The sequence below is a fragment of the Dreissena polymorpha genome, chromosome 9, assembly GCF_020536995.1.
Source record: "Dreissena polymorpha isolate Duluth1 chromosome 9, UMN_Dpol_1.0, whole genome shotgun sequence".
In the NCBI taxonomy this organism is placed as follows: Eukaryota; Metazoa; Mollusca; class Bivalvia; order Myida; family Dreissenidae; genus Dreissena; species Dreissena polymorpha.
In genome coordinates this window covers 72,195,717-72,310,695 of record NC_068363.1, presented here as the reverse complement: position 1 = coordinate 72,310,695, position 114,979 = coordinate 72,195,717, and the positions used below count along the sequence as shown (strand labels likewise).

At 37.7% G+C, this 114,979-nt stretch overlaps 1 protein-coding gene and 1 long non-coding RNA gene across 2 annotated transcripts; both read right to left on the bottom strand.

The window, feature by feature from the left end:
- Positions 1–12,289: 12,289 nt before the first annotated feature.
- LOC127846161 (myelin transcription factor 1-like) lies at positions 12,290–109,700 on the bottom strand. Its single transcript, XM_052377337.1, has 19 exons — positions 109,585–109,700; positions 100,379–100,431; positions 94,986–95,043; positions 89,345–89,423; positions 86,978–87,960; positions 86,326–86,392; positions 79,825–79,868; positions 75,959–75,989; positions 72,909–72,971; positions 65,545–65,624; positions 62,810–62,932; positions 53,484–55,344; positions 44,187–44,444; positions 37,400–37,543; positions 36,547–36,609; positions 32,979–33,086; positions 30,590–30,750; positions 15,453–15,577; positions 12,290–14,343 (listed from the first exon to the last, which is right to left on the bottom strand). The coding sequence occupies exons 2-19, from the start codon at positions 100,388–100,390 to the stop codon at positions 14,083–14,085; spliced, it is 4,521 nt and encodes a 1,506-aa protein (XP_052233297.1). The 5' UTR covers positions 100,391–100,431; positions 109,585–109,700; the 3' UTR covers positions 12,290–14,082.
- On the bottom strand, positions 65,759–67,110 carry LOC127843745 (uncharacterized). The gene is made up of 2 exons (XR_008032318.1): positions 66,761–67,110; positions 65,759–66,615 (listed from the first exon to the last, which is right to left on the bottom strand). It is a non-coding gene; the product is annotated as an uncharacterized LOC127843745 (long non-coding RNA).
- Positions 109,701–114,979: the final 5,279 nt, after the last annotated feature.

Here is a 114,979-nt window from a genome sequence, read left to right as displayed (position 1 = left end):
GTGAAAGGTGAAGGTCAAGGTCATCCTTTAAGGTCAAATGTCAAATATATGGCGTCTGTCCGTCCGAAAACTTTAACATTGGCCATAACTTTTTCAATATTGAAGATAGCAACTTGATATTTGGCATGCATGTGTATCTCATGAAGCTGCACATTTTGAGTGGTGGAAGTTCAAGGTCAAGGTCATCCTTCAAGGTCAAAGGTCAACAACAACAACAAAATATTTTTCAAAGCGGCATTCTCATGAAGCTGCACGTTTTGAGTGGTGGAAGTTCAAGGTCAAGGTCATCCTTCAAGGTCAAAGGTAAAAAAAAAATAATTAAAAATTCAAAACGGCGTTCTCATGAAGCTGCATATTTTGAGTGGTGGAAGTTCAAGGTCAAGGCCATCCTTCAAGGTCAAAGGTCAACAAAAAAATCAAAGCGGCGCAATAGGGGGCATTGTGTTTCTGATGAACATATCTCTTGTTATTATTGTATATTATGGCAAATGTTTGATGGCATATAATATTGGGATCTTGCTTTTTTATGGTCACAATTTATATTGTGATCATTAATATTGTTCAATCTATCACAAAGAAACTTTTGGTATTTGACTACGACTGCTATATACCACGATTTATCGCTTAGCTTTAACGCTTTAAAGAGGTCCATGTTTTGCTGCATTCAACAAAAGATATAGGGCTCCATTTGTATTTTCTACATGAAAGTAATTTTCCCTGATATGCCATGCATATTTCATTTGTATGGGTGTGATAAATAAGTACTATTTGCCTAATATTTGCCTACATCAACGATCTTTTTGCTCTATCATTAAATGTAAATGCATTGTGTTTCAAGAACTGAGTTTTTATTTATTCTTTATATTATCTGGTACTAATGTAAACTTCAGAATCTATTACAATTTACAAATAATGATGTTATAATCACTACGTAATACTTTCTTTTTCAATTTAAATATAAGACTGTTTATATGCTGCCATAATTTAGACAATGTGATTCTTAAGGTGTTTAATGAGATTATGAGAATATTAAAAAAGATGGTGTATTGGGAGGGACAGAGAATAAGATTCTGTGAAAATCTTAACAACATATCTATATGAACAGAAATAAAAATAATTTTGCGGTTGAACATTCAAAGTTGTGTGTCTCAATTACACATACCTCATACACATATCTTGGTTCACCAAATGATTACAAGAGACTGAACAATTCTTTGCATGAAAAAATCCATATATGCACAAACATATTTTTAGCTCCACTGGCCAAAGGCCAGCGGGGCTTATGTCATGGTCCTGTGTCCATCGTGTGTGCGTCCGTACGTGCGTCCGTGGGTGCGTGCGTTAACTTTTTCTTTAAACATCTTCTTCTCCTAAACTACTCGTCCAAATCTGATGAAATTTCTCAGGAATGTTCCTGTGGTGAACCTCTTTCAAATTTGTTCAAATAATGCCCCTGGGGTCAAATTTGACCCTGCCCCGGGGGGTCAAAAAATTGAAAATTTGCGTATATAAGGCCTATTTTGTGCAAACTTTAAAAAAATTCTTGTCCATAACCATTAGGCCTAGGGCTACCAAATTTGGTATGTATTGACATCTTATAGTCCTCTACCAAGTTTGTTCAAATTATGCCCCTGGGGTCAAATTTGACCCTGCCCCGGGGGGTCAAAAAATTGAAAATTTGCTTATATAAGGCCTATTTTGTGAAAACTTAAAAAATCTTCTCGTCCATAACCATTGGGCCTAGGGCTACCAAATTTGGTATGTAGTGACATCTAATATTCCCCTACCAAGTTTGTTCAAATTATGCCCCTGGGGTCAAATTTGACCCTGCCCTGGGGGGGTCAAAAAATCGAAAATTTGCTTATATAAGGCCTATTTTGTGCAAACTTTAAAAATCTTCTTGTCCATAACCATTGGGCCTAGGGCTACCAAATTTGCAATGTACTGACATCTTATAGTCCTCTACCAAGTTTGTTCAAATTATGCCCCTGGTGTCAAATTTGACCCTGCCCCGGGGGGTAAAAAAATGAAAATTTCCTTATATAAGGCCTATTTTGTGCAAACTTTAAAAATCTTCTTGTCCATAACCATTGGGCCTAGGGCTACCAAATTTGGTATGTAGTGACATCTTATAGTCCTCTACCAAGTTTGTTCAAATTATGCCCCTGGGGTCAAATTTGACCCTGCCCCGGGGGGTTAAAAAATTGAAAATTTGCTTATATAAGGCCTATTTTGTGCAAACTTTAAAAATCTTCTTGTCCATAACCATCGGGCCTAGGGCTACCAAATTTTGTATGTAGTGACATCTTATAGTCCTCTATTAAGTTTGTTCAAATTATGCCTCTGGGGCCTAATTTGACCCTGCCCCGGGGGGTCAAAAAATTGAACATTTGCTTATATAAGGCCTATTTTGTGTAAACTTTAAAAATCTTCTTGTCCATAACCATTGGGCCAAGGGCTACCAAATTTGGTATGTAGTGACATCTTATAGTCCTCTACCAAGTTTGTTCAAATTATGCCCCTGGTGTCAAATTTGACCCTGCCCCGGGGGGTCAAAACATTGAAAATTTGCTTATATAAGGCCTATTTTGTGAAAACTTAAAAAATCTTCTCGTCCATAACCATTGGGCCTAGGGCTACCAAATTTGGTATGTAGTGACATTTAATAGTCCTCTACCAAGTTTGTTCAAATTATGCCCCTGGGGTCAAATTTGACCCTGCCCTGGGGGTCAAAAAATCGAAAATTTCCTTATATAAGGCCTATTTTGTGCAAACTTTAAAAATCTTCTTGTCCATAACTGTATGGCATAGGGCTACCAAATTTGGTATGTAATGACATCTTATAGTCCTCTACCAAGTTTGTTCAAATTAAGCCCCTGGGATAAAATTTGACCGTTCCCTAGGGGTCACAAAATTGAACATATGCTTATATTGGGCCCATTTCGTGCAAACTATAAAAATCTTGTCCATAACCATTGTGCCTATTTCTACCAAATTCGGTAGGTAGTGACATCTAATAGTTCTCTACTTAGTTTGTTCAAATTATGCCCCTAGGAACAAATTTGACCTTGCCCCAGGGGTCACAAAAATGATCATATGCTTAAATAAGGCCTATTTTGTGCAAACTTTAAAAATCTTCTTGTTCTTAATTATAGAGCCTAGGGCTACTAAATTTGGTATGTAGTGATATCTAATAGTCCTCTACCAAATTTGTTCAAATTATTCCCCTGGGCTCAAATTTGACCCGGCCCCGGGGGTCACAAAACTGAATATATGACGTTTACCAGTGGAGATTACTGCGGCCGTTTGGCTGTGACCAACAACAACATCAACATCTTGTAAACATGAGATAAAACCCTGTCATTTAGTGCCATTTTAGGTCAGATGGTGACTGCTTACAAAGGCATTGAAGTAAGAACATGTGTTATGAATGTTTTTCTTATAAACTGAAAAAAGTTGGGTTTTATTTAAAAATGTTGAAAGTGACCATATATCCGGATGAAAATATTTTGGATGACATGTTAATTTCATGTCTTTTTTGTAGTGTTAAAACCAGTTTAATAATATATTATTGATTTTAAAAACACAACTTCCATGAACATAATTATTTCAAGGGAAGTCAATGATACTGCATGGTAAACTCAAACTTTGTATCCAAGAGAAGGTGTTGAAATTAATGGAGTGCAATGTTCTTAACTATCGTATATGCTGCTTTTTAATAACTAATGATTCATTGTTCCATTTGTGAATCGTGACTGATCATGAATTGTTGAAATGATTGTCAATTGCTCAACAATCCATATATATTTCTGACCATTTTATAATTTTCTTAATATAAGTTATGAATTGATCTTAGAAGTCAAATGTGTTACTTAATTAAATACATTTATAAATATAAAGAAATAATCTTTAGATTATCATAATATTCTCAGGCCTGTTGGTCTTAGGGATGTGTGGGTTGATGAGCAATTTCTCCTTTTATCACAATTATTTCTACCCTACCTGATCATTTCCTTCATATTCCATTTTAATTCAATTGACGTCTGCAACCTCTTTCAAATTGGGAAAGTCCAAAATGTGTTGTTTGGTAAAGGGTTAAAGCATTTTGATTCCTATGGGTCTTGTGAATCTGTTTCAAATCAAATGCGTAGATTTGATCTTCAGCATCTAAAAATATGTGAAATAGTAAGAACGACAATATCTTATGGAGAGATAAATGTACCTACGTTATAAGCAAAGGACCTGTGCAACAATTCCCAGGCTTTTTTGTCTGTTTAGTTAACACGGTAGTAACTTTTTCCATATATAAAAATGCTCACCCTTCCAACTTTAAGCGCCCAGTGGGACGAGGGATAGAAAGAGAAAGTCACATGCTTGAGTACATTTCATTCCATGCGCATTACACGTTTTTTTCGCGAAGAAAAAACAGTGGAGCGATACAGGGCCATCATGGCCCTCTTGTTAAAATAATACTTGGTCTCGGAAATAAGTGACATATTCAGTTTAAGAAATGTGCTTTGGTGTAGACTAAGGGATATTGTTTAAGGTTGGCCCAGTTTGTGGCAAAAAAGGATTTTTTCTGTTATGTAAACACACACTGTACCGGTTTTGTAAAAACCATAAAACTAATTCTAAATACAAAGTGTGTTAATCGAGATTATTCACTTGTCATCCATTTTAGCAACAATTTGGAATTCTCGTGTATTAAGATTACTTAACAATTGGGATAAAGAATAAAATTTAAATACAGAATAATCTGAATGTATTAGCACAAGGTTTTACATTTTTTAGTGTTCCCATGCATTCGTATATTTGCCTTTGCATTAATGGTTATGTTTTTTTTCTTGCTGCTTATTGTAAATCATGTGCACCTAAGTGATGTGTTGTTGCAAGCTATACATAAAACAGAATGTTACTTGTTTTATTTATGCAGAATAAACCCAACTCTTATTTACAATCTGTGTGTATTCAAATATTTCTAGTTGATCATGGTACACAATTTAAAGTAAACAGTATCAATGTACCACAATTGGTATTCTGTTCAGCATTTCCATACTTTTGTTGCTGTGCTTATTGTTAGCTCACCTGAGCACAATGTGGGGTGGAGTATTTTTCCTTATGTGTAAATAGTAAAACCTGGTTAACACTCTTAAGTCACATTTATAGTCCAATCTTTATGGAACTTGGTCAGAACATTTGTTCTAATGATATCTGGGCTGAGGTCTAAAAGAGTTCCTGTCTGTTGAAAGTATGGCTGCCAGTGTCTGAGCATTGTTTTACTCTCTGGTTTATATATTGGCCAAGTTTGAAAATGGTTTCAGAAACATCTAAAAAAGTTGCTTAGAGCAGTTCAGTTCCATGAAGTCTCAGGTGAGTGACCATGGGCCTCTGGCCCTCTTGTTCTCAATATATTGGTTGATATCAAATTGGCATTCACTTTGCATTCACAATTGCACCTGACAAGTTTTAACAAAAGGATAATTAAGTTTCTGACCTGTAATTTGCAACAGTTTATCTTATTCCCTGATATTGTTTACAGATCTACATCATATGAAAATAGTCTAAATCAGGTGGAAAACTGAGTCAAAATGTCCAGCATACCAGTGAAGTTATACATTTTACACATGTAGACATGATAATTTTGTGATTAAAGGCTTAATCACTTGTAAATGTTGTAAAGCTATGTTTTTGTTTATCTGTTCCTATGTTTATATGTTTATAACTTTGATTACTTTATGCTTGTTTATTGCTGTAAAAAATCACAGTGTTTTTTTTCAGTTAAGATTTAAGACCTAGTTTGAAATCATAACAGTGCTGCGTTATCACATATTTCAGCCACATCATGCAAAAATTGGTTTTATGCCATATGTGGTAATTATTGCTTTGTTGTTAAATCAAGAATTGCTTGTCAAAAAATAAGATTAATCGTCAAATTGTTACATTCTGCTTTATTTAAAGTAACAAATTTATCAAATTTATCCGTTTAAATCTATTTACCTGTAACTTTTATAGAGAAAATCTACTATAAATCATAATCCTGTTATATTGTTCACATCTGTTCTGTATGTTGCTTTGAATAAATGGTTGGATAACCATCAAACATTGTAGCATCTTGAACTTCTTGCTTTTACTAATAATGCATTCCACTAGGGCTTATTGGGTCATTGTCGACCTGAAATGGCCCACAAGCCACCCGGTGGTGACTAGAAACAGATTCATTTCACCCTGTGGTGACTTCAAGCCGACAGTAGTCACCCCCGGGTGACATGAAGCCGATTCTAGTCACCCTAGGGTGACTTCAAGCCATTTCTGGTCGACAATGACCCAATGCGCATCGGCTTGAAGTCACCCTAGGGTGACAATCAGCTTGAAGTCACTCCTAGGGTGACAAGAATCAGCTTCTAGTCACCCCTGGATGACATGTGGGCCATTTCAGGTCGACAATGACCCAATGAGCTCCACTAGGCCATGAGTATGATCAATCTTTCACTCTGTGGTTACCTTAGTTGTAACCCTTAACGGATTTATTTACAGAATTTTGGCATTTTTGAAGTAAGTAATTTAATGAAACAACTTGATGATTGAAAGGTATCAAAAAGCTCAAGCTTATAAATTTGAAAATAATTTTAATCTAAAAAAGATTTTCTAAATATGTACCGGTAGGCACTTGGATTCAAAGCAGGGTTGCTCAGTCACCTTAACTATCAAACAATAACAATTTCAGCTTGTAGTTATTTAATGAGCAGTTTTCCCTTTATAGTGCAATTTCTGCTCTTTTGACACAACAACTACCTAAAACAATTAATTAGCATACTGTATCATTAGCGCACACTACTGACCCTCTGAAATTGCATCAGAGCTTTTCTAGACTGTAATTTTTCTCACGTATCATTCAATTTAAACGTAATTTTCCACAAATGATCTCACATAGATATGGCATGTCACCGTGTGAAGACAGTGTGTTATATGTGCAAGACCTGTGATCTTAGTGAACAAAGGTCTAATTAGGTCATAATACATATTGCATGGACTATAACTTTGTCACTGATCAGTCAGTTCCAAAACAACAAAAAATATATGGTCATCATATGAAGACTGTTGGTCATGACATGTGTCCAAACATCTACATCACACTTAACCCTTTGCATGCTGGGAAATTTGTCGTCTGCTAAAATGTTGTCTGCTGAATTTGTAAAATAAGCATTTTCTTCATTTTTTCTCAAAGAATACTATCAGAATAGCAAACAGTTTGGATTCAGATGAGACCCATGTTCTGTGGCGTCTCATCTGGATCCAAACTGTTTGCAAAGGCCTTTAAAATTCGGTTCCCGCACTGAAAGGGTTAAAAGATCAAATATCAAATTTTGGGATTATATGTGTGTTTGGCCTGTTACTTCTGACAACAAGAAATATGGTAATACCATGAAGCCATGATACTTTGAGCATATGAATTTATTCAGATTTTCAAAGAAACCTGCCCATACGAATAATGTTTCATGATCCATAAGGTATACAGGGTAACATCGTCACGTGGAATGTACAAAAACATCATGTCCCAACTTTTAAAATAGCTTATTCCATACTTTGTACATTCCACAACTAATGAAGTTTTAAACCATACAGTGGATACAACTGGAAACAAGAGGGCCTGAAAGGCCCAAAGTCCCTCACCTGAGATACCAAGATATTATTGGGACAAATCTTCTGACCGAATGTCATGAAGATCAGAAAATAAATCTCTAGAGTGTTAACAAGGTTTTACTATAGCCATATAAGGAAAAATGCCCCGCCCCCTGGCAGCCATGTTTTTCAACCAACCGGCATCATTTTTGAACACTTCCAAAATATTATCGGGATGAATCTTCTGACTAAGTTTCATGAAGATCGGACAGTAAATGTGGCCTCTCGAGTGTTAACAAGATTTTACTATAGCCGTATAAGGAACAAGAGCTGTCTCCATCGAAAGAAATATGCCCCCAAAAAACGCTTTTTCGAAACCTAAACGCAGATTTAGAAACATAAACGCGGACTCTAAGTTCAAGTTCAAGGTCAAAGGGGTCAAAATTTGTGTAAGTATGGAAAGGCCTTGCCATATACACATGCATACCAAATATGAAGGTTACATCTGAAGTGACATAGAAGTTATGAGCATTTTCCGAAACCTAAACGCAAAAGTGCAACGGACAGACAGACTGAAAGACAGTGCAACTGCTATTTGCCAACCTACCGGGGGCATAAAAAAAGTTATGTTTTGATATAGGACAATAACAATCCAACATGCACAACTTCGTAACATAAGGAAAAAAACTCAATTTTTTATGATTAAAGGGCCGTAACTCAGGAGTGTCTTAGTCAATTTGGCTGATTATCAAACTTGACCTAGATCTTTTGACCTTACACATTTTCATGAAGTGTGGCGGAGATCCTATGAAATTTGCTCGAGTCATTGAGCGGAAACAATAAAAAACGCAATTTTTCGATGATTCAAGGGCCGTAACTCAGGAGTGTCTAGGTCAATTTGGCTGATTATCGAACTTAACCTAAATGTTATTGCCTTACACAATTTTATGAAGTGTGGCGAGGATCCTATGACAATTGCTCGAGTAATTGAGCGGAAACGAGAAACAACGCAATTTTTCGATGATTCAAGGGCCGTCACTCAGGAGTGTCTGGGTGAATTCGGCCGATTATCGAACTTGACCTAGATGTTATTGCCTTACACATTTTCATGAAGTTTGGTGAAGATCTGATGACAATTGCTTGACTTATTGAGCAGAAACTAATCGGGACGGACTGACTGACTAACGGACGGTGCGATTTTAATATGCCCCCAGAACCTATGTTCTGGGGGCATAAAAATACCCCGCCACTTGGAAGCCATGTTTTTCAAGCAAACATAATTATTTTCGAACTCATCCAAGACATCATTCAGACCAATCTTCTGACAAAAATTCATGAAGATTGGACAATAAGTGTGGCCTCTAGAGTGTTAACAAGGTTTTACTAAAGCCATATATAGCCATATAAGGAAAAATGCCCCGCCCCTGATGGCCATGTTTTTAAAGCAACAAAAACCATTTTCGAACTCATCCAAGATATCATTGGGACAAATCTTCAGTCCAAGTTTCATGATGATCGGAAAATAAATGTGACCTCTAGAGTGTTAACAAGGTCATACATTTCAATATAATTTAAAATCAAAGTTAATAAGAACATGTGTCGAAAAATGCAAAATAAGCCAGATATTTAATTCTCATATCAAAATTGTTTGTACAGTCAAATTCACCAGAATGTATATCGTGCATGTACGATGTGAATCTTAATTCATACGACACACAAACACTAACTCCGATCCTAATAAAAAGACGAATTCTTCAGTTATTGTAGGAAAATATGTACGAAATATCTTTTCGTCATCATCGGCTTGGGGCGCTAATTTGTTTTTGCTGCATTTTATAAAATTCGTCTTCAATGTCTTGCCTATTTTGTGTTATTGTAACATGTATTTATCAATATATTACAATTTAACACATATAAAAATCGTAAAGTCTGGCTTTAATTGTGTGACAAAAGAATGCCATATTGTACAGAATCATCAAACAATAAAAAACATATTCAAAAGTTTGCTATCTTCCAGAATGTAAAACTATCATTTATCATTAATTCCACTTAATCTTATTGTGCTTAAAAAAATATTTTAAAAAGGGAGACTACTCTGTCAATTCAACATAATTTTTCAAAGCCATTTTGCAGTTACTTCCCTTGACATGCTAAACTAGAGTGTTCACAAGCTGTTTTTACTATATAAATATAAGTAAAATGACACACACCCCCAGCAGCCATGCTTTTTTACCGATCCAAACCATTTTCGAACCCAACCGTCATATCCAGAAAACACATGTTCTGACCAAATTTCATGAACATTGGACCAAAAATGTGACTTCTAGAGTGTTCACATGTTTTCACTATATACATATAGAGAAAACTGCCCCCCCCCCCCCCCTGGCGGCCATGTTTTTTCACTCATCTGGACCATTTTCGAACTCGTCCGAGATATCAATGAAACCAATGTTTTGACCAAGTTTCATGATGATTGGGCATCAAATTTGACTTCTACAGTGTTCACAAGGTTTTTCTTTTTTTTGACCTAGTGACCTAGTTTTTGACCCAGCATGACCCAGTTTCGAATTCAGTTGAGGTATCAATGGGACAAATGTTCTGACCAAGTTTCATGAAGATCGGAAAATAAATGTGGCCTTTAGAGTGTTCACAAGGCAAATGTTGACGGCGCACGACGCACAACACACGGCGGACAAAAGGCGATCACAAATTCTCACCATGAGCACGTTGTGCTCAGGTGAGCTAAAAATGTATTCATCATAGAAATCACTTACAAATACAAGCCATTAGAATCTGCTTTATTAACAATAAGTCATGAAATGAACACAAAACACTTAAACTTATTGCACTTACAACATTGCACATGACAAAAGACTATAAAACACTTGAAGAAAACAAATGTAATAAATAAAAACCCTGGAATGATACAATTTAAGAATTTTCAATATAACACATAAATGAGCATCACATATGTAAAAGTAATTAAATAAATACATATAATAAAAACAAGATCCTTCATTGTAAATATTTAAAACAAAAACAATACAAACAATAACAGCATGTATAGAGATTGCACGACATAAGCACAAACACAAAAAGTATAAAGTATGAATGGTTATCAGTAAAACGAATCATTAAAATATACATACATGTGTACACATGTACATAAACATATCAGCATGTCCTTTTGATGGTATTCTTACATTCTGAAATCTCTCAAGCCAATAAGAGTTATTTATAGAACAAGAATGCTTCTGCAGGCTCAGCATATTTTTTAAAGAAAGATTTGCTTTTCAAACATTCTGCAAACAATTGATACATTCAAGAACTCTGTTTTGTACTATGATAAAACATTCGTGTAAAACACTAAATAATTGAATATACCAACAGCAATCTTTTTTATACAGTATGTGTAACAGCGTTTTGCTACAAACAAGTACTCCAATAACGACATTAAAAGACATGAAATATAACTAGATTCTCAAGGATAATCCTAGATATCTTAGATTGAAAAAAAATATGTTAATACATGTTGTTCTCATATTCATAATTGTTATAGGGCAAATTTAAATAATACTGGCATTATCCAACAATCATAAAAACGTGTGCAAAACACCACCATCCATGACAATTTAATTTCAACAATTTTAAAATGCCCTTCTTATCTCACACTTGTCACATCAACCATTAAAAGTGTTGTTTTTTTACCAAAACGTGACACATCTTAAACTTGAACCCTGAATTGTAGTATTTGTTAAAATACAAGTTAGTATAATATATAGGCAGTCTCTGGAAATCTGGTCTTAATGCATGTGCGTAAGTATTTTCCAAGAATATCCTTTGCACACTGGACATGTTGATCTGGAGTGTTACTTTACCAACAAATGGTCCAACATGCATTCAGCCTGGTATTCCCACATAATATTTACACAGGCCACCAAGTACATGTGACAGTAATGATCTGTTTTTATATTCATTCTAGCTAAAGGTATTAACAGTACAGTGAACATTAAATGGAAATAAAATACTTTATAGCTGGTAAAACTGCATGGAAATAATCTAGTTTCATGATTAAGTGACAAAGTAGCAATTTGGAAACACTATGCTTTATCAATCAGTACAGCATTATATTAAATATTACATTTTACCATAACCTTCACACATACTGTTGAGGTAATCATGAACATTCAACAAAATATAAAATAACATTTAAACATTATTGAACATAGTACACATTTTTTTTAAATCGTCAACACTGTACACATCAATATTTATTGTTATAAATTGTAAACTTCTCAACAAATTCCCAATGACATAACTTGGTCTAAACAAGTTACTCTTTTGAAGCTATAATGCCACAACCTGAACATATTCCTCATAAATATTTGTAGTATCAAATGTCAATGAAAGGGGGGGGGGTAACAATGTACACTGTACAAGTCTCCAACAATACAAAACAAAACCTTGACCCAATCGGCCCCAAATACAACCCCATGCTAAATCTGCTTGTCAGCGAGAGTTGGCCCCAAATGATATCTCTCAATAAAGCCTGTATCTTACACACACAAACCATTCTAGCACAACTTCACTGTCCTTACATAAGTTATTGAGCACAAACTGTTGTCTATTTTAACAAAGACCCAGGGCTTACTCTGCCATTCGCCAAATTAGCCAATTTGGCCACACAAAAATTGCATTTGGCTACAAGGTTTTCTACATTATCACCCATAAAATATCCAAAATAATAAGAATTAAGACATAAAAAAGTAAATTTGGCTACACAAATTTTTGAGCCAGAGGGAGCTCTGAGACCTTGACAAAACTGGCACCAAATGCAACACCATGCTGGAAATTCATACCAGCGAGAGATGTGAGTTTTTGAATGCAAACGTTTACCTGATTTTCCTAAGTACAAAAAGGGGCTTTATTCTGCAAAATTGCAGCTCAGGGTTAGGGGCCTTAGCATGCTACATTGCAATATGATCCCAAAGGAGCGTGTGAATATTCAATTTGATATCTGTAGCAGTGACAGAGACATGTACCGTAATTACTCTATGTTTTCGGACACTTAAAAATATTTATTTTTTTTCGTGTCCGAAAACTTAGATACAAAAAATATTCACAAAATACAGGTGTCCGAAAACTTAGAGTCGAAAATTGAAGTGTCCGAAAATAGCCTCAATTGTATAACGACTACCGGTAATAGCACGTGCTTGTAAAATACCATGCTGTAAAGTATAAATTACAGTTATATATGTTTGCATTGCATTTTAAATCATTTTAAATGCTTAATTTATTTGACCGAAAGTTACTACAAGGTTGTAATTTGACCAACAAGTTCAAAGATAAGCATGTGATGTACCCATACTCGCTAGTATGAACCTGTTATTAACGCAATAAAAAATTCAAACTATGAATTCTTTGTTTGTTCCTTTCCGACAGTTGTTGTCTAACACCTTCCATTGTTCGTAAAACTTGCAATAGGGTGCATCACACTTTGAAGCGTTTAGTATTTGTCACAGTTATTTTACTGAGAAATGGTAGTACCATTGCGGTAGATAATTTAACTGTTAATTTGCGCTACCCCTGGCAATTGTCATAACGTTTATGCTATCGGGCGAAACCATTGTTTAATACCTGTTTACAAGGTTATTTACCCAATTACGCAAATGTAATGGTCGGTTGCCCTCAGGCATGCACCTGCCATGTTTTATGATGTTAATCTGGTTGTAAAACCCCATGATCAAAGTGTCATTAGATATCAAAAACAGGATAGAAATTGTGTAAAATAGCGCTGTGAAATATACTGTCCGAAAACTTAGAGACATTAATTATGGATGAAAACTGGTGTGTCCGAAAATTAAGAGTCACGAAAAATAATTATTTTTGCTAAAAAAAGGAGTGTCCGAAAACATTGGAGTAATTACGGTACTTGTAAGATGCAAACTTTTACCGGAGTTTCAACTTGCACAGAAACCTTACCTTTCAAAGTACAACAGGGGGCATAAACTTGCTTAAAGGTTGGTCCAAGCTATACGTCTTGGTCAGAGAATGTTCATAAAAATCCTGAACACATACGCAAAGTTTTATATAAATATTATTAGCTAATATAGAGATATAGAGTAGTTGCATACAAACTTTAACATTTATAAATTTTTAAAAAGGGCCATAAATCTGCTTATCAGTTCATAGTAATGAAACTTGGTCAGTGACCTAAAACAATGACTCTGAACACATGTGTAACATTTCAACTGGATACGTGTTGTAGAAACAGTGACATAACGAAGTTGTTTATTAACCTGAGCATAAAGAAGACACTGACGATGACCCGACATTAGGGTGTACGTATAGCTCAAACTATCCTGTGTATAGTCAAGATATTAAGGAAGTCAACAATTCTTTTTAAATAATATGGGCCTTGATAATAAGTGCTGAGTTTTGTTTCCTATTTCTAATCAGCCTTCAAGCCACCTGTATATCAGAGAGAGCTGTTTTGATTGTGTTATGCAAGAATGCATTCTCGCTGGAAACCCGAGACACAAACAAGTCGTTGATCATCATCAAACATTCATCAAAGTTCTCCTCCTTGAAGAGCTTATCAGGGGCAGACAACTCCACCAAACTGAGGCTGGCGACTATCTTACACTGGACATTCTGCAGATATTCGTGCAGTTGTCGATTCTGGGCACTGATCAAGGCAAGTTCTCGCTCATTTTGTTGTACCTGCAGGAAATAGAGGTCGAACTTTGTGAGAAATGTAAAGAATAGACAAATGAGATATACCTTGAATTAGCTCTCTAGCAGCAATACTTTTGAGTTACAGTTTACACACGTTTAAAAAATCTTTTTTTTTGTACACAAAAATTTAATATGACCCAACTCTGGTTGTATCATCATAAAAACATTGGAACCAAAATATGTCGGTGCAAAAGTTCACATGCTAGATAAGATGTTTGTAAAGGTTCAGCTCCCAAAAACCAATACATTTTTTACACACCACACAAGTAAACAAGAATGTCAACTTATAATGCAATTAGCCTCTGTATAGGTCTGGGTAACAGTTATCTGTAAAAGGTTATGTAAACACAGGTCTTCATATTGACGTTAACATAGTCATCATGTTTTCAAATAATTGTGCAAATCTCAAGTTAGGTCTGCAGGTAGCCTACCAACACAAAATGTTTTTGCATTACCGCCATCCAAACTCAGGTATTTTTTTAAAGAAATTGTATTTTAATTAAAATTTACAATGACCTTAAACTTGATCCGACTGACTGTCCCAAACAAGGTCTGCATGGTGCAAGCAACAACGGCACATAATGTCAGTCCAATGCCCCCATAATACTTATGTTATTGATTGAAAACCTTTTTTTTTAAGATGAATAGCAACAGTGACCATGACTGAAAGTCTCCCAAAAGAATCCAATGCTATTTATGCATTATCGCTTATAACACAAACATTTAAGCATGATAAACATACAAAACTTATTGTGCAGCAAATATTTTTCTATTTTTGCATCAGTGACCTAGACCATATGCTATCCAAATATCCTATATCCTATATATAGGCAACCTAAGCACACACTTTCAGTGCAATACCTACATCCAAACTCAAGGAGTCACATAACTGTAGATGACTATCCCATAACCAAACACATCCTGTTAAGTGTTAGTTTAGTTTAATTTAAACCTATTTAATTCAGCTTGCCTGCAATTCTTAGTGACTTTAGATGATATCTTGAGAATGTTCCAGGAGTGGGGAATAACCCTGAGAACTCTTAATCCCTATGTGCCTTAGCCACCAGAACCCATCCTGTTGCATGTACACCCACCTTATTTTCCATGCAGGCCACCTCTGCCTTCATCTTGATAAGCTGGGACTCCTCTGCCATGTTGGTTGCACGCAAGTCCTTGATATCCGAGTCCAACAGCTCCAACTCATGGTCCGCATTCAAATCTACAAAGTCCACAACACAAATGACTACATGTATTTGAATCTGAAAGGTTTGCAATACCTATTATAGGGTTCACAATACAGCACATATTAACATTCCAATCTGCAAGGTCCATACGCCCATGGAAACCCTGGTTAAAACAACCCCACACAATGTCCACATCAAATATAGCTTCACAATCTGCAAGGTTCACAGAACATATGACCATTCAGAACTGCAGGGAAAAAAACTACCAATTCAAACAAGAAAGTCAACACAAAACATAATCATGATACCAGTAATCAGCAAGGTCCCTAACACACAAGGGCATTCTAATCAGCAAGGTCCCTAACACACAAGGGCATTCTAATTAGCAATGTCCCTTACACACAAGGGCATTCTAATCAGCAAGGTCCCTAACACACAAGGGCATTCTAATCAGCAAGGTCCCTAACACACAAGGGCATTCTAATCAGCAAGGTCCCAAACACACAAGGGCATTTAATCAGCAAGGTCCCTAACACACAAGGGCATTCTAATCAGCAAGGTCCCTAACACACAATGGCATTTTAATCAGCAAGGTCCCTTACACACAAGGGTATTCTAATCAGCATGGTCCCTAACACACAAGAGCATTCTAATCAGCAAGGTCCCTAACACACAATGGCATTCTAATCAGCAAGGTCCATAACACACAATGACATTCTAATCAGCAAGGTCTCTAACACACATGGAGATTCTAATCAGCATGGTCCCTAACACACAAAAGCATTCTTATCAGCAAGGTCCCTAACACACAATGGCATTCTAATCAGCAAAGTCCCTTACACACAAGGGCATTCCAATCAGCAAGGTCCCTAACACACAAGAGCATTCTAATCATGAAGGTCCCTAACACACAAGTGCATTCTTATCATAAAGGTTCCTAACACACAAGGGCATTCTAATCATGAAGGTCCCTAACACACAATGGCATTCTTATCAGCAAGGTCCCTTACACACAATGGTATTCTTATCAGCAAGGTACCTTACACACACGGGCATTTTAATCAGCAAGGTATCTAATACATATGGGCATTCTAATCAGCAAGAATCCTAACACACATTGGAATTCTAATCAGCAAGGTCCATAATGCACAATGGCATTCTAATCAGCAAGGTCCCTTACACACAAGGGCATTCTAATCAGCAAGGTTCCTAACACACATGGAAATTCTAATCAGCAAGGTCCATAACACACAAAGGTATTCTAATCAGCAAGGTCTCTTACAAACAAGGGCATTATAATCAGCAAGGTCCCTAACACACAAGGGTATTCTAATCAGCAAGGAACCTAACACACATGGGCATTTTTATCAGCATAGTCCCTAACACACAATGGTATTCTAATCAGCAAGGTACCTAACACACATGGGCATTCTAATCAGCAATATCCCAAACACAATGCATTCTTATCAGCAAGGTCCCTAAATCTCAATTGCATTTTAATCAACATATTGCCTAACACACAAGGGCATTCTAATCAGCAAGGTCCCTAACACACAAGTGCATTCTAATCAGAAAAGACCTAACCCAGATGGGCATCCTTATCAGCAATATCCCAAACACACAATGGCATTCTAATCAGCAAGGTCCCATACCCACAATGGTATTCTTATCATTAAGGTCCCTAACACACAAGGGCATTCTTATCATAAAGGTCCGTAACACACAATGGCATTCTAATCAGCAAGGTCCCTTACACACAATGGTATTCTTATCAGCAAGTTCCCTTACACACAAGGGCATTTTAATCAGCAAGGTCCCTGACACACAAGGGCATTCTAAACAGCAAAGTCCCGAACATACAAGGGCATTCTAATCAGCAAGGTCTCTAATACATATGGGCATTCTAATCAGCAAGGTTCATAACACACGTGGGAATTCTAATCAGCAAGGTCCATAACACACGTGGGAATTCTAATCAGCAAGGTCCATAACACACAATGGCATTCTAATCAGCAAGGTCTCTAACACACATGGGTATTCTAATCAGCATGGTCCCTAACACACAAAAGCATTCTAATCAGCAAGGTCCATAACACACAATGGCATTCTAATCAGCAAGGTCCCTTACACACAAGGGCATTCCAATCAGCAAGGTCCCTAACACACAAGAGCATTCTAATCATGAAGGTCCCTAACACACAAGTGCATTCTTATCATAAAGGTTCCTAACACACAAGGGCATTCTAATCATGAAGGTCCCTAACACACAATGGCATTCTTATCAGCAAGGTCCCTTACACATAATGGTATTCTTATCAGCAAGGTACGTTACACACACGGGCATTTTAATCAGCAAGGTATCTAATACATATGGGCATTCTAATCAGCAAGGTTCCTAACACACATTGGAATTCTAATCAGCAAGGTCCATAATGCACAATGGCATTCTAATCAGCAAGGTCCCTTACACACAAGGGCATTCTAATCAGCAAGGTTCCTAACACACATGGAAATTCTAATCAGCAAGGTCCATAACACACAAGGGTATTCTAATCAGCAATGTCTCTAACAAACAAGGGCATTATAATCAGCAAGGTCCCTAACACACAAGGGTATTCTAATCAGCAAGGAACCTAACACACATGGGCATTTTTATCAGCATAGTCCCTAACACACAATGGAATTCTAATCAGCAAGGTACCTAACACACATGGGCATTCTAATCAGCAATATCCCAAACACAATGCATTCTTATCAGCAAGGTCCCTAAATCTCAATTGCATTCTAATCAACATATTGCCTAACACACAAGGGAATTCTAATCAGCAAGGTCCCTAACACACAAGTGCATTCTAATCAGAAAAGACCTAACCCAGATGGGCATCCTTATCAGCAATATCCCAAACACACAAGGGCATTCTAATCAGCAAGGTCCATAACACACAAGGGCATTTTAATCATGAAGGTCCCTAACACAAAATGGCATTCTAATCAGCAAGGTCCCTAACACACAATGGTATTCTTATCATTAAGGTCCCTAACACACAAGGGCATTCTTATCATGAAGGTCCGTAACACACAATAACATTCTAATCAGCAAGGTCCCTTACACACAATGGTATTCTTATCAGCAAGTTCCCTTACACACAAGGGCATTTTAATCAGCAAGGTCCCTGACACACAAGGGCATTCTAAACAGCAAAGTCCCTAACATACAAGGGCATTCTAATCAGCAAGGTCTCTAATACATATGGGCATTCTAATCAGCAAGGTTCATAACACACGTGGCAATTCTAATCAGCAAGGTCCATAACGCCAAGGGCATTCTAATCAGCAAGGTCACTTACACACAAGGGCATTATAATCAGCAAGGTCCCTAACACAAGGGCATTCTAATCAGCAAGGTCTCTATCACACAAGGGCATTCTTATCAGCAAGGTCCCTTACACACAAGGGCATTCTAATCAGCAAGGTCCCTAACACACAAGAGCATTCTAATCATGAAGGTCCCTAGCACACAAGTGCATTCTTATCATAAATGTTCCTAACACACAAGGGCATTCTAATCATGAAGGTCCCTAACACACAATGGCATTCTTATCAGCAAGGTCCCTTACACACAATGGTATTCTTATCAGCAAGGTACGTTACACACACGGGCATTTTAATCAGCAAGGTATCTAATACATATGGGCATTCTAATCAGCAAGGTTCCTAACACACATTGGGATTCTAATCAGCAAGGTCCATAATGCACAATGGCATTCTAATCAGCAAGGTCCTTTACACACAAGGGCATTCTAATCAGCAAGGTTCCTAACACACATGGAAATTCTAATCAGCAAGGTCCATAACACACAAGGGTATTCTAATCAGCAAGGTCTCTAACAAACAAGGGCATTATAATCAGCAAGGTCCCTAACACACAAGGGTATTCTAATCAGCAAGGAACCTAACACACATGGGCATTTTTATCAGCATAGTCCCTAACACACAATGGTATTCTAATCAGCAAGGTACCTAACACACATGGGCATTCTAATCAGCAATATCCCAAACACAATGCATTCTTATCAGCAAGGTCCCTAAATCTCAATTGCATTCTAATCAACATATTGCCTAACACACAAGGGCATTCTAATCAGCAAGGTCCCTAACACACAAGTGCATTCTAATCAGAAAAGACCTAACCCAGATGGGCATCCTTATCAGCAATATCCCAAACACACAAGGGCATTCTAATCAGCAAGGTCCATAACACACAAGGGCATTTTAATCATGAAGGTCCCTAACACACAATGGCATTCTAATCAGCAAGGTCCCATACACACGGTATTCTTATCATTAAGGTCCCTAACACACAAGGGCATTCTTATCATGAAGGTCCGTTACACACAATGGCATTCTAATCAGCAAGGTCCCTTACACACAATGGTATTCTTATCAGCAAGTTCCCTTACACACAAGGGCATTTTAATCAGCAAGGTCCCTGACACACAAGGGCATTCTAAACAGCAAAGTCCCTAACATACAAGGGCATTCTAATCAGCAAGGTCTCTAATACAAATTTTTCTAGTAAAATTCATTTTAATTAGTAATTACTTACCTGATATCATATGCTATTTACTCCGATAGGATCGTAATTTATCCGGAATTTTTCGTCCAAGGAATCCCACACTTTTTGAGAAACCCGTCTAGTAGGACAGAGCGGTCACATAGTGCCGTGTAGCCGCACAACCAAAACCGGACATTACCCATAATCCACTCTTATTCCAATAAAAAATATGAAATATTAGACGAAGAGCGGGGTGGGAGGTGGGACTTACCAATATCAGGTAAGTAATTACTAATTAAAATGAATTTTACTAGAAAAATTTGTTTTAATAGCTTAATTACGTTACCTGATATCATATGCTGAATTTGCAGCTGAGGCGGGAAGGTTCGCGAAAATCTCCCCATCACAGCGGAACCCATATCTCGGGTTCTCAGCTAATCTTCGTTATTACGGTATTAACTTAATTCACGGATAAGCGTAATATACCTATGCCGTAGGAGATACTACCGTTTGTGCAACCACAAGGGGGCCCAACAAATACAAGTTGTCCTGTTGGCACTCCAGAGAACGAAGATAAAAAGATGAAAAAGTAGTCTGATTCCTTCAGAAAGCAGCTTGAAGCACGTCAGAGAGTGGGGTATGATTAATATATGCCCACGAAGCCGACATTGCTCGTAATTCATGCGGTCTAATCTTAAAAAGGGATGAATCCCTTGATGAAAGAGAAGAGTAAGCCCTTTTTATAGTCGAGGCTACCCAACGGGAAATAGAAGCCGCAGACACATCGCCCCCCCCTTTTAAGGGAATGAAGAGTCTCTTACGAGAACTTCGAATAGACTTAACTCTACTAAGATAGAACTTCAAAGACCTGACAGGGCAGAGGAGTCTATCTTCATCTTCATTACCACAAGTTCTAGAAAGACTTGGGACCTTGAAGGGTTTAGAAGCCATAGAGGGGAGTTGATTTTTAGCAAGGAATCCTGGCTGACACAACAAGGTGACAGAGCCATCGGAGGAATCAAAACGAAGATGGCTTTCTTCGATAGAAAGAGCATGAATTTCACTTCTACGTTTGGATGAAGACATGGTAAGAAGGAAAACGGTCTTCCAGGTTAGGAACTGTAAAGAAGCCTGATTAAGGGGTTCATAGGGAGCTTTAACAAGCGATCCAAGAACACAAGCCAAATCCCATTTGGGGGTAAGAGAACGAGACACAGGACGTTTAAGTTCCATGGCTCGGATCAGTTCCGAAATGGCTGGGTCAGCACAGACTTGTGATGACTTACGAAAAGCCAAGGTATGCGAAAGCACAGATCTGTATCCTTTGATGGAGCTAAGAGAAAGTTTCTTATCATCAAAGAGATAGATTAGAAAATCCGCTATGCGTCTAGTAGAGGGATTGAGGGGATCAATTTTCCCTCGAACACACCAATTAGAGAAGAGTTTCCGGCAAGCATCATAGACTGCTCTGGTGGACTTTCTCCTTGCAGAGGCAACGAGCATTGAAGCCCTGACAGAAAAGCGTTTCTTCTGCAGGGATTGCTTGATAACGGCCAGACGTGTAAGTGGAACATGTCTAAATCCATGTGAAGTCTGCCTCTCTGAGATAGGAGATCTGACCTGTGCGGGAGTTCCCTGGGAAATTCGCACAGGAGACCAAGAAGGTCGTTGAACCAGGATCTCCTGGGCCACCAAGGGGCTATCAGCAGGATCCGGCAAGAGCTCACCCTGATTTTCCCTAAGATTTGGGGAATTAGAATGGGTGGGGGATAAGCGTAAGCGTCCAGTTGATCCCAATCGAACGAAAGCGCGTCTACCGCCCACGCTGCTGGTTCGTACACTGGACTCACATACAGAGGAAGTCTGTGGTTGTCTCTGGTCGCAAACAGGTCGACCAGTGGATAACCGAATGTGATGAATATCTGATTGGCCACTTCCTGATGAAGTGTCCACTCCGATGGAAGTAACTGGTGTTTGCGAGACAAACCGTCCGCCAGGGCGTTGAGACGACCTGGTATGTGTTTGGACAAGAGAGAGACGTTTAGGCTCTTGCAAAGAACAAGTAATTTCATTGTTTCCAGATACAGGGAGTGAGAGTGTGTCCCGCCCTGTTTCTGGATGTAAGCCACGACTGATGTGCTGTCTGTCGATACCATCACACAGGAGTCCCGAAGATGTGATTGGAATTGAGAAACAGCTAGAAAGACTGCTCGCATTTCGAGATTGTTTATGTGCAGGAGAGACTCCTGAGGAGACCACAATCCTGATAATGTCAGGCTGCGGGGTTCCAGGTGAGCGCCCCAACCTTCCATGCTCGCATCCGTTATGAGATGTAAAGACGGTTGCGGGGGAAGAAGCGGTACTCCTGCCAACAGGGTCTCCTCGTCTAGCCACCATTGAAGGTGGGGGACTAAGGACGGAAGGATGGGAATCTGTGTTAGCAGATTGTCTGGAGACCATTTCCATCGAGCTGAGAGATAGTGCTGAAGAGGACGTAGGAAGAGATATACATATCCCAACTGCACGAAGTCTGCTACAGAGCTCAGGATACCGTTGAGTGAGAGGAAATCTTGAGCTGTGATATGAGATTGGGACAGCACCCATCTGACCTTCAAAAGGAGGTCTGATATACGTTGCGGTGAGACCCTGACCCGATTGATGTGGGTCAGAAAATTCATTCCCAGGAATATGAAATCCTGAGAGGGAATGAGGTCTGACTTGGTTACATTGAGAAGGAGTCCTAAAGAGAGGAGCTCCTTCCAAGAGAACTCTAGGTGTAGCAGAAGCAGTTGACGATCGAGCTGGTGTAAGAGCCAATCGTCGAAATACTGAAGCAGTTGAACCCCGTGTAATCGGAGGTGTGCGCTCACTGCAGCCATGAGTTTGGTGAAAACTCGTGGAGCCGTGGCCAATCCAAAGGGCATCGCCCGAAACTGGTAGACCTGGCCTCGAAAGGAGAAGCGCAGGTACTTCCGGTAGTTGGGATGGATAGGAACATGGAAGTATGCATCTTCCAGGTCCAAGGAAACCCCCCATTGCATGGGTTTGATGGAGCGCCGAATGAAGGCAGGAGTCTCCATCTTGAAAGTAGGTTTGACTAGAAACGTGTTGAACACTTTTAAGTCTATGACTGGTCTCCAGGAGCCACTTTTCTTTTGAACAAGGAAAAGGCGACTGTAAAATCCTGGAGAACAAGGGTCGTGAACCCTTTCTACCGCCTGTTTTTCCAGGAGTCCGAAAATGGAGTCTGGAAGTTGTGGATGTGGAGATACCAGATCTATTGGGACGTGAGAGAGTGGGGGCCTTTTTTCGAATTGAAAAGTGAGGCCTTGTGTGACAAGAGAATGAACCCACGCGTCCGAAGTTATTTGGAGCCATCGATTTGCGAAGGGCATAAGTCTGGCCCCGACTGGTACCTCCGGCATCAGAGGTTGTGGCGGTAGAAAGGGGTATGACCTAGGGCTGACCTTTAGGAGGTCCACCCTTGCCGGAAGAAGGATTAAATGACTTCTTGTCCGCATTGGGTTTGCCCTTACTCCAATTTTGTTTTACAGAAGGCTTCCGATAGGAAGTTGTTCTGTTCTGAAAAGGAGGCCTATTAGTGGGCTGACGTGGAGCAGACGGACGCTTAGTAGGGAAACTGTCCCTTTTAGCGTTCTTGGCCGGTGGGGCTCCTGGGGGCTTAGAAGCAGGGCGCTTAAAAACCACAGGGCGCTGGCCAGAGTTGCTCCTAGCTAAAGAGGCATGTATCTGATCTTCACGATCAGCAGTAAGTGCCGACTGTATCCTCCCTCCGAAAAGAGACTCTGCTGTTAGTGGAGCAGTTCGAAGGGAGTTTACGCCTGTTTCCAAAAGGAAATTATTGGGCAAGGAAGAGAGGATGAGGTCTCTCCGAAGCCTTAACATCTCAGACATAGAAGACGCAGCATTGTGAGATAAACACTGCGTAGTACGTGAAAGATGTATTAACAAGGCCCGGAGCTCCTCTGGGATTGAATCAGAGAGCTCCCAAACCAAGTCTAAGGCTGTGGCTGCCATGAGATCTAGCTGGTTAGCCAGACCTATGGAACGGCGTTCTCTCAGCTCCCAATTTTCCAACAGGGAAAGAGGGACTGATGTATGGGTAGATGATGAAGGCATTGTAAGTGACAGCTTACTAATGTCAGCATCAGGAACCGGAAGTTTGGAAAGGTCCAAACCGGTAGCAGGATCTGGTACCGGGGCCTTATAACTTTTCCCGCCGTCCATCTGTTTAGGCTCCGTCAGCTCCTTAGGGGCTTTCCATGGAGATGGCGAAGGCTTATTGGCTGGTTCAAGTGACTGGAAAACAGCCATTGTGGAAGAGCCAATAGGAAGGCGTAGATCCACTCGGGAAGTAGCCTTACTTATCCTGCCGGGCTCTCGTCTGCGTGCTACCTGTTCTGTAACGGTAACTGCAGATCCTGTGAGAGACAAGGAAGGGCGGGGGCAGAAGTCCTCATCTAAGGTATTGAACATAAGTTCGTATACCTGATTGATGGAGGCCAAATAATAAAGTTCGGCCTCATTAGACTCCGAACACGCCTCAATCGAACCATCTGCGGGAGCATTGGATTGATTGAAACCGGTGGATACTGTTCGGCGGCGCTGGGAATGATGTTTCCTCATCGAACGTCTCCCCGAGCGCTGGCGTGATCGCTCTTTATGAGGCAATCTACGCCGAGAAACACTCGGTGAGCGTGAACGACGTCCCCTCCGGTAATGATGAGGGCTATTTGAAGTAGACGATGAGTCATACGACCACGAGCCCGAGGTGGAGGAGTAGTCGGAAACATCAGACACTACACGTTTACGTCTGTGACTCACAGTAGAAACGCGGCTGCGTCTACCTTTGTGGATTACTGACAAGTTAGTGTCAACATCTACGGTGACCCGAACGGTCTGTGGCACAGACCGAAACCCGGTGACCGGATCGGTCATTACATGACTGGTGACCGGACCGGTCAATGAACGGTGACCGGTCACAGCATGACCGGTGACCGGCCCGGTCACAGCATGACCGGTGACCGGACCGGTCAATGACCGGTGACCGGTTGACCGGTCATAGCATGACCGGTGACTGGACCGGTCAGTGACCGGTGACCGGTTGACCGGTCATAGCATGACCGGTGACCGGACCGGTCAATGTTGACCGGTGACCGGTGACCAGTGCCCGGTGAAGTCTCCGGACCGGTCAACTGGTCATTCCCGATGAACGGACCGGGCAAATTTTGTCCGGTGTCGTCACGGGGTAGGGACCGATGCCTGGCAGCTACTGGTGGCATATGGACAAGATCGTGTGGTGAAAAGTCCCGACACACGGAACTTTTCCTATGTTGATCTGATGCCGAGTCATTCAAATGGTCATTCCCGATGAACGGAATGGGCAAATTTTGTCCGGTTTCGTCACGGGGTAGGGACCGATGCCTGGCAGCTACTGGTGTAGTATGGTCAAGATCGTGTGGTGAAAAGTCCCGACACACGGAACTTTCCCTACTTTGATCTGAACTATTCTTGTTGCGTCCACGACTCTTGAAGGGTCGACGCTTAATGGCCCAGGTATCAGCAGACCAATGCTCACAGAAAGGGCAGCAGTTATCCTGGGTACATCCTGAACACGACAGGCAGCTACCATGGTTGTCCCATGCTGCCTTTGTGTGTCCACATGAGCCACATGTTTGAGGCATACTTTGCCTTGAACAAACAAACAAATACACAAAACGATACAGAAATACACGGATATATATACGGATAATGTTTTAAAACAATACAAAAACTTCTCTATTCTGTTAAACAGAAGAATCCAGCGAAACAGAAGCAACAATTAAGTTTATAACAAAATGTCGGCCTTTGTATATCGCCATCCGGAATAAGAGTGAATTATGGGTAATGTCCGGTTTTGGTTGTGCGGCTACACGGCACTATGTGACCGCTCTGTCCTACTAGACGGGTTTCTCAAAAAGTGTGGGATTCCTCGGACGAAAAATTCCGGATAAATTACGATCCTATCGTAGTAAATAGCATATGATATCAGGTAACGTAATTAAGCTATTAAAACAAATGGGCATTCTAATCAGCAAGGTTCATAACACACGTGGGAATTCTAATCAGCAAGGTCCATAACACAAGGGCATTCTAATCAGCAAGGTCTCTATCACACAAGGGCATTCTTATCAGCAAGGTCCCTTACACACAAGGGCATTCTAATCAGCAAGGTCCCTAACACACAAGGGCATTCTAATCAGCAAGGTCCCTAACACACAAGGGCATTCTAATCAGCAAGGTCCCTAACACACAAGGGCATTCTAATCAGCAAGGTCCCTAACACACAAGGGCATTCTAATCAGCAAGGTCCCGTACACACAAGGGCATTCTAATCAGCAAGGTCCCTAACACACAAGGGCATTCTAATCAGCAAGGTCTCTTACACACAAGTGCATTTTAATCAGCAAGGTCCCTTACACACAAGGGTATTCTAATCAGTAAGGTCCCTTACACACAAGGGCATTCTAATCAGCAAGATCCCTAACACACAAGGGCATTCTAATCAGCAAGGTCCCTAACACACAAGGACATTCTTATCAGCAAGGTCCCTTACACACAAGGGCATTCTAATCAGCAAGGTCCCTTACACACAAGGGCATTCTAATCAGCAAGGTCCCTAACACACAAGGGTATTCTAATCAGTAAGGTCCCTTACACACAAGGGCATTCTAATCAGCAAGATCCCTAACACACAAGGGCATTCTAATCAGCAAGGTCCCGTACACACAAGGGCATTCTAATCAGCAAGGTCCCTAACACACAAGGGCATTCTAATCAGCAAGGTCTCTTACACACAAGTGCATTTTAATCAGCAAGGTCCCTTACACACAAGGGTATTCTAATCAGTAAGGTCCCTTACACACAAGGGCATTCTAATCAGCAAGATCCCTAACACACAAGGGCATTCTAATCAGCAAGGTCCCTAACACACAAGGACATTCTTATCAGCAAGGTCCCTTACACACAAGGGCATTCTAATCAGCAAGGTCCCTTACACACAAGGGCATTCTAATCAGCAAGGTCCCTAACACACAAGGGCATTCTAATCAGCAAGGTCCCAAACAGTTTTTCCTTTTCTCTTATTTCTGAGAACAAAGTATTAAAGTATATTTCATGGTTAGGGGTAAACAAATCAACAGGACTTGATGGTATTCCGTCTTGGTTTGTGAGAGATGGTGCCCCAATAATTACCAGTCCCTTAGCCCATATCATTAATGTATCCCTTATCCAAGGTACTGTACCTGATGATATGAAATCTGCCAGATCTGTCCTTCTTTTCAAGAAAGATGATAAAACTGCTGTTGGTAACTATAGACCAGTATTTATCCTCTGTATTATATCCAAAATTTTTGAAAGAGTTGTCTATGACCAAGTTGAGTCATATCTCAAAAGTAATAAAATGCTCTTTGAATTCCAATCAGGTTTTAGATGTGGGTTTTCCACGGACACTTGCTTAATTCACTTGACAGATTTCATTCGTCTAGAAATGGACAAAGGTAATCTAGTGGGTATGATTCTGTTAGATCTACAAAAAGCTTTTGACACTGTAGATCACTCTATCCTTCTCATGAAACTTAAAACCCTGGGTCTCGGTGACGACATTCTGAATTGGTTTTCATCCTACTTATCTGATAGACAACAACTTGTTGATGTATCAGATACTAAATCTACTACGGCCAACATTACATGTGGGGTGCCTCAAGGTTCTATTCTCGGACCTCTCCTTTTCCTGATCTATGTCAATGATATGTCGTCAGCAACAAAGAATAAACTTTTACTGTATGCGAATGATTCTTGCATCTTAGTTTCAGGTCAAAACAAGTGTCAAATAGAGCAAGCCCTTACTCAGGATCTTAATGAAGTGAGCCAATGGTTAATTGACAACAAGTTATCTCTTCACCTTGGTAAAACTGAATCAATTCTCTTTGGTACCAAACATAAGCAAAGGTCAAATCCCAGGTTAAATATAATATGTAATGACACAGTTATAGAACCTACAACTGCAGTCAAGTACCTTGGGACCAATATTGACCAGAATTTATCATTTGTCAATATGGCTTAGTCTGTTGTAAAGAAATCTAACTCTCGGTTACAGTTTTTATAGCGTAAAAGCAAGTATTTAACCCAGCATACCAAGTAACTTCTTGTGATGTCCTTAATCCAGTGTCATTTTGACTATGCTTGTTCTATATGGTACAATGGTCTTACACAGTTTTGGAAGAATAAACTTCAGGTAACCCAAAATAAATTGATCCGTTTTGTGCTCAATCTTGATTCTAAAACTCATATTAGCCTGGAACATTATACCTCTTTGCAATGGTTGCCATTTGACAAACGTGTCGAGCAAATAATGCTCTCCCATGTTTTTAAGATCAAAAATGGTCTATCTCCTAACTACTTGTCAGACCAGTTTATTCCCCAGAATTCTGTCCATTCCCATAATACCAGATTAAGTAATAAAGGTGCTTTCTCTGTACCAAAGGTTAAAGGAAATGGGAAGAGGTCCTTCAGTTACTTGGGTTGCACATTGTGGAATAAACTACCATCTTTTATAACCCAGATGACATTATTGTCCAGTTTTAAATCTGCAATCAAACAACATCTTTTAAACAGAGTCTTTTAATCTATTTTAAGTTGCTATGCTATGCTGTTAAATGTTTACATTTTCATTTCCCAATGTCTTATCATTTCAGATTAATAATACATTCATACTTATTGTGACTTTTTAATTTTTGTTTGTTGTAGTAACCTTTAATTTTTAATCCATCCAAATTTATCTGTGATATGACAATCATAATTGATACATTTGTGTTCATTGATCTGAATCTCAGTATTATATTTCATGTATTTATTATGATTAACATAGTGTTTAGTATTAATTTATTACTAGTGCCTCTCTAGCCGTGCCACCAACAATCAAGGACCACAATGGAAATAAGGGATATTGCTCTTTTTTTGTGTAATCCTTGGCGTTAGTGTGCATGCCATTGTGCATTCTATGCATGTACTTTTCAATTATGATTGTTTTTACTTCATATTGTTTTATGTACATGTTGTTTCAATGCATTGTGAGTATGTTTGCTATCTCCGAAATAAATCTATCTATCTATCTAACACACAAGGTCATTCTAATCAGCAAGGTCCCTAACACACAAGGGCATTCTAATCAGCAAGGTCCTTAACACACAAGGTCATTCTAATCAGCAAGGTCCCTAACACACAATGGCATTCTAATCAGCAAGGTCCCTAACACACAAGGGCATTCTAATCAGCAAGGTCCCTTACACACAATGGCATTCTAATCAGAATGTCCCTAACACACAAGGGCATTCTAATCAGCAAGGTCCCTTACACACAAGGGCATTCTAATCAGCAAGGTCCCTAACACACAAGGGCATTCTAATCAGCAAGGTCCCTAACACACAAGGGCATTCTAATCAGCAAGGTCCCAAACACACAAGGGCATTCTAATCAGCAAGGTCCCTAATACACAATGGCATTCTAATCAGCAAGGTCCCTAACACACAAGGGCATTCTAATCAGCAAGGTCCCTTACACACAATGGCATTCTAATCAGAAATGTCCCTAACACACAATGGCATTCTAATCAGCAAGGTCCCTTACACACAATGGCATTCTAATCAGCAAGGCCCCTTACACACAAGGGCATTCTAATCAACAAGGTCCCTTACACACGATGGCATTCTTATCAGCAAGGTTAACAGCACACATACTCAAAAGGGAACAAATAATGATTTGTAAATAAGTCACTTCAGAACATATTGGCAATAATTATCAAAACTGTCACCTTTTTGATTGTCAACTCTATGTTAGAGTATGGCAAGATGTGGGTGATTTTTTAATATTTAAATTTTTTAATGTTTATCACCAAAGTGCAAAGCAATTAACCCGTTATTATTTAAAAATGGCCGAGTGACAAGTAACAGAACTTTTATCAGTAAAATCTATCTCCTGTCTTTCAGCACGTTTATTGAGCCTAAAATATTTTAAAAATACAAGTATATCATTAGTCCTGATGATTAACAATTTAAAAATAAGCAAAACATTTAAAAAACACTATTATAAGTCGTAAAAGCCCTTCCTTTGTTCAGGAGCAAAGTGAAAATGGCTACATAGAGACCAGAGCAGCCTTCAAGTGACTTGCAGTCTGTTCAGGTTTTATGCTGTTTGCTGTTCATCAGTATGTTATGGTTGGAAATGAAGCCTTTTAAACTTGAATCTAGTAAGAAAGGTCTTTAGTTCAATTTGATATTCTAAGGAACAAAAAACGCATTAAAATGCGTACATTAGAGGTAAATATACTGATAAATCAGCAAACAGCAACCTGAACAGGCTAGTTACTCAGAGGCTGTTCTGGTTACAAATAGCCATTCTAACTTTTCAGTTAAAATATGCACTGACTCAGTACCTTCTCCATTGTCCACTTTCTGTTGCAGCACAGCCAGTTCAGCAGGGCTCAATTTGGCCCTCTTGATGGCCTGTGTTGCCCGTGGACAGCCAGAAAGACTGCGGTGTGACAGGAAGTTGCCGTTCACGTGGCCCGAACCATCACAGCCTGGTGTAGGACACCTGCAGTGTAGAAACTAGACCTTTGGAACAAACATGACTAATACCTCTACAGTGGTTTATCAGCTCTACATCCACAGTGGTTCATCAGCTATACCTGAACACTGGTTTATCAGCAGAACCTTCACACTGGTTTACCAGCTACACCTTCACACTGGTTTCCCAGCTATACCTTCAAACTAGTTTCCCAGCTATACCTGCACACTGGTTTCCCAGCTATACCGTCACACTGGTTTCCCAGCTAAACCTTCACACTGGTTTCCCAGCTATACCTTCACACTGGTTTCCTGGCTATACATTCACACTGGTTTCCCAGCTATACATTCACACTGGTTTATCAGTTATACCTTCACACTGGTTTACCCACAGGTACTTGAAAAAAAAATTGTGGCGCTTATATATATAGTAATAAGGACCAATTTTTTTTTCAAGTACCTGTGGGTTTACCAGCTGTACCTTTCACACTGGTTTATCAGCTATACCTACACAGTGGTTTATCAGCTTTACCTTCAAACTGGTTAATCAGCTATACCTTCACACTGGTTTATCAGCTAAACCTACACAGTGGTTCATCAGCTATACATTCACACTGGTTTATCAGCTATACCTACACAGTGTTTCATCAGCTATACATTTACACTGGTTTATCAGCTATACCTACACACTGGTTTACAAGCTATACCTTTACACTGGTTTACCAGCAGTACTTTCACGATGCTTAACCAGCTATACCTTTACACTGGTTTACCAGCTGTACCTTCACACTGGTTTACCAGCTGTACCTTCACCCTAGTTTACCAGCTATACCTTCACAGTGGTTTGCCAGGTATGACTCACACTGGTTTATCAGCTATACCTCCACACTGGTTTACCAGCTATACCTTCACACTGGTTTACCAGCTATGCCTCCACACTGGTTTACCAGGTATACCTACACACTGGTTTATCAGCTATACCTCCACACTGGTTTAATAGCTATACCTCCACACTGGTTTACCAGGTATACCTCCACACTGGTTTACCAGCTATACCTCCACAATGGTTTATCAGCTATACCTCCACACTGGTTTATCAGCTACACTTCCACACTGGTTTATCAGCTATACCTTCACACTGGTTTATCAGCTATACATCCACACTGGTTTCCCAGCTGTACTTTAAAACTTGTTTATCAGCTGTACCTTCATACCAGTTTACCAGCTGTCCCTTTTAACTAGTTTACCAGCTGTACCTTCACACCAGTTTGCCATCTGTACCTTCAAACTTGTTTATCAGATGTACCTTCCAACTTGTTTATCAGCTGTACCTTCACACTCATTTACCAGATGTACCTCCACGCTTGTTTACCAGATGTACTTTCACACGTGTTTACCAGATGTACCTTCACACTCGTTTACCAGATGTACCTTCACACTCGTTTACCAGATGTACCTTCACACTTGTTTACCAGATGTACCTTCACACTCATTTACCAGATGTACCTTCACACTCGTTTACCAGATGTACCTTCACACTCGTTCACCAGCTGTACCTTCAAACTTTTGTTTATCAGCTATACCTTCACACTGGTTTCACAGCTATACCTCAACACTGGTTTCCCAGCTGTACCTTCAAACATGTTTATCAGCTGTACCTTAACATCGGTTTACCAGCTGTACCTTTAAACTTGTTTATCAGATGTACCTTCACACTTCTTTACCAGCTGTACCTTTAAACTTGTTTATCAGCTGTACCTTCAAACTTGTTTATCAGCTATACCTTCACACTGGTTAATCAGCTATACCTTCACACTGGTTTACCATCCATGTTTTAGAGCAAATGACTCATAAATGTGTTGATCATTTAGCAAGGAAAAGAGTCTGAGACAACTACACTCCATGTGATGACACGTTCAAAGTTTCAATTAAATCACTTTAGAAATGTGGAAGAAGTTCACAAAATAACTTAAAAGATATTATGCAGACTTATCAAATGACCAACCGACAAACCCATTGACAGAGTGACACATAAAAATTAAATAAATAAATAAAAGAATAGGTATTCTAATACAAGGAAGGTCCCAACAAATCTTATGAGGAAATAGCTTCAAAGTACATTCTACAAATAATTTATATATACATAAATTTAACCCATTACCCTTCAAGTTATTCAGAAAGTTGTAAAGTTGTAAAAATCTTGTTACAATTCTTTTTCAAAAAGAGCTATCAAGTAATTAAATAATGATTTCTTACACGCAAGGCTCCATTTTCAATGCTGCAGCAATGTCAAAAGTTCCCTCAATGCCCGCAAACAGGTGGCGCTGCAATCGATACTTGTTGGCCATGGGGCAACCTGAAGCACTGAATTAACCAGGCAAAAATTGGTTTCAGAATAAGCCAACTTAAAATACAATCAAGAGCTTTACTATTCTTCCCTTTTGATCTTATAATGTACATTTTCTGTCAGTCATCTGATATTATGACCACAAAGACATATTTGAAGTTGTATATCTGTAGAACGTATATGGAACATGTACCGGTAAACTCAAAGCTAATAATTTATAAATTACCAGTACAATTTTAATAACTTACAAATTAATTTGATTGAATTTCATAAAAATTTGAAGCGAGGTCGGCAAGTAAGCTTCCAACACATACAATTTCAGCACAACATTGCCATAAAAACTTCAGTTATTAAGCTGAAACACTTTTTCTATTTGAAGTAACAATGACCATGACTAAACTGGCCCCAAATGCTATCCCACCCTAGGCCTGCATGAAAGCTACCATGACTGAACTGGCCCCAAATGCTATCCCACCCTAGGCCTGCATGAAACCTACCATGACTGAACTGGCCCCAAATGCGATCCCACCCTAGGCCTGCATGAAACCTACCATGACTGAACTGGCTCCAAATGCTATCCCACCCTAGGCCTGCATGAAACCTACCATGACTGAACTGGCCCCAAATGCTATCCCACCCTAGGCCTGCATGAAACCTTCCATGACTGAACTGGCCCCAAATGCTATCCCACCCTAGGCCTGCATGAAAGCTACCATGACTGAACTGGTCCCAAATGCTATCCCACCCTAGGCCTGCATGAAACCTACCATGACTGAACTGGTCCCAAATGCTATCCCACCCTAGGCCTGCATGAAACCTACCATGACTGAACTGGTCCCAAATGCTATCCCACCCTAGGCCTGCATGAAAGCTACCATGACTGAACTGGCCCCAAATGCTATCCCACCCTAGGCCTGCATGAAAGCTACCATGACTGAACTGGTCCCAAATGCTATCCCACCCTAGGCCTGCATGAAACCTACCATGACTGAACTGGTCCCAAATGCTATCCCACCCTAGGCCTGCATGAAACCTACCATGACTGAACTGGCCCCAAATGCCTTCCCACCCTAAGCCTGCATGAAACCTACCATGACTGAACTGGCCCCAAATGCTATCCCACCCTAGGCCTGCATGAAACCTACCATGGCTGAACTGGCCCCAAATGCTATCCCACCCTAGGCCAGCATGAAAGCTACCATGACTGAACTGGCCCCAAATGCTATCCCACCCTAGGCCTGCATGAAAGCTACCAACAAACAAAATTACAGCCCAATATCTGAAGCCAAACTATTAAGATTGAACACTTTTCTATTTTCAATTACAGTGACCTAGACCTCTCAGTCCCCATATGCAATACCGCATCAGATGAACCTGTAACCTATGTACAAACACAAATTGTAACACAATATTTGCAACCTACCTAAAGTTATTATAGGGAACATTTTAATTACCTTTAGAGAAGTATTGATAACACTATTCAATGAAAAGTCAAACTAATAAATGATTTATGAAAAATTCATTTTATCATAATTAGTTGTTTAATTTATCTCTATGATATATTAAGACCTTTAACACCATATGCAATATTTGATATGTTTATATGGTTGTACGTCATTAAACAAGAGCACCGCCTTGCGGGTGCAGACCGCTCATCTATTTTCTTTTTAAAGGTGAAGGGACTCTCATTTTCAATCACAAAGGAGGGAGGAGTGGAGTGAAGAGGGGTGTATAGTGTGGGGTTGTGGACATTTATTACATTATCTTCCAAAAAAGCGAAAAAAAAAAAAAAAAAAAAAAAAATTGGGGGGGGGGGGGGTATAGTGTGAGGGTGTGGTGATAATTTGTGAGATGATCTTAAAAAAAAAAAAAAAAAAAAAAAAAATCAAAAAAAAAATTTGGGGGGGGGGGGGGGGGTGGGGGGGTGGGGTGGGGGTATAGTGTGAGGGTGTGGTGGTCATTTGTGAGATGATCTTATAAAAAAAAAAAAAAAAAAAAAAAATTAGGGGGGGGGGGGAGGGGGGGAGGGGGGGGAGGGCACGGGGGATGGTTTGGGTGAAGTCTATTGTGGTATGTCAGGTAAGAGTAGTTTCATCAAAGTATCGATCAAATCTAATCATAAATAAAGAAGTTATGGCAATTTTAGCAAAATTTAATAATTTGACCTTGAGAGTCAAGGTCATTCAAAGGTCAAAGTAAAATTCAAGTTGCCAGGTACAGTAACCTCATGATAGCATGTAAGTATTTGAAGTTTGAAAGCAATAGCCTTGATACTTCGAGTGGATCGAAACACAAAATTTAACCATATATTAAAAGTTACTAAGTCAAAAAAGGGCCATAATTCCGTAACAATGACAACCAGAGTTATGCAACTTGTCCTTTTACTGTACCCTTATGATAGTTTGTGAGTGTTCCAAGTATGAAAGCAATATCTATGATACTTTAGGGGTAAAGTGACCAAAACATAAATCTTAACCAAATTTTCAATTTTCTAAGTATAAAGGGCCCATAATTCCGTCCAAATGCCAGTCAGAGTTACATAACTTTGCCTGCACCGTCCCCTTATGATAGTTCATAAATCTTGCAAGTATGAAAGCAATAGCTTTGATACTGTAGGAATAAAGTGGACCTAAACACAAAACTTAATCAAATTTTCAATTTTCTAAGTATAAAAAGGGCACATAATTCTGTCAAAATGCCAGTCAGAGTTACATTACTTTGCCTGCACAGTCCCCTTATGATAGTTAGTAAGTGTTGCAAGTATGAAAGCAATAGCTTTGATGCTTAAGGAATAAAATGGACCTAAACACAAAACTTAACCAAAATTGTCAATTTTCTAAGTATAAAAAGGGCACATAATTCTGTCAAAATGCATGCCAGAGTTATCTAACTTTGCCTGCCCAGTCCCCTCATGATAGTAAGTAAGTGTACCAAGTTTGAATGCAATAGCATTGATACTTACTGAGAAAAGTGGAACTAAACCCAAAACTTAACCAAAATTTGCAATTTTTTAAGTATAAAAAGGGCACATAATTCTGTCAAAATGCACGCCAGAGTTATCTAACTTTGCCTGCCTAGTCCCCTCATGATAGTAAGTAAGTGTACCAAGTTTGAATGCAATAGCATTGATACTTTCTGAGAAAAGTGGACCTAAACGCAAAACTTAACCGGACGCCGACGCCAACGCCAACGCCAACGCCAACGCCAACGCCGACGCCGACGCCAAGGTGATGACAATAGCTCATAATTTTTTTTCAAAAAATAGATGAGCTAAAAAAGGACTCAGATTTAGGAATATACGGTTACATGTGATAAAATGGTAAATGTAAAACCATCATAATCATTTAATTATTGACCTACTAATATGTAGCCTTTTTTGTAGAAATGGATATCACTAAAAACCTGGCATATTGAAAATTAAATTAGCGATTTAATGATTTTTATGCATACTTTTAAATACATTTTTTAGAAACCGACCTTCTGTGGGAGAGGTACTTGCCAGTGATATGGCCTGACCCATCACAGCCTGGTATAGGACATCTGAAACAGCAAAATATACTTCTTCATATATCCAGAAATTATATTGTACGCCTAAAAAGGAAAGAACACCTTCATAATTTCAAGAATCCATAAATTACGATCTTCAACTCTTGCTTTGCTTTTCTTTACATTTAAGTGAAACTCATAACATAACACGCTACCGTGGTATGAGGAGGACTTACCAAAGGTTATCAAGTTGTGACCTTTCATCAAACCAATCAGAGCCTTGCTTTCATGGTCCATGGTATGAGGAGGACTTACCAAAGGTTACCTTTCATCAAACCAATCAGAGCCTTGCTTTCATGGTCCATGGTATGAGGAGGACTTACCAAAGGTTATCAAGTTGTGACCTTTCATCAAACCAATCAGAGCCTTGCTTTCATGGTCCATGGTATGAGGAGGACTTACCAAAGGTTATCAAATTGTGACCTTTCATCAAACCAATCAGAGCCTTGCTCTCATGGTCCATGGTATGAGGAGGACTTACCAAAGGTTATCAAGTTGTGACCTTTCATCAAACCAGTCAGAGCCTTGCTTTCATGGTCCATGGTATGAGGAGGACTTACCAAAGGTTATCAAGTTGTGACCTTTCATCAAAACAATCAGAACCTTGCTTTCATGGTCCATGGTATGAGGAGGACTTACCAAAGGTTATCAAGTTGTGACCTTTCATCAAACCAATCAGAACCTTGCTTTAATGGCCCATGGTAGGAGGAGTTATCAAAGGTTATCAAGTTGTGACCTTTCATGAAAGCATGGTATGATATCACACTTCTGCAACACAGCTTACCTGAGTGGTTCATCGTCCCTCTTCTCAATCTCTTTGCCGAGGATCCTCTTGAGTTTCGCTGCCCTGGGACAGCCAGACAGGCTCCGATGGGATGTGTAGTTGCCAGTCACATGACCAGAACCGTCACAACCCGGAGTAGGGCATCTTGAACACGAAGAGAAAGTAGCTTGAAGTATTTAGTGAAAGGATTTAGTTTCATAAGAAACTTTCATATCAAATAAAGGGTGCACAATCTTATTAGTGCTTTGCATATACATTGTATATAATTCTTAATGTTCAAGATTATAAAATTAATATATTTCTGTAACAACTGCAAACTTTCTTGTTAAGTTTTTTGTAAACCTATAACTGAAGTTTTAGTAATCATGTTAAGCTATTTGCATAAAGTATCGGATGTGTTCTCAAAATGTTACTAGTTTTGTGTTGTTATTGTTAGTGAAAATTTTTGCTGTACAATATTTCAGTTAAACATAAACAATCAGCATAATGTAAACATATTTATATGGATAGATGACTTAAAATTCAGTAATATTAACATAGATGATGTGCAATAAAACAAATATATTCACAAAAGAGAGAATACATTTCACCCATTACCCAATAAACAAAACATTTAGCCAACAAAATACAAAGATACAACAATTATTTGAATATGAAATAAATATAACATCCATACCTGCTTGATCGTTCAAAGAAGTAAACAACACCATGCCAACCTCTGGGATTTGGGTGGACTATACTTCCCAACTCCAAGGAAACTTCATCACTCAATTTGTCACTCAAAATGACCAGGGGATCTTCTCATTCAAATTCAACAAGACTATTGCCAAGCAATAAAAGTCCCCTACTGGCTCCACCATTGTCAGAAATTTCACCATTTTCAGAATATTTATTTTTTTGTTTCCTGGCAACCACAATTTTTGACATAGGAACAAAATGAAATGACGTGCATAATGTCCATATTGCCATCTATCCATGTTCAGAGTTTCATGAAAAAATATAAGGAACTTTTAAAGTCATCGCAGGATCCAGAAAAACACACCATTTTCAGCACTATTTCTAGTCTATTTGTTGCCATAGCAACCACAATTTTTGAGGTAGAAACAAAATGAAATGACGTGCATAATGTCCATATTGCCATCTATCCATGTTGCAAGTTTCATGAAAAAATATTAATAACTTTTTAAGTTGTCGTAGGATCCAGAAAAACACACCATTTTCAGCACTATTTCTAGTCTATTTGTTGCCATAGCAACCACAATTTTTGACGTAGGAACAAAATGAAATGACGTACATAATGTCCATATTGCCATCTATCCATGTTGCAAGTTTCATGAAAAAATATTAAGAACTTTAAAAGTTGTCGCAGGATCCAGAAAAAAACACCATTTTCAGCACTATTTCTAGTCTATTTGTTGCCATAGCAACCACAATTTTTGACATAGGAACAAAATGAAATGACGTGCATAATGTCCATATTACCATCTATCTATGTTCCAAGTTTCATGAAAAATTATTTAGAACTTTTAAAGTTATCGCAGGATCCAGAAAAGTGTGACGGACGGAGGGAGACAAAACCATAAGTCCCCTCCGGTGAAACCGGTAGGGGACTAATTATCACATAGCCTATTCAGATCATGATGAATTTCTCTAACAAGCGAAAAATGCTTACGGTTACACCATCCATTATTATTTCAATGTAAGCATTTGTGTATTCCTTTATGTATTTTGTATGTCCTTTACTTTAAGAATAAACTTACATAACAGATTATATTAAAATTAAGTCTATTAAAACTTCATTTTGTAGCAAAGTCTTACACGCTTAAGTGGAGATTTTACTGGCTTTTTCGCTTGAACTTGGCTTCACTTTATATTGTTATTTTTTATTCACTTGAAGGCTTCCACTCAATAAAAAAGCAGAAACATTTCTCAATTATGCTTGCAATTGAACTGTTTTGTCCATAAATGGTCATGTTTTGTTTTATATTATTGCATAATAGCTGATATTTATGTTCATGTTTTGTTTGATATAAATGCATACTGGCTGACATTAATGCTCATGTTTTGTTTTATATATCTCCGCCAAGGACGGTCCCAAGTCCGCGCTGAAAAAGGAGGAGGGTTGGGCATAGGGCTAGCTACCCTACCCTGTTGAAACCTTATTGCTACAGAAACGCAAAACAGAATAACAACAGACATCACGGACCTGGGAGAAGGTGGACCTCCAGCTGGAGGACGTATGACGCCGGACGGTGAAAGCTAGTGTCAACTGGAAGCCATCAGGCCGAAGACCATCATCTCCACTAGGACCTCTACCACCATCGGTACATAGAATGTCCGAACAATGTATGAGACCGTGAAGACAGCACAGGTGGCCGCAGAGATGAGGAAGTTCAACCTCACCATCCTAGGGATCAGTGAATCAAGATGGACTGGCTCTGGGAAGAAGCGACTGACTTCCGGTGAGTTACTGTTGTTCTCAGGGCATGAGCAGGAGGATGCAGCACACACCCAGGGAGTAGCCCTAATGCTTTCCAAGTCGGCACAGAGAGCGCTCATTGGGTGGGAGGCACACGGACCTTGGATCATGACGGCCTCTTTCCTTACAAAGAAGAAGAGGATAAACATGGACATAATCCAGTGCTACGCCTCAACAAACGACAGTACAGAGGATGAGAAGGACAACTTCTACAATAGACTGTCAACCATCATACAAGACAGACCAAAGAGGAACATCACCATTCTAATGGGTGACTTTAACGCCAAGATGGGCAGTGACAACCGAGGATATGAGGAGATCATGGGAAAGCAAGGGTTAGGCGAGATGAACGACAACGGGGAGAGATTCGTCGACCTGTGCGCCACAAGTAACCTGGTCATCGGAGGAAGTGTTTTCCACCACAGAAGGATACACAAGTCAACCTGGGTGTCACCAGACCCGTCAACGGAGAACCAAATTGACCACTTGTGCATCGCAAGGAGTTTACGTCGCTCTCTTCAGGATGTACGTGTCGAGCGAGGAGCAGACATGGCTTCGGACCATCATCTCCTTGTCGCCCGATTGAAACTAAAGCTGAAGAAAAGTTGGACAGGGGGGCCCAACCAACGCCAACGGTACAACACTGCCACTCTGAAAGACAACTGGAAGCAAGAAGAGTTCAAGGTCACTCTCTCCAACAAGTTCCAGGTCCTAGAGGAGCTGCTTGAAGAAGGGACGATAGAGCAGACGTGGCAGAACGTGAAAGAAGCAGTGACTTCAACATGCCAAGAAGTACTGGACCCTAAGTCTTACACCCACAAGGAGTGGATGACAGCAGAGATGCTTCAGAAAGTTGAGGAAAGACGAGAAAAGAAGACAAGTGTAAACAACAGCAGAACACGCGCTGCAAAAGTGAAAGCACAAGTAGAGTACACCGAAGCAAATAGGAGCATCAAGCAAAGTATCAGAGAAGACAAGAGGAACTACCTAGAGACGCTTGCAACAGAGGCGGAAGAGGCAGTCTATCAGAACAGTACAAAAGATCTGTACTCCATCACCAAGAGACTAGCAGGAAAGTAGGCCAGTAAGGGACAAAAATGGAGGAGTACAACCAGATGATGAAGGGCAGAAGAAGAGGTGGATTGAGCACTTCCAGGAGCTACTCAACAGGCCTGCCCCTGTGAACCCACCAGAGATTCTGCCAGCTACAAGCAATCTGCCAATCAACTGCTACACTCACACAAAGGAAGAGATCAGCAGCGCCATCAAACAATTGAAGAACGGCAAATCTGCAGGACCTGACAGCATACCGGCAGAAGCGCTTAAGGCTGACGTGGAGACCAGTGTGGACCTACTACATCCGCTCTTCAGCAAGATATGGGAAGAAGAAGAAATCCCAACAGAGTGGAAAGAGGGTTACCTCATCAAGCTTCCCAAGAAAGGCGACCTCAGTTCCTGCTCCAACTACCGAGGAATCACGCTGTTATCCATCCCAGGAAAGGTGTTTAATCGCATCCTACCGAATGAAAGACGCAGTAGACTCGCATCTCCGTGACTAACAAGCAGGCTTCCGAAAGGAGAGATCGTGCAGGGATCAGATCGCAGCCCTGCGCATCATTCTGGATCAATCCCTGGAGTGGAATTCGCCCTTGTATGTCAACTTTATTGACTATGAAAAGGCGTTTGACAGCGTTGACCGGGAGTCCCTCTGGAGACTTCTGAGACACTACGGAGTGCCAGAAAAGATCACCAAGATCATCAGGAAGTCTTAAGAGGGAATGACCTGCAGAATTGTTCACGGCAGACAGCTCACGGATGCCTTTGAAGTGAGAACTGGTGTGAGGCAAGGCTGTTTACTCTCACCTTTCCTGTTTCTGCTGGCCATAGACTGGGTAATGAAGACATCAACAGAGCAGAAGCGGAATGGAATTCAGTGGACACTCTGGGAACAGTTGGAAGACCTTGACTTTGCTGATGATTTGGCTCTTCTCTCCAACACCCAACAACAGATGCAGGAAAAGAAAAAACATGGTAGCGGACAACTCAGCTAGACTAGGCCTCACCATCAACAGAGGTAAGAGCAAGGTGTTCAGGACCAACGCATTAAACAACACACCCATCACAGTCCAAGGCGAGGCGCTGGAGGAGGTGGACAGCTTCACCTATCTCGGCAGCATTCTGGACAACCAGGGAGGAACGGATGCAGATGTCAGAACCCGCATCGGTAAAGCACGAGCAGCCTTCCATCAGCTGAAGAACATCTCGGGATCCAGCGTAATTGGCAACACCACCAAGATTAGGCTCTTAAATACCATTGTGAAGCCGCTACTCCTCTATGGAGCAGAGACCTGGAGAACCACTGTCACCACCATAAAGAAAATACAGGTCTTCATCAACATCTGCGTCAGGAAGATCCTCAAGATCCGCTGGCCAGACAAGATCTCCAACAAAGAATTATGGAGAAGAACAAACCAGCAGCCAGTTGAAGAAGACATCCTTCAGAGACGTTGGAGGTGGATAGGCCACACCCTTCCCAAGCCTGCATCCAATACGACAAGGCAATCCCTCACATGGAACCCCCAAGGGAAAAGGAAGAGAGGGCGGCCTAGAAACACCTGGCGCCGTGACCTGGATGCAGATGCTAAGCAGATGGGCCAAACATGGGGGCAGCTTGAGGGACTCGCCCACAACCGAGACGCCTGGAGGAAGCTGGTTGGCGGCCTATGTCCCAGATGGGACCACAGGCGAAGATGATTTGTTTTATATACATGTACATGTATCTGCAGCATGGATGAATTTTGTTGACATTTCAAGTGATATATTTTGTTCAGATCATTGAATATCACCCTTATTAAATACACTTTTATTAAAGACTTGCTTAAAAAGCATATAATCAGTTCTTAAAACTAGGTTTGCATGATTCACAGTCTCCCTATGGGCAAATAGACAAGCTATAATCTAACCTATTATTATGTATTGTCACAAAATTTGGTATTCAAAAAAAGCTTAAGAGAGAAAAGTGGTTGTTAACAGTTTATGAGGACCATTGCTTTCCAGGAAACCAAAATATTAAGGCCATAAGTAAAATACTATGTATAATAATAACATTTGCCAAGACAGGCATTAACTATTTGATTGTACAGAGCAACCCAGTTGATTTGTACCTTTTGTTATTATATACATAATCATATGCCTTTGTTCCACTGAAATGAACTAAGAAAAGTAACATAAAACATGTATTCAAGCAGAGTTCTCAAACAAACTCAAATTCAAAACAAGGGCTGTTTGTAAAACATGCATGCCCCCCATATGGGCTGTCCGTTGTAGTGGCAGCCATTGTGTGAATACGTTTTTTGTCACTGTGACCTTGACCTTTGACCTAGTGACCTGAAAATCAATAGGGGTCATCTGCGAGTCACGATCAATCTACATATGAAGTTTCATGATCCTAGGCGTATGCGTTCTTGAGTTATCATCCGAAAACAATTTTACTATTTCGGGTCACTGTGACCTTGACCTTTGACCTAGTGACCTCAAAATCAATAGGGGTCATCTATGAGTCATGATCAATCTACCCATGAAGTTTCATGATCCTTGGCGTATGCGTTCTTGAGTTATCATCCGGAAACCATTTTACTATTTCGGGTCACCGTGACCTTGACCTTTGACCTAGTGACCTCAAAATCAATAGGGGTCATCTGCGAGTCATGATCAATCTACCCATGAAGTTTCATGATCCTAGGCGTATGCGTTCTTGAGTTATAATCCGGAAACCATTTTACTATTTCGGGTCACCATGACCTTGACCTTTGTTTTAGTGACCTCAAAATCAATAGGGGTCATCTGCGAGTCATGATCAATGTACCTATGAAGTTTCATGATCCTAGACCCAAGCGTTCTTGAGTTATCATCTGACAACCACCTGGTGGACGGACCGACAGACCGACCGACCGACATGAGCAAAGCAATATACCCCCTCTTCTTCGAAGGGGGCATAATGATTGAAACAAAAACAACAAACTAAATGTAAATGTATCAAGACACTCCAAATGTAAAACCATAAATTTTTAGATTGCAGTTGTTTTTTCTCAAAGAAACAAACAATTTACAGGCACACAATGGTGAAAACAGAACAAGGTATTAAAATGGTATAAAGCAGACTAAAATATCGTGCAATCATGCATTTGGAGTGGCTTGCAAATAGAAGCTCAGCACACAAAAGCTACACCGGTGCAAACTTCATGCAAACTGAAAAAACAAAATCCAATGCACAGGGCCACTGAAACGGTTACTATAAATAGCCCTTACTTTTGTTCAACCTGATTGGCCTGAACAGTAGCTCTATCGACCAATGGGCATCCAGACAAACTACGGTGGGAGGAGTAATTACCAGACACATGTCCTGTGCCATCACAACCAGGGGTTGGGCAAGTTAGTAGCTCTCTGGGGCCGTTAAACATGCTTGCATGCGCTACAGATCTGAGCGGTGATAGATCTGGAGAGCCTGGTCTGGACTCTGGGAGATCATGAACTGGTAGATCATGAACTGGTAGATCATGAACTGAGCTGTTAGTAGCAGAAAACAGAAATCAATGTCAAACAAGGCTATTGCCAAGCATATATGTCCCCTACTGGTTCAACCATTGTCAGATTTTTTTGTTTTTATTATATTATTTTTGCCAATTCAACCAGAATTTTTGACGTAGGAACAAAATGAAACTAGAGCTTTGTCACAGATGTGACGAATACCCCCACATGCAGAATTGACACATAATATTTTGCATGCCGTCTTCACAAAAAACAGCAGACACCATGCTCAATTTTTAATACGGGCTAAGTGACCCCTTGACCTAGTTTTTGACCCAGAAAGGCCCATGTTCTAACTTGGCCTTAAGATCATCTCCATAAAACTTCTGACCAAGTTTGAAGAAGATTGGATGTAGACTACTTGAATTAGAGAGCGGACACCATGCTGAATGTTAAAAAACGCACTAAGTGACCCCGTGACCTAGTTTTTGACCCGGCATGACCCATATTCAAACTTAGACATCATCTAGATACAACTTCTGACCAAGTTTGGTGAAGATTGGATGAAAACTACTTGAATTAGAGAGCGGACAACATTGTGATGTTTAAAAACGCACTAAGTGACCCCGTGACCTTGTTTTTGACCCGGCATGACCCATATTAAAACTTGTCCTAGGCATTATCAAGATACAACTTCTTACCAATTATGGTGAAGATTGGATAAAAACTACTTGAATTAGAGAGCGGACAACATGGTGAGGTTTAAAACACACTAAGTGACTATCTTTCAAGTTTAATGAAAAAATATTAAGAACTTTTAAAGTTATCGCAGGATCCAGAAAAGTGTGACAGACTGACTGACTGAAATACTGACGGACACACAGAGCGCAAACCATAAGTCCCCTCTGGTTTCACCGGTAGTGGACAATAAGCTGGACTTTGACAGTGGTGAGGAATATCGTTGGAAGTCACAATGTAAAATATGTAGCAAGTTCATAGTAGAAATTTACTCGGACATGGCAAATTTTTACCACAGGGAAATCTTGTTGTTTTTTAATGTTGTAGAGGACAACTTTACAATGTTATAAATACCAAGCATTAAAATTGGGGCTCCTGAGAAAAGTTGTATGTAAGCCTATATAATTTTGTGACCCCCAGGGCCAGTGTTCAACCTTTTTTTTACACAAATTTGTACAGGACTACTATATTATGTTATGTACCAAACACAAAATCCTGTGAAGCTTGTGGTTTAAGAGAAGTTATGTTGATAAATATTTATATTAATAATCATTAAGTCATATAATGTCTGCGTTGAAAAAAAGGGCATTACTTAAAAAAAAATGTTGGATGATAACAAAAGCAAATGCACAACTTTATAAGAAACAAGGTTTGCAAGTTTGAATGTTGTATGTGTAGGAGAAATCTTCAGACAAAATTTTGTCAATGGACAGACCGACAGACATTAATACTGATTTTAGTATACCCGCAATCACTTCAAATCAGTGGATATGAAAATGCATATTTTTAAAAGAACATGCATGTTAAAAACAATCAGCGAAGAATGGACATTTTTATCAATCCGATGGGATTAAATATTTAATGGCAAAAAAATTAACTTGCTATATCTATACAAGATCAGTTCATTCATCAGAACGAAATGATGATGGGACATCATTCTTCATTGCTTCATGACATCAATACATATGGGCCTCGCTCTGTGAAAAGGGGATGAAATGCAAGTGCATAAAGTGTTGTCCAAGATTAGCCTGTGCAGTCCACACAGGCTTTTCAGGGACATCACTTTCCGCTTAATATTATTTGTTAAAGAAAGTCTCTTCTTAGCAGACTTAGCGGACTGCACAGGCTAATCTGGGAAGACTCTTTACACACACACGCATTAAACCCCCATTTCACAGATTGACTCATATCAATTCTTAGACTGCATGCCATGCCAACATACACTGGCACACATCTGGTCTATCCAATACATGTAATTATGTTATTAACTCTTTCAGTGCTGAAACCGAATTTTGATGGCCTTTGCAAACAGTTTGGATCCAGATGAGACGCCACAGAACGTGGCGTCTTATCAGGATCCAAACTGTTTGCTATTCTGATAGTATTCTTTGATAATAATTCGAAGAAAATGCTAATTTTAGAACTTCAGCAGACAACATTTTAGCAGACGACAATTTCCCAGCATGCAAAGGGTTAAGCCATTCTCTGGGAAAACGAATCCACACAGGCTCATCAGGGATGACAAAACTGACAGCTTAAATTGCAGTCCCTGATAAGCCCATTCCAACTGCACAGGCTAATCTGGGACAACACTTTACACACATGCATTAATCTTCATTTTCCCAGCACGCAGCTCAATAAGTTCAGAGTCTTTAATAAATAACTAAAAGAATCTTTTAATGCATGGAATATTCTCAGTGGCTTCTATTTGGAGAATTTGTTGAATTGTCTGTTTGGCATATAGGCAGAATAAAACTTAGCTTAGTAAAACAGTTAATAAGACAAAGGAAAAAACAATCTAACAAAGACAAGAACTTTAAACATGAACCATCAGAAAAGGATGTGTTTTTTAAAGACGAAACAGTTCTTTTTAATATAAGACAAGGTCACCGTGGCGTAGTGGATATGGTGTCCACCTAGCTATCGGGAGGTCACGGGTTCGATCCCCATTGTGGGAGCGTTCTTTAGATCCCCCATAGACACCCAGCAAACAGACTCGAAGCGTTTCAAATAAGCCTTAAGCTTTCTATGCAATCCAGCTTAAATAAATAGGTTTCAATATAAGACACATCATAAAATACTTAATCAAACTCACATCAACTCATCATAAAAATGTTGCAAGAGCCTTTCAAGTCTTTTGGAGTAAATAAGGAAGTGAGCAACACTGTGAAAACCTGGCTTAATGCATGTGGCTAAAGTAGTGTCCAAAATTAGCCTGTCCATTAAACACAGGCTTAATGCATGTTGCTAAAATATTGTCCAAAATTAGCCTGTCCATTCAACACAGGCTTAATGGATGTTGCTAAAGTATAGACCAAAATTAGCCTATCCATTCAACACAGGCTTAATGCATGTGGCTAAAGTATTGTCCGAAATTAGCCTGTCCATTCAACACAGGCTTAATGCATGGGGCTAAAGTATTGTCCAAAATTAGCCTGTCCATTAAACACAGGCTTAATGCATGTGGCTAAAGTATTGTCAAAAATTAGCCTGTCCATTCAACATAGGCTTAATGCATGTGGCTAAAGTATCGACCAAAATTAACCTGTCCATTCAACATAGGCTTAATGCATGTGGCTTAAGTCTTGTCCAAAATTAGCCTGTTCATTCAACACAGGCTTAATGCATGTGGCTAAAGTATTGTCCACAATTAGCCTGTCCATTCAACACAGGCTTAATGCATGCTGCTAAAGTATAGACCAAAATTAGCCTGTCTATTCAACACAGGCTTCATGCATGTGGCTTAAGTATCATCCAAAATGAGCCTGTCCATTCAACACAGGCTTAATGCATGTGGCTAAAGTATGGTCCAAAATAAGCCTGTCCATTCAACACAGGCTAATCAGGGAAACACTTTATGCCTAGACTGGATTTTTGTTTAGGATAGACCTACTTTTAACTTAACAGTCCAAAAAAGCGGAAAGTGTCTGTGCAGACTAAACACAACTTCACATGCATTAGGCCGGGTTTTCCATTTATTGTTTGTGCTCATAACCTCAGTACATTAAGATTAATACTTCTATATTAAATGGTTTCATTTTTTCTTGAAATCACACAAATGAAGACAAATAAAATGATCCCATCTTTTAAACAAGTCAGGTCAGGCCACTTTTCTAGCAACATATTGAGCTTCTAATTGTAAATTAATTAATTCATACAAAATAAAATAGCAACCTATGAGTCATTTGCACAATTAAATTTCAAAGAAAATAATTCAACATTTGTTCATAAATTAATATGGTAAACTGTTAACACAATTTTAAGGGATTAAAAACTCCCTCCTCTAATTTTGAACATAATAATAAGGTACAATGAAATACCTGTTACTGGTGAGTAAATACATTACAGCAAAAGACAGGGTTTTTTCCTCAATTTTATTTAAGCAAGTATATTTAACAAAACAATTTCAAAAGATCTTCTGTAAAAATGTACAAAAAGCTTTAAGCTTTAACAACAACAGCTCATTACAATACACTTCAGGTTATCTAACAATCTGACACTGCCTAAATTGCGCATCTCACATAGAAATGTTAGCTGATACAAATGTTTCATATATGAGCCTTGTTCTGAGAAAAGTGGGCTTAATGCCTATGAGTAAAGTGTCGTCCTAGATTAGCCTGTGCAGTCCGCACAGGCTAATCAGGGACAACACTTTCCGCCTTAACTGGATTTTCGTGTAATAGAGACTTCCTTTAAACGAAAAATACCATAAAAGCGGAAAGTGTCGTCCATGATAAGCATGTGCTGACTGCACAGGCTAATCTGGGACGACACTTTACGCACAGGCATTAAGCCCAGTTTTCTCAGAACAAGGCTCATATATGAAACATTTGTATCAGCTAACATTAAGCCCAGTTTTCTCAGAATGCAACTCATATAATCCTCAATATGAGCAATTGAGACCTACTAATCATTAATTAGACTTTGGGTTATTATCAAAATAAGTACATATAAGAAAATGCTATGTTCAAAGTTGTTTGGTCTGACTCGTTTTTTTTAAATTAGGTTTAATATTAATATTAAATAATTATTCATTGAAAAATATTAAGCATTTTAATTTAAATATTATTTCTTTGACATTTTTTCATTCAGGTAATCTAACATATTAAATATCTTTTTTCGTTCAACAATTGATTAAAAATATTCAATAACTAATAACTTGTTTTCGCACCTTGATAAACATTCCAAACGAAAGACCATAGATTTGAAAAGTATGAAAACATTATCAGATCACTCAAATATATTCCCCACAACAAATTGTGGCGCTCTGTGTTTCATCAAAGTAAAATATAAATCAAAATGTACAATAATTCTAGTACCAGACCATTAGAAAATACATACATGTACTAATACATTTCAAAACATAAGAACATACACACATAGAAACAAATGTACATAGAAGGTAAACATTCATTATACCAGTTGAAATATTTCATATAAAATGTCTAACCATCAGAAGTCGGCAACCTAAATACTTATAATGTTTAATGGTAACATTAATATGTGACAAGAAATATATAATAAAACTGCAATTAAACTACTTGTCAAAAAATATTTTATCATTCTGTGAATATCATTAAGGTAACCGTTTAATAGAAGAAATATCAAATTATGATATAATTTTTTCTCTGAACTGTATGCTCATGAATTTTTTGTTATTGACATCTGTTTAGAACAAAATTGCTTTAGTAAGTACGCAGATACCACATTTTCATGATTTGCCCCATCAGAAAGCCCCTTTAGAAGTATGAAAACTCTACTCAAGTAATAAATGGTATTGAAAGGGACATTTTCACAGATTTTGGTATGTATTGAAGTTTGTCATTAAATGCCTTATATTGATCAATATAATATTGGAATTACAAAGTTCTAGTAAACAAGAGATGTGTTTGTCTGAAACACAATTCCCCCTACTGCGCCACTTTGATTTATTTATTTTTGTTTTTGATTATATCCCTTTAAAAAATATTACCTCCTTGTAAAAATGATCTGTAACTGCCAAATGATAAATAGAAATTATCACCCTTTAAAGCTTGCTACTTCCCTTGGATTTTATTTTTTTTTCCTTTGACCTTGAAGGATGACCTTGACCTTCAAAACTCAAAATGTGCAGCTCCATGAGATACACATGCATGCCAAATATCAAGTTGCTATCTTCAATATTGCAAAAATGATGGCTAATGTTTAAGTTTTTGGACTGACAGACGGACAGGCAGTTCAAATGCTATATCCCTACCGGGGGCATAAAAAAAGAATACTATTAAAGAAAAAAAAAAGTAACCCTAAAGTTTAACTGGGCTAGAACCACTAAACCCTCGAGTAAAAGTTTATTGCTTAGACCACTCAGCCATGCTTATCAGGGACCTTTTTTAACTGATTTTTTATGTCCTCCAGTCTATACTGGGGGACATATTGTTTTTGCCCTGTCTGTTTGTTGGTTTGTTTGCGTCAAACTTTAACATTGGTCATGCATGCCAAATATCAAGTTGCTATCTGAAGCGACATAGAAGTTATGAGCTTTTTTCGAAACCTAAACGCGAAACCTAGACGCAAAGTGTTACGGAAGGACAGACGGACAGACAGACGGACGGTCTGATCATTATATGCCCTCCTTCAGGGGCATAAAAAGTTATTCAAGAAAGATTTTTTTTGGAAATGCAACATCACATCCATAACATCAGGAATGGTATTAGTACATGTAAGTGGTAAATTGCCAACAGCCCAAAACGTTTACAGGCAATCAATTTCACTTTAAAAAAAAACCTGTTTGGATCACTTATTTGACATTGAATATGCACCATATTTAAAGTAATTAATTGGGACAAGCGTTTGCTCTGCCATATGAATGAAAGGTCACTCATATACAAGAACATGCAATAACAATTACAAAACACTAAACTGAATTTTTCAAATAATTCTGTCCTGCACAAGCACTAGTAAATTTACCTATGATTTTTTTGGTAACAATCAGTGCATAGCATTATTTTATCAACAGTATCTGGTAGAGTTTTAATCCATATAACATCAATCTAACAAAGCAAGGTATAAAATATTCAGTACTAACCATGCCAGAAATAATATTGGAAAAAAATAATGTATATTTTTATATAATTATCAAAGTACAGTTCCCGAAGACTAATGACAAAAGTTACATTAACAAAAGTTAACACAGACAATTTGTTTTTAAGTATACACGTAGAACAAAAGCTCTATTGCATTCAAACTTGGTTGAACCAGACGTTTGGTTACTTTACTCACTATGAAATTACTTTTCAAAAATGTCATACTTGTTCAGTCAAATACAGAAATTGAAAACTGACAAGGCTTGGAGCGTTAAGCAGAAAGAAATAACAAACATCTACTACAGTAACATTTATTTTTCATTATCATAAACAACAAACTTCAAAAACCTTGCATAATTCTGAAACAAATATGTTTCAATTGTATCAACATTTGTATACTTAGCCAATAAAGCTTACATAAAATATTTAACAAAGTGTCATCAAGACAGGATAGTAAAGAATACTTTATAAAACAAGTACAACATCACATTGTGTACACCGATTTTAAGTTAACAAGAACTCCATTTGTTTAATTTACCCATTTATGCCTAGTGTCGAGAAAAAAGGCCATGGCAAACAGCGTAGACCCAGATGAGACGCCGCATCGCATCAGGGTCTGCGCTGTTTGCTTAATGCTTAAATTTTCTGTAAGAAATATTCGAAATATAGAAATAAACATACTAGACATCCCTAATTTTGGAAATAAATTGATCCAATTTAGAAGGATGGGAGAGTCCACTAGGCATAACTGGGTTAAGATAACGTAAATTCTTCTAAGCTATGGCAGTATCCTGATTTCTCTACCATGGAAAGCAAATTCCTGTCAAAAGATAAAGCTGAAACATTATGCATATATCCCATATAGCCCTCATAATTGCCTATAGTTTTATCAACCCAGCTTCTAGTTATCCTAGGATCCAGATTTGTTGACAGTTTTTATTTCATTAACCACAGCAACCAACATTTTTGTTGGAAAATTCAACTGAAATATCATGCATATTTTTTATATGGCATACTATCATAACAAGTTTCATCAACCATGCACAAGTACTTAATGAGTTATTGCAGATTGGGACGAACAGATGGACAGAGAGACCAGGTATAAACCTAAAGTCCACACATGGGAACTGCTTGGAAACTAATAGAAGGCAAACAATTATCACTGTGCTGAAATGATTAGAAAATGGAGATGATGTTAAACTAAGAGTAAGTACAAACTAAAAAGATGTACCGGTAATGCCAAACTCTAGTTAATACAATAGAAAATAAAATGATGTCAAAAAAGAGAAAAAATGAAATTCAATCAATTAATAAGCAATAACCACTAGCAATATTAAATTTCATCATACTTAAATCAATGCTTAAGTGTTTAATTGATTAAATGAACAGACCAGGGTACATCACAGTGTTTTTTTTCACTGACTGATTTTGTAGCCTCACTTCAACTTTGCAATGCAAAAGTCTAGCACTCAAAGCAAGGTAATCAATAGAAAAAGAGCCGAGCATTTCACAAAATACAGGTAAAACAATTGCCTCAAATATAAAAGAATGTGATTTAAAACCCACTTCCTGGGAGGTATCTATCCCTCTTTAGGGACCCTTTAGCCCACTTCCAATGGGTTCACTAAAACTCAGCACTATCAAACAGATGATCCACAACATTTATACAAGCATTCAAAGAAGCATTCAACAGCACCAAATCACCCTCATTTCTTTAAGATTTCAAATTACTAATTCATCTTCCTACAGCATCCAGACAAAAATTATACCTGCTTCAGACCTCACAACAAAAGCCAGAGGACATGAGCTCTGGGGAAAAGGGTCTTAAATCATGTAGGAAAAGCATCATCCCAGATTAGACTGTGCAGTCCACACAGACTTATCAGGGACGACACTTTGTTTTCATGAAATTTCTTGTTCGAAGGAAGTCTCTTCAAAACAAAAATCCAGTTTAACAGGAAAGTGTCGTCCACGATTAGCCTTTCAGGACTGGGACCACAATGGTAATAAGTGAAATCATTTTCGCTTTTTTGTGTTATCCCTGGTAATGGTTAGCATTTCATGGTATATTTATTTATTTGAACTTATATTTGTTATATTATGCATGTATTACTTAGCTAGTCATTCATCAGTATTTGTAAGTATGTATCTATTTGTTTGTATCTTACCATGATTTGTGTATCAGTGCCAAAATAAAACTACTATCTGGGAAGACACTTGAATCACATGCTTTAAGCCCCATTTTCCCAGACCATGGTTCAAACCCATTGACAACCACTAGTCCTCCTCTGTACCGTCAGTGATGAGGCTTTCTGAAGTCAGACAGGGTTCCTCCTCATCCTTTACAAACACCTGCCAGCTCTGGTCTTCTTGGAACTCGAAATTAAGCTGGCCACAGCCAGTGAGCGCTTCTGAATCTTCAGCCATCATCGATACAAACTCGTCATTAAGCCTTTCTTCTTTTGCTTGTGATGTGCTGCTTAAGACACTGTCCATTTGCTGAGAGCCGTTGGTTGGCCGACTGTAAGAGGCACTGGTGGGAACCATTAGTTTCCTTTGATGGGCATGCTGGTTTGCTGAGGTAGGTCTAAATACAACCTGTCCGACTTCCTTTTCTCCTTCAGACCTTCCAGTAATTAAAACCTCATTCTTTTCTTGTCCTTCCTTTTTATCAGATGCATCTTCATCATTATCCTCATTTTTGGATGAATCATCTGCACCTGCCATGCCTTCAGTGTCTCCTTCCATTTCCTCACATTTATCTTTATTTGATTTCAACAGCTTATTTTTTAACTTATGTAGTACATACTTTATCACAGGTGCCTTGTTGCCATTTTCTTCGCTTTGTTCTTCATTATTAATATAAATTTTAATGTCTTCCTGAAGATTGGACGAAACTTTGCTCAAATTTGAAGTGCTATGACTGTTATCATCAGCAGCATTTACATGCATACCCTGCCCAGCAATCGATCTAAGCTCATCCCTTTCTTCCAGCTCTGGTTTTAACATTTTCTGTAAAGGTTTACCTTTAGCTTTTTCGATGATTGACTTGCTCCACATTATTTCCTTACTCTGTTCAAGGATAGCGTGGTTAGATTTTTCCAGAGCTGATATCATTCTCGCATAATTTGAGCGCGGGGATTTGTGCTTTGCTTCTGCACTTGAATCGGAATCGGTTACAGATAGAGATACATTCGTGGAGTGAGTACTGCTTTGGGTTAAAATAGATTTCATTTGTGGGTATGCTACCTGTTGAGTAAGTGATTGCTTAGGAGCAGTGTGACGTGTTAATGGTACGCGTATGGTTTCATATTCTTTAAACACAGGTTTAGGGGCACCTATCGGGACTTTAAACACAGGTTTAGGGGTTGGAAAAGACATTTTGAGAGGAATATTATCTGTAGGTTTAAAAACAACGTACCGCTCAACAGATATGGAAGAAACTGATGTATTTGTGTCCGTTTTATCACTGGAATTACTCTCAGTGACTTTACTAATGACATTCTTGTCCTGATCTGCTGAGGTGTTCTGGGTTGCTGCTTTATTCTTGAAATACGCAGGTGTGGGAATGGTCAAAACTGCGTCTGCTGGGATGGACATCACTTTATCTTCATCGTCACTGTCTGCTCCACTCTGTCTCTGAATAAAACAAGGCTCACGTTCCGACTTGTCAGTCCTTTTCTTTATAGCCTCGAGCAACCTTTGATCCTCCAAACTGTTGAACTCGGCTGGCTGACTAATCAGGGAGGAAATAACACTGGCAGCATCTGTCTTTGAGTTGTCTGACTGTACTGAAGAGAAAGATGACTGAGATGACTGGGATGAATTTGAATCTGTAGAAGAGGATCGAGGCTTTGGCCTATAGCCCTTTCTTTTACCCAGAATGTTTGGCCGTTCTCTTACCACCGGTCTGGTTACACGAGGGGAATCAGCTTCCATCATTGGACTCTCTGCATTGCTTGTGGCAGAAGCCTCCGAAGTCCCAGAAACAGGCAGGGATTCTTTGCTCGTCTTTGAGTCATTGTATCTCTTTAACTCCTTGACTAGGTTTATTGTCGTTGCTGCAAAAGACTGGTTGTTCTTTGGGCCGCTGTTGAAATTCTTAGAAAGAACCAGTGGCCTGAACTGTTTGCTTGCCCCTGAAAAGAATCAAAGTATACCATCATACCATAAGCTAAATTGATAGAATATAAAAATGAATATGGATTACTTGCAAAGAATTTGTTTCACCTTAAGGAAATTTTGTAAGAGCTTAAATAGAGTGCTATTCAACATATAGCGCCATCCACACACCTGTATGTTGCTCAACAGACCTGTAATTGTTTGATTTTGGGCCACATTTAAGATAATCATTATAATACAAGAGGGCCACATTTACCTATGGTTATACGACAAAATGGGCCATGATGACTCTATGTTGGTCACAGTGTGACAGATGTGGTAAATAAAAAGTTAACCACAATTATATTCACAAGAGGGCCAAGATGGCCCTAGTTCGCTAACATGAGAGGAGTCGGTTCATTCAATCTTTACCAAACGTCAAACTTGACCTAGATATTGTCCAGACAAACATCCTGGTCAAGTTTCATCATTATTGAACCAAAACTCTGGCATATGGAGTGTTTTTGTTTTTGTAAGATTTGACCTGGTGACCAATATTTTGAGTTGACCCCCTAACCAAACATCAAACTTTGCTTAAAAAAATAAATATGACCAAGATTCATAAAATCTGAAACAAAATTGTGACCTCTAGAGTGTTTACAAGGATTTTGTATAATATAATGAAAATTTGGACAATCTAAAGGCAATAATTATGGCATTAATTATGTGATATATATAAAACCAATCTTTTCACCAAGTTTCATGATAATTGGGCAAAAAATGTGACTTCAAGAGTGTTCACAAGCTTTTTATACTATATAAATATGAGAAAACTGCCCCCCCCCCCCCGGCAGCCATGTTATTCAACTGACCGGAACCATTTTTCAAACTCAACTCTTATATCAAGGAAACAAATGTTCTGACCAAATTTCATGAAAATTGGGCCAAAAATGTGACTTCTAGATTGTTCACATGTTTTCATTTTATACATATAGAGAAAAATGCCCCGCCCACTGGCCGCCATGTTTTTTCACCGATCTGGACCATTTTCGAACTTGTCCAAGATATCAATAAAACCAATGTTTTGACCAACTTTCATGATGATTGGGCAAAAATTGTGACTTCTAGAGTGTTTACAAGGTTTCTCTATAGCCAAATAAGGAAAACTGCCCCCCCGGCAGCCATATTATTCAACTGACCGGAACCATTTTCAAAACTCAACTCTCATATCAAGGAAACAAATGTTCTGACCAAATTTCATGAAAATTGGGCCAAAAATGTGACTTCTAGAGTGTTCACATGTTTTACTATATACATATAGAGAACAAGATGTGTTTGTGAAACACAATGTCCCCTATATGACGTTTGACCTTGACCTTGACCCTTCACCACTCGAAATGTGCAGCTCCATGAGATACACATGCATGTCAAATATAAAATTGCTAGCTTCAATATTGCAGAAGTTACATTACATGAGCAATTTTGACCCATATATTTGACCTAGAAGGATGACCTTGACCTTGACCTTTCACCACTCAAAATGTGCAGGTCCATGAGATACACATGCATGCCAAATATCAAGTTGCTATCTTCAATATTGCAAAAGTATTCATAAAATAAGCGATTTGGGCCACATATATTTGACCTCTGACCTTGAAGGATGACCTTGACCTTGACCTTTCACCACTCAAAATGTGCAGCTCCATGAGATACACATGCATGCCAAATATCAAGTTGCTATATTCAATATAGCAAAAGTTATTGCAAAATGTTAAAGTTGGCGCAAACCAACCAACAGACCAACCAACCAACAGACCAACAGACAGGGCAAAAACAGTATGTCCCCCACTACTCTAGTGGGGAACATAAAAATGCCCTAGCCACTGGCAGCCATGTTTTTTCACTGATCTGGACCATTTTCGAACTCGTCCGAGATATCAATAAAACCAATGTTTTGACCAACTTTCATGATGATTGGGCAAAAATTGTGACTTCTAGAGTGTTAACAAGGTTTCTCAATAGACAAATAAGGAAAACTGCCCCCCACCCCCTGGCAGCCATGTTATTGAACTAACCGGAACCATTTTCGAACTCAACTCTCATCTCAAGTTAACAAATGTTCTGACCAAATTTCATGAAAATTGGGCCAAAAATGTGACTTCTAGAGTGTTCACATGTTTTCACTATATACATTTAGAGAAAAATGTCCCGCCCACTGGCGACCATTTTTTTCACCGATCTGGACCATTTTCGAACTCGTCCGAGAAATCAATAAAACCAATGTTTTGACCAACTTTCATGATGATTGGGCAAAAGTTGTGACTTCTAGAGTGTTTACAAGGTTTCTCTATAGCCAAATAAGGAAAACTGCCCCGCCCACTGGCGGCAATGTTATTCAACGGACCGTAACCACTTTTGAACTCAACCAACATATTATTAAGACAAACATTTTGACAAAGTTACATGAAGATTGGGCATGAAATGTGACTTCTAAAGTACATTTTAAAAGTTTTTTCTTTTTTTGTGACCTAGTGACCTAGTTTTTGACCCGACACGACCCAGTTTCGAACTCAACCGAGATTTCATTGGGACAAAGCTTCTGACCAAGTTTCATGAAGGTCAGACAATAAATGTGGCCTCTAGAGTGTTTACGAACAAATGTGGACGGACGACCGACAGCGGACGGACAAAGACCGGTCACAAAAGCTCACCTGAGCAATCAGGTGAGCTAAAAATCAAAACTGAATTCTCAACTGCAAACACAACTCAAATATCAAAAACAAAAAAACTATAAAAACAAAGACATTCATCAACAAAATATTTCAATTAAAGTCATTACCAATAAGAATAGATCAAATAACAAAATTGTGAAAAAAGTAATAGCAGGCTTTAAATGACTGAATCAGTAGATTTTTCCTAGAGTTAAAAGGGGTAAAAACTTTTAAATTACTAAAAGGGCCAAGGTGGCCCTATATAACCTTGGCCCTAGATTGCACACCAATTTAATGGGACATGGTCAATTTTGATCACACTTATTTACACTGTTTCTCCAATACAACGCAGATGACGGAGCCACAATAAAGCGTTATAAATGGATCCACATTATAAGTTCTGAGCTCATTCATTCATAAATTATTGCAAGATTGTGTTTTCTTTCGACAATAAATGCATATAAATCCTATAGTATTGATAGTTGTATACATATTGCTTTTCTAATGTGCATATATATCCGATAATCCTATATAATTACTAAATAACTTTTAAAAAATCTGACCATTTAAGATGATAAATTTGTTTAAGAATTTCATAAACACAAACCTATGCCATTCTTCTGAAGTGTTTAAGAATTTCACAAACACAAACATATGCCATTTTTCAGAAGTGTAAACTGTACAATGCATTATGTGACAGTGGTTTCATGGTGCACTGTTCAGATTAAATTGTATCAACCAATGGACGAGTGACCTTGACCTTTCACCTAGTGACCTGAAAATCGATAGGGGTCATCTGCAAGTCATGATCAATGTACCTATGAAGTTTCATGGTCCAAAGCATAAGCGTTCTTGAGTTATCATCTGGAAACCACTTTACTATTACGGGTCACCGTGACATTAACCTTTGACCTAGTGACCTGAAAATCAATAGGGGTCATCTACAAGTCTAATCAATGTACCTATGAAGTTTCATGATCCTAGGCCTAAGCGTTCTTGAGTTATCATCCGAAAAACGATTTTACTATTTCGGGTCATCGTGACCTTGACCTTTGTCCTAGTGACCTGAAAATCAATAGGGGTTATCTGCGAGTCATGATCAATGTATCTATGAAGTTTCATGATCCTAGGCATAAGCGTTCTTGAGTTATCATCCGGAAACCATTTTACTGCTTTGGGTCACTGTGACCTTGACCTTTGACCTGAAAATCAATAGGGGTCATCTGCGAGTCATGATCAATGTATCTATGAAGTTTCATGATCCTAGGCAAAAGCGTTCTTGAGTTATCATCCGGAAACCATTTTACTGCTTTGGGTCACCGTGACCTTGACCTTTGACCTAGTGACCTGAAAATCTATAGGGGTCATCTGCCAGTCATGATCAATCTACCTATGAAGCTTCATGATCCTAGCCATAAGCGTTCTTGAGATATCATCCAGAAACCATTTTACTATTTCAGGTCACCGTGACCTTGACCTTTGTCCTAGTGACCTGAAAATCAATAGGGGTCATCTGCGAGTCATGATCAATCTACCTATCAAGTTTCATGATCCTAGGAATAAGCGTTCTTCAGTTATCATCTGGAAACCATTTTACTATTTCGGGTCACTGTGAACTTGACCTTTGACCTAGTGACCTCAAAATGGATAGGGGTCATCTGCGAGTCATGATCAATGTACCTATGAAGTTTCATGATCCTAGGCATAAGCGTTCTTGAGTTATCATCCGGAAACCATTTTACTATTTCGGGTCACCGTGACCTTGACCTTTGACCTAGTGACCTCAAAATCAATAGGGGTCATCTGCGAGTCATGATCAATGTACCTATGAATTTTTTTTATTGTAGCCATTAGGGTTCTTGAGTTATCATCTGGAAACCATTTTTCTATTTCAGGTAACCGTGACCTTGACCTTTGATATAGTGACCTGAAAATCAATAAGGGTCAACTGCGAGTCATGATCAATCTACCTATCAAGTTTCATGATCCTAGGCATAAGCGTTCTTGAGTTATCATCCGGAAACCATTTTACTATTTCGGGTCACAGTGACCTTGACCTTTGACCTTGTGACCTGAAAATCACTAGGGGTCATCTGCAAGTCATGATCAATGTACCTATGAAGTTTCATGATCCTAGGCATAAGCGTTCTTGAGTTATCATCCAGATACCATTTTAATATTTCGGGTCACCGTGACCTTGACCTTTGACCTAGTGACCTGAAAATCAATAGGGGTCATCTGCCAACCATTATCAATCTACCTACAAAGTTTCATGATCCTAGGCATAAGCGTTCTTGAGTTATCATCCGGAAACCATTTTACTATTTCGGGTCACTGTGACCTTGACCTTTGACCTGAAAATCAATAGGGGTCATCTGCGAGTCATGATCAATCTACCTATTAAGTTTCATGATCCTAGGCATAAGCGTTCTTGAGTTATCATCCGGAAACCATTTTACTATTTTGGGTCACTGTGACCTTGACCTTTGACCTAGTGACCTGAAAATCAATAGGGGTCATCTGCGAGTCATGATCAATCTACCTATCAAGTTTCATGATCCTAGGCCAAAGCGTTCTCGAGTTATCATCCGGAAACCATTTTACTATTTCGGGTCACCGTGACCTTGACCTTTGACCTAGTAACCTCAAAATCAATAGGGGTCATCTGCAAGTCATGATCAATGTACCTATGAAGTTTCATGATCCTAGGCCCAAGTGTTCTTGAGTTATCATCCGGAAACCACCTGGTGGACGGACCGACAGACCGACTGACAGACCGACATGAGCAAAGCAATATACCCCCTTTTCTTCGAAGGGGGGCATAAAAAGTACTTTAACTTCTTGCTCAACTATAAATACAGATCAACTGTAAACAAAACTGTAACAGCAACTTAAGAATACAACTGAGGTATTGTTTGTAACATAATACTCACACAACACGATTTTAAACTATTCCTTCAAGTCTGAATATACATGGAAATCTGCTCAATTTAATGGCAATACTGTCATTTTTAACACTTTTTGAGGAAATTAAAACAGCACAGCACCATCAGTAAAGAATTTGTAATCATTTATTTTTCATTCTATTTTAAGCAATTTGAAACAAAATTATTTAAAGCAATTTGAAGCAAAATAATAAAACTTTGTTACAATCATGTTTTCCAGTAATTCAGTGTTAACAATTGTTATTTTAAATCAATTTATCCAACAAATACTTAAAATGAAAGGGCTTTTTAATTAATTTACAAAGCTAGGATCATCTTAGGTGTCGGCCCAAATAAACAAGCCATGTGTCCATAGGTTACCAATGTCTAATGATTCCACATTTGTCTTTGAAGTCTGCTTATGTCACAAACTAGCTTTTTATGGCACATGTAAAATGTGACCCCTATGTGTCACCTTGACTGTGCATCCATAATTGGTAAGTTATAACCTAATGGCATGATGAATGACAAAGTTACACGCACAAGTATTTTATATCCTTCTTTGACCTTTGAACTCTATATATACTTAGTAGGCAGCATTTTCCCAGGTTGTTGCTAAGGCCCCATGGCAAAGACCCACAGTTGGTTAAAAAAAATTAAATTTGATTTGTCCTATAATTGAAATTCTGTATTAATCCTGAGCTCAAGCAAGCACACATTGAATATAACTTCAAAGTGAGTTCCTTGGTTGGACCTGACTTGAAAATTCAGGCACATGGGTACCCTTTTTTGTTTATTCAGGCAAAGAAGTACGCCTAATTAGCAAATTCAGGCATAGTGGTGCCATTGTGCTAAAAGGCTCTGGTGAAAACGCCTGCAAAGTGTGACTATGTCCTTTGAGGTTTGCAGATGGTTGTTACAAGCCAAATGTAATCTTATGATGGTTTACATTTGTGCCACTTTTTTTAAATCCATCAATTCATGTCAAAGTTATGACTCCAACAGGAATTTTCAAGCCGTTTTGAGGCCAACTTTGACCCTCACCGGAGACATTGAGTTTTGAGGAAGGGACAAGGGTGTTAAACTCTACATGTTATTCTTATGATGGCGAACATTTGTGCCCAGTTATTAAACAAGATGTGTTTGTGAAACACAATGTCCCCCTATATGATGTTTGACCTTGAAGGATGAACTTGACCTTGTGAAGGATGACCTTGACCTTTCACCACTCAAAATGTGCAGCTCCATGAGATACACATGCATGCCAAATATCAAGATGCTATCTTCAATATTGCAAAAGTATTCATAAAATAAGCCATTTGGGCAACATATATTTGACCTCTGACCTTGAAGGATGACCTTGACCTTGACCTTTTACCACTCAAAATGTGCAGCTCCATGAGATACACATGCATGCCAAACATCAAGTTGCTATCTTCAATATTGCAAAAGTATTCATAAAATGAGCGATTTTGGCCACATATATTTGACCTCTGACCTTGAAGTATGACCTTGACCTTTCACCACTCAAAATGTGCAGCTTCATGAGATACACATGCATGCCAAATATGAAGTTGCTATCTTCAATATAGCAAAAGTTATTGCAAAATGTTAAAGTTGGCGCAAACAGACCAACAGACCAACAGACAGACCAACAGACAGACCAACAGACAGGGCAAAAACAATATGTCCCCCACTACCATAGTGGGGAACATAAAAATCCATCAATATATGGCTAAGTTATGGCTGAGGTTACTGGTAGGAAATTTTCATGCAGAAACAGACACAACAACAAACAATGCTATTTGAATGCAGTGCATGGGCATACAATATACACTTTTTAAACAGGTAAATGGGACCCAACCTACCTTTATTGTTGATCTCCTCCTGCATGTGTTTGGCAGCCAGCTTGATGAGCTGTTTCTCTGTACAGGCCGCCAGGATGGCCTTGGAGGGGTCGTCCTGCTTGGGCAGTATCACCATGTGGTACTCTGAAAACACAAACATTAAGTCAACGTATGAGCAAACTGCACAGGCTTATTACAAACAACACTTTCTGCCTTAACTGGATTTTTGTCAAGAAGAGTCTTCCTGTAAATAAGAGGGCCAGGCCAAAAAGCTACGTCCGTTTCTGGTCTCCTTGGTGGAAAAAACAGGGTCGGTAGGTAGGGATTTTTTTTTTCGGGTCCAAGAATAGAAGGCTACTAAAGCTTAAAATAAGAAAAACATGTATATATATATATGTTTTGTTTGATTGATACTACATCTTACATGAACGAAAATGAACGATTTTTTAAAATATTTTTTTATTTTTTGGTGACCCCAATAAAAAGTTGAGGGTCGGCGCCTATTCTTGAGACACTGTGGGCGACCAGAAACTGACCTATTTTTTTTTTGGGGGGGGGGGGGGGGGCCCCAGAGGCCCGCAATAACTCACCCAAGGCTTCAGGGAACTGAACAAATCTCAGCTACTTGTTGTCTTGTAACCATTTCCAAACTTGGCCAAAATATCTAGAGAGTTAACAAGATTTAGCTATAGCCACAAAAAGAAAAATTCCCTGCACACTGAGGGCCATGTTTTTTAACATATGGGAACCATTATCAAACTCAGCCCAGCTATCATAAGAACAAATGTTCTGACCATGTTTCATTAAGATTGGACAAAAATATGACTTCTAGTGTTTCATTTTAGCCATTTGAAAAAAATGCCTTTTTTCCGACAAACCATAACCATTTTAAAACACAGCCAAGCAATTATTACAACCAATGTTCTGATTGAGTTTCGTAAAGATTGGACCATAAATATAACTTCTAGAGAGTTAACAAGATTTAACTATATCCATACAAGGACAAATTCGCTGTCTCCTGGCAGCCATATTTTTCAATAGACCGGAACCATTTTCGAACTTATTCAAGGTATCATTACAACAAATGTTCTGACAAAGTTTCATGACCATTAGACAATTAATATGACTTCCAGAGTGTAAAAAAAGGTTTTACTATAGACATACAAGAAACAATGCCCAGCCCCCAGGCGGCCATGTTTTCAACCAGAACCTTTTTCAAACTCTTCCAAGACATAATTGGAACAAATCTTCTGATCAAGTTTCAAGAAGATCGGACAATATGTGGCTTCTAGAGTGTTAGTTATTGCAACACAAGACAAACGACAAACAAAATGCGATCACCTGTTGTGCTCAGGTGATCATACACAGGGGTTATTCAGCACTGTCTGCGCCTCCAGAAAACGGAGGCACTCCCAAAGCAAACGGACCCGATCCCAAACCAAAATTATAAAAAAAAATCCCAATTTCCAAAAAAAAAACAATAAATAATTCTTTTTTTTAAAGAAAGAAGTGTCTTATAACTTGTTTGACTAATCAGTGTTTGTTTTTGGTAAAAAATATCTGCTCTAAGGATTTGACTTCACAGTTCTTATCTCAGAGTGAAACTGTAACTGAAAAACAAAACTGCAGTACTTGAATAAACGTTGAACATGCCCAATATTGCATCTGTCTAAATAAAGAAGACAAAATAACAAATAAAAACACATTTATTTGTTAAACCACTGAATTATATAAGCATGATAAATACCCAATTTTTTCCCAAAATGAGCCGTTTTTGTCGATAAAAATTCCCAATTTGGTCAGACTCCTTTTCCCAAAATAGGCAGAAAAAACCCTGATACAAAAAATACAATAAAAGTGGATATTAATGTACCTGATAAGCCTGTGCCAGTAGCAAAACTTTAAGCACAAAAAATGAAAACCCTATTTCACAAAGCCAGGCTCATATATACGGAATATTAGGCTAGTCAATTGTTCCAAGAGTTTGTATCACTTGAGTGGCTTGTGCGATGACGTATCACACGAGAGGCGGAGCCTCGAGTGTGATGCGAAATAGCACAAGCCACGAGAGTGATACAAACTCTTGGAACAATTGACAAGCGTAATATTCCTTTTATTATATAAAACAACTAACGAAAACAGTTAACAGTTGTATTTTTTACTTTAACAAAACTGACAAAACAATAACTAAAACGGTACGCCATAGTTTATTTAAGACGCGCATGAATACAGTTTATGTAAATTAACGTGTAAACATTTGAACCAGGAAAACACAGGTTTCCGACACGCTTACCTTAATGCCATCGTTAATCTAATGTTATAACAATTAAGTTGACAACTTAAATCCGATGTTTATAACAAAAAAGTTTAAACAATATGCACTTTCACTTCTTTCTTCCATGTCTTTATCAAAACTTAGTTTAAACCACACTATTTTATTGTATTCCTATCGAAATATACATTCATGCATGATAAACACACACTCCAAAATACGTTTTGAATTCGTTTGATGTTTTTAACAAATAGTTTACTGTTAAAAAGCACCACGTCACCAACTGGCTTACAAAATGACATACAACTATTAAATATGCTTTAAATTAGTTGTAGAAACCTTTTATTTACGGTATCTTGAATTAAGACCATGGCCTTGAACTTTTAAACCTGACTCTGAAGCACAACACTGTACTTACAAATGACTAGAAATATTATCATAGCACTTAGTAATCGACTTATGCAGGCAAGAAATGACCACTTACTGTTCCTTTTTCCACGACCGCGTTCACTGCCTCCGCCACCAACCAACTTTCCCATGGCATATATAGGACACCCTGACACACTGAAACATACCAACATGATATTACTACCAGAGACTTCTAAATGAGAGTATTTAATAATAAAAGCTGCGCCATGAGCGCATGATACGCCCGTCGTTCGCCAATGAAGTAGTAAGGTAATAAATAACCCTTTGAATCATTTTTTTACTTCAGTTTATTTGTATTTGAATACATGGTTTATTTTATAAGTACATGAGCATGGAAATCACGAAATTTTGACGAACAAAGTCCCATAACTCTGGAACGACAATTCAGAATTCCGTCAAAAACGAAAGGGGATCAGGGTTTATCAATATTAAGATTGTGTTGAAATTTGAAAAAAATCCATCGAAGGATATTTGAGCTACAGTAGGACATTCAATGAAATCACGAAATTTTGACGAACAAAGTCCCATAACTCTGGAACGACAATTCAGAATTCCGTCAAAAACGAAAGGGGATCAGGGTTTATCAATATTAAGATTGTGTTAAAATTTGAAGAAAATCTGTCAAAGGATATTTGACGTAGCGTACGACATTAACAGACGGACGGACGGACGGACGGACGGACAGACGGACGCGGGGTATACCATAATACGTCCCGTCATAGACGGGCGTATAAAAAATCCATCGGGGGATATTTGAGCTACGGTAGGATACATGAACAACAATAACATTTAAGGTCACAGTGACCTTGACCTTAGAATGAATGACCTTGAAATGACCAGTGGTCATCTAAGTGTGCTTGCAAACCTTCATGTCAAGTTTGAAGACTCTATGTCCAAGCATACCAAAGTTATAACAATTTTAACATTTTAACATTTAAGGTCACAGTGACCTTGACCTTCAAATGAATGACATTGAAATGACCAGTGGTCATCTTCTAGTACTGGCCAATCTTTATTTCAAGTTTGAAGACTCTAGGTACAAGCATACCAAAGTTATAACATGAAATAAGAACTTTAACATTTTTACATTCAAGGTCACAGTGACCTTGACCTTCAAATGAATGACCTTGAAATGTCCAGGGGTTACTTACTAGTTCTGGCCAACCTTCATGTCAAGTTTCAAGACTCTAGGTCCAAGCATACCAAAGTTATAACAACTTTAACATTTTTACATTCAAGGTCACAGTGACCTTGACCTTCAAATGAATGACCTTGAAATGTCCAGTGGTTACTTACTAGTTCTGGCCAACCTTCATGTCAAGTTTCAAGACTCTAGGTCCAAGCATACCAAAGTTATAACAACTTTAACATTTTTATATAGCTACAGTAGGACATTCAATGAAATCACGAAATTTTGACGAACAAAGTCCCATAACTCTGGAACGACAATTCAGAATTCCGTCAAAAACGAAAGGGGATCAGGGTTTATCAATATTAAGATTGTGTTAAAATTTGAAGAAAATCTGTCAAAGGATATTTGACGTAGCGTACGACATTAACAGACGGACGGACGGACGCGGGGTATACCATAATACGTCCCGTCATAGACGGGCGTATAAAAACATTTTAACCCTTTGCATGCTGGGAAATTTGTCGTCTGCTAAAATGTCGTCTGCTGAATTTCTAAAATTAGCATTTTCTTCGATTTTTTTCAAAAAATACTTCAGAAAAGCAAACAGTTTGGATCCTGATGAGACGCCACGTTTTTTGGCTTCTCATCTGGATCCAAATTGTTTGCACAGGCCTTCAAAATTTGGTTCCAGCACTGAAAGAGTTAATAATACAAAACAAAACCAGCAAGGTTTGAATTAATATCATTTAGTCATATTGTACAAAAGTAGAAGAACAATTTATGCATGACAGCTTTTATCTACTAAATATGAGAAAGCACAGAGTATGGTAGACATTCTTTATGTTTCACAGACGGTGATGCCTTATGACACACGATTGGACAGGGATAAACCACTTAAATATTCTACCGTGGACATAAAGACAATCAGCCAAAGTTCTGCAAAATTTGGTGGCAGCCATTATTATTTCCTTTACTAGCATCTACACCATAAAGATAATTCAGTTGTTAAAGATTCTTGAAATCCACAAAACATTTAAAGAGGAAACAATTACAACTTGTTTTAGATTAAATTTAGTTGAAAAACAGACAAAGGGCCATAAATTCTTCAACAAGAGGGCCTGAAAGGCCCAAAGTCGCTCACCTGAGATTCAAAGGAACTGCCCTATTCTGTGCAGCCTAAAATGTCATTAGAACAAAATGTCCTTACCAACTTTCATGACTAGTGAACACCCTGGCAGCCATGTTTTTGAACAGACCAGAACCATTTTCATACACATCCAAGATATCATTTAAACAAATATACTGACAAAGTTCCATGAAGATTCATGAAGCCATAGAAGGAAAAATGCCCCGCCCCCTGGTGACCATGTTTTTCAAGCAACTGGAACCATTTTCATACTTGCCCAAGATATCATTGGGACAAATCTTCTGACAAAGTTTCATGATGATTGGACAATAAATATGGCTTCTAGAGTGTTAACAAGGTTTTACTATAGCTATATAAGGAAAAATGCCACGCCCCCTTGGCGGCCATGTTTTTCCACCAACCGGAACCATTTTCGAACTCATCCAAGAAATCCTTGGTACAAATCTTGCAGGGCTATAGATAACTTTTGGGGTATATTGGGTAATTCACTTCCTGTTTTTGACAACAATAGGGTTTTTGAAAATTCAATAGAGTTTTAGCAAAAATTTTCATCCCCTACTTTTGAGCTTAATTGGGTTTTTCAACCCCGTTTTTTTAATTCAATTGGGTCATTTAGGGAATGATGTATATGATATAATAAAAATCTACAAAGATTACTATATTATTTATACAAATGGAATTCAAAAAGGTACCTGTACATAACAACAAACAATTACTGAATTTCTGATCGAAGTTCATTCATTTTTGCGTTGAATAAGACAGAGTCCCTGAAAATCGCTGCACAGTTGAAGTTATGGGTGTTCAAAGAGATGCACCCTATTTTCGGGTCATTTTGAGTTAAATACCTTGAAAATGAAAGTAGAAATCGGACGGGTCTACGAATAATTACAATAATACCCCAAAGATTGATTAGTACTGGGAAGAATGCCTTCTTTTCTTCCGGTACATTTTTGTACGGCAAATAACCAGTCTAAAAAATACGCCAGCTGTTCGCAAGAATTGCGTTTTGTGAAACAAGGTTTTTTACGGGAATTACGTTATTAAATTTGTATTTGCGTTTTTGTACAATTTTTTTTAAGTTTATTTACGTTTTTGGTTATTTAATTGCGTAATAACATAAATACCCTTGTTATCTATAGCCCTGATCTTGTGACCAAGTTTCATGATGATCGGACAATAAATGTGGCCTCTAGAGTGTTAATAAAGTTTACTAAAGCAATATATAACCATATTTGGAAAAATGCCCCGCCCCATAGTGGCCATGTTTTTAAAGCAACCGAAACCATTTTCAAACTCATCCAAAATATCATTGGGACAAATCTTCTTACCAAGTTTCATGAAGGTCAGAAAATACATGTAAATGTGACCATATAAGGAAAAATGCCCTGCCCCTGGGCGGCCATATATTTCAACCAACCGACATCCTTTTTTAACTTGTCCAAGATATTATTGGGATGAATCTTCTAACCAAGTTTCCTGAAGATCGGACGATAAATGTGGCCTCTAGGGTGTTAACAAGATTTCACTAAAGCCATATAGCCATATAAGGAAAAATGCCCCGCTCCTTGGCAGCCATGTTTTTCAAGCAAACGTGACCATTTTCAAACTCATCCAATATATCATTGAGACCAATCTTCTGACCAAATTTCATGAAGATTGGACAATAAATGTGGCCTTAAGTGTTAACCAGGTTTTACTACAGCCGTATAAGGAAAAATGCCCCGCCCCCTGGCGGCCATGTTTTTCAACCAACTGGCATCATTTTCAAACTTGTCCAAGATATTATTAGGATGAATCTTCTGACCAAGCTTCATGAAGATTGGACAATAAATGTGGCCTCTAGAGTGTTAACAAGATTTTACAATAGCCATATAAGGAAAAATGCCCCACCCCTTAGCAGCCATGTTTTTCAAGCAAAGGTTACCATTTTTTAACTCAACCAAGATATCAGTGGGACAAATCTTCTGAGCAAGTTTCATGAAGATCGAAAAATAAATGTGGCCTCTAGAGTGTTAACAAGGTTTTACTATAGCCAAATAAGGAAAAATGCCCAGCCCCCTGGCCGCCAAGTTTTTCAACCAACCGGCATAATTTTCACACTTGTGCAAGATATGATTGGGATGAATCTTCTGACCAAGTTTTATTAAGATCAGACGATAACTGTGGCCTCTAGAGTGTTAACAAGATTTTACTATAGCCATATAAGGAAAAATGCCCTGCCCCTTGGCAGCCATGTTTTTCAAGCAAACATAACCATTTTTAAACTCATCCAAGATATCATTGAAACCAATCTTCTGACCAAATTTCATGAAGATTGGACAATAAATGTGGCCTCTAGAGAGTTAACAAGGCAAATGTTGACAACGCACAATGGACAACGGACGACAGACAAAAAGCGATCACAAAAGCTCACCATAAGCACGATGTGCTCAGGTGAGCTAAAAACTGGTTGCAGCAAAAATTATTTCTTTATGATCATCTTAACACTAAGGTTAACGTCTAGCTGGAGTACTGTGGTCAACTATACATTAAAGTCGTTCAATTGTGAAATTTGAAGTTAGATCCATCCACTAATTAAAAGTCTTGAAAACACAAGCTATGAGACATTGCAGATCTGCAAACAGACTTGCAGTGTTTAATGCATCTCACTCTGAAAGGGCGAAAAAAGACATGATGGATTCCATGGCTGCAAAAAAGCCACCAATATTCTACACTAGTCAACAACATTTTAAGAGAACATTTTATTTTTCATACTATCCTTTTAATCTAACAACATATTCTAGGCCTTAATATAACAAGACTATTGTCAAGCAATATGGCCCCTACCGGTGAAACTCCACCATTTTCAGCAATATTTCTAGTTTATTTGTTGCCATTGCAACCAGAATTCTTGATGTAGGAACAAAATGAAATGATGTGCATAATCTCCATCTTGCCATTTGTCCATGTTTACAAGTTTCATGAACAAATGTGAAGAACATAGCAGGATCCAGAAAGGTGTGACAGACAGACACACAGACAGACACACAGAGCGCAAACCATAAGTCCCCTCCGGTTTGACCGGTAGGGGACAACAAGAAATTATCAGTCCTACCAGACAACCAATATTAAATTGATATAAAGAGAGGAATGAGCATGCAACTATTAAGTTGATCAACATTTCAGTTTCTGATACAAATGATCTAGTAACTCAGGACTCAATGCATGCACATAAAGTATCGTCACAGATTAGACAGTGCAGTCAGTACAGGTAAACCATGAATGTTATCTTCCGCTTTTATGGATTTATTTGTGTAAAAAAAATCCCCTTTTCACAAATTGTGCATGCTTTGAAGTTATTAAATGCTTTATATTGATAAATGAAAACAGTAAATTTTTAAAGCTCCAATAAAAAATCAAAAATAAAATTTAACAAGGGCTGTTTGTAAAACATGCATGCCCCCCATATGAGCTGTCCGTTGTACTGGCAGCCATTGTGTGAACACGACTTTTGTCACTGTGACCTTGACCTTTGATATAGTGACCTGAAAATCAATAGGGGTCATCTGCAAGTCAAGATCAATGTACCTATGAAGTGTCATGATCCTAGGCAAAAGCGTTCTTGAGTTATCATCCAAAAATCATTTTACTATTTCGGGTCACCGTGACCTTGACCTTTGATCTTGTGACCTCAAAATCAATAGGGGTCATCTGCGAGTCATGATCAATCTACCTATGAAGTTTCATGATCCTAGGCATATGCGTTCTTGAATTATCATCCGAAAATCATTTTACTATTTCGGGTCACCGTGACCTTGACCTTTGACCTAGTGACCTGAAAATCAATTGGGGTCATCTGCGAGTCATGATCAATCTACCTATAAAGTTTCATGATCCTAGGCATATGCGTTCTTGAATTATCCGAAAATCATTTTACTATTTCGGGTCACCGTGACCTTGACCTTTGACCTAGTGACCTCAAAATCAATAGGGGTCATCTGCGAGTCATGATCAATCTACCAATGAAGTTTCATGATCCTAGGCGTATGCGTTCTTGAGTTATCATCCGGAAACCATTTTACTATTTCGGGTCACCGTGACCTTGACCTTTGACCTAGTGACCTCAAAATCAATAGGGGTCATCTGCGAGTCATGATCAATCTACCCATGAAATTTCATGATCCTAGGTGTATGCGTTCTTGAGTTATCATCCGGAAACCATTTTACTATTTGGGTCACCGTGACCTTGACCTTTGACCTAGTGACCTCAAAATCAATAGGGGTCATCTGCAAGTCATGATCAATGTACTTATGAAGTTTCATGATCCTAGGCCCAAGCGTTCTTGAGTTATCGTCTGACAACCACCTGGTGGACGGACGGACCGACCGACCTACCGACCGACCAACCGACATGAGCAAAGCAATATACCCCCTCTTCTTGGAAGGGGGGCATAAAAAAGGAAAAAAAAGCCCGCAGCAGGGCTCGAACCAGTGATCCCGGGAATCCTGAAGTAAAAACGCATTAGCCAACTGAGCTATCCTGCCAAGCATACATGAGATGTGTATTTTAAACGTTATATAAGCAAACTTGATAGTTTCACAAATTTAAACGACAACAACAGAACTATCCAAATAATTCAATCGTTTCGCGTTGCAACCCTTTATAATTTTTAGGTTTTTTAATCGTCAAAAGATGCATATAATGGCTATATTAGACCATGGCAAATGTTCAGTAATACTGTTTCCTCACAAATATCATAACTAAACCGAAAATTTGCGAATCTGAAACAACTTTTTTCAATTTTGTCAATTTACCAAACCGTGAAAAGATCCCTTTAACAAAAGTCATGTCTATGCGAAAATATTAGGCCCAATATTTCCAGAGCACAGCTCAAATAGGAGTCGCATTATATGAAAACTGGGCATAATGCATGTGCGAAAAGTGTCGTCCCAGATTAGCCTGTGCAGTCCACTTTCCTCCTAAATTGGATTTTTGCTCAGTGGAGACTTTTAACGAAAAAAGTCATAAAAGCGGAAAGTGTCCTCCCTGATTAGCCTGTGCGGATTGTGACACTTTACGCACATGAATTATGCCCAGTTTTCTCAGAACGCGACTCATAGTTTCCCACTTAACCCTATGAATCCAGGAAGGAAATCTCACCTTCTGTGCAAAGATCGCTTTCTTCTCACATGACCTTGGCCACTGCAACCAGGGGTGGGACAACTGAAAATATTCACACACACAAACATTGAATTGAAAATCTCTTCATTTCAGTATACAACAAGACGTGTCACAGAATATGACATATAACCTTGGAGAATATGCTTGTCAGGAGGGTGGGGGACACTACATTTATTGACAATGAACAGTACAAAAGTTAATGTTTATAACATACCAGCATACAAATGTATATAACTAGAAATGTGTTAAAGACATGCTTCTAACACTTTTTTGATACAACAAATCCACTATATATTCTATAGTGGGCAAAAATATAAAGGGGCATAATTTAACCAAAACAAGTTGCCGTTTAAATTCCTTTTTTAAGAATAAATATACACATTGAGGTCATTAACTGTGAAAGATTGAGCAAGATTCACCCAGTGGTTAAAGAGGAAGTAAAAACAAAAATAAACAAGAACTGCATTTGTGAAACACAATTCCCCCTACTGCGCTTTGAAGCTGCACGGCAGCTATTTTAGAAACAATGTTATATTTTGAATGTAAAGGTCACAGTGACATTGACCTTTGACCTAGTGACCTCAAACCATGTTTGATTGTAGATCTCAATGAGATGCATGTACATGTGAAGTTTAAAGAACATAGACCCAAGAGTTTTCATTTTATGAGCAAGGTTAAAGTTTTGGGACAAATACACACATACAATGACAGACAGACAGGCCAAAAACAATATAACCCCTGATCATTCGATTTGGGAGCATAAAAAGTTGTGACTCTCTATATTCTCTATATTGCAAAAAAATACACAAGGCAATATAGTGACAAAACTCTTCACAGCCAAAATTCCTTTCTTAAAGATACTTTTTACATAAGGTCATTCAGCAAGTTCCTGAGACGTTAAAGAGGACTTGAAAACACAAAATTGTGGGACTTAGATATTAGACAAGAGGACCAAGATGGCCCTAGTTTGCAAACCTGAGAGGAGTCAGTTCATTCAATCTTTACCTAATGTCAAACTTGACCTAGATATTGACCAGACAAACATCCTGGTCAAGTTTCTTCATTATTGAACCAAAACTCTGGCGTAGGGAGTGTTTTTGTTTTTGTAAGATTTGAAATGGTGACCTACATTTTGAGTTGACCCCCTTACCAAACATCAAACTTTGCTTTCAAGGATTTTGTATAATATAATGAAAATTTGGACAATCTAAGGGCAATAATTATGGCATTAATTATGTGATTTTGATCATCATCAAACTTGACTGAGATCTTTCAGCAACTTTGATAAAGAATGCTTGAGAAATGTGAATGCTAGAGTGTTTACAAACCAATATGGACAAACGGACAGCGGACAAAGACCAATCCTAAAACCTCACCTGAGCAATCAGGTGAGCTAAAAAGTGTGTTTCACCGATCTGAGCCATTTTCCAACTTGTCCAAGAAATCAATAAAACCAATGTATTGACTAAGTTTCACGATGATTAGGCAAAATATGTGACTTCTATAGTGTTCGATCACAAGGTTTCTCTCTATATAGTCACATAAGGAAAACTGCCCCACCCCCCTGGCAGCCATGTTTATTGACCCATTGGGACCATTTGCAAACTCATCTGAGATATATATAAAACCAATCTTTTCACCAAGTTTCATGATGATTGGGAAAAAAATGTGACTTCTAGAGTGTTCACAAGCTTTTTTTTTACTATATAAAAAATATAAGAAAACTGCCCCCCCCCCCCCCCCACACCCCCTGGCAGCCATGTTATTCAACTGACCGTAACCATTTTCCAACTCAACTCTCGTATCAAGGAAACAAATGTACTGACCAAATTTCATGAAAATTGGGCAAAAAATGTGACTTCTAGAGTGTTCACATGTTTTCACTATATACATATAGAGAAAAATGCCCTGCCCACTGGCGGCCATGTTTTTTCACCGATCTGGACCATTTTCGAACTTGTCCGACATATCAATAAAACCAATGTTTTGATTAACTTTCATGATGATTGAGCAAAAATTGTGACTTCCAGAGTGTTTACAAGGTTTCTCTAAAGCCAAATAAGGAAAACTGCCCCGCCCATTGGCTGCCATGTTTTTCAATGGACCAGAACCACTTTTGAACTCAACCAACATATCATTAAGACAAACATTTTGACAAAGTTACATGAAGATTGGGCATGAAATGTGACTTCTACAGTGTTTACAAGTTTTTTTTCTTTTTTTTTTACCTAGTGACCTAGTTTTTGACCCTGCACGACCCAGTTTCTAACTCGACTGAGATTTCATTGGGACAAAGCTTCTGACCAAGTTTCATGACGATCGGAAATAAATGTGGCCTCTAGAGTGTTAACGAACAAATGTGGACAGACGGACAGACAGACAATGGACAAAGACCAGTCACAAAAGCTCACCTGAGCAATCAGGTAAGCTAAAAAACAGACAAGCAGGTAAAAGTGCTTTCTTTAAAATTATTGATGCATTAAGGTCCTACAAATGTGATAGTTGAAGCAAGATCCAACCAGCGGTTAGAGAGGAGTTGAACACACAAAACTTTGGGACCATGTATTCTATTTTGGAACAAGAGATGTGTTTGTCAGAAACACAATGCCCCCTTCTGCACCGCTTTGAAGCCATATATTTGACCTCAGACCTTGAAGGATGACCTTGACCTTTCACCACTCAAAATGTGCAGCTCCATGAGATACACATGCATACCAAATATCAAGTTGCTATCTTCAATATTGAAAAAGTTATGAACAATGTTAAAGTTTTCGGCCTGACGGACAGACTGACTGACTGACTGACAGGCAGACTGACGGACAGTTAAAAAACTATATGCCACCCTTTGGGGGCATAAAAACACAAAGGTACATAAATCTGCTTAAACTCTTAGCAGCAAATGTTCCCTTCGTAAAAAAAAGAGATTAATTCCACATAAATATAAATCCACAGTAAACGTTTGAGCGAGATCCAGGCAGTAGTTAAAGGGGAGTTAAAACACAAATGTCAGTGAACAAAATGTCACTTACCCTTGATTTGTTCTGTTTTCCAGCCGTGCCACTGAAAAACACAAGGATAATCATTTTAAATTAAAACAAGAGATTGCCAAGCAATAGGGTCCCTTACCGGTAAAACTCCACCATGTCAGTAAAAAATCTTGTATATATATTTGTTGCCTTAGCAACCATAGTTTTTGACGTAGGAACAAAATGAAATGACGTGCATAATCTCCATATTCATTGCCATCTATCCATGTTTCAAGTTTCATGAAACAAGAGGGCCAGGATGGCCCTGAATCGCTCCCCTGACTAACCAAATACAATCCCTACCCAGTTTTCATCAAGATAAACATTCTGACCAAATGTCATAAAGATTGGATGAAAACTGTGACCTCTATTGTCTACACAAGATTTTTCTAATATTTGACCTATTGACATAGTTTTTGACCCCAGGAGACCCAAATACAATCACAACCCAGATTTCATCAAGATAAACATTCTGACCAAATTTCATAAAGATTGGATGAAAACTGTGACCTCTACTGTCTACACAAACAAACTGTTTACGGTTTTTCTATTATTTGACCTAGTGACCTAGTTTTTGACCTCAGATGACCCAAATCAAGATAAACATTCTGACCAAATTTCATAAAGATTGGATGAAAACTGCGACCTCTATTGTCTACACAAGGTTTTTATTATTTGACCTAGTGACGTAGTTTTTGACCTCAGATGACCCAAATACAATACCAACCCAGATTTCATCAAGATAAACATTCTGACCAAATTTCATAAAGATTGGATGAAAACTGTGACCTCTACTGTCTACACAAACAAATTGTTGACGGTTTTTCTATTATTTGACCTAGTGACCTAGTTTTTGACCTCAGATGACCCAAATACAATCCCAACCCAGATTTCATCAAGATAAACATTCTGACAAAATTTCATAAAGATTGGATGAAAACTGCGACCTCTTTTGTCTTCAAAAGGTTTTTCTATTATTTGACCTAGTTTTTGACCTAGTGACCTAGTTTTTGACCCCAGATGACCCAAATATATTCCCAAGCCAGATTTCATCAAGATAAACATTCTGACCAAATTTCATAAAGATTGGATGAAAACTGCGACCTCTATTGTCTACACAAGGTTTTTCTATTATTTGACTTTAGTTTTTGACCTAGTGACCTAGTTTTTGACCCCAAATGACCCAAATACAATCCCAACCCAGATTTCATCAAGATAAACATTCTGACCAAATGTCATAAACATTGGATGAAAACTGTGACCTCTACTGTCTACACAAACAAATTGTTGATGGACGGACGGACGGACGCACACACAACGGACGCTGGACATCACACAGTCACATAAGCTCACCATGTCACTTTGTGACAGGTGAGCTAAAAATATGAAGAACTTTTAAAGTTTTCGCAGGATCCAGAAAAGTGTGATGGACTGACTGACAGACAGACCGACAAACAGACGGAGTGCAGTTTCACCGGTAGGGGACAATAATATTCTTTCTGTCCATTATAAAAATTCCATTGTGAGGTGAGGCGCAAAGTTAATATTGCACCCATATGCAAGAGTAATATATCTAAGGCTGAATTCAGAGGATGACATCACTCTTTGAGGGAGGCAACTCGTAACTCATGTAACTAATTTTATATGCATATGCGCCCAGGGTATATTTGCATCTTTCGTTCATGGCATCATGGCATATTAAAATTGTGCAGGGATTGCTAAATGAGACTTTACAATCGACAAACAAAGTGAAGTATAATAATGTAACATATATGGAGTAGAAATAGCATAGTTTCATTTGTGTTTAAAGATACCAACTATTTGCTACAAATTTTATATATTAAGATATAAATTACCAAATACATTTACATAATGTTTAATACATAATCTGCAGACATTCCCAAAAGTATAATATTTAGTCCACAGGACATTCGGTCTTGTGGACTTTAAAAACTTGCAGGACCGAACTTTGATTCATAGGATCAAAACATCATGTCACTGACTCAAATTTATTGACATAATGATAATTGGAAAAATGCAATGGAAAATAAGTAACACAACACTAAACAATAAAAAATTACAACACACTCACAATATTCTACAGAACAATATTTAAACCAAAAATTAGTTGAAAATAAATGAATTTTCTAAATTAAAAATTCAATTGTTGTATACTAGTATGCAAATTTCTGTTTAAACTAAAGTTTTCAGATACTTTGCAGGTTTGATTTCCCTTCTTTAGAAGGATCACTTCCCCCAACTTAATTTCTTTAAAATCATGCACATTTCCCAAAATGTTAAGATGGTAAGATATCCCCCCCCCCCCCCCCCCCCCCCTGAAATTGAAGGCCAGGCCTTTTCCTCGCATTAAGAAACAAGGGACAAATTTGTCACAAAACGGTTTTCAATTTGAAAAAAAAGTCTGCTAAAGGGAGACAACTCAAAATGTGCATTGTTACTGGTTGTTCATTGTTACCCCCCTTGGTTCAAAATCAATCTATTTTTAGTTGTGGCGACCTTGACCTTAAGAGATATCGACGTAATTCTTTTGCACGACACAACATTCAATGATGGTGAACAAATGTGCCCAACGATTTTAAAATCTCACAATGAATGACATAGTTATGGCCCGGACAAGCTCATTTATGGCAATTTTTGACATTTGAACTCAAAGTGCGACCTTGACTTTGGAGATATCGATGTAATTCTTTCGCACGACACACTGTCTAATGGTGGTGAACAAATGTGCCAAATGATTTTAAAATCTCACAATGAACGACAAAGCTATGGCCCGGACAAGCTTGTTCCGCCTGCCCGCCAGCTGACATTCGCCTATTTAATAACCATTTTTTTCCTTCGGAAAACCTGGTTAAAAAAGCATTGTTGATAGTAAAAAGACTGTGACAGTGCCTCAAGAATGTAAATAAATTATTTTTACACACAAAAACGCATTTATTCTTGTTAGGAATCAATGCAGTTTCCAAAACAACATAACACATGTGGGATATCAATAACATAATGAAACAGAATAACTTTTAAAAGCACACAACACTTTATGGGTATTACGAAAATTGTATTGACAACTATTTCACGGCCGTAAAATCATATGACAACTCAGAATCATGCTACAAATGTCAATAAACTGGCCACAAATATATATAAATCAATGCACTATTAAGCGTAAATTTGATCAGGAACAAACTGTAAATGACCCCATTCCAACGATCTGAGTTGCAGAATGTGTTTCCGTTTAACTGTAAAAACTGATGACATATTTATTCAGTAGTGTTTGGTGCCGGTGCTCATTTAATTCTTATGAATGTAAACCAAAATACATAATTTTTACTGCTCATATTTCTTGTAAGATTTCTTTTATTTTCAGATTTTAATTCTATGAAATAAATAAACTTCAGTTTTTTTTATATTATTTACGGGACATTGGGACCGGCAACATGACATTTTCAATTGGACCTGTCTTAAAAACGTCGGTCAGGTCCGACGGTCCGGCACATTTGGGAATGTCTGAATTCAAATCAAATCAAATAAAATCAAATTTTATTTTAAGTCGGTACATGTGTAACAAAGAAACATTAGCTATGAAAAGCTATCAACCCACATCTGAATCTGGAGAAAATGTATGATTACAGATTATCTCACAAACTTGAAAATGTATGATTACAGATTATCTCACAAACTTGCAGAAGAGCTGCAATACAACAAAATACGTGGCAATGCCATGAAGCCAGATTTTCAACATTTAACTTATCAATTTACTTTAATTATGCAATTCCAATTAAGCATGTAAGCTACGTACTCATACTACATTTTCAATTTTGTACACAAGAAATTTCTATATTGAATATACAAACCTTCATCTGTTGAGAGATCAGCTTTCTTTGGACAACCAGACCAACTGCAAACATATGAAGAGTTTGTTGGATCAGATGAAAGCCTGACAAACACGTTTGCTCATAATTAAAGAGCAATACCTCCATCCAAACTCATTAAAGGACTAAAACATCCTTGATTTTTACTTTTAGTTACAGTGTCCAAGAGGTCGTATTCCAGAAGCATCTTAAGTTAAATTTTATTCTTATCCTTAAATTGGGAAATTTTCTTAAGTGTTTCATTTCCTACATCAATAGTTTGGCATCAAAAATTACATCAAAATAACATAATTATGTCAATGATATTTTAAAAATACCAAAAAAAACATGTGATTCCTTATCTAGTAAAGAAATACAAAACATTGTAATTTTGAACTTAAGTGAAATCATTTAAGAAATTACTTAAGATGTTTCTGGAATACCACCCCTTGACCTTAACTAGATAGGCCCCAAATAAGTAAGGACTGCAGGTAAGCTACCTACACACTCACAATGTCCATCTCACACAAGTAAGGACTGCAGGTAAGCTACCTACACACTCACAATGTCCATCTTACACAAGTAAGGACTGCAGGAAAGCTACCTACACACTCACAATGTCCATCTTACACAAGTAAGGACTGCAGGTAAGCTACCTTCACACTCACAATGTCCATCTTAGTAAGGACTGCAGGTAAGCTACCTACACACTCACAATGTCCATCTTACACAAGTAAGGACTGCAGGTAAGCTACCTACACACTCACAATGTCCATCTTAGTAAGGACTGCAGGTAAGCTACCTACACACTCACAATGTCCATCTTACACAAGTAAGGACTGCAGGTAAGCTACCTTCACACTCACAATGTCCATCTTAGTAAGGACTGCAGGGATGCTACCTTCACACTCACAATGTCAATCTTACACAAGTAAGGACTGCAGGTAAGCTACCTACACACTCACAATGTCCATCTTACACAAGTAAGGACTGCAGGTAAGCTACCTTCACACTCACAATGTCCATCTTACACAAGTAAGGACTGCAGGTAAGCTACCTTCACACTCACAATGTCCATCTTACACAAGTAAGGACTGCAGGTAAGCTACCTACACACTCACAATGTCCATCTTACACAAGTAAGGACTGCAGGTAAGCTACCTACACACTCACAATGTCCATCTTACACAAGTAAGGACTGCAGGTAAGCTACCTTCACACTCACAATGTCCATCTTAGTAAGGACTGCAGGTAAGCTACCTTCACACTCACAATGTCCATCTTACACAAGTAAGGACTGCAGGTAAGCTACCTACACACTCACAATGTCCATCTTACACAAGTAAGGACTGCAGGTAAGCTACCTTCACACTCACAATGTCCATCTTACACAAGTAAGGACTGCAGATAAGCTACCTTCACACTCACAATGTCCATCTTAGTAAGGACTGCAGGTAAGCTACCTACACACTCACAATGTCCATCTTACACAAGTAAGGACTGCAGGTAACCTACCTTCACACTCACAATGTCCATCTTACACAAGTAAGGACTGCAGGTAAGCTACCTTCACACTCACAATGTCCATCTTAGTAAGGACTGCAGGTAAGCTACCTTCACACTCACAATGTCCATCTTACACAAGTAAGTACTGCAGGTAAGCTACCTACACACTCACAATGTCCATCTCACACAAGTAAGGAAAGCTAGCTACACACTCCCAATGTCCATCTTACACAAGTAAGGACTGCAGGTAAGCTACCTACACACTCACAATGTCCATCTTACACAAGTAAGGACTGTAGGTAAGCTACCTTCACACTCACAATGTCCATCGTACACAAGTAAGGACTGCATGTAAGCTACCCACACACTCACAATGTCCATCTCACACAAGTAAGGAAAGCTACCTACACACTCACAATGTCCATCTTACACAAGTAAGGACTGCAGGTAAGCTACCTACACACTCACAATGTCCATCTTACACAAGTAAGGACTGCATGTAAGCTACCTACACACTCACAATGTCCATCTTACACAAGTAAGGACTGCAGGTAAGCTACCTACACACTCACAATGTCCATCTCACACAAGTAAGGAAAGCTACCTACACACTCACAATGTCCATCTTACACAAGTAAGGACTGCAGGTAAGCTACCTATACACTCACAATGTCCATCTTACACAAGTAAGGACTGCAGGTAAGCTACCTACACACTCATAATGTCCATCTTACACAAGTAAGGACTGCAGGTAAGCTACCTACACACTCACAATGTCCATCTTACACAAGTAAGGACTGCAGGTAAGCTACCTTCACACTCACAATGTCCATCTTAGTAAGGACTGCAGGTAAGCTACCTTCACACTCACAATGTCCATCTTACACAAGTAAGGACTGCAGGTAAGCTACCTTCACACTCACACTGTCCATCTTACACAAGGAAGGACTGCAGGTAAGCTACCTTCACACTCACAATGTCCATCTTAGTAAGGACTGCAGGTAAGCTACCTACACACTCACAATGTCCATCTTACACAAGTAAGGACTGCAGGGAAGCTACCTTCACACTCACAATGTCCATCTTAGTAAGGACTGCAGGTAAGCTACCTTCACACTCACAATGTCCATGTTACACAAGTAAGGACTGCAGGTAAGCTACCTTCACACTCACAATGTCCATCTTACACAAGTAAGGACTGCAGGTAAGCTACCTACACACTCACAATGTCCATCTTACACAAGTAAGGACTGCAGGTAAGCTATCTTCACACTCACAATGTCCATCTTACACAAGTAAGGACTGCAGGTAAGCTACCTTCACACTCACAATGTCCATCTTACACAAGAGTCGCGTTCTTGGAAAACTGGGCATAATGCATGTGCGTAAAGGGTCGTCCCAATTAGCCTGTGCAGGCCGCATAGCCTAATCAGGGACAACACTTTCGGCCTAAGTTGGATTTTTGCTAAGAAGAGACTTCATTTAAACCAAAAATGTCTTAAAAGCAGAGTGTCGTCTCTGATTCGCCTGTGCGGACTGCACCAGCTAATCTAGGACAACACTTTACGCACATGTATTATGCCCAGTTTTCTCAGAACACAACTCATAATATTTAACCCATGGCTACGTTTCTATTCATGGTAATCACCTAGCATTATTAAAGCTTACTACATCTTAAGTTTTATTACGATTGGTTTATTCTAGCTGAAGTTACTAAATGGAAACAATATATATGGGAGAAAACAACATTAACAACTTTGATATATTGTGGAATATTGAAGGGCTATAAACTTTGATTTATTGTGGACAATTGAAGGGCTCAGTGCTCCAGCTAGAATTTGAAAAGGGCAGGGTGGCTTTTTTGTCAAAAGGGCACTTTCGACGCGCAGTATTTTGTGAAAAGGGCACTTTCGACGCGCAGTATTTTGTGAAAAGGGCACGTTCGAGCGCGCGGGTGTTTGTGGAATGCTTTCATTTGCATGTTAATTTATATGTTATAAATAATTGTATTATTCCCATTATTATTAAACCATTCAAATATAATGTCTACAATGAGGATTAAACTAATTACAATGTAATAAGAGATTTATGAATTATCTTTTTTTTTTGAGGGGGGGGGCAGGGCGGAGGTTCGGGGGGGCAGGGCGGAGGTTCGGGAGGGCAGGGCGCGGCGCCCTTCGATTTAGGCCTAGCTGGAGCACTGGAAGGGCTATATAATATATTTCAAAAACACTTCTTGCAAAATACAGCTGCTTATACAACTTGGAGGACATTATATGCATACAAACATTTACACAAGTTTTCATGATGATCCAATACACTTGGGGACTTAACTTGAATATCTCATTTATGAGCAAAGATATTGATTTAAAATTTTACATACGATCATTTGACTACATTCCATGCAAGCTCACAATAAAATCATTCATCTGTGACTATTGGACGCTTTAGCACATGGGGTAGGTGTGGTTCCATATTTTGCACGTGGAAATGTTGAAACGTGATTTAATTCTAGTTTTAGTTCAATTTAGTTATTTAAAGTGGGTTCTTACACAAGGAAAACATAAAATTAATTTACAAAACAATGTAGCTCGTATGAATATTCAGGAGCGCAATCGCGCACTTTTCATTTTACAGGCTACCTTTCCCACTTGCTAAAGCGTCCGATCATTATGGATGAATGATTTTATCGTTATCTTGCACATATTGTAGTCAAATGAACACATGTGCATTTTTAAATTAAAATATTTACTCATTACTGAGATATGTAAGTTTTAAAAGTGTTGTGTTAGAAAATCACAAAGCGTAGTAAAAGGCGATATACCGTAGGTTTCCACGTATAGCGCGCAGTGTTACACCTCCAAAATTCAAATTAAAAAGCTGGTGTGCGCTATACATTGATACAACGCTATCCTGGCTGCTAAATTGGTAAAAAATATGTTGTGTAATCGTAAATAATAAAAATGGCTGCCATGTTTTTTAGAACCACCCTGTAATCGTCCAGACTGAGGGGCCATTGTCGAAACAACAAGAAGTCGCATCTGTTAGATATGAATGCGGTAGAAGAAATTTTGGTCAAAAATAAATTTGTTTGAATAAACTTGCGGACATTTCTTTGTTTGTGTTTTTACACTTCTTTATTGATGAATTCCGATGGGGATTGTTGTTGACATTCCGGAGAGCAGGCAAGGGTAGGTGCGAACGAGGTCTTTTTTGCGGGTAACGGTAGGTGTGAAAGGGATTCATTTTGCACTTTGTAATTGGCAGATGTTATTGAGTAATATGTGCCACTACTTGTTAAGACGCTAATTGACATTTGAGACACTAATTGACACTTGAGAACTTGAAGATATGCAATTGCATTTTGTGTGTATAAATATTGAACGTTCAACAGTGGTGTACCTCAACAACTGTATCCCTGTCTCCCATGCGACAATCAAATTTACCGGTAATGCCCATGCTTTCCCCAAGGAAAAATCACATGATGTACACTAATTCTTATTTTCTCACGTTTTTCACGAAATGCACGTGGACTGTTAATCTTTTGCTAGAAAATTACAAAATTGTCAGAAAAGTATAGTGCTATGCAACCCATGCTCCTAATCATAATGACGCTTCCTATTTTGAATGCTTAATTAAGCTTTCCAATGCCCCGGATTATTGGATTGTGCAATAGTAGAATGGTGGCCATTTTCGGTCCGATTTGGTGGTTTTATTGTCTTTAAAAAAAAATTCTCAACTTTTGCATTTAAAAAACAGTCTGCACGCTATACACAGGAGCGCGCTATACCTGGAAACCTACAGTACATTTAATTCCAATTTAATTTCAATTTCATAATTCTAGGTAAGTTTTTACACAAGAAAAACATAACATTCATTAAAGAAAAACAATATGGCTCGAATGAGTATTCAGGAGCTAAATGGCTCAATCGGCATTTTGCAAGCCGGTCGGTAATTAAGACGTGTGAGTTTATGCGTTTTACTTTTCACATTGTTATTATTTAATGTTGTACGAGTTTGTGATTTGTTAAGTTTTATATTTTGTGGTTTTTCAATTTCAACTAGGGCTTTGTCACAGACATGACTAATACCCCCACATGCCGCATTGACACATAATATTTTGCATGTCGTCTTCACAAAAAACAGTGGACACACACCTTGACCTAGTTTTTGACCCAGAAAGGCCCATGTTCTAACTTGGCCTTAAGATCATGTCCATAAAACTTCTGACCCAGTTTGGTGAAGATCGGATGTAAACTACTTGAATTAGAGAGCGGACACCATGCAGAATGTTTAAAACGCACTAAGTGACCCGTGACCTAGTTTTTGACCTGGCAAGGCCCATGTTCAAACTTGGCCTAGACATCATGTAGATACAACTTCTGACCAAGTTTGGTGAAAATCGGATGAAAACTACTTGAATTAGTGAGCGGAGACTTAATACGGACCGAGCGACAGACAGACAAGCTCACTCCTATATACCCCCCTAAACTTTGTTTGTGGGGGTATAATTAAATTTTTAGGAATTATCAGGTATGTGTTGAATTATTCTTGGTCCAAATTTCAACATAAGCTGTTCAAAAATAAGGGAGCTATATTGATATGATTAAGTGATGCGTTAGAAAAGTCTCCAAGTGTATATACTCTCAAAGACAGAAAGCCAACAAGGTCAATTAGGCTATTTTTTTTATACAGATAGGGCATTAATTCTGATTTGCTTAATGCCATATGGATGGTTTCAAATTTGACCTAGATATAATGTCAATAAATAGTATTAACAAGCACAAGCCTGAAGCAGGTTATCTCAAAGTATGCCCCAATTTTTCTTTTAACAGGCCTATATAAGGGTGAGGAATATGGTTGAATATTGCCAAGTATTTTGGCAAATAAAACAAACATTACAGACAAGAATCATTAGTACTTAAGTTGCACTTAAGAATGTGAAGAGAAAACTAACAGATGTTTCTACAATATTGTCCCGTATATATTGTACAATACCTCCTGTGATGGGTGTATAATCCTGTGATGTGACCTTCACCTTTACAATCAGGATGTGGACACTTCACTGTCAAAAGAAAATAACTTCATAAACATGATTCAGGTCTGATAACTCACACAGTTGTACATGGACAAATGAATAAATAGTGGGAATTCTACTCCTAAATGTTCGTAATTTGTCGTCCCAGATAAGCCTGTGCATTCTGCATAGGAGAATCACGGACCACGCTATCTGCTTTTATGGTAATTTTCAGTTAATTGCATAATCACACACGCAATTATCACTCCTCCAGGTGCGGTATCCTACAGCTAGGTGCGAACATGGTTTTCTTTTATACGCAGGGTTTAAAAAGACAGACAACACTGGCATGGGCGTGAAATACATAATTCATTATCACTTTTAAATGAACAGGGTCAATACAATACGTTAATGTTCAATTATTTTATTTTTAGCGAACACAATGAACACCGCAGTAGATATTATTGGTCCGCAGTGTTCGCCTTATGGCAATTGGCCCCCACGACAATTGATCTGAACACCCATCACGGGTATCAAATCGGTAAGTGAACACAGTGAGATGAAGACCGCGGCGAGTGGCATTTGTGTAAGTACATGCTGCCTCTGTACTGTAACACCATTGTGTACACTTACCTTTGTTACTAATTTTGCTGCTGCCTCCCTTGCTAGAGTCCTCCTTGGCATCATCACTGCCCAGCTCTTGTAGCTTGCCATCAGTCCACTCTGCCAGCACCATGTACTCCCCATCAGCACCCTCCCCCTCATCATCATCATCATCGCTCTCATCTTCCAGGGCTTGCCTAACTTCTATGGTCTTCTCAACAGAAAAGATTGATGGTATTTCCCCGAGCTTAGCACCCAGAGATTCGTTGCTTTCTGCATTCTTTGGCAAAGGAACGTCTTTGACAACTTCTGTAATCTGAGGTTTCGCTAGCAATTTTGGTATTATAGCACTGCCAGGAATGATATAAGGTTTTTGGTCATCCCCGGTCATAATGAAATTATACAAAGGCTCAGTAGTAGATTTTGGTTGATTGTTCACATCAACATAAGTATTTGAAGAACTCTTTGCTTGATCAGATGCAACGCTTGAGCTTGCAATTTGAGAAATCTTCTGTAAGATTATTCCATCTTCTGACTCACCTATTTCAGTTTTTATCGGTATAACCTGCTCAATCTGCATCTGAATAGCTTCAGGGCTCAAAGCTTTCTCTTCACAACTGTTGTCTTCTGACTCCTCCTCAACCTTTGCAATATCTGCCTTCACTTCTTCAGCGAAAGTGTCTGCCTCCACTGCCTCTCTATCAGCAGTATCCTTCAAATTCTTCTTTCTTTTCTGAGCTTGCTTCACAATTCCCCTCCTTTTTTGTTTACTTTCTCTTGGGGTATTCTCGGTCTCAAATTCATGCTCTTCTTTCAATTTTTCAACAAATGCATCCTCTTCTATATCTCGCATTTCCTGATAATTTTCCCTTTCTTTTGGTTCTTCTTTCACTTTGGTTGCCCAGATTTCGTGTTCAACACTCTGTTTTGCCGGTGCTTGATCAATTCGAGACACTTTTGGTGGAGGTTCCAACAGCATATCCCTACGCTTTTGCAGGGGACAATTTCTTACCCTAAAGGACAGTAAAATACATAGAATGTAAGTATATATATAAACTTCATTGAGTTTCAAAGTTATATATAATAATAAGTGATCTACAAAATAACAAGGGACAAAATTGTCACAAAACCAGGTTTTCATTGTGAAAAAAAAATATGATAAAGGGAGAAAACTCAAACTGAACTTTTGAAATGAACAAACAAAATTAACCCCCTTTGTAAGTTTGTTTAAAAAAAAATTCTATTTTTAGTCGTGGCGACCTTGACATTGGAGATATTGACGTGATTCTTTCGTGCGACACACCGTCCCATGATGGTCAACAAATGTGCCAAATGATTTTAAAATCTCACAATGAATGACAGTTATGGCCAGGACAAGCTCATTTATGGCCATTTTTGACCTTTGAACTCAAAGTGTGACCTTGACCTTGGGAGATATCGTCGTAATTATTTCGCGCGACACACCGTCCAATGATGGTGAACAAATGTGCCAAATGATTTTAAAATCTGACAATGAACGACAGAGTTATGGCCCGGACAAGCTTGTTCCGCCAGCCCGCCAGCCAGCCAGCCCGCCAGCCAGCCCGCCAGCCAGCCCGCCAGCCAGCCAGCCAGCCAGCCAGCCCGCCCGCATTCGTCAATCTAATAACCAGTTTTTTCCTTCGGAAAACCTGGTTAAAAAGCTGAAATGCTAAAGCAGTTACTGATTACCAATAGACTTGGAAAAAAAAGTTCTATTATTTTCCGTTTTTAAACAGGTGCATGAAAATTTACAAACGAAAATAATTGAAACACACACTAGTGTAATCTTAAAAAAATAAATAAACCATTAACATCATTAAACAAAGCTGTCTTCATGGAAAAACATATGCCCCCGAAAACGCTTTTTCAAAACCTAAACACAGATTTTGAAACCTAAACGCAGACCATAAGTTACTGGTTAAGGTCAAAATTTGTGTGCGTATGGAAAGGCCTTGTCCATATACACATGCATACCAAATGTGAAGGTTACATCTGAAGCGACATAGAAATTATGAGCATTTTTCAAAACCTAAACGCAAAAGTGTGACAGACAGACAGACAGACGGAAGGACGGACAGTCTGATCACTATATGCCCTCTTTCTGGGGCATAAAAATTGTAATACAGTGGCAGAATTGTAAAAACAATGGCAAAAGGAACAAAACTTGACTTATTAGTATTACATTGAGTTTATGAAACCATATGAAACCATATGAAGCTTGCACCAAAATTAGTTTTGTTCAGAACAATTACTTTGGCATTGGTTGAGCATAGATTCATCAAATGCAGACTGACAGGGTTTGCTCTATTTTTTAAGTACAGCAAAGTGCAAATAATACACCTATTTCCAAACCTTGTGCAGGTGTACGCCACTTACGTTCTGTGTCTGACCGAGATTCCATTGGTGTGTCCACTGCTATCACAACCCTTCACAGTGCAGCCTGCATTCTTGATTTCTGCAAAAAAGTCACTGTCTTGGTAAAATTGTCCAAATAGGCTACTAAGCTTTAACAAAATGTGACAAAATTACAAAATCAGTTCATAGTTCATATACTAACATCAGGATAACTTCAATATAGGTTTGATTTGTTTGTTTGTTTGTTATACTTCCAAATCATTCACAGTACTTCAGTCAAAGCACGGATGCAAGAGAACCTAATCACTTTTTCTTGTTCTTGGTAGCAAATTTTTTTATATCCTGGTATCTCAAGTACCTGTAGAGTAAACAAGAGCACCGCATAACGGGTGCCACACTCGGCTACGAGTGCAGTTTTGAATAAATGAAAGTTTGTCAGAATTTATTTATTTTTATTTTTGTTTTAGAGGTCAAAGTGACCTTGACCTTTGACCTAGTGACCCCAAAATTGGTGTGGCGTGTAAAACTCATCAAGGTGCATCTTCATATGAAGTTTCATAGTTGTAGGTGGAAGCACTTTGATTTTAGAGCCAATGTTAAAGTTTTAGCACGACGCGGACGGCGAACGTCAGACGACACGATGAGCTGGCTATGACAATACATCAGGTTTTCTCCGAAAACGCCGAGCTAGAAAGGATCTGGCTTAATAATTAAATGAAAATGCTCCTAGTGTAATGCATACTAAGTACATCTCTATAATGCATGTCATTACCGGAATGACATTAACAATTAATTGGTTGTTTGCAGCACTTGCCTTGGTGATTCTAGCTTTTATTCTCTCTTACAGTACCCCATCTCAAAGAAAAGCACGAAAAACAAGCACAGTGGCAACATTATGAAAGCTCTGGCACTGGCCATGCCAGTGGAAATATATCAATTAGAAGCAAACACCAAGAACTTACAAAGGTGGATCAGAAAAAGAGACAGTCAAGAGAGAGCTGGACCGTACTTGCAGTGTACAGAGGCAATACCAACATGCACAAACTACAGCGCTGAGAAGGAAGCCTTGATCCAATCTGCGAACACCATCGGAACAAAGCAGACAAAGACTCCCAGTTAGTCTTTCTCCCAGATGTTTGGTCAGTCCCGAAAGCAGCAGCTGCTAAAAAAGTAACTTGCCTCACAGCAGCATTACTAACATACCAAGTACTTCAGAATCACAGCAGCGTTGCTTACATCAAGTACTTCAGAGGATCCCCTCTTACTAGTGAACAGAAATTATGAGCCTGAAAGAGTGGCAAGGACAGAAAGCTACAATAATCTGTTCAGACTAGAACAGGTGAACATAGTCCGAGTGCAAACAGGGCACAACAGACTAAAACACATGCACAATGAGTTCAACAGATTCCACCTTATGTCGTCTCCAAAGTGCCAATGTGGAGAAGCTGACAAAATGGTTGAATACTGCATCCTCCAGGAATTCAGGGACTACCAACCACTGAAGAAGAATGAATGACAAGAGCCTGCAGAAAAACTGTACGGAAAAGTGAACTATCACATAAGATAACCCGTTTCATCCATGCCTCTGGACTTCAACGACAATCAAGAAGAAGACGTCTCCAAGTTGGTTTATGGTCTTTTTTTTCAGATTATTGGCACTGATTGGCCAAATTGCTTCTATTAATGAATGCAACAGTGTGAAAACATGCCCTCTGTCAGATAAATCGTTTCTGCAATTTGTCAATCAATATTTATCTTTATAACATGACCTACGGTCCAGGAGTGAAATAACGTAATGCTCAATTTTGTTTATTACACAGGTATTATTACACTAGTTATATAACTGTGAAATGACGCCATTTTTTAACGAAATGACATCATTATTCCCGCTAATTTCTTCAGTTTAACTCTTCTACAATGTGAATAAACGGTGAAAGAAGCATAAAATACAAAGAAAATTTGTTAGTCATGTTATAAATAGAATCTTAAGATTCCTGGTCATTTTGTATTGAATTTATTAAACTCGTAATCTAAATAAAGATAAAAAATCGGCAAGCCTTGTTTTTATCTCCATTTAAATGACTTGTTAAATAAATTCAATACAAAACGACCACTCATGCAAGATCCTATACGTATTACACCACAGAGAAAGTAATGCTTTGTCCTTAATTATTGTTGCATAAATAAGTATTAGGTGCAGATGTTCAAGACCAAAGATTAATATTGAATATTGAATTTTAAAACATATGCATTGTCAATGTTTGTACATATTGCAGTGACTATACTTTGTTTTTATTTTCACACAGTGTTTTTTAAATAGTTTCTTAGCCAGATTTCATGTCTTGCGTCCAAATCATTTGAATAAAGAAATCATATTAAGGACTTCGTTAATTTTTAATCGTGTAAATTAACATGACATATTTTAATTGCAATCTCTGTGTTTTAACATTTTTCATTGTATTTTGGTTACAAATTTGGTATAAAGATATTCTAATAGCATCTTGATACTAGATATGGATACCTGGATGTTGATTTTCCATACAATTCCTATCTCTAGTAACAAGTTGTAATAATGAAATTTAAAGTGAAATGGGCCATATTTTTACATGCAACGATAAAAATTACAAATGAACAAAACTGTTTCATAAGGAATCATAAATGCAACTTTGAATGTTGCACTTTGGACAACATTGTGCCTGAGGAAGGACAGACATACAGACATCCATCTGTTTTCAGTGTGCCAAGTCTAACCAACTCTGGGGATTAAAATAGAGAATAATAGGTTAGTGTTGATTATAGATTTGGTTTATCATGCAAGGCTTAGAAAACAAAAAGTACGAGCCTTGAGGAGTGCTTTGTTGTTTTCGTGCTGAGCATGATAAACCTGATCTATAATCACTAGTCTATTATTCTATTTATCCCACTGTTTATTCAGTAAATCTTTTTATTTAAACAAAATTAGTTTTCATGAGTGTTTGTCGTACTTTGATAATGACTGTAGTGTAACCAAGGTCAGTGTATTACTCCGCGTTCTAAAAACAAGGGCTGTTTGTAAAACATGCATGCCCCCCATATGGGCTGTCAGTTGTAGTGGCAGCCATTGTGTGAATATGTTTTCTGTCACTGTGACCTTGACATTTGACCTAGTGACCTGAAAATCAATAGGGGTCATCTGCCAGTCATGGTCAATGTACCTATGAAGTTTCATGATCCTAGGCCAAATTATTCTTGAGTTATCATCAGGAAACCATTTTACTGTTTCGAGTCACTGTGACCTTGACCTTTGACGTAGTGACCTGAAAATTTATAGCAGTCATCTGCCAGTCATGATCAATGAACCTATGAAGTTTCATGATCCTAGGTGTAAGCATTCTTGAGCTTTCATCCGGAAACCATTTTACTATTTCGCATCACTGTGACCTTTACCTTTGACCTAGTGACATGAAAATCAATAGGGGCCATCTGCCAGTCATGATCAATGTTCCTATGATGTTTCATGATCCTAGGCGTAAGCATTCTTGAGTTATCATCCGGAAACCATTTTACTGTTTCGAGTCACTGTGACCTTGACCTTTGACCTGAAAATCATTAGCGGTCATCTGCCTGCAGTCATGATCAATGTTCCTATGAAGTTTCATGATCCTAGGCGTAAGCATTCTTGAGTATCATTCGGAAACCATTTTACTATTTCAAGTCACTGTTACCTTGACCTTTGACCTAGTTACCTGAAAATCAATAGGGGTCATCTGACAGTCATGATCAATGTAACTATGAAGTTTCATGATCCTAGGCCTAAGCGTTCTTGAGTTATCATCCGGAAACCATCTTGTGGACGGACAGACGGACTGACATGAGCAAAAGAATATACCCCCTCTTCTTCGAAGGGGGGCATAAAAGCTGGTTGGCTCAAAGAAATTTTGGGACAGCGCTAGCCCTGGTAGATAGACCCCACGACCCAGTACATAATATAATCTGCAAATGTGGTCCTAAACTGCATCCAAAAACGAGTCACTGTGACCTTGACCTTTGACCTAGTGACCTCAAAATCAATAGGGGTCATCTGCCAGTCATGATCAATGTACCTATGAAGTTTCATGATCCTTGGCGTAAGCGTTCTTGAGTTATCATACGGAAACCATCTGGTGGACAGACCCCACGACACCAGTACATAATACTGTGAAACCATTTATTTTCGACAGCACAAAATTTCGTCATTTTTATAAAAATGACGATTTCGTCAGCACTTAAATTCGCCGATTTCTGATTTTGAATTTTTTTTAAATGCGTCAGTCAATATCCGATTTGTGTGTAATACATATTCGCGATCAATCGCAGTTGCGAAAAATCGTGGTACCAATGCGGGTACACACTTGAGAATCACTGCAGGAGGTGGGGCCTGTTTGTCACATGCCCATTAACTAGTCTTTTGTTATCAAGGGACAGTAATGGACCCTCTTAATGTATGCCATTCACACGTTCATTGTTATGATTAGCGGACAAGTGGGATCTAATAACCGTTAACGAGTGTTTGTAACAACGAAGCCAATTGCCAATTAGTCTTATTCTATTATTATAATTGCCATACTAAAATATATTTAATTAATTTGTGATAAATACGCATGTTGATCACACATCGTCATCTTTTCATTTGGTTTTTTGTCTTTCATCGGCATTCGCTGCCTGATGGCTAATATGCAACACCCCTACAAAACACAATGCACCTAATGGGTAATAAAGTTATAAACAATTAGCGCTAATTCATTACCATTCTACATAAACGAAGTCAACACATTCGATACAGCTGTACTGCACACGCGTTTTAAAGAAGTGTAACGTGTCAGTAAAGTACCTTGTGTAATCTACATCCCTTTGTGTCAAAACCGGATTAATCTTGATTACGAAACAGCAGTGAATGTGTGCATGGATTATGTTGGAATTTAATGCCTCATGTCTACGGTAAAGTTTTAAAATATTGTTCAACTTAGTGTTTGTTTTTGTTCAAACATAGAGCATGATTGTTCGTTAGGATCTTAAATTCGCCGATCGGTCGACTGACGAAATTTATGAAAATTAATGCCTGACGATTAATGATGGTTTCACAGTATAATCTGCAAATGTGGTCCTAAACTGCATCCAAGAACGAGTCACTGTGACCTTGACCTTTGACCTAGTGACCTCAAAATCAATAGGGGTCATCTGACAGTCATGATCAATGTACCTATGAAGTTTCATGATCCTAGTCCTAAGCGTTCTTGAGTTATCATCCGGAAACTATCTGGTGGACGGACGGACGAACCGACATGTGCAAAACAATATACCCCCTCTTCTTCGAAGGGGGGCATAATAACTGCGGATCAAATAATCATTTTTTTTAATCAGAATATTGTTCTGTGACAAAGAGTCGTGTGTTATTAATTACAATTTTATTCATATTGAATTGCAAATCAAAAGTTTTATAACATCAATATAACATTTAGTTGTTATATACAAGGAACTACATTTGTTTACAACGTAGCCTAACAACGTAGCACGTGCCGTTGTTTATAGCAGAAATTTAATAAACGGGGCTTTAATGAACTGAATTCGCTGTAAAAGTGGGATTAAAAGGTTTAAACTAGTACACGCTAACAATGATTATTTGACACAACACACTGCAACCTACCATCCATTTCTTTGAGCCTTTCCATCTCTTCCAATACCTTCAAACTGGCCTTTCTTTTCTGAAAACACATGAATGAACTACAGAAAATATTAACATGTCTACATTTCTTCAAAATGTGGTTATAATCTTGCAAAGATAGTTCATTCATTGTAACTGTTATATATGCTCAAATACCAAAAAATCCTCCTGAAATTTTACAGAACATTGTGTCACAAGGGAAAGATCCTTTATGCTTTTAACCTCCTGTCCCTCTGAACTAGTCAACAACAAAAAAAGAAAATTTATTGAAATTCTATGTATTTCTGCCAAAATCCAATGAAATATAAAAAGACTTTGCTTGCACATTTTAATTACATATGTTGAACACTAAAAAATCCATGGATTTAGGACATAAAAAGATATTACAAGACATGCCTCTATTTCTATCCTTCTCCATTTTAACAACACCCTTTGCTTTTCTTGATCATTGATCCTCCCCTTATGTCACAGAATTTGATTGCATTCAGAATTGAAATAAATTCATGATCCTCCATCTATTATGACTGATTTCATTGACAATAAATTAACACTCATTGTTGTGGTTCAGGTTACGGGCCAAAAAATAATAGGGTAGGTAGGTAGGAAAAACATTTTATTTTATTTTGTTGAACGGGTGTTTTCCAATACTTACATAGGCAATCTTGCACAAAAACCATTTAACTGCTGAAAAGGATGAATGGTCAATTCATGGCTTCAACTTGGCTGTAGCTTTGCATTGACTTTTTATCCATATCAAAAAGAAACTTCAGAAAACTTTTTAAATAGAGAAAAATACTGTAAATGTTGATGGATAATAACCTGAAAATACTTTGAAAAATATTGCTTTATTACTAAGGCTAACACTTTTTTGATAGTCATACCTAAACTGAAGGCTTTAAAAGCCCTGAACTCAGAAGCATCGTCGCACTTTTTATGTAAAACTTTAAATAAAATTGACGAAGAAGATGATTTCTAAATTGCGTCGCAGAAGCTCTATACATTTAATATGTAAAGCGCCTCCCCGATGAGTTGGAGTGAGTGAGCTAGGGCTTGCCCAAAATTTCTCTTAGCCAATTTCTTTCAATCTTTCGGTGCGCAAAAACTGGTTTGAAATAATTATATATATATATATATATAATAATTATATATATATATATATATATATATATATATATATATATATATATATATATATATATATATATATACTATCAAATTGCTTAATATGCGCAAAAACTGGTTTTGAAATAATTATTCATATACTATCAAATTCCTTAAATTTCTTTTTAATGACAACAAGGGCATATTACATATTATAATATAACATACAACATACATGCCATAATTTTTCAGACCAATTCCGGGACATTGAGTTAAATTGTCCGGGACTTTTGCCGATTTTCCGGGACATGTATAAAATGTAGCGATATTTAAAGACAAATGCATTTTTGGTTCGTTTTTTTTTGTTTCGCATCGTTAATTGCAAAAGTTGGAAAGCCTATCCGAAATACACTTGATCTATTAACGTTAAATTAAGCATTACTACTTCCGTTACTAGCCACGTGTTTTCAGTGTAAGCGTTCTAAACAAAGATGTTGACGTCACTGCGTTATTGTTATTAAGACCGGTGTGTAACGCGTAGTTGTTGATACGCCTTTATTCATTTATAACATTTATATAATAAAAAATACAACAATACAGTACTGTTAGATCGTCAACTCAAATCAATTCACAATACATTCAACCAATCACAATAAAACAAATACAACAAAACAGTACCGGTAGATCGTCAACTTAAAATCAGGAAAGTCACACATTAGTTACACACTTGTGCCATAGTGACCTAGTAGAATAAAGTCAATTAACAACCACATTAAACAATGCCGCCTTTTCGGTTTGACCGCGAACGTGAGACAATCGATATGATAACAGGACCCCTGTTAATTGATCGATTTTGACACGTAGCGTAGTCTGCCTATCCGGGTAGGCATTGTCATGGAGACGCTGCAGATATACACAGATTCGAGGTGCAGTTAAGCCCAAGATAAGGTACATGTATATATGGATTTTGTAAAGTCCGGGACATTTGACAGATTTCCGGGACAGCGGGACAAGTTCTTCATTTCCGGGACTGTCCCGGACAATCCGGGACGTATGGCATGTATGCATACAATTTTCAATATAGAAATAATTAGTATGGTACTTGTCAAAGTACAAACATAAGTTATTTTATAGATGTGCATTTAATAGTGGTGTCGATGGTCCCGAATTCGAAATCCTAAAAATTAGGCTGGGGGTTTTGGAACCACAGCCGCAGGAACACAACAGGAATTAAGGGCAGTGCCCCTCCACTCCATCAAAAGCCCTTACTAATTGTCAGGGCTTTCCTTAGACCTCCAATCTCAAGAGTCAATGACTCTTGGGACCAAATTTTCAAGAGTCAAAATCAAATTTGTATGAGTCATAATAATAACGCAGGAGAGTCAATGATCTTTTGTACTTAAAGCAAATTACTGAGATATATATATATATATATAAAGCAACAAATTTACAAATATCTAAACATTTATTTCTTAATATATTCCAGTCAATAAAAGAGATAATGCAAACATACATTGTGACCAATATTGTGAAAAATACACTCGCACTTGTAGTGACATACAATGTACATGTAATATATATCAGGGGTGTCAATTGTCCCAAATTCGAAATACGGAAAATTAAGCAGAGATTCAGAGACCGTAGGATAAAGGGAATAGAGGGCAGAGCCCCTCCAGCCCTTGCTTATTGTTATTCTTTATTTTCTTTCTATGTGCAATTTCTTGCGAGTACAATGCAAAATTTTATCAATCAGACCATCCGTAACACCGCATGTGTATTTGTCATTCTATAAAAAATGTTATAAAGACCGTTGGAAATAAATTAAAATCGACGAACCATACCGTATCCAAAAATGGGTAGAGATACGTCGTTTGCGAATGAAATAAAATATGTGTTTTGTTTGTCTGCAGAAAATGAAAGCCAGTAATAAGTAAACTAGCAAATACGCAATTAATATATAATTCGGTTGACATATTGTTTTAAGTATGATATTGCAGTGCTTTACTTTGCTAATAGATAATTTATAGTTGGCGGACAACTATAGCAACGTTCGTAGAATGGTACCGTTTTGGGTAAGTAGCGAAGATGTTTTAAAACAAAACAAAAAGATGTTTCGTCAGTTACTTCTCATGTCAGTGCCAGCCGTTTACCATCAAAATACCTCCTTAAACTAACTAATTGGATTTCCTATCATCTCAAAATCGACCCTGGACGGCTCAAATCCGGATTAAATTATTTCATGTGCCATCTTTACCGAGGACGTGCAACAAACACGCCCATTTTCTTTGCCGTCTCAAATGGTCAATTATTACACCTATGTTGTAATCAATTAGCAGATGCAGCATCCAAATTTGTCACTTTGCCACACGGTCAGTTATACCAGTTCTATGGTTATTATTAGCAACTCTGATGCAAAGCGTGTAAGATACTTTGTAGACAGTACATATGCCAGCATAACTTTCGCGCGTCTTTGAATGGAATAAAACAGGGTTGGGTACACTGTATTCAGCATTGGAAATACATTCTGACATATTGTGGAAGTATTTCTCAAAATATTGTGGATAGGGATGTTATAATTATATATTGGATATTATTAAAACTGACGCGGGTGAGTCCATTCTGTTTTGGTGGGTTGAATACATGTCGTATCTGCAAACAGCTGATAACAAACGCTCAGATAAATAATGGAACTTTGATACACGCGTCATCGAACCAGCAGTGTCTTAATTGGTCATTATTAGATTTCTCAATGGGCAAAACTCCGCCTACTGGGCGGACTTGTGCTTCAATGATTGGAAACGGGCGATAACGGTTAGCGTCTACCAAAAGATACTCCGCCCCAAGCCAATTATCGATTACTCTTAATAACTTTTAATCTCTTTGACGCAAGTTGGAACATTCCCCCGGGTCAAATGTGACGCATGACGTAATTTTCTCAAGAGTCAAACTAGGGTATTCTGTAATTTTCAAGCGTCAAAACCCGGGAGCTCGGGTCAAAGGAAAGCCCTGCATTGTGCTTTGTTATATTCTTTCCAATTGTATTTTCAGGTGAATACAATTCGCAATTGTATAAACCACACCGTCATATCACCGAATGTGTATTCGTCATTCTATTTCTTCTATAAAGAACTTCGAAAATAAATTATAATGGACAAAAAACATAATGTATCCGAAACCGACAGTCCGAAAACTTGTACGCGTTTTGCACATAAAATAGAATGTGCATATCGTTTGACTGCAGAAAATGAAAACCAGAAACCTTGCAAATATAAAATAGGGTTGATAAATTGCTTTACACTAGCACATTTTGTGGGTAAAAACAACTTAATTATCACCTTTTAATTTCAAACGTTCATCGGTGGAAAGGTGTAACATCATCGAGATAGCGCTAATTATTTAATTACCATCCTTTAATCGATCGATTGATAGTCGGGAGAAAGGTGTTAAATGATCAGCTTAAAAATAATTTGTTTATTGTAACGCTTCTTTTATTTCTATATCTTTAAATACGACGTTTGTCATCGGCCGCTTTACTGTTGGCGGACGACAGTATCAACTGTGTATTTCGCGTATACAGTGTCTGCGCAGGAATGACTTAATATTATTTGTGAGCAAACTCAATGCTGATTGGCCAGCTACCACGTGCACTTCAATAACAATAAGGTCAAGCGATGTATCATGCTCTGATGCAGAATGGTTTTCGTTTATTGTTCAAATTGCGAACACTTTCATTGATAAAAATAGAAAATATTGTAAACCAGTCTGTATTTAATGGCGGATGTTTTCAGTGAAATTTTACGAGATTTTAGCATTTTCGCCAATCAGATTTTTCTTGAGCCGAATTCTCAATATTTTTGCAAATGGCTGAAATGGTGAACGACAGCGCGAGCCTCATCGGATGAGGCTAACGGTGCGCTCGTAAAACGCACTCCGTTAAAAAAAGTCGGCGTGGCTAATAACCGTTTCTCCGGAGTCCAGTATAGTTTTATTTTACCGTGATTTTTTTCTTTTGGCTTTTAATTTTGAATAAAAATGTAGTAGGGTCGCAGCAAAATAATAAGCTCGGTCGGGTAACAGTAACCACAACATTATTTTGTTTTGGCCTTATTTGCATTTTTTTACCTGTTCCACATGTTAACAAACTTTTCTTGGGTGACAAAAAATATTCAGACATTAAAAAACATTAAACAAACGTGGGCATCTAACCAAAGAACTGAATCATGAGATATTTTATTCTTTTGATACAAAACATAACTTTGGGTTCAAAAACTTACCCTGGTACTCATCTTCTCTATTGGAGCACACAGGCCTATAGAGAAGTTTTATCCTACAATATAGTACAAAATAATGTGTAAGAAAACATATAGAGCTAAATGCATTTGAAATGGTATTAAGAGATTTACAAATTAAACTCAATGAATTTCAAATATATGAAAACATGGATACAAAACTTTACTTCTAAATTAAATTTCATAACAAAATTCACAATTTTTTTTTAATTGTCTGGCAATCAATTATAAATGTTATGCAAAATCAAAATGTTTGATACCGGTTTTACTTACCATTTTATTAAACTTTCATATTGAGTAAGTTTTAACTGTGAAGCAAAGGTAATTGTATAAGTCTAAAAATAAATACCACACAATAATAAAGTATTATGTTGCTATACTAACCCATTGAGGTCAGTCTTTACAAAGTAATCTTAACTTGGGTTTGTTGACAATATCATTTTTTTCAATTTCCCTTTATTTTTGTCATTTATTATTAATAATATGCTCTACAGTGGTGAAAAAAGAAAGTATTTTGCAAATTGAAACATACGTATATTACGTTATCATAAAGAAAAATTAGCACCAATCAAAGGCTTGATTTGTTTCTACAGAAGAAAGTCATTTTCATCAACCTTTCCTTTGATATTAATTAACTAGTGTTGCAAAGTTGTTTTCATTGCACGCCTGAGGTAATGATCACATTTTAGCTGGTTGGTGTAGACATTTAGAAGTACGCACTGGTGTTTTACAAGCTTAGGACCCATTAATAACAATCATACCAATCAATTAAAAAAAAAAAAAACTTAAATGCATGAAAATTGTCTCAAATATTTCAACTTTACAAATATGTAATTGGTTGCTATAGTTACAATAAGACACCATTCAACAGCATGCTAGAAAACTTTGTGATTTGTTGGCAAAATCAATAGTCACATCTCTGCCAGTTGAGACCCCAGTATAATCAATAACCATTTCTCCACTACTGCTAACAACTGTTGTAAAACTTCTGTAACTTTCCATCTGCCATCCAAACATGCCCATATATGTACAACACCTGCAACTGCTTCATAATGGAGAACGCAAAAAGTGTATCTTCAGATGCCATTTTAAAGGAACATTCCATTAAAACAACACCACATATTTAAACAAGATGAACCATAAAACAAGATAATATTCATAAAATATGAACAAACAACAGAAATTTCATATGAAGTACATAATTCATCAATCAATATTAAATTGTATTAACATAAATCACTTCTTTAAATGTCAAAGTACAAACACTGTTATACCATTTATAAAGTCATTTCACTTATTAGACCAATAAAAGCAAATCTTCCACAGAAAAAAGATGTCTGCAAAAATCAATAGTTTCTGATAAAGCAACTTTCTAAGCAATTTAACTGACCAAATGGAAAGAAAAATCAGAATATCATTTTAAACTTCTACACAACATAGATCAAACCAGCATAAGGTTTTTAATCCAACTTAAACACTCAATGAGTCCTTCTTCAGCAAGTTTCAAAGTTGATGAAATAAAACTGTTCCAATGGATTCACGAAGTTTCTGACTGATGATGCTGAACAAAAACCTATACAACTCTGTCACAGAAACAGAGTTTCCAACAATGCGACCAGTCTAGAGTATCCATCATCTTAACTTGTAATATGCTGTGTATTTATATTAAACTGCCCAAAGACCAGGTATATCATTATTCAAGGACATGAGAGTCAGACTACATTTAAATTAAGATCACTAAAGTCATTTCAGCCCCAAATGTTTCATGTGTGATTCCTTGCTACAAACTGTCACAATGCTCTACTTGCAAGTGGGTATACACCATCTTCAGTCTCCATTAACAGCTGCCATTTACAGACAAATCAATAGCTAACTCCAAAACGAGGCTTTATCAAAGTTTAAGATAAAACAACATTTATTGTTCATTATTTATGCCAGTATATGATGTACTTTCACACAAAGAACTTTAAACCTGACCGTGCCTGCATGCTAATATATTGAATGTTAAATAAATAAAGATGCTTTAATTATAGTTGCATAACATCATAGTACAAACTGCTTTCATTTTAGCAACTTAATTGATGTTTGTGTTTTAAGTTTCAAAGTCAAGAACATTTATCAAAACAAGAATCAAAACAACCTTTTAAATAGTTTATAAAGATTGTGGATTTTCATACATTATACTGTCTTTTATTAATAATTGTTTGTAAACTATTTTTGCTACAATAAATCTTTCTTATTCGAGCTGTTAACAAAGCAATTAGAAACTGTGGCAGAGTTTAGCGTTTGTAGAGCCAAATGACCAAAATTTGACTCCCCATACTTAAAACGTAACATTAAAATTTTATTTTCCATCTCATTTAAATTAGTTGCCTGAAAATTGCTGTATAATGCCCATACTTTAAGCATTGTCCTTCAACTTAAAGGCTCATAAAAGGTGACAATCCATTATTATTACCGATTTTTAAACATTTTTTGCATTTTTTATTTATAAAGGTTATCAAAAAAACAATATATATATATGCTTTTGGACATTACCTTAAAAAAATGAGCAATACAACTTGTTTTTAGCCCAAAATACAGTGTCCTCCAAGTCAATAGTGTTTACAAACAATCAGTTTATGTACATCTCTGTTTACCCGTGTTGAAATACTGAAATCCCCGTAAATGTTAGGTGTCAACTGTTTTAAATGCTAAGGTACTCACCTGAGACACATATAAACTTAACCATTCTGAGCTGGTAATGCCTTACAGTAGCAACCCCTATAAAATTTTCAACCAACAGAAATCTTAAATGTTTTGATATAATCTTAACGATATTATTAAATCCTGCTCAGATCAGTTTTAATTATTAATTTATCTCAATTACATACAAAGTTCTTAGCAAAAAGGTCAACTGCCACCCAAGCCCTAGTGGCTCTTTCAAAAGGAACATAACCTTTTTTCAGGGGCTTTTCTGCTATGTAAAAAAAGTTTATAATTTTCACAGGAATTTTTTGTTCTGCTCTACATTCGTATATAATACGCACCCCTACTTGAAGAAAAATTCTGAAGGTAAAAAAATGCTTATTATATTCATGTATTTACGGTAATATTTTGAGTAAAGTTCATAAAACTTCATTATGATTAGGCAAAAAAAAGGGAAACCTAGTGTTTTACTCCAGCCATATGCTGAAATAGACCAGTTTAACAATGCTACCGCTGTTGCTATTTTTAGATATCACGTGACGCGTCGAATTTCAGAACGAGGCTGAACATGTATAGATTTTTGGCGGAGGACATTGATGATTATAAACTAGTTGATTTTTATTAATTACATTAGGGATTTTCATGAGCACTGACACTGGTTACAATAGCGGCAAACATATGCATACATGCATGTGTTGTTAAGTCAATAAATTGATGAGGGGTTATACAATAAACATTCTTACACCTAAGTCATATTTTAAAGCCATAGTATTTAGTACCACTAATGTATACGTGTATATACATTTTTTTTCATCTTTATTAAAATTCAAGATACGCACGATCATCAGAGCAAATGTGGTCTGAAGAATAAACATTGATAAATGCACAAAACAAATCTATACATAAGTCGTATAATACAAAACGTTATTATATAACTTAAATTCTCAAAAGTATGTTTGTTGGTCTGTACTGTTTTCATGAACGATGGAACGTGTAAGATGTGTGTTGACTCAATCATAAGACAAAAGGGCCTGAAAGGCCCAAAGTCGCTCACCTGAGATAACAATATATTATTGGGACAAATCTTCTGACCAAGTTTCACGAAGATCGGAAAATAAATGTGGCCTCTAGAGTGTTAACAAGGTTTTACTATAGCCATATAAGGAAAAATGCCCCGCCCCCTGGCAGCCATGTTTTTCAACCAACCGGCATCATTTTTTAACTCATCCAAGATATTATCATGATAAATCTTCTGACACAGTTTCATGAAGATCGGACAGTAAATGTGGCCTCTAGAGTGTTAACAAGATTTTACTTTTGCCATATAAGGCAAAATGCCCCGCCCCTTGGCAGCCATGTTTTTCAAGCAAACGTAACTTTTTTCAAACTCATCCAAGATATCATTGAGACCAATCTTCTGAGCAAATTTCATGAAGATTGGACAATAAATGTGGCCTCTAGAGAGTTAACAAGTCAAATGTTGACGCCGCACAACGCACGACAGACAAAAGGCTATCACAAAAGCTCACCATGAGCACGTTGTGCTCAGGTGAGCTAAAAAAAGCAATATAAATGCAATGCACATGACACTATTTAAATGTTATGTCATTTTTCTTTTAACTTGAATTAATTTTTGTTAACAGTGAAAGACAATATTGAAGAATTCTTGTATACAGGTGAAAAAGGAATGTGGAGCAAACTGAACTGTCTATGCATGCACCTTTATTTCTCTTGAAACGTGATTATGAGTGATAAATATATGTCACTTAATGTTATAAATCTCTTTTGTCTGTATTTTTCGGAAACATAATTTAACCCCATTGTGGTCAACGAAAATGCTTGTTTTTATTTTGTACTTCTATACACTAACGAACACTCTTTATAAGAGTACGTAATGACGGAGTTTTATTTTACCGGTATCCAGGTACACATAGGTTTCTTGTTTAGCATAAAATTTTATAAATATTTCAAATCAGTGTTCTGCCGTGGATGCGCCCTTGCGTCATTGGCGCAAAAAAAAAACTGTCCCAACCCGTTTTCCATATATGGGTTCGCGGGCGCACAAGAATTAGGAATAAAAACTAATTGATTTAATTTGTAAGTCGGTAAAGTAATCGAGTGAATGTGTAACTAGAACGAATTATTTCATAGAACATGACGTCATTGCGCAGCCAATGGTTAATTTACTTTACTTACACTTTATTGCATTGGTAAGATGAGATTATAACAACCAATCAGATGTCAAGGAAATTTCCACACCTATCAAAATGGCGGAAAGTGACCGACCCAAGAAAACAAATCTCTTTTTTTTTCCTCCGGCAAGTAACATTAGAAAATATGAGGATAATAATAACACCCCAACAGAGTCTTCCAAGTCCCAACATTGTTTAGCGATGACAAAAAAGTCTGCCCCTAAACATTCATTCCAAGAAAATTGGCTTCGAAAAATTTCTTGGACAACAACAAAATGACATGCAGTTTGTACATATAGCACAAAAAAGAAAATGCCTTTACTATCGGAAATTCTAATTATCAACAAGTACTTTGACACGCCATGCTGAGTTCCAATGACCATAAATCTGTTCAAAGTTTTGTAAATATGTTGACAATTGTTTGACAGTTTTAAAAAGTTTTTAAAATGTTCAAGTTTGAATTAGAATGTTACAACCTGTAGACTGGCTATAAGCAGAAATCAAGCAAGTTTAAGAGTGCAAGTAAAGGTTTCTGAAAATTTAATTCTGGCTACAAATATATTTCTGTGTCCCCAGATTTTCCCTTTTTGTCCCCACGTTTTTAACCCTAAGGGTCCCTGTCCCCAACAGTAAAGATTCCACGGCAGAACACTGCAAATGTATAGGTATTAAGCACCTAATTATGTATTCGAACATACTTTCCAAGGACAATCGTTCCTCAATAATTTTGAGAAGGCGGACATTCGTTCATACGTTGTTTAAACTACCCAGACATTCATTCTCACGCTATTTTGACATCCCGGAAATCGTTCCAACATTATTTGACAAACTGGATATTCGCTCCTACATAGTTTTCATGCTCTGATTTCTGCAAGGTTTCACAAATTACAGATCTTAGTGAAGGTCGATATATTTGATATTTTTTTAACGTAACGTCCTTATGATCACAATAAAGTCTTACAACAGTATAAAGTATTACACAAAATATGACAAAAAAACTATTTTTAATAACGACATATTAAAATACCACATAAAATGCCAAGAGTGTCATATTATTTGAAATAAATGTGATAATAATGACCGCGATAGCAAATATTCATGAACGAATCTATGGGCTGTCAAAATAACGAAGGGAACAAATGTCTGTGCAGTCAAATTATGTATGAGAACCATTATCCGCATTGTCAAAATAACCCAAGGCATGAATGTTCAGTTTGTCAAAAACATAGGAACGAATGTCCGCCTGTGTGAAAAATAGGCTAGGACGAATTGCCAGAATTTACTGTATCATTATGATTAAACTGGCTAATATCTATACAATATATTAAGTTTAGAGTATTTGGCGTTACATTAGTCTTCGAAATGACTATGTAATACTACTATCACGATATACATTGGGTATCATAAATGATGATCAATGACCAGGCATCTACCACGGTTTGGTTTATTACACCATGGGTTATTTAGTATTTGTTGGCACAGTATCTGATCATAACGAGATAATGGGTTTGTGCTGAACACAGGGGCTATTAACCACAGTTGTATCAATAACAAGATAGATCTTTATTAAAAAAAGCGCGATAAAAAGCTCTAACAAAAAGTGTCAAATGTGTGCAAAAAATTAAGACAAACAAGGACTTTAATCAAGATTTTTTTAATGTATTGACACTTAAACTGTGAAGTACATCATAATTTATTACTTATTCTGACAATGTCATATTGTGTTTTCTAAATCGTTTCATCGCCGAATGTTCAAAAGGGTGAAAGGTTAAAATCAAATGCGGCGTTGCGTGTGACTATTGTAAACGTTACACGTTCAGCCTCGTTCTGGGAGTTCTGCGAGTCACGTGACTTTGCACTCTTATCCATTTTGGCCTATTGTGAAAAGGGTCTATTGGTGCAGTCCTTGGCAGACATGTTTTTAAGTTGCAATAATTCAATTCTCAGCTTTATAACCCAAAGGGTTGCTCAGAGTTGCAATGCGCTGTCTATTGTCCTAAGTGCAAAATTTGAACATAACTCACTTGCAAGGGCTAAGGAACACTGATACTGCAAAAACGTTTCAAATATTTACCTGTCTAAAGCACAAAACTCATGCAAATGGTACCATTTAGGCATTAACTCTTGCAAATGGTATCATTTAAAGCAAGAAATTCTTGCTTTTATTTACGTTGGTATTCTTTCGTAAGCTCTATACAGCATATTGGAAAACTGTCGCAATGCTGCCAACTCAGTTCGCTCTTGGTTAGGTGCAGTACAACAAATTTTGACCAGAGCCATTTTTCAGCTATGACTAGAGTAATTAGAACAATAATCCATATAAACTTAATCCCAGGGCCTTTAAATTTTTTATATAATGGCTCTAGCAGTCATATGGCACCCCAGTTTCAACTCACTATTCTTGCTAACATTTTCATTTTGTAAATTGGGAACAGAGTAATATTCCAATCTGTTCGACATCGTTATCAACTTAGGTCAGGGCTTAACACTAACTTTTTTTCAACTAGCCCATTCGGGCTAGTAAATGCAGAACCTACTAGCCCTGACCAATCTTCATGTGCCCGGACAAAAGTATTATCAAACCTATATATTTATCATTTAACTTGTATTTTCTTGCGCGTTGGAGATGCGCAATTATGATTCACTCATCTATAGCTTGCCTTACTAATGCTAATGAATTCAATATTCTACTTAAGACATCTATTTGTAATCTTCACGCCATGTCGGGAGAAAATTTCCTTGTTTTTTTTTCTCTCATACTTTCTCTTACTTTCCTCCTTCCCTTTTCTTTTCTATCCGAGGAACCCCCATCCCCACCTGTAAGCCACACTTAAACAACCACATGAACGTTAAAACCTTTTTACATAGATTGCCGCGGTTGCCCTCTGACAACAAACGGTAAGTGAATCTTAGGTGTAGCAAAATGACAAATAACGTGTTACGGTAGTCGTAACAATTGTACAAGGTTAACTCTCTACTTAAAGCCTGGATCGACCATTAATATTAGTTTTGCTTATTGAATTGCTTAAAAACGATTGTCAAAACACTTCTAATCGATCAAACAAATTAAAATTATTTAAAATTGATAAATAAATAATAATTTATATTAACTTTGTGTTAATGTCGAGTTTTATACCTTCATCGATCCCGGACAATCCTGGGCGATCCCGGCTTTTAGTTTAAAACGTATTTTTATCGAGAAAACACGTCACTTCGAGGAAACCAATCAAAACCGTATCTAGCGGAATTCCGTTTAAAAATAGGCACTGACGTGTTTTACCAGGAAAACCTCCGGGTATTTTCTATTGTCGGCCTCTTTTTGATTGCAATCAGGGGGGCCTCTTTTTGATTGCAATCAGGGGGTTCCAAATCTATTTCGAATTACGATCTGTTTGTAGTCTCCGACTTCACTCTGGGATTTAATTGTCATCTGATCATATTGTATTAAGATTTCTGCATCTTTCAAAAGCTTATTTAAAACGCAGTTTATTGATATAGAACACATATCCCGCCCAAAATACACACGACCGGTCGGCCTGTTACTGGGACATTGGCTAGCCCAGACCTAAGTACAGGCAGTGAATGCTGTTCAGACGTGCCTTAGTGTTAAGCCCTGTAGGTTACATCAAATATCAAGATTGGTGTACTGTGACCAAACTGGTAGTGACACTTAAAGTTGGTAACATTACGACAGTTTTCCAATATGGTGGATATATTGTACGAAAGATTAACAAAGTAAATAAAGAGCAATTATTTCTTGCTTTAATGGTACCATTTGCATGAGTTTGTGCTTAAGACCAAATTTTTCACCTTTGGACAAAAGACAGCGCACTGCCATTCTCAGCAACCCAATTGGGTTATAAAGCTGAGAGTTGAATTATTGCAACTATAGAACAAATAAAAGTATACTATTTCATCACAGTTCCAGTCCCATGTAATCTTACTAAATTCTAGTGTGTGTGTGTGTGTGTTTTGTTTTATGTCAAAGACTACATTTAACTTCATATTGACACTTTTGTTAAATCATTTTATTTTTAAAGCATTAGATTCATGAGGGCCGGTATGACAGATATGCATGTCTGCATGTCATGAAATAGCAAACTGAAGATTTATAATTCAAGACCTTGTATCCATCATATGCAAAAACTTACAGAACGAGCCATTAACAATCAATAAGACTGAGAAACGTTTACGTTAAATTACGAGGTTGCATGCCGTCAACAAATCATGTTCTCTTGCGGTTATCGTTGATGTCATGTACATGTTTTCTTGTTATCGTGGCACTTACACTTAAAGCTTCCCTTTACTTACCAAGCCGTTTAAAGTTAGTAGAATGAAGCTTCTTTCTTAGAAAAATCAAATAGCTTATCGATAATGCCGCGCAGGAAAGTTTAGAAACCGGAAATGATTTAACGTAAATATTGCCTTTGCGCATGTGCAATTTGTTCAGTCTAAATACCGTCCTTCGTTGTCCTTCGCATACATTATAGGTTACATACAAGCTAAGACCTGAACATTGACCAGTCCAAATAAAAGTATTTTAAAAGGTCCTAATACAAGTAATTAAAAAATATTACCATGACAACGTAGGTAACGGACCTCGGATGAACAGTTTCTTCAACATATACTATTACTATTCTAGTAATATGATAATAGGTGCTATCTAATTTACGGACTTTTTAAGTTTTTTTGATAACCATGTATTTTTTATAAATATATGGACATGATTGTGTTCAAAATATTATAATTGTTGCAATAATTAAGTTATGCATCCAAAACAATCAATCTTAAAACGAGTTACATGTTCCAAGCTTAAAGATCTAGCATCTTATATTTTTTTTTTCTAGCCACAGGAATTTATAGCTGGTTCGGTGTCTGTGGTATAGTGGATGGTGTCTGCTAACTGGCTTAGTCACTGGGAGGTCTCTGTATTGATACCTTAAGTGGGAGCATTCTTTAGATAACCCTAAAGACATACTATGGCGTACCATTTGGGTTGAAAGTCAAGAAGACCTACAAGGTAAAAAGAGAAATGTACGTCGAAGTACAATAATTGTACGTCGACATAAATATAAAATACACTTCGAAGTATATATTTGTACGTCAAAGTACACTAGTCTCTTGCGCCGCTTTTCCTTCAGATTTATTTATAAGAAATGTTTAAAATCTCTTTTTTAATTGAGGACAAAATGAATAAAAATATCAGAATGGCAAAAAAACCATAGAAGTTTCAAGTATTTAATGCATTGAAATAGATTATATACAAATTTGAAGAAGATTCAATTGTTACCTTTTAAAATTAAAATTATTCAGCATATTGTGAGTATTTATTGATCATGCGGGGCGGAGTATTACGACCGTCCAGCGCATTACTGTGTAGGAAATTCCCAACGGTAACCAAACAGTTACCAAACATTAACGGGATAAATAATATAATAACCTCCCCGTTGGTCGTATTTTGTGATAACCATAACTTGCATAAGTCAGAGATTAATTCCGCCACGCCAGGTCAATAAATACGCACAATATCGATGAGTTAGCGGTCGATAGTCGCATAATTTGGTATAAATTATAATAATAATGATTAATAAATACGCACAATATCTATGAGTAAGCAGTCGATAGTCGCATAATTTGGTATAAATAATAATAATATTAATGTTCAATGTCAAATATCTCTAAAAGCAACAGATGTAAGGTGTCTTCTGATTGGCTAACACTCAAGGGTCGGTGAAAATTGTACGTCGAAGTACATTTCTCGTTCTACCTAGTAGGTCTTGTAGACTTTCGACGTCATGGTACGTCATATAGACACTAAGTACTGGTCCTACCCAGGAAACAGTTTGTTTCATCAAATGTCTCAATTCAACTCGACAGCTTACTAAAGCAGTTGCATTAAGCATACAGTACACTGATTTAACATAATCAAAATCATGTGATGTGTCAAATCAATTTTGATTGACAAATTTGACAGGATTTTTTTTAATCCAATAAGTTTTAAACTGCCAAATAACACACTACGTATTGAAAGCCATACCTGGAGCTTTCGTCTTGTACCACTGACTTCATTAGAAGAATGATTTCTACTGTTGGGAAACGTTAACACCGCTAATTGTCTTCTTATTTATCATTGTATATTTATGTGTAACAGCATAACAACATACTTGTTTCGCAATTAAAATATTTAATAAATACAGGTATCTTGCAGGTTTCTAATTTTCTTTCGCAAACTATTGTTGAATAGTTTAAATTTTGTCGCCACTAAAAAACTAGCCATTTTGTAGCAATTCTAAAATCACAGTCTAAACTGCATACACTTAGCTCTATAGTTACAATTTGAATGCAAATATTAGAATGCATCATGTTATATCATCCATATTTTTTTTATTTAAACATTAAAATAACACATAACACAGTACATATATAAAAAGGTATGTGGTATTGTGTGGAGATACAAAACACTTCACATCATTTATTTGCACATAAAATAATAGTTACAAAATAAGTAATACTAAACACTGTCATCAACCTACAGTACAAGAATATTTACGTTTATGAAATTACAAAGTGGTGTTATTGTATTACCTTTTACAAAATTAACATTGCTGGTTTTGTACTAGCCATAAAACATTTATCATGGATTAACAAGTAACGACCAATTTATTAATTACACAATAGAACGGAAATCATATTAATTGCATTATGCATTTACTAAACAAGCTATTGGCTACTGTTTAGAATTACACTATCTTACTAAAAATGATCACAACAGGTACTTTTGCTTTTACATACTTGTGGTAAGTTTTGTATTACTAGTTTGACATTTATTGGCAGACACTTGTCGATATACAGACAAATTTGCATGGGAACTTTCATATTTTTTTCAGCATAATTGCCTTCAAATTGTTAATTTAACAACTCTTTGACATTGTTTGCACATCTGATCTTATTATACCATAGCTGATTTTTGTTTATAGATAGACATATATAGACTTTTTAAAGTTCTATAGAAGTTCACACATGTTCCATCCAAGTAAACCAACAGAACCAATAAAGATCACCACAGATAATAACTGTGTGTATGTATAGCTTGAAAATTTTAATAGTTCAGGAATCCCTCCTTTGTTGATTTCTGTAAACCAAAACTGTCAGTTTTGCTGGATAGAATGGCTTGTATGATTCCCAGCTCTTGCCTTGGCAGAACAGCTTCTAAAACGGAAAACCAACAAATATCTTAAAATTTGATCAATAATGCAGACAATTTATAAATGTCTTGTTTTTTGTTGATTTCGAATCTGGAAGATTTTTTACGTAAGATTGTGGTACGAAAATCCAACAGTATCGGATTTTGTGGTTTTAGGCCTAAACTAATTATAGTGATATGTAACCTTTCGGGATATTCGTAAGTGCGAGCAGACGAGGGGTAAATACGTTAAAAATTAAAGCTAAAAGACTAAAAAGTTAGATCGGAATATCTTGAAATTTTGTGAATAAATGTGTTTCTGAAGGATAACAACGACATCTTACCAGAATATTGCTCATGATCACACGTAAACTTCTTTCTGAGAGCGAATGGAAACTGCGTCACGAATTCTAACAAATAAACAGTAGGGTGTCGTTATTGAAATACCGCGAGAATACTGGAAGAATAGAGATGCCAACTATAATGCTTAAAACAAATATTTTTTTAAACAAGCGTTTGTGATTTGTCAGGATAATAATAACAATAAGATATTGAAAAGATCATCGAAGCAAATAAATTCGACAGTAATTTGAGATTCGGCAATATATTTAAGACGGGTTATGTTCACGAAAGTTGTGTTTGGTAAAGACTGTCACTATATGTAGTGAGCCAGTCTTCGGCTTATACCCACTGAAGATGAGTATTCAGGGGAGATAATTGAGTAATGACTTAATTCTGGAACGGTTGCGAAAAAACAAATAATGCGAGAATATTTAGTGGGATTCGCTACACAATTATGATGTCATTGATATAATTTTTCCTGAAGTATGTATTTACATGTGATTTAGCATATGGCAAAGTGTTTTTGATTTGTTCAAGGTCATAAATAGCATCGCGAAAATATATGTCGCGTGGCAAATTTTTTTGAGACCCATCCCTATGTGGTATTCTTATGTAATTTTATGTCTAAATTTCCATATGTATGAACGGTCAACGCCCGTTTAAATGCCCGTATCACTTTAAAATACTCCCGCAAAAGTCTTTGTGTATTTTTATAAAAAAATTATCCATGAACATGCAGAAAACATGTATTAATAATAAAGACATCTACTCTTGTTTTTATAAACATGCATTTTGAAATGGCTGATCAAATAATCCGAATTGGGACACTGTTGGTCCAACTGATAATTGCACAAAATGCGTATGCCAATTTTTATGAAGATTTTTTCACTCATCAAAAGTAAAATTCATGCGTATTTGGAATGTTCAATGAGTATTTTACGCAAATACACATCTTATCTGGACCTCTGAATACGTGTAAAGAATACATTTAACCTAAAAATAATCTTGAAATAAAACAATGTTGTTTTTGCGTTGTACAGATCAAGGTGCGAACGTTTCCCATTATGATTCACACCTAATATACGGCATTATTCACACCTATCAGCCTATGTATTATCAGTGGGGCGAAACGTCCAAAGCCACCCTACACAAATATCAGTGGCACGATTGAACTGGTAGTGGCACGAAACGTCCATCACGCTTCCAAGAGATGAATGGCATCAAGTTATTACGACTTGTATGGATAGACCAAAGCAACAGCGGTATATGAGATGTACACTTGTAGACTTTTCTAACGCAACTCTTTTCAAACTTGAATATCTCACTTATGAGTATAGATTTTGATTTAAAATTGTACGTGTGATCATTTGACTACAATCTGTGTAAACTCCTGATAAAATCATTCATCCGTGACGATCGGTTACTTTAGCACGTGGGGAAGGTATCGTTTCACCTTCTTGCACGTGGACATGGTGAAACGCGATATAATTATATTTTTTTTCGATTTCATCATTCTATGTGGGTTCTTACACCCAGGAAACCATAACACTAAATAAAAACAATATGGCTCCCATGAATATTCCGTAGCGCAAGCGCGCACTTGTCATGTTGCAAGCTACCTTCTCCACATGCTAAAGCATCCGATCGTGAATGATTGTATCGTGAGCTTGCACAAAATATAGGAAAATGATCACATGTACATTTTTAAATCAATTTTTTTTTTTGTAACTGAGATATTAAAGTTTAAAAATGGTTGCAATAGAAGTCATCAAGTGTAGCATTGTGTACACACCGGTCTTACTGACAATAACGTAGTGACGTCACCATCTATGTTTATGTCAAGTGTAGCCGTTGTGGAACGTTGACAAATATCCCTCAACGTTTTATAATATAAAAAAATACTGTGGCTTCAATGAAAAAGAGATGTGCTCACGTTTTAACAGCCACGGGAGGACACACATGGAAGTAGCCACTCGAATTTTTTTGATACTCGTGACTTTTCACAATGTTATTATTTTACGTTGTATACAATTTTGAGATTTCGACTTTTGGAATGATCTTTTTATTTTTTTAAGTTTATACTTTTTTGTCAATCAATTTCCTTTAAATTAACAGGAATTTATAATTATGTTTTGAAAATTCTTGGTCCAAATTTCAACAAATCAGTTCAAAAATAAGGGA

Coding starts and splice junctions, on each gene's coding strand:
- LOC127846161 (XM_052377337.1), bottom strand. Junction 72,972..75,958: donor GAAAACAGAACAAATCAAGG/GTAAGTGACATT, acceptor GAATATTTTCAG/TTGTCCCACCCCTGGTTGCA. Junction 33,087..36,546: donor AAGTACCTCTCCCACAGAAG/GTCGGTTTCTAA, acceptor TGGTTAATTCAG/TGCTTCAGGTTGCCCCATGG.